General features: G+C 51.4%; 12 protein-coding genes and 1 long non-coding RNA gene across 19 annotated transcripts in view; 7 read left to right on the plus strand and 6 right to left on the minus strand.

Moving 5' to 3' along the window:
- Positions 1–6,298: 6,298 nt before the first annotated feature.
- LOC102686840 (GTPase IMAP family member 8-like) lies at positions 6,299–23,643 on the plus strand. The gene is made up of 6 exons (XM_069196286.1): positions 6,299–6,346; positions 7,271–7,921; positions 8,338–9,448; positions 18,129–18,178; positions 18,982–19,026; positions 22,439–23,643. The coding sequence occupies exons 1-6, from the start codon at positions 6,313–6,315 to the stop codon at positions 23,641–23,643; spliced, it is 3,096 nt and encodes a 1,031-aa protein (XP_069052387.1). The 5' UTR covers positions 6,299–6,312.
- A 4,166-nt stretch (positions 23,644–27,809) lies between these two features.
- Positions 27,810–31,870, plus strand: LOC138241957 (uncharacterized). Its single transcript, XM_069196287.1, has 2 exons — positions 27,810–27,990; positions 30,114–31,870. The coding sequence occupies exons 1-2, from the start codon at positions 27,969–27,971 to the stop codon at positions 31,868–31,870; spliced, it is 1,779 nt and encodes a 592-aa protein (XP_069052388.1). The 5' UTR covers positions 27,810–27,968.
- A 1,752-nt stretch (positions 31,871–33,622) lies between these two features.
- Positions 33,623–47,581, plus strand: srebf2 (sterol regulatory element binding transcription factor 2). The gene is made up of 19 exons (XM_069196994.1): positions 33,623–33,931; positions 36,497–37,069; positions 37,690–37,862; positions 37,954–38,106; positions 38,237–38,512; positions 38,994–39,108; positions 39,367–39,527; positions 39,822–40,032; positions 40,472–40,644; positions 40,947–41,196; positions 41,364–41,533; positions 41,620–41,791; positions 41,885–41,996; positions 42,100–42,209; positions 42,930–43,062; positions 43,655–43,826; positions 44,542–44,718; positions 45,017–45,131; positions 46,099–47,581. The coding sequence occupies exons 1-19, from the start codon at positions 33,844–33,846 to the stop codon at positions 46,317–46,319; spliced, it is 3,555 nt and encodes a 1,184-aa protein (XP_069053095.1). The 5' UTR covers positions 33,623–33,843; the 3' UTR covers positions 46,320–47,581.
- A 1,613-nt stretch (positions 47,582–49,194) lies between these two features.
- On the plus strand, positions 49,195–51,990 carry nol12 (nucleolar protein 12). The gene is made up of 6 exons (XM_069197044.1): positions 49,195–49,441; positions 49,882–49,987; positions 50,233–50,281; positions 50,610–50,752; positions 50,940–51,049; positions 51,366–51,990. Exons 1-6 carry the CDS (start codon positions 49,359–49,361, stop codon positions 51,571–51,573), a joined length of 699 nt encoding a protein of 232 aa, XP_069053145.1. The 5' UTR covers positions 49,195–49,358; the 3' UTR covers positions 51,574–51,990.
- A 6,206-nt stretch (positions 51,991–58,196) lies between these two features.
- LOC138241958 (serine/arginine repetitive matrix protein 1) lies at positions 58,197–60,297 on the plus strand. The gene is made up of 4 exons (XM_069196288.1): positions 58,197–58,203; positions 58,297–59,641; positions 59,773–59,899; positions 60,274–60,297. The coding sequence occupies exons 1-4, from the start codon at positions 58,197–58,199 to the stop codon at positions 60,295–60,297; spliced, it is 1,503 nt and encodes a 500-aa protein (XP_069052389.1).
- A 346-nt stretch (positions 60,298–60,643) lies between these two features.
- triobpb (TRIO and F-actin binding protein b) lies at positions 60,644–75,470 on the plus strand. 4 transcript variants are annotated; one of them, XM_069197011.1, is made up of 14 exons: positions 63,129–63,536; positions 64,069–64,196; positions 64,985–65,041; positions 65,629–65,697; positions 66,291–66,380; positions 66,684–66,793; positions 67,905–68,418; positions 68,673–68,880; positions 69,243–69,354; positions 70,251–70,410; positions 70,939–71,055; positions 71,348–71,434; positions 72,377–72,553; positions 72,700–75,470. In XM_069197011.1, the coding sequence occupies exons 3-13, from the start codon at positions 65,015–65,017 to the stop codon at positions 72,536–72,538; spliced, it is 1,656 nt and encodes a 551-aa protein (XP_069053112.1). In that variant the 5' UTR covers positions 63,129–63,536; positions 64,069–64,196; positions 64,985–65,014; the 3' UTR covers positions 72,539–72,553; positions 72,700–75,470. The 4 variants fall into 4 exon arrangements, with proteins under 4 accessions (XP_069053110.1, XP_069053112.1, XP_069053111.1 ...); XM_069197009.1 differs by lacking the exons at positions 63,129–63,536; positions 64,069–64,196 and adding an exon at positions 60,644–60,766; XM_069197010.1 differs by lacking the exon at positions 64,069–64,196.
- LOC138242071 (uncharacterized) lies at positions 75,358–78,821 on the minus strand. Its single transcript, XR_011191338.1, has 2 exons — positions 78,317–78,821; positions 75,358–76,003 (listed from the first exon to the last, which is right to left on the minus strand). It is a non-coding gene; the product is annotated as an uncharacterized lncRNA (long non-coding RNA).
- A 1,088-nt stretch (positions 78,822–79,909) lies between these two features.
- Positions 79,910–84,127, minus strand: LOC138242065 (GTPase IMAP family member 4-like). 2 transcript variants are annotated; one of them, XM_069197032.1, is made up of 2 exons: positions 83,722–84,127; positions 79,910–82,074 (listed from the first exon to the last, which is right to left on the minus strand). In XM_069197032.1, exons 1-2 carry the CDS (start codon positions 83,726–83,728, stop codon positions 81,104–81,106), a joined length of 978 nt encoding a protein of 325 aa, XP_069053133.1. In that variant the 5' UTR covers positions 83,729–84,127; the 3' UTR covers positions 79,910–81,103. The 2 variants fall into 2 exon arrangements, with proteins under 2 accessions (XP_069053133.1, XP_069053134.1); XM_069197033.1 differs by lacking the exon at positions 83,722–84,127 and adding an exon at positions 83,264–83,703.
- Positions 84,128–84,457: 330 nt separating this feature from the next.
- LOC102687447 (GTPase IMAP family member 9-like) lies at positions 84,458–88,320 on the minus strand. The gene is made up of 2 exons (XM_069197053.1): positions 87,885–88,320; positions 84,458–85,350 (listed from the first exon to the last, which is right to left on the minus strand). Exons 1-2 carry the CDS (start codon positions 87,889–87,891, stop codon positions 84,758–84,760), a joined length of 600 nt encoding a protein of 199 aa, XP_069053154.1. The 5' UTR covers positions 87,892–88,320; the 3' UTR covers positions 84,458–84,757.
- Positions 88,321–92,554: 4,234 nt separating this feature from the next.
- Positions 92,555–96,232, minus strand: LOC102687653 (GTPase IMAP family member 7-like). Of its 2 annotated transcripts, XR_011191336.1 has the most exons (3): positions 95,179–96,232; positions 93,161–94,235; positions 92,555–93,098 (listed from the first exon to the last, which is right to left on the minus strand). XR_011191336.1 is itself a non-coding variant. In XM_006636917.3 (2 exons), the coding sequence occupies exons 1-2, from the start codon at positions 95,183–95,185 to the stop codon at positions 93,256–93,258; spliced, it is 987 nt and encodes a 328-aa protein (XP_006636980.2). In that variant the 5' UTR covers positions 95,186–96,232; the 3' UTR covers positions 92,555–93,255. The 2 variants fall into 2 exon arrangements, 1 of the variants encoding a protein (XP_006636980.2); XM_006636917.3 differs by having other exon boundaries at positions 92,555–94,235.
- Positions 96,233–96,321: 89 nt separating this feature from the next.
- On the minus strand, positions 96,322–99,326 carry LOC102687851 (GTPase IMAP family member 9-like). The gene is made up of 2 exons (XM_069197050.1): positions 98,863–99,326; positions 96,322–97,101 (listed from the first exon to the last, which is right to left on the minus strand). The coding sequence occupies exons 1-2, from the start codon at positions 98,867–98,869 to the stop codon at positions 96,431–96,433; spliced, it is 678 nt and encodes a 225-aa protein (XP_069053151.1). The 5' UTR covers positions 98,870–99,326; the 3' UTR covers positions 96,322–96,430.
- A 3,475-nt stretch (positions 99,327–102,801) lies between these two features.
- LOC102688058 (verrucotoxin subunit beta-like) lies at positions 102,802–108,186 on the minus strand. Of its 2 annotated transcripts, XM_015359688.2 has the most exons (3): positions 108,157–108,186; positions 106,941–107,093; positions 102,802–105,993 (listed from the first exon to the last, which is right to left on the minus strand). In XM_015359688.2, exons 2-3 carry the CDS (start codon positions 107,038–107,040, stop codon positions 103,154–103,156), a joined length of 2,940 nt encoding a protein of 979 aa, XP_015215174.2. In that variant the 5' UTR covers positions 107,041–107,093; positions 108,157–108,186; the 3' UTR covers positions 102,802–103,153. The 2 variants fall into 2 exon arrangements, with proteins under 2 accessions (XP_015215174.2, XP_015215173.2); XM_015359687.2 differs by lacking the exon at positions 108,157–108,186 and having other exon boundaries at positions 106,941–108,054.
- Positions 108,187–121,636: 13,450 nt separating this feature from the next.
- LOC102688467 (GTPase IMAP family member 7-like) overlaps positions 121,637–137,578 on the plus strand; it is a 17,701-nt gene continuing 1,759 nt past the window's right edge. The window contains exons 1-4 of the mRNA XM_069197018.1: positions 121,637–121,654; positions 121,739–121,825; positions 133,127–133,759; positions 135,656–137,578. The exon at positions 135,656–137,578 is cut by the window's right edge and continues 1,759 nt beyond it. Coding sequence (XP_069053119.1) covers positions 121,801–121,825; positions 133,127–133,759; positions 135,656–136,410 — 1,413 coding nt within the window. The 5' untranslated portion in view covers positions 121,637–121,654; positions 121,739–121,800 and the 3' untranslated portion in view covers positions 136,411–137,578. The remainder of the gene's footprint in view (positions 121,655–121,738; positions 121,826–133,126; positions 133,760–135,655) is intronic.

Here is a 137,578-nt window from a genome sequence, read left to right on the forward strand (position 1 = left end):
TGGGTTTTAAAACTGCAGGCCAGTGTGGTGGGTTTGTGTGTAAAGGCTTGTAAGACTGTTAGTCTTGCTTTGCTCTGGGGTTTTTTATGAGTTTTTTGGAAGAAGTGAGTAAACTGTCCTAAGCATTTATTGTGATCGTAAGGTTTGTACATGCAGTTAGTGCTCCAAAGAGGGAATTAGGTTTTGATGTAGGTTATTTTTGTTAGACTTAGGAAAAGTTAACCGGGGGTTTTTGCTGACTGTAGACTGTCACTACAGCTTAAATCTCCCTGCTGACTGTGACCCGGTCATCCCAAAGTTTCCGAGTCTAAAGACAACAATAGTGCTAAAATTAGTTAGTATGCTTTTGTTGAAGTTCAGAACACCTGGAGAAGGCTCCATGGCCGAAACGTTGTGTTTTCTTTCTTCTCTTCTCAGCTGGGAATAAACCTATTACTTGTTCCTTTGCAGCCAACGCATGCTGACGTAGCTCCCCACCTGAAAAAAATTATAGTTAGATAAATGTGACATTAAATGCCTGAACATCTATATGATAGATAATTTTAAAGAATACATTAGGGATAGTGTAGTCCCCTCTGAATAAAATATTAATAATTTTAACTGAGTGAAAATTAATGTTTTGAAGTTCTTAAACTTCTCAGATTTTGATCACCATTTTGATCATCCCAACCATTTTCTAACTAATACAATACAAGGTCAAAGAGGAGGTACTGTACAGGCAATTCTAGCAAGCAAGGGGTGCATGGGAGGGTACACCCTGGACAGGACACCAGTCCATCACAGGACACACAGACACACACACTCACACACCCTGGGCAGGACACCAGTCCATCACAGGACACACAGACACACACACTCACACACCCTGGACAGGACACCAGTCCATCACAGGACACACAGACACACACACTCACACACCCTGGGCAGGACACCAGTCCATCACAGGACACACAGACACACACACTCACACACCCTGGGCAGGACACCAGTCCATCACAGGACACATAGACACACACTCACACACCCTGGGCAGGACACCAGTCCATCACAGGACACATAGACACACACTCACACACCCTGGGCAGGACACCAGTCCATCACAGGACACACAGACAGACACACTCACACACACTGGGCAGGACAACAGTCCATCACAGGACACACAGACACACACACTCACACACCCTGGGCAGGACACCAGTCCATCACAGGACACACAGACACACACTCACACACCGTGGGCAGGACACCAGTCCATCACAGGACACACAGACACACACACTCACACACCCTGGGCAGGACACCAGTCCATCACAGGACACACAGACACACACTCACACACCCTGGGCAGGACAACAGTCCATCACAGGACACACAGACACACACACTCACACACACTGGACAGGACACCAGTCCATCACAGGACACACAGACACACACACTCACACACCCTGGGCAGGACACCAGTCCATCACAGGACACACAGACACACACTCACACACCCTGGGCAGGACACCAGTCCATCACAGGACACATAGACACACACTCACACACACTGGGCAGGACACCAGTCCATCACAGGACACACAGACACACACACACACACACTCACACCAGGCCAGCTTTGCCAGAAGCTATTTAACGCACCAGTATGCCTTGGACCTGTGAGAGGAAACCCACGTGATCATTATGCCACCCGCACAGACTTTGATTTTTTTCAATTTTTAAAAGTTTAGTAGTATGGTGATGTGGTAATGATGCAATTAGCGCAGTAGAATCTGGATTCTGACCTTTAGTACCATCTATGTGGAGTCTGCGTGTTCTTGTTTGCTTTTGACTGGGCTTAATGTAGGTGCCGAAGTGTCCTCCCAAGGACATGAAAATTGGCTATTTGGAATCAAAATGTTCCCCCTGGTTTTCCCCGTGCAAATGAGCCTGATCGTACTTTGATGTCCTGTATTTAAACTGCACTGTTGCTGCACTGGTTTGCTCCCGGGAGACGAACGAATACAAAAATTTGGTTTTGAATTTGAAGGTCTTGAAAGTGCTCTTAACTTTTGACATGTTGCATTTCCTCCTACAATTACTGTAATTTGTGTCTTTTTCAGTTCCCCTCAGTCATTTTGTGATAGCTGATGAAACCCGGGCTTCGATCCAGGGAACTGGTGTCAGAGATGAAAGAGCAAGCTCTGGTCTGAACTGTGGAGACCCTGGAACCCCCAGCCAGAGCAGGGAGGATGTTGAAATGGGACAGACGTCATCCAACACACAGAGTTCTGTGTCAAAAAGGAGAGCCCTCTGGAATACTTGGAAGGAAAGATTGTGGACTACTGTGTGCTTTGTCTTGAATGTATTTCAAAACATGTCACCGGATTCTGATGTGGAATCATTTACGATGTCCTGCATTGAGACAGCATGCATTTACATTCCAAGTCGTGCGTGGCAGGCTTGTGGTTTATTGATTGTGGCCGTATGGGCTGTCTTAAGGGCAAAGCACATGAAGTTGATTTTTGTCATCTGCCAGGGACTAGTACTAACTATATGTTATATTCATGAAAGAATGCAAGCAAGAGCACTGAAAGAAAGAGATGAAAGAGCAAGCTCTGGTCTGGACTGTGGAGACCCTGGAACCCCCAGCCAGAACAGGGAGGATGTTGAAATGGGACAGACGTCATCCAACACGCGGAGTTCTGTGTCAAAAAGGAGAGCCCTCTGGAATACTTGGAAGAAAGGATCCTGGGCTACTGTGTGCTTTGTCTTGAAAGTATTCCAAAACATGTCACCGGCTTCTGATGTGGAATCATTTATGATGTCCTGCATTGAGACAGCATGCAGTTACATTCCAAGTCGTGAGTGGCAAACTTGTCTTTACTCGATTGTGGCCATATGGGCTGTTTTAAGGGCAAAGTACATGAAGTTCATTTTAGTCATCTGTCAGAGACTAGTACCAATATGGTGTTCAGAAAAGAATACAAGCAAGTTTGAAGAGGAACGAGTAATGAACATCTGACATTTTTGACACCTACTATGACACTCTATGTTGGAAAATGTCAAGTTTGAAAAAAAACATGGTGACTACCTTGCACTTGGACATACTGGTGGAAGGGAACATGACCCTGGTCAAGAACAGCCGTGATGATGTCATCTTTGACCTGGAAGTTGTATGAAGCATGCTGGGACTTCATGTGATGAGATTTCTTGTAATTATGTAGTACTAATATTGATTAATCATCAATAATCAGATAATTTCAATCAATGTATGATAATGAATTCCTCATGCAGGCATTTTTAATATCAGCTGTAATAAAATGCTGTTCCTATGATTATTCGAGAAGACCAAGTCTTCGATTGCTTTTAAATTAGAACGTAAAACTCAACAATATTTATTGTTTGTATTGTAAAGTTATTTTGAATTTAATTTATTTTTTTTGTATTTGAATAAATCCTTTTTAATATCATTACAGTGTTCTTGAGTCTTTTCCTCCCACTTGTTTCCATGACTGTGGTTTGTAGGTGCAGCAGATCTCTGTAACAAAACATGTAGCTCTCTGTGCTTAGTTTTCTAACTGACCCTTCTCCTCAGAACCCTTTAGAATCTGGGTGAAGATAATTTCATACAGGAGTTGTTACAGTACTGGCGTCCAGCCACCAGAGGGCACCTACACGGTTACGGCCTACTTCATCTGCTCCGGGGAGGCGTGGGTTAAGCAGACCTCATTAACCCATCACCATGCCTATTTAAACCCAGCTGTCTGTTTCCTCCTTGCTCAGTATTGGGTTGTACTTTGTGAGTTTAATATTAGACTCTTCTTGGGTCTGCTTCCTTGTTTGTGGACCTTTGGCTTGACTCCTGGAGCTTGTTCTGGATATTGATGACTATTGCTTTTTCTGGCTTTTGGACATCTTTGCTTTCTCTTTTGACTACGATTTCTGATCACCCTGTTACCGGCTTCCTTGTTATCTGGCCACCTGCATAGAGTCCGTTTATTTCCTTTTACTTGCTGGTATCCAGTGTAACAGAAGTCCCAGGAATTATTTCAAAGCCAGGACCTTGATGTGTTGCAACTGAATTAGATGGATTAAATTGAAGCTATTGGTGAACAACTGACCATTGTCTTGATGAATAGCTGTGCAAAGTGCTTTAACTTTCAGTTTTCAGGCCAAAAACTGAGGAAGTCTAAGAGTAGCAGAAAGACATGGGACAGATGCAGAATAGGTGGGGAAAATATTTGAAGTACAGGATAGATCCCTCACAAGAGTGAGGGAACTGCAAGTTTAAAAATGGGTTAACAAACAAAAGGGGGCCAAAATAAGGGAAAATCGAGCACTTTACAAAATAATTATGGACTTTTCCAGGATCCAGTTAAAGAAAAGGAGTGTAATGACTTGCAATTGTAAGTAAAACGATGTTAGAAAGCCCAAGGGAGAAGTTGAAAAGAATACTGAATGATGGTTTCAAATAAAGAATAAAAAGCTGTTTGTGTACTTCAGCAAGAAATGAATGTAGGAAAATAGAGTATATCCAGGACAAAGAGCTGTGTCAGCATGTGTTTCCTTCCTGAAAGGAAAGAGACACAACGTTCAAGCTGTGGAGTCCTCTTCCCCACACCTGAAGGTGCTCCACAGTGGGAATGTTGTCACTTCTGCCAGGAGCTCACCTTCACTTGTTTGGATTCAGGAATAGAAAGGCAGACCTCTAGATGAGGAGAGGGCAATGGCTGAGGTACTAAAAGAGCACGTCGCTCAGGTGGAGAAGGAAGAAGTCAACAACGTGACCCAGCCAGAGGAAGGACAGTGTTCTGTGTTAAACAGGATCAGCCTGGAAGAGGCAGTGATAGTTAACCCCCAGGACCTCATGCTATCCTACCAATCGTACTTGAGGAAGTAAGAGATGCTTTATTTAGCCACCATTGACTCAGTTCCTTGACTGTCGAATGTATTACCCATTCCCAAAAGAATCAATTGCAGTATAGATCAATAAGTCTTAATTCTATTACATGTAAGGTTATGGAAACAATAATTAGAACTAAACTAGAGGATCACCTATAAGGAAATAAGATGCTAGTCTGCGTGGATTTAGAAAATAATTTTTCTAGCAGTCCTTGAACTTGTGGAGATCAGTGGTCTTTTGCTTGCAGTCTTTGGTGAGCTCTCTGACTTTATCCATCATGACAAGGGTACTACTGAATGTCTTCTGTATCTTACCTGTCCTGCAGTATATGATCGTGCTTTCCTGTCTGATCTCTCGGAACCTGTCTTGTATTAAAGCAGCTTCTGTATGTTTTACACAGACACTTACAAAACATAGAAACAGTAGAAGTAAACATTACATTACATGCCAATAAAACAATACAGGATAGACATAAATCCGTTTATTTCACACCAGCCCCAAAGGAATCCAATCAATTTAGCAGAACTTGTAAATATATTCCTCCACAAGTACTCTGAGTCCCTGGAAGGACATATTACCCCTTCACACATAATCCTGCTGATGGCACCTGCCCATAAATCCATAAATTACTCCTTTACTGTGAACTCATTAAGCCTTTGGATAGCTTGGGCTTCCATTTTACATCTAAAGAGCAGAATGTTATTACCGATTTGATCTTGCTGGGTTTATTTAGAGGTGTGACTAAATGTGGCTCTCTTGGTTTCTTGAATTCATGAATTCAATTAATCGTTCATGTCTAACACACCTTTGCTCAGTGGAATGCTGCTACGACTACACTATTACACCCTTAGAACTGTTTTAAGCAAGATGCATTGTCCAAGCTGTGCCTCATTCTGCTATCCAATGGCTTTTTTTGGAGGTGTGAATATCACTGGAAGGCACAGCAGACCAGAAGCACAAGGCTTTTCTCAGTCCCAAGCTCAAGCCCCCAGGGGCACTCTGGTCCACTTTAAAACTGAAAATGACAGTAAAGTCCAGGAAATCCTTTCACAGGGCTATGAACCACTCCTGTTGCATTTTGTAAGGATCATTTCTGTGTTTTTTTCTTTTGCAAAAACTTTCTTTCTCAAACCCTTGTTCTGTTTTTAGCTTCTAAAATGTGATGAAAAGTCAATTTCACCCTCTCTATTAAAACCACAAGATGTATTTCTGTTGTTAGACCTATTCAAACCAATGATAACCTGTCAAAGTAGCCTCTTCAGCCCCACCTAACAACTGATACCCACAGCGAGGTTCACACGTCATGGAACTTTTGCATGTTGAAAAACTAGCCTGACCATTTTCTCCCAGCAGGAAGCTGCCTGTTGTTGACTTTCGGCGTACATCCGTGTGTGACAGCAGTGTGCTTGCAGTGCAGAGAGATGGACGCTGTGACTGAAGGGACCTGGGCTCAGGGTGAGTCACGCTGATGATACGCGACCCCACTGCAGTCACAGTCACAGAGCAACAGCTGTATAAATAGAATCTTTTTCCAATGCCCTGGTCTGGCACACCTCATGCTGACAATGACATGGTAACAGAAAAGAATAGGCTACAGGGCTTTGTGTTGCAGACAATATGAGATATTCCCAGCTAAATGCTCATAACAAGAGACTGGAGTTATCTACTTTCACTTTTGTTTCACCTCTCCATAGATACTGATAGATAGATATCTGACAGGTTCTCCAGACTGCTCATTGATTCTGACTCTGATAACATGCGATGGTTTCTCACGCACATGGTGGGTTAGCAGCACAGAACAGTGGGTAAGCTTCTGGATTCATAACTGGTGGGTTGTGGGTTCAAGTCTCTGCTGTGGGTGCTGCTGTTGAGTGAGTCAGGTGCTCTATAATTGTGCACACATTGAAACTAGTGCTCTAAAAGATGCAATAAAAATTGTATTCCTATGTCCTGATGTTACTTTTCAGGAAATGATTATTGTTGAACTTTATTTTAAATACTTCTTTTAAAAGTAGTATCTTAAAGTGTTTTACAATAGGTGTAAAAAACAGTTATATGAAAAGTAAATTACACAATGAGCATATATAAAAAACACAAGCAGTTAGCAGTGCAGTGGAAGACTCATGGTCATTAGAAAATGGATCAGACACAGACACTAATTAGGTAAACGTCTTTCTGAAAAGAGGAGAATCTAGATTTGAAAAGAGTTTAGATTTAAATGCACTCAGGGAAGGTGACTCTCTGATACCCTTGGGGACAGAGTTCCAGAGTGCTGGGGCGCAGCAGGAGAAGCCCTGTCACCCCTAGAGTGTAGACGGGCTTGGAGGACAGACAGGAGAGCAGAGGCAGATGAACAGATGTTGTGATTCCGTGTCACAGGTCTCACTTTCCCTCTGGAGCTGCGGCTCGTCCTGCTGGGACAGACCGGAGTGGGGAAGAGTGCCACAGGGAACACCATCCTGGGAGCAGAGGAGTTCCCGTCTCGCACCAGTGCCTCCGGCACGACGCGGCACTGCCAGAGCGGATCGGTGAAGATCAAGGGGAGGCGCGTCACTGTGGTGGACACGCCTGGACTGCTGGACACTCGGCTCTCCCCGGAGGAGACTCTGTTCCTCAGGGACCGCTGCCTCTCCCTGAGTGATCCCGGCCCCCACGCACTGCTCCTGGTGTTGAAGGGGGGGCCGTTCTCAGACAAGGACAGGAGGGCGGCAGACAGGGTCCGGGAGCTGTTTGGAGAGGAGGCTCTGAGGTTCACCGTGGTTCTGTTCACCCGGGGAGACGACCTGGAGCAGCAGAGCCTGGAGGAGTTTGTCCGGGGGAACAGAGACCTCCAGCTGCTGGTCCAGCAGTGCGGGGGCAGGTGTCACCTCTTCAACAACAAGAGCAGGAGTGACCGCGCCCAGGTCAGAGAGCTGCTGAATCTCATAGACAGGATGGCCACTGACAACATGGTGAGACAGAATGGAGGAGGATTCTACAGCAGCCAGAGGAGGATTGTGAATCAGAGTGAAAGGAAAACACAGAATACAGGTAAGAAACCAATTAAAGAGGTATTTTCATGTTATTTAAGATCTCACCGCATCGGTAATATATGGTAAATTTCATTTTATTGATTTATCATTTGAAAAGGAGTACGTATGTTGCACAAGATATTCTACACTCTACAGACCCCACCTGTATAGTACAAGCAGGAGACATGTGGAATGCACCATCATGGTGAATCTTCTGTCCATGTGCAGTAGTGCGATTGATGTTCAGGGTGCGCTGTGCAGTGAGGCAGCAGTGCTGTAGAAGAAGCACGGTTAATTAACAGGGGGAAGAGAAGAGAGGTTTCTGGATTCAGGTCAAGGCAGAGGCATTTTCTCAAAAAACAATTAACTTTCCTGATCGCTCCTTCTTACTGGGTGTTGCTGTTCCTCATGATTAATGCTTTGTGTGTTTTTCAGTCCAAGAGGGCGCTGCAAACTCAGTGAACAAAGAAGAAATGAGGATCGTGCTGGTGGGGAAGACGGGGTCAGGAAAGAGCGCGACAGGAAACACCATCCTGGGCCGAGAGGCGTTCACGTCCAGAAGCACATTCGAGTCCGTGACCAGGCATTGCGAGAAAGCCCAGGGAGCGGGCGTGTCTGTGATTGACACCCCTGGCTTGTGCGACACTGCGCTCACTGAAGAGCAGGTGAAGCGTGAGATTGTGCGCAGTATACTCCTGACCTCTCCCGGGCCCCACACCTTCCTGCTGGTGATGCGGTTCGGACGCTACACAGAGGAGGAGGTCAACACCATCAACACCATCATCAGCCTGATCCAGCAGACGTTCGGGGCTGGAGCTGCAGATTACATCATGATCCTGTTCACTCACACAGATGAACTGAGAGGCGGCCAGATCGAGGCGTGTCTTCAGCAGTCTGGGAGAGCGATGAAGCAGCTGATGGAGAAATGTGGCGACAGATACCACGCCTTCAACAACGTCAGCGGCGACCCCAGACAGGTCACCGAGCTCATGGAGAAAATCAGGAGAATGGTTGCACAGAACCAGGGCAGCTTCTACACCAGCGAGATGTACCAGAGGGCAGAGGAGCTGATACGGAGAGAGCAAGAGAGGCTGATGGAGGAGAGGAGAGAGGTGATGGAGACAGAGATAGAAGGAGAGACCACGAAACAAATCGAAGAAATTACAGCCTACAGGAAGAAGAAGGAGGAAGAAATAATTAAACAAAATCTGGACGCTACAGCGACAGAGAAGAAGATCAAAGACCTGGAGGAGGAGGCAGAAGAAAAAGTGCAGGAAATCAAAAAGCAAATCAGGAGGAGAGTGGTGCACAAGCACACGTCCATGGCCAGAGATGTAGCTGAAAATGTCTCTATGGAAAAATTTAAGCTGGTTCTGAAGACCATGGTGCCCCTGACCACAGGAGCAGCAGCAGGAGCAGCAGTAGGAATGTTTGCAGGTCCCATAGGGGCAGGAGTAGGGGCCGCTCTGGGAGCAGTAACTGGCATGATTGTGTTTAAAGATGCATTAGTACTCCCAACAGACAAGAAGAAATCGTGTTGCATTCAGTGACAGGCCGGCGGGACACAGAAGGAGACTCATGCTTGTATCCTTATGTTCTCCTCTCAGCTTCCTATTAAGACATACAGAACATGCAACATCAGCGAGAAATATAACTGATGATACACAAGTACATGAACTATTTGATGTTCTCTTAACCCTCTTTAGTTTACTGCCTCCTACTCTACCTTCCCAGGAGGGAGAGAGCCCTGGACTCGACCCCATCTGTGACTGGGTCATGATGTCACTCTTGGCGCAGTGACGTCAATGGCTCTCTTAACTCCTGCCAGCTTGACCACAGAAAGAATCACGTGACTGGGGCCACCGCTGTCTGAACTGCAACTGCAACAAACTTCGCCGAAAACTTAGACTGAGGAAACCATCCGAAAAGGTCCGCCCGAGGTCTCCACTGCAACAAGAGAAACTTTTGCGACGAGCTCCCAAGTGTAATTTCGACTGATCCCCCAAACAATACACATTGAACTTGGCGTTTCGAACCCTCCCAGATGAGATCTCATCTGGATGTGAGTGGCTAAGCATCTCACTTCAATGAGTACAAATTCTGAGTCCACATTGTGGCACTGAAGAATTTAGATTATTCCACGCAAGTCTTTGATCATGCTTAATTAGGGAAGCAAATGAACATCTTTCAGGCCTGTGAATGGAAATGAAATTGAGTGATTCATTTCAAGATTAATAATCAATCTTGATGATGACCCCTGTGCTATTACTAGTACCTTTGTAACCACTGAGTCATTGGTCAACCATTTGTATCTTGGTAGATTGATTCATATATCACTCTTGGATTGGATATTTTGCACTTTTATTTTATCAATAAAATTGTATATTGCATCTTTTGACTGTGTATACAGTATGTCACTCACATATACACACATATAAGCTTTTCCCTCTGTGGCTCTAATAAGCTTCCTTACTTTATAGGACAACATTTAAAACATACTTGAGCAGGGAACACTTCTGCCAGGTGGGCAGGAGAGGTGGGCAGGAGAGGAGAGAGAGACCACTAAAGTGTCTGCACCATCAGACCCCCTCACAAACAAGTACTGAACCACGAAGACAACTTTGCAACAGTGATGTTAGGAGGAGAGAGGGGTGGTAGAAAAATACATTTAGTTGTATCCTGCCAGAGATATTTTATGAGCAGGGAATAACAAGTCCAATATTAGAATCGGTCTTACACTAGAACTTCTGTTCAATAACACCATTTCAGTTGTTTGGTCAAAGTTTTAATAAAGACAAAACAAGCTGGCAAATATAAAGAGCTACTATGCTTAGTACTTTGGCTTTATTTTGCAGGGCTGTCACATCCTCTGAAAATCATCCAGACAGACTTTGAACAGAGCTAAGAGCTTGTTGGTTTGGCAGCGGTTTCACCAGAAGTGGGCAGAACACGTGTAGTGTAGAATAAAGGTGCATATTTAAAGTGGGTGATGGAACAGGCAGTGAACACATGGCAGCACTAACATCTAGAATCAGTAGCAGGACCGTAGTTTCAGTGGAAAACACTCTAATGATCCAGAAGAGCAGCCTGATACAGAAGCAGAAAATAGCTGACGTTTGCTAAATGGAATTGATGATAAGATTTTATTGTCCCCTGTGGGAATTTTTTTATGGACACCCAGCACTCCTGTACATTTAGATAGAATATAATGGAAAAAAAGAAGAAAAACATTGCACATTATACAATTACAAAAAATAAAGAACATTGCACATCACTCTATTGCACATGTACAGTATAACACATAGCAACAGTAACTTTTTTAACATCACAAAAACATATTGCACTGAAGTGGGTTGTAAGAGTCAAAATTGTGTTGGAGAGTGGAAGACAGGATTGTTTGTATCTGTTTGACTCACATTTGGGAGCCCTAAAACGTTTGCCAGAAGGAAGAAGTTGATATTCAGAGTTGAGGATGTGGGAAGGATCTGATATAATTTTTCCTGCCTGTATGATTAGGGATTTTTCAAAGACTGTCTGCAGGGAGGGGTGCTGTTTCACTCCCATGACCTTCAAATCCATCTGGATGAGGCGGGTAATTTGTGATTTTAAATGAACTGATAGATGACCAAACCCCACTGTAATACCGTATCTGATAATGCTCTCGATTACAGCACGGTGAAAGAGCAGCATTACTTTCTGTCGAACCCCAAACACTCTTAGTCTTCCCAAGAAATATAAGCGCTGCTGATCTTTGGAGCAAACACTCTCATCATGAGTAGTCCAGCACAGGTGACTGTCTCTGTGTACACCTGGGTACTTATATGAGTCGACCTGAGTGATAAATTCGTTGTGGATTACTGCTTGTGAGTGATCACCAACTGCTCTGGGATCAGAAACTGTTTTAACATTCAGAATGAGGCTGTTGTTGTCACACCATTGCACAAACCTTTGGATTTCTGACATCTACACAGATGAGCTGCTACCCCTGTGCATTAAGCACAACCATGAGGGATGGGTGTGGAACCCATTGTTGTAGCTGCCTAGACACGAGCACTAGGGACAGCGTGAGCAGTGAATAAGAAAGCTCAGAACCAGTGCAGGCTGATGCCATGTGCTCACACCTGAAGGACAGAGGGAGAGGCAGTGATTAGGGGCTCCTGTGGTGTAAAGAGAAAAGAGGAATTGGAAAGAGAAGAGATGAAAGAGATTTTAGCTGGGGCTATCTATGCAGTGGGCTGGATGCTTGACCATAAAAGGAGAAAAAGGAGGAAAGAGAGAGAGAAGAGCAAGTGGGATTAGAAAGAAAGTGAGAGCGAAGGAGAGGGGTGGAAATATGTAAATGGGTATTTGGAGTTTCTGGAAGGCTTGCTGACGTCAGGAGATCTGAAAGCAAAACATGGAAGGCATGGTGAGAGCAGACCCACTTGTCTTCAGTGGGGAAGAGGCTGAAGAGACAGTAAAGCTACTCTGGTCTTGGATGAATGCAATGAAGGTAAGATCCTAGCAACAAAGTGATGAAGCAAGATGTGGAGTGCTCGAAACATGCTGCGTGCAGCCAGGGAGCTTTTATGCCCAGAGAGGCAGACGTGCAAGATTAAATTTTGCACGTAACCAAAATTATTCTGCAGCTAGGATCACACATTCCCCCTTCTCTTAACGACAGACTACTGTTCTTTTACATTCTCTCTATTCATTGTAGGTTTCATTTCACACCTCTCTACACCTGTCCTGACTTCACACCTCTTGACTGGCCTCTCTGTCTGGCCCCTGCTCCCGCCTCTCACTCCTCCTCTCTCCCAGCCTTTGTTCTCCTGCTACTTTACCTTTGCCTACTGCCCTGTCTCTCTCACACCTGAAGAAGGCTCCACGGCCGAAACGTTGTGTTCTCTTTCATCTCTTTTCAGCAGGGAATAAACCTATTACTTGTTCCTTTGCAGCCTACGCATGCTGACGCAGCTCCCCACCTGAAAGATTAAATTTTGACCTGAACCTCTGCCAAATCGCAGGCAGTATGAATTGAACAGAATGTATATTTTTGCAATGATAATTAGTTAAAAAATAAAAAAAACAGAGTACATGTCACGCCCAGTACACCTAGAGGGCTCTCTACGTTCCTTCTGTTCCTAGTTCCTGTGATTATTCATGTCTTTCTGGTGTGTCTTGTTGTGTAGCCTATTTATTTCCTGCTTCTGCTCTGCTCCTCACTCAGCATTGAGGTTCGGATGTCCTGAGACCCACCTACTGTAGCACCAGGTCACTCCTGTCCTTGGCCTGAGGGCTTAGGTTTCATTACGGCATTTCCTGAACAGCTGAGCCTGGGCTAACCCCCGTCTCGCCGCTGCGCATAGGGTCTTTATCGCTCTCCAGCCATTCCGCGGTTCGTCCTTTCCGACATACGTGACAGCACAAGAGGAAACTATGTGAAAGAACATTTAAAACTGAGACCACCTACTCTAAGAGAGTTGGGAATCTGGAACAACCTGCACAGCCAAGCTCTTTTAGCTGATACCCTGTTTTTTTTTAATTTCCAGAAACAACTGAATGAGATGCTGGGACGACCTGCTAAACCTAAATCAGTTGGCCTCTTCTCAATTGAAACTTTTCTAGTTCGTTTGAATGCAATGCTGGACTTCCTAAACAAAGAACTGCACTGTGTTAACTCTTGTTGTCACAGTGAGATGTTTTGTTACAAAACTAATCTCACACATTCTTTATCATTCAAAGGAGCTATAAACTGCTGTATTGAGATGCTGGGGCTTTATTTGTCTGTTTCTGGACATTGTCTCCTATGGAAGCCTTTTTATGAGGTCATAATGGGGAACAATGTATTTGTCTAAGCACTAAAGGCAAGTTATAACTATAAATACTGATTCCCAGAGAACTGGGAACTGATTTACCCAATGAGGTCCAGGAGGAACACTGCCTGATCAGGTCACCTTTAAAATGGGATGGGATGGGAATGGGATACCATACCACAAGTGCAGGTTCAGAGTGTCCCGGTCGTTACTCCTCCTCTTAAGGGCGCTCCAGCCCTTCCTCGTTCTGTCCCATTCCCCACACCTGTTTCTTATTCCAGCCCCTCTTTAGTTCCACCTTTAAAGCCAGACGCAGGCGATTGCTCGGGGCTTCTCATTGAATCCCGTTTCGTGAGAGCCCGGGGTCTTGCTGCATCTGGCTCCGTTATGGTTTTAGTTTCCTGTTCCCGATTCCCTGTCCCGCCGGTCCCAACCCGGTTCTGTTTTTTAGTTTCTTTGGATGGATACCCTGGTCTTGGACTTCGCCTCCCGTTTTGGATTCCCCTTTTGGATTTATGCTTGGATTGTTCGCCCCGGACTCACTTCCCCTGGACACCTGCTCACCTTGGACACGCCCCCCTGTCTCCTGACCGACTCCTGCATGATTTTTTCCCTATTGTTTCTTCACCTTTCGGATCGTGCCGTCCAAATAGGGACCAGAAAGAACTGTTTCCTGACACAGAGGCTCATTGGCTGTATGTGCCAGAGGTGTGGAGACTGCAAGAGGCGGCCACACAAGACACTGAAGGACTGCAAGACGACTGTTGTTCATGTTCACAGTTGTGCTTGTTTTTGTTGTTGTACCGTTTTGTTTTCCTATTATTCTCATGTGTTTATTGTTATTTCAGCAATGAAGGTTGAAATTTCAGTTCAACGATGAGTGTTGTTTCTTTTTTCCATCAGTATATTAGTAAAAAAGTCTGTTCTAAAACAGCAGCAACCCGAAGACCAATGGAAGTTCAGCACATTTTAAAAATCACTTGTTTTACAATACCGAGTAAGATAAGAATGCATTTAGTATTCAAACCACATCAATCAAACACACGGCATGAAAGTTACAGGTTTATACAGGTGTGTTTATCTCAGACTGCAGGTTGAGTTGAGACGGAAAAGTGCCTGAGGAGACAGAAGAAAAGTGTCAGATTGTAACGACTTTACACAACTATTCTCCTGATCCTCATCCATCACTCATGTTTGAGTTTATCTCTTTGACAAAGACCCAAGCACAGGTACTGTACATCTGGGACAGTGCTCTTTGGGGGACATTCTGACCTCAATATATCAAGGATACTTTGAGACAGACAAGGTCATCTAAATCATAATATTGCACAAGTAGGATTACTGTACACATCAGATAATGGTGTTGTGATTCCCACATCATCTCAGCAGCACATGGGGGAAGACCAGCAGCCCAGGTGCTTTGTGATCGTGTGACTTAGCAGAAATCCAGTTCACCCTGCTGTCGCTCACAAGGGTGAGACTGACAGGCGCGCCCAGGCAGACTGTCGGCAGGGCTGGAACCAAAACTGAATTTCTACAGAGGCCACACGTTGTTTCAGGTGAAGTTACAATCATATTTAGTTTAACATTTCTTTAGTAGCTGGGGGCTTTATAGAAACAAGGAATATATAATTTAAGCAATTCTTTACTAAGTCAGAACAAATATGCTGTGAAGCATTATCATGAGATATGAGTAACATAACTGAGATTACTGTAAGAAAAACACATCCACTTATGTACACATTGCTGTGTTCTAGTTCGAGGCTGTATAGGTCTACACTGGTGGTGAAGAGATGTTCTCTCTGTATTGCTGGCTATATGTCAACTGTAGATTGTACATTGACAGGAACTCCTTACGGCACAGTGAGGATCACTCTTCTTTTTACTGCATTTGTACTTAGTTAAGTTGCTGTACTGTATCTGTCAATAATCTCAGACACGCTCACAGCAGGAGTGACACTGTATCAGACTCACTCACAGCAGGAGTGACACTGTATCAGACTCACTCACAGCAGGAGTATAGTACTCTCTGAAAAATACATACTGCACTACAGCTTGTGAAATGAGAAGCTTTAACTACACAAAAACTAGAAGTGAGTTGTTTTTTCAACAAAACCTTTTGCTTTCTCATGTTTTTGGGGTATTGTGTTCCCTGTCTCACAGGAAGGTCACACAATCTCCCAGCAGAAGTAAAGATTATGGAAGCTTTTCGGCCCCTAATTTCTATTCCAATAAAATGCTTAGCTGATGCTAATGAAAAGAGCTCCAAGCTCTTCCACATGTTTGTTTTCCTGGATTTGTTCAAGTTGTGGCAGCATGGTGTCACACAGATTTGCTTTTCTGCCTCATAGCACTAATTCCCTGGGTTCAATTCGCTTCTGGGGAAACTGGCTGGTGTGTCCTGTGGTGGACAGGAGTCCTGTCCAGGGTGCACCCTGCCTTGTGCCCATTGCTCTCTGGGAGAGGTCCAGCTCCCCCATGACCCTGAATTAGACAAAACCGCTTAAAAAATGAGAAGGACAGACCTACAGATTTGGGGCTTCTGTTCCTGCAAACAGATCCTGCACAGGACAGGGACTGAGCAACACTCAGAGAGGAACTCGGGGTGTGCACTGCAGATCACTTCTCCAGATCTTCACACTTGAAAGAGGCTTTGTAGCTCAGGGGAAAGTCCAGCTTTCCTTATCTTCTCAAGGAAAGATTAATCCTAAATGGAGCTTATAACAGAAGTGGGAGTGTCAGTCTCACACAGGACAGTGTGGACAGTGAGTGTGTCAGTCTCACACAGGACAGTGTGGACAGTGAGAGTGTCAGAGGACAAATACCTATAAAGGATCCATATTGTTGGTCTATTAGTGGATATAAAGCACTGACATTTCTCAAATATACTTCATTTCTTTACAACCTTTTTCACAAGAGAATTTTTAATACTTTCATTCTTTCATGCAAAGAAAAAGGAGATCAACATGTTGGTTACAGATTTTATCACAACGGCCAGTGTCTTCAAACTAGTTTCCACTCATGATAGCACTCACCTTTCAGCACCAGCAGAGACAGGAAGGCAGACCAGCTGCAGAGCTTGTTCTTCACCTGACGTGAGTGCTGTGGTTTCTTGTTTGTTCTCTTCCTGACCATGTGAGCTCAGCTTATCAGCTTCACAACCAGTATACAGGCTGCTTTACATGTACTGAATTTCAAGAGCTAACAGATCACCCCGTCTGTGTTTTCATCAGCTCTTCAAATAAAACAAGACGCTTTCATCCTCCCAGCTAACTGAGAAACTGTGGTGATGATAATCCCTTTATACCGCCACCATACCCACTACTGCAGTTTCAATCTGAAACCCTTCTTGGGTCCCTGCAGATAACTGACGATTCCTGAGCTGTTTTCTGTTGTCCTGAGCAGTGCAGATTAGTACAGTGCTGTGTGTTCTGGACATTAACCGTCTTATTCTTTCTGGTTGCATGTCATGGCCTTACAAAAAGGCAGGTTTAATCGGTTAGTCAAACAAGCAACAACAGAGCAGTGGTCCTAACAGAGCTTACTGTAAGAGTAGGGCTGCTAGGGCAATAGGATCCTATGCAGGACTCAAGACAAGAGAAAGACACTAAGCAGATACGCTAGGCAAGAACGAAAACCAGGAGGCAGGTGAGTAGGTCGGCACACAGAGAGACAAGCAGGAAGCAACAATCCAAAAAACACTAGGCAAAATCGAATCCAGGAAGCAGGCGAGTAGGTCAGAACACGGAAGTACAAACGAGAACGAGAACCAGGCTAGGAGATAAAAATCGGAGAAAAGCAAGAGATAACCGTGCCCTAGGGAGCTCGAAGAGAAGGCCTCTTGTTGTATTTCTTTTAGTTTAATGACTTAATGACAATAGGTGTTGAAGACGAAAGATACAGAAATTTAAGCTTTTATAAATAGGTTAAAAACAGAGCAGCAATAAGGGGAGGAACTTTTAATCTGGGTGATATACAATAGTTAGTGGAGGAATCTGTACTTGCAGTCTTCCTGATTTATATCAATAATCTAGTTTCTGGCGTCATCAATAAACTAGGGTGCTTTATAGATGATACAAACTAAGGCAAAGGGAACAGCAAAGAAAATTAAAAACAAACTATTTTCACTGTTAAGAAGACCATCTTTTTACAACTGTTCTCTGAAGAACTCTAGAACTTCTGTACCTGTGCCTGGAGTGTGAGATTGTATTCTAGATTAAGATGAATACACTGTACAAGAGAGCTGAAGCAGGTTTTCTTCAATTCGTACACCTTCACAGTGTAACTGCTGCTGTGTGAGTCCAGGAGACACTGCTGAACACTGCGGCTGTGTCAGAGGGTGTGTTTATCGCTGGTTCAGGGTGTGAGAGCAGAAGGACAGTCCCACACAGCTGAAACAGACACACAGACACAGGCAGCAGCAGCACTCTGACTGATCAGCACAAGAGCTGGAGACATGAGCAGACGTTACACACGCCTTGGTGAGTCTGTTTAGTCTGTTTCCATTGGCCTCGGTGCGCCAGGGGGTGTGTTCAGGGCTCTCAGAGGTTCAGGTATAAGACAGAGAGGTGGTAACTCTCCACAGTGTTGAGACACAGGCAGCAGCAGCACACTGACACCCTGAGCACGTCGACACCCTGCAGTCATGAGTGATAGAACTCCTCTACTGGGTGAGTCGGTCTTGCCGTTATTTCTAAGATTACAAATTAGGCAAAGAGACTAATAGTCTATTTCTGTCAAGCACACAAATTACTGAGGGCATCTTCCCAATGCAAGAGTTAGGAAAGTGCAAAAAAACATGACTACACTAAAGGAGATAGGATTATTTTTAATTGCTTAAGAAATAACTACCTACAGAACAGGAATGTGCCCGTTTCTTCCTTCATTTGAAGACAGTCAGTTCTGCTCTGCTGTTTTCACCATGTACACTGGATATAGCATGAGGATTCTGTCACTACCAGTCTTTATAACGCGAGCGAGTGCCAGGGAACTGATCAGTCACGTACGAGCAGGAATAAATACTGTTCAACACCCTGACATTCCATGAATTGTTTCAAAAATATTTTAACCTAAATACGTTTTCACTTTAAAATTTAAATATATTTTTATATTTGTTGTCATTTAAAAAAAAATAATTGTTTAGAAAATGACTACACCTAGTAAATAGTTCAGACTCTGTCTCTTAGTGGCAAAACTGTTGCATTATATTCTGGGACAGTTCTGACCCCACAGTTGCTTGTGCTGTATTTGCTCTGAACCACATTACTTCTTATAGTCTTCACAGCTGGTGGCAGTGAACTGGGTGACGTCTCATTAAACTTACTTGATGGTAAGTGGAGTAGAAACCAAAACAATAGTCGTCATACATTACTAAGTAATGTTACTTGTCAAAGTTATATATCAAGAGCTCCTGAACTTGGTAAACAGTAACAGCTGATATATAAATACCCCATAATATAATCATAATAAAAAAACCAAGCTAGAAAAGTTCAAATACAACTTAAACCGGATCAACTCAATAATTTTCTATGTGGCCTGCTGGCTATTATTGTGGAAATCCCAATCTATTCGATTCATATGGTTGAATTCTTGTATTTTTCTTTCTGTATCGTTCATTTTATATCTTGAATTTGCATTTCATGTTTGATTTTGTCCAAAACAATGCAGATTAGTTAACCAGACGTTCTCCATAAGCTGTAATTGACCTCGGCTTCAGTCCTCAAAGAGGTCTTACATTCAAAACAGATCATACTTGTTTACACCTGAATTACACCCCAACACAGCTCCACTCCCCCATCACTGGTGCTGAACTGGTGCAGTGCTGGCCCCTGACTCCTCACTCCCTGTGTTTCTGCCCACGACATGGTGACTCTCCCAGCTGCATCCTGGGAGATGCAGACTGGAGCTCTGGGACCTTTGCTTTGGCTTCTGATTCACTGGGGGTTCTGCCTGGAATCCATTCTCAGTATTCAATCATATCAAATGGTCCAGACAGGCCTGGTTTGACCACTGTTATAGGTCATAGGTTATACACCGCCATTCCTAACACAGACCTTACTACTGAAATACTGTACAGCCACAGTCATCTAGATACACCGACATTCTTGGTCAGCACTGTTAAAACTAGGTCCTGGAAAGTCAGCAAATATGAAATGGAGAAAATTCAAAAGTCATGTCAGATCAGTCATCATCTGCATTTCAAGGGCTGAGGAGAAGGAGCTTTCAAGTTTAAGCATCCGGGAGTTGATGTTGGCTATAGAGCGAGAAAGGGGTCAGAGAATCTGAGAAACCTGCTGAGAAATTTGAAGAGCAATGTTATCAACTAGAGAGCTCGGCAGCTGTGCAGAAGGAGTCGTTGAAGGTGGAATATTTGAGGGTTAGGGCAGGAGAGCCATTAGAGCTCTGGCGCTCAGCACACAAGAGACTTGAACTCGAAACCCTTAGACGTGAATGAGATGTGCACAGGGTTTAAACAGAAAAGGGAAAATTGAATGATAGAGGACGGGGAGTAGCACCCTGTCGGCTTACATTGAAAGATGCTGGTTCAGCAGACTTTACATTCACGATCCCTCAAGACTTCACATCGTTAGTACTGCTTTTTTCGTAGCTAGAAATAGAATAGAAACAAAAATAAAAAATAAAAATAGAAAGAAACTCTGTTCACAGGAGTGAGATTGTGACTGGGGCATTTTTCACTGTGTTGGCGGCTCGGAGCGCTTCAGCAAAGCGGGTGTGTCGTGCAATAGTGATAGAAGTGTTAGCACTAGAACAGGTTTTGTGTGCTTACAGTACATACAGTAACATTTCCCAACTATACATTAGTGAATACCATCAAACAGGGGTTTCATCAAACAACCGGCAATAATAACTTAAGCCTGAGTTTACCTTCGTGAAACAGAGTTAACATGAACTCAGCTATCGCGTAAAGTCTAACCCGGTGAGAAAATCCTGACTAAACCTGCTTCGCGAGACAGCTTTCTATATTGTCAAAGAAAGGAGCATTTACTGCACAAGAACAAAACGAAAAACCTGATTGAAAGGTCTGGCGGGAAGAATGTACTGATGTAAAAGATCAATGTCCTGGATTTCTCGTTTATTTTTCATGGAAATAAAACAACAGTGAACTCACAGTTGCTAGAGCAGAAATCGTTAAGAGTCTCAATCCTGCGTGCGAGCGGTGGCGTCTCTCTAAACTAAAGCTTTTCTTTTGCTGCTCTTCTTCCCTGCGCTGGGGTACAGCGGTTCCATTTGTCCCTTGTACTTTCTCGTTTTTAGACTTGTTCATTTTTAATTCGCCCCTTTTTGTTTCCGTTTTTCTCCCTTTCTTCTACCTACTTTTTTTACCCGTTTTGTAACCATTTTTTTCTGCGTTGGCTCGCCAGCCTCCCTCCTATTTTTCGCCTGGGAACCTCGCTTATTCACATAACGAGCTGTCCAGTATCCAGCCTGTATCGTTTTTCTCCGGAATCTCTTGATCTGACGTCTGTCGCTGTTTTCTGTTCATCTTAACCGGCGAGGGCACGACAGTAACACGATAAAAAACTAAATACCGGAGGGAAGATTAGGAAATGTATTTATTTCTTTGAACCACTATGTATGGTGGACCCGACGCGCCTACTACTGTACAAAGGGGGATGTCCCCTAGAAAAAGGTCACTCTGATCCAGGGACCAGCACTGTGGCACCGGAGAAATTACTTTTCAGAGCGAAGAGAGTGCCGCCTACACCAATACCACTTACACATCAGTTTTCCCTGGACTTGCATAACAGTAAAGCTTTACTTACCTTCAAAGGTCTAACTAGAACAGGATAAGGTGTTTGCATTGCTGTACTACTGTGTTCTCTCAGTCCTGACCTGCTGTAGGGCTCTGTGCTCTCAGTCCTGACCTGCTGTAGGGCTCTGTGCTCTCAGTCCTGACCTGCTGTAGGGCTCTGTGCTCTCAGTGCTGACCTGCCGCAGTGCTCTGTGCTCTCAGTACTGACCTGCTGTAGGGCTCTGCGCTCTCAGTCTAGATCTGCTGCAGTGCTCTGTGCTCTCAGTGCTGACCTGCTGCAGTGCTCTGTGCTCTCAGTCTAGATCTGCTGCAGTGCTCTGTGCTCTCAGTGCTGACCTGCTGCAGTGCTCTGTGCTCTCAGTCCTGACCTGCCGCAGTGCTCTGTGCTCTCAGTGCTGACCTGCTGCAGTGCTCTGTGCTCTCAGTGCTGACCTGCTGTAGGGCTCTGTGCTCTCAGTCCTGACCTGCTGTAGGGCTCTGTGCTCTCAGTGCTGACCTGCCGCAGTGCTCTGTGCTCTCAGTACTGACCTGCTGTAGGGCTCTGCGCTCTCAGTCTAGATCTGCTGCAGTGCTCTGTGCTCTCAGTGCTGACCTGCTGCAGTGCTCTGTGCTCTCAGTCTAGATCTGCTGCAGTGCTCTGTGCTCTCAGTGCTGACCTGCTGCAGTGCTCTGTGCTCTCAGTCCTGACCTGCCGCAGTGCTCTGTGCTCTCAGTGCTGACCTGCTGCAGTGCTCTGTGCTCTCAGTGCTAACCTGCTGCAGTGCTCTGTGCTCTCAGTCCTGACCTGCTGTAGGGCTCTGTGTTCTCAGTCCTGACCTGCTGCAGTGCTCTGTGCTGTATCAGTCAATCATTATCAAACACTGAGGAACAGTGTGAGAGACTCTTTTCCTGCACAGTGTTCCTGTTCTAAAGATGAAGACTGAGGCATGTCAGTCAAATACATAACCACAGTTTACTTGTTATTCAGCAGGAGAGGAAGATTCCACAGAGATCAGGATCCTGCTGGTGGGGAAGACTGGAGTGGGGAAGAGTGCAGCAGGAAACACCATCCTGGGCAGAGAGGCGTTCAGATCTGAGCTCTCTCCCTCCACAGTAACACAGCAGTGTGAGAAGGAGACAGGAGAGGTGTCAGGGAGGAGTGTTGCTGTGATCGACACTCCAGGCCTGTTTGACACACACCTCTCTAACAAGGAAACTTTACGTGAGATCCTGAGCTCCATCTGTCTGACCTCCCCGGGACCCCATGTGTTCCTGGTGGTCCTCCAGCTGGGCAGATTCACACAGGAGGAGAAGGACACAGTGAAGCTGATCCAGAAGACCTTTGGAGAGAGAGCAGCACATTACACCATGGTGCTCTTCACACAGGGGGATCGACTGGGGAGTCAGAGTATTGAGGTGTTTCTCAGTAAGAGTGCTGATCTTAATCAGTTTGTCAGTCACTGTGGGGGTCGTTATCATGTGTTTAACAATATGAATCCAGAGAACCGCAGTCAGGTGACAGAGCTGCTGGAGAAGATAGACAGGATGGTGGTGAGGAATGGAGGAGGCTGTTTCACCAATAACCTGTATCCAGAGGCTGAGGCTGCAATCAGGAAAGAGCAGGAGAGGATCCTGAGGGAGAGAGAGCAGGAGATCCGCAGACAGGGGAGGGAGCTGGAGAGGAGATACAGGGGAGAGGAGCTGGAGAAGAAGAAGAGAGAGATCTGGAGACAGGAGGAGAGAAGAGCCAGAGATAAAGCAGAGAGAAATAATGAATTTATAAAGAAATGGTTGATTATATTAGGAGGAGCAGCAGTGGGAGCAGCAACGGGAGCAGCAGTGGGAGCAGCAGCAGCGGGAGCAGCAGTGGGAGCAGCAGCAGTGGGAACAGCAGCAGCGGGAGCAGCAGCGGGAGCAGCAGTGGGAGTGGGAGCAGCAGCAGTGGGAGCAGCAGCAGCAGGAGCAGCAGTGGGAGCGGGAGCATTGGGAGCAGCAGCAGTGGGAGCAGCAGCGGGAGCAGCAGCGGGAGCAGCAGCGGGTGGACCAATAGGATTTGCAATAGGAGCAAAATTAGGACTAACAGTGGGGGGCACAGTGGGGGGAGCAGTGGGGGGCACAGTGGGGGGAGCAGCTGTGGGTTTAGGATTGTTGAAGTTTAAGGATGAAATACTGGAGACATGCCGAATGCAGTGAGAGCAGGTGTGTTGGTGTTGTGATGGATCAGGGACTGAGGCAACAGATCCAGGAAGAGTCTTCAGTCATCAAGGTGGAAATACACCTTAGAAACACAGAACAGAAAAAAATCAAAATACCCCTGTCTACACAAAGACAACCTGAAGGGTTGGATGCACAGAGAGCAATAGCAAGCAAAATAAAAATAAACAACAATAAAAATAGATTAATAAAATATCATACCTTCACGTTGAACACAGGCTTTCAGTCTGAAGTGGAGAGTCTGCAATCTCCAGGCGAGTCCAGTCCATTGACTGACCCCCGCCAGCCCCTGAGGAGTGTGTGTGCTTGGACAGTATATTAAAGGAGCTGCTTATAATGTAATCAGGAGCTGTACTTCTGTCACTCATGCAGTTGAGGTGCTGGGCATCTTAGTTTTGAGCTGTTTTTATGATTTAAGGCTGAGAATCTTGTAACTCAAATGTGTGGACGAATTGTTAATTCATAAATAAAAGATTTGTTTAATAAGAAATCCTAGTTGTTACTGACCAAATAGAATTATTTTGAACTTTGTGTGTCCAACAGAGAAGACATGATCCGGGTGTGTGTGAAGCAGGCATTTCCTTTAGTACTTGTGCACACTGGAGCCAAAGCTGATGAAGCACTGACTCCACTCATTGATACAAAAGGAGGCTTTTTACACAAAATGACAAACAGAAAACCCACCCAGAACAGCTCCAGTACAATTCCATGCCATATACTGTATGGTGTAAAGCCTAGGTGTGTGATAAACTGTAAGAATATTCTCGGGTTCCTTTAATCAGTATTTAAGCAGACGTAGAATTTGTTCATCATGGCTTTAGCAGTTATCAGTCTCTCTCAGTTCTGGTCAGGCAGCCTGAGGCTGGCTCTGCCCTCACGTTCCAGGGACGTAGCCAGCTCACACTTAAGTCACAGTTAGTCATTTTCCCTTATTCTAGCAGGATAGTTAGTAAATTATGTTAATAAATTATTTACAAAGTAACAGCAAACTAGTGAAATAAGAGAAATAAATGTTTGATCCCTCAAACTGTTTTTACAATGTTTTAGGTTGCTGAGCTGTTTCAGCTGCTTGTATTGAGAGAATCCTGAACTGTCCTTCCAGAACACAAGTAAACAGAACCTTGACTTTCACCCAGAGGCTGTCTGTGCTCAGTCTGCTCCTCCCAGATGCTGACTCTAAGTCAGCACTGCTGTGGGTTACAGGTCTTGTTATCAGTACTGCTGTCAGCGTTTGTCTACAGTATTCTGTACAGTACTGCATCTCGCGTGTCTCTCTGTGCTTACTGCACACTCAGTAAAGACACTTAAACCTCAGTCATGTTTCAGAGCTCCCTGCAGGATCAGCAGGAGCCTCCTGGGGTAGTTGTAATAGTGGGGTGACGCAGTAGGCCGACAGAGGTGTCTGTTCCTGCAGGGCACTGGTCTTCCTTGGGGAGTTCCCTGAAGACAATTCGCATCTCAGCTGGGAGAGAAATTGAGCTGACACAGGAGTCTGTCCCTACAGTACACAGAGAGCAGGAAAAACATTGTCCCTGTTGTCTTTACACTATGAACCTGGGTGTGGCAGTAAGCCCAACAGCTCCAGAGGTCTGGAATTGTACCTATCCGTGTGGAGTTTGCATGTTTTTCCTTGTTTGAATGTGTTTTTGCCTGGTTTGCCAGTTCCCACCTGTCTCACAAAGACACACAGTTCACACAGCCCATGGCTTCCCAATGCTAACCCTAACGACCTGAGACCTGAAGAATAAATAGATCAGGGATGGAAACCCCAGGCCACAGGGACAGATCTCAGCAGGTTTCACATGTATCTTCCAATTAACAACAGATTAAGATCTAAATCAACAACACGTTTGACATTTTTGTCAAATTAGTTCAATTATGTCATTGGTATCAGGGCTGGACTGAGCACCAGAGGCCTCTGAGGCCTTGGAGCTCCTCACCCCTGAAACAGAGAGTGCCCTATCAGTGCTGGAGAATACCCTGCTTCCTCAACACTCCTACCCATCACTCAGCATGTAGACACGGCACCACTCAGCCCAGCAGTGGACACATCTGTGCAGGAGATGTGCTGATTATCTACCTGCCAGCCACTACCTGTGAGCCGCTGAGGCTGTCTCAATTGATACATTAGCCAGTTCTGTTGTTGCTTTCAGAGTTAGGTAAACCAACATGTTTCTGTACCAATAGGTGATACGTGGACAGCCTCTCTATGTAAGCTTCAAGATTATTGTCTACTGCTGCTCCCTTAGACTCTGAGTTTGTTACAACGTGGCATTTTCACCCTTCTATTATCCATCTAAAAACTCATAATAAACTCCTTATAGGTAATTCAACTCTCCCTTTTCCACTTAGAAGAAAGAGATTAATATTCTAGCCAAAGTTCTCTAGTTATAATCCTAATAGTCAAATGATTTTCCTAATGGCGTTAGCATATTGAATTTGTCTATTTTCTCTTATGTACAGTACTGCATGTGACACAGTTCCTATATTATCCTGGGCAGAGAGGAGTTCAGATCAGAGCTCAGCTCCTCCTCCCTCACTCTGAGGAGCCAGGAGGCACAGGGAGAGGTGTGTGGGAGAAGAGTCACTGTGGTCGACACCCCAGGCCTGTTCAACACTGAGCTCTCTGACAAGGATCTGAGAGGAGAGATCCAGAGAGCTGTCCAGCTGTCTGACCCTGGACCCCACGCTGTCCTCCTGGTCATCCAGCTGGGCCGCCTCTCCCAGCAGGAGAAGAGAGCAGTGGAGACCCTGCAGGAGCTGCTGGGAGAGGGGGTGAGCCGGCACACGGTGGTCCTCTTCACTCACGGAGACAGGCTGAGAGGCAGGAGTCTCCAGCAGTTTGTCCAGCAGGATGGGAACCTGCAGAGCATCATTCAGAAATGTGGGAACAGGTGTCACCTCTTCAACAACACTGACAGGGGAGACGGCTCTCAGGTCAGGGGGCTCTTGGAGAAGGTAGATCTCATGGTCACTCAGAACAAGTACTCCCATTATGAAGTACTCAGAGAGCAGAGAGAGGGCAGACACATGGCACTGCGGCGAATCATTATGGTGACTGTAGTAGTAACTGCAGTAGGAGCTGGGATAGGGGCTTGTGCACCAGCAGGACGAAAGGGAGCAGCAGTAGGAGCTATGATAGGAGCAGTGTCAGGATTTCTGATTGGAGTCTTAATGTTCTCATCAGGGACAAGGAGGAGCCCATTCAAGTGGAGGAAGTTTAAGTAAATTTAAGAAAGTCTGTGGTAAATTTCATATATATATAGTACAAGGCCAGTTGAATTGAATTACATAAATCTATTCTAAATCACCCGGGGTAAGGGCATCTGCTCAGTGATTATTATAATAACGCAATCATGTCATCCAATGTCATGTCTATCTGGTGTTTTTGGTAATAAAGTGACATTCCTGAACACTGTCACGTGCTACTGGAGCTCTTCCTCTGTCTGGGTTCACTGGGTCACTCCACCCCATTAATCACAGGATTAAGGGACAGTTTTCTGTGGATGATCGGATTATATTTTTATTACAGGAACCCATAGGACTGTTCCTCATATTTACCTCACCGAAGTGAATCGGGCACATGTTCAGGGTTAGAGTGTCCGTGCTAAATTGCATTGTGGAATATCGGGAATATCTCCTCTTAGGTGGCAGTTACCCAAAGGGCTTTAAAGGTCTCCTAAACTAACATAAGAACCTTCTTTCAAAGCCTGAAGTAACGGGCTTCCTCCTAATGAGGCTGTTAAGAGAGGAATTATGAACAATATTCATGCTGTTTGCCAGAAAAGCTCATCCTGAGACTCTACAGGTCTGGAATGTACAGCAGATGTTGTCCTTGAAAGTACGAATAACATTCTCGGCGATTTTATACTACGGATTTTGTCGTTGCCTCCCCACAATCCAATTGCGTTACTTCTTAGTTTCAAAGCGGACGTGTTTTGATTTAGGAACAGGATAAACGCTGATTCCGGGGCTGAAAAGAGGAGAAAGGAAACACAACGTTTCGGCTTCTTCGGGTGTGTCGGCACCAAATAAACCTCCACCTGTTCCTTTGCCGACGCAGCTGCCTACTTGAACTTCTTCAACGATATTTAACACATACAAGAGCAACATGTCTGCCGGGGGAGGGGGGTCGTGCAATACAGCGAGTGACCACACGGCGGCGCCAAAGCGCTGTACGCCTGGTAGCGGCGGACCGCTGTCTGCGGGGCTGTTGCAGACGGGCTCTGCGGCCGGGGCTCGGAAACACGGCGGAGATCCCCGTTACGGTCTCAGTGAAGCAGCAGAGAGCCGCCGGGGAGGTCATGACGAGCCCTGACGGTTCAGGTGAGAACATCCTTCTGCGGCCGCAGCGAAACCCAGTCAGTCCCGCACGGCGGCTCGCTTTTCAGCACAGAGTGTGTCGCAAGGAAGTACGCGACCTCGGAACACGATTTTACGTGCCTCACCACTAATAAATCTGCGAAACTGTCAAATCGCTCGCCACCGCAGGCAGCGGGGCCGAGGTCGGATTTACACGCCAAGCGGCACAGACGGGTGTCCACACGGTGAGCGCAGTGCATGACGCGAGAGGGCGTGATGTCAGCCCTCGCTGGGGAAAAAAACACCACCTTAAAAACAGCAACAAAAAAGTTATGGTTTCAGGTTTTCAACCCGAGCCGGCGCTGGGGTCCTGTATAAAGGGGTTTGTTCCTGCTCTTAGTTTGGGGGGGAGGCGAAGTTTATAAATAAATACTCTAACAGTGACCTCAGCCCCCCCGTCAGCTGGCCGCGGACCCTCGGAAGACCACCATCCGAGAGGCGTCCCCGAATGTGACCGATAACACAGGACAGCACTCATATACTGTAACTGCGCGAAGACAGCGGTGATGAAGTACCGTTTCCGTCACTTTTGTGGGCATGTCCGGCTGTCGGGCAGTCCGTGGAGGCCACTAAGGTCTCTAACTCCGGAGTCTGAGCGACGTTTCGCTTTTGCTTTTGAACGCGACCTCGGGTCACTAAGCAAGGTCGCAGGACCGGCTGTGTCCCGGCTGCAGTTTCCGCCCCCGCGTCGCTCTACGACTCGGCGTCTCCCCTGCGCGTCAGTTCTCCCAAATTCATCTTCAGCCGGTCCACCTGTGTCCCTGCCCCCCAACACCGGACAACAGCGTTTGCTCAGTAACCGAGAACAGGGCAGCAGCTCTGTAAACCAGGGCTGTCCAGTCTCTCTCCTGGGGGGTCAGTGTGTCTGTGGGCTGTCCAGTCTCTCTACACCAGGGCTGTCCAGTCCTGCTTCTGGGGGGTCAGTGTGTCTGTGGGCTGTCCAGTCTCTCTACACCAGGGCTGTCCAGTCCTGCTCCTGGAGGGTCAGTGTGTCTGTGGGCTGTCCAGTCTCTCTCCTGGGGGGTCAGTGTGTCTGTGGGCTGTCCAGTCTCTCTCCTGGAGGGTCAGTGTGTCTGTGGGCTGTCCAGTCTCTCTCCTGGGGGGTCAGTGTGTCTGTGGGCTGTCCAGTCTCTCTACACCAGGGCTGTCCAGTCTCTCTCCTGGGGGGTCAGTGTGTCTGGGGGCTGTCCAGTCTCTCTACACCAGGGCTGTCCAGTCCTGCTCCTGTGGGGTCAGTGTGTCTGGGGGCTGTCCAGTCTCTCTACACCAGGGCTGTCCAGTCTCTCTCCTGGGGGGTCAGTGTGTCTGTGGGCTGTCCAGTCCTGCTCCTGGGGGGTCAGTGTGTCTGTGGGCTGTCCAGTCTCTCTCCTGGGGGGTCAGTGTGTCTGTGGGCTGTCCAGTCTCTCTACACCAGGGCTGTCCAGTCTCTCTCCTGTGGGGTCAGTGTGTCTGTGTCTGTCCAGTCTCTCTCCTGGAGGGTCAGTGTGTCTGTGGGCTGTCCAGTCTCTCTCCTGTGGGGTCAGTGTGTCTGTGTCTGTCCAGTCTCTCTCCTGGAGGGTCAGTGTGTCTGTGGGCTGTCCAGTCTCTCTCCTGGAGGGTCAGTGTGTCTGTGGGCTGTCCAGTCTCTCTACACCAGGGCTGTCCAGTCCTGCTTCTGGGGGGTCAGTGTGTCTGTGGGCTGTCCAGTCTCTCTACACCAGGGCCGTCCAGTCCTGCTCCTGGGGGGTCAGTGTGTCTGTGGGCTGTCCAGTCCTGCTCCTGGGGGGTCAGTGTGTCTGTGGGCTGTCCAGTCCTGCTCCTGGAGGGTCAGTGTGTCCAGAAGCAGGACTGGCCTCGAGCTGCCTGCACCACTGGAAGGTTGCGGGTGCGACTGGATAGATCTGTCCTGTAGAGGCTACCCCAGGAGGGACTGTGCTCCCACATCTCCGGCTTCCTTCCCAGCCGGGCAGCGTGTGCGGTCAGCGGCGCTCGGACAATATTCCGGGCCTGCCTTTTTGGGGGGATGGCGTGGCGTCGCTGGGGTGACCGGGGAGACAGGAAATCGCTGCGGCCTGAGCCTCACTGCGCGTCTTCCTCCCGTCTTCCAGCCAGGAGGGAGGAGGAGGAGGAGGAGGAGGAAGAGGAAGATCCCGCGGAGCTGCGCCTGGTCCTGCTGGGCAAGACGGGGTCAGGGAAGAGCGCCTCCGGGAACACCATCCTGGGCCGGCGGGCGTTCCGCTCGGAGGCCAGCGCCCGCTCGGTGACGCAGGCGTGCGCCCGGAGCCGGGGGCGGCGGGTGGCGGTGGTGGACACGCCCGGCCTGTGCGACCCCGGCCGGCCCGCGGAGGAGGTGCGGGCCGAGCTGGCCCGCTGCGTGGCGCTGTCGGCGCCGGGGCCGCACGCCTTCCTGCTGGCGGTGCCGGTGGGCCGCTTCGCGGAGGAGGAGGCGCGGGCGGCGCGTCTGGTCGCGGGGCTGTTCGGCGCGCGGGCGGCCGCGCACACACTGCTGCTGTTCACCCGGGGGGACGACCTGGAGGGGCGCGGCGTCGAGGAGTACCTCCGCGAGACGGCCCCCCCGCCCCTGCGGGCGCTGCTGGCCTGGTGCGGCGGCCGCCACCACGTCCTCGACAACAGGGCCCCCGGCGACCGGCGGCAGGTGCAGGGGCTGCTGGGAAAGGTGGAGGCCCTGGTGCGGGAGAACGGGGGCCGCTACTACAGCAGCCGCCTGTTCGAGGAGGCGGAGGCCGCCATCCGGGCGGAGCAGGACAGGATGCTCCGGGAGGGGGGGCGGGAGCCCGCCAGGAAGAGGAAGTGGGGGCGGGGGGCGGGGCCAGAGCCGGGGGGAGGCGGGGCGTTGGGCCGGGCCCCCAGGAGGAGGTTCCGGAGGGACGCGGAGCTGTCGGAGCTGGTTCTGGAGAGGATCCGGGCCCTGGTGGCGGCCGGGGCCGCGGGGGCGGTGGTGGGGGCGCTGTGCGGGGCCGCGGTGCCCCTGGCGGCGGCGGCGGGGGCCGCGGTGATGGGGAACGCCGCCGCCTTCGCGGCCGGGCAGGTGTGCGGGGTCCCGGCGGCCACCGCGGCAGGGAAGGCGGTGGGCGCCCTGGTGGCGGCGGCGGCCGGGAAGACGGCGGTGGCCGCGGGCGCCGCCACGGGGGTGGTGCTGGGGGGCTCAGTGGGGGCCCTGGCGGGGGCTGAGGCGCCGGGGCCTGCGCGGGCGGCAGTGCAGGCAGCAGGGGCGGTGGCGGAGCTGGGGGCAGCCGCAGTGGGCGTGGCGGCCGGGGTCGGGGGCGTGATGGGCGCTGGGGCTGCGCTGGCGGCTGCCAGTGCCGCTGGGGGGGCGCCAGCGCTGGCGGCAGCAGGAGTGGAGCCGGGGGGCGGGGCAGCGGGGCTACCATCAGGGGGTGTGGCCGCCACAGAGGCCACGGGGGCAGTGATGGCAGAAGGGGGAGGGGCAGCGGGGCTGGGGGCGGGGCTACCATCAGGGGGTGTGACCGCCGCACAGGCCACAGGGGCAGTGATGGCAGAAGGGGGAGGGGCAGCGGGGCTGGGGGCGGGGCTACCATCAGGGGGTGTGACCGCCGCACAGGCCACAGGGGCAACGATGGCGGCAGGGGGCGTCCAGGGCGAGACGGGCGCAGCCGGGATGGGGGCCCTGCAGACCGCAGGGGTGGCGGCGAAGATGCTGACCGCCGTGGCGGAGCTGGGCAAGGCGGCGGCGGGCATCGCGCTGGCTGGGGGGCTGACGTTCAGGCTGGTGAAGGAGAGAGTGAGGCCGGGCTCGCAGGCGTCCGACGGCCCCTACACGGAGAGGCAGTCCCTGGAGTTCCACCTGGACAGGAGCGGCCGGCCCGGGCGCGAGGATCAGTGAGAGGGCCGGAGGGTACGAAGCACCTGTCTCTCCACAACACCTCGGCTCCTGCCCCCTCTGCAAGCGCCGGGACTCCGCCTGGTTCCAGTTCGGGCTGATGAAGATCTGCGTCTACAGATTGGGCTTGAACTACAGACACCTGCCCCCTTTCCTCAGCTGTCGTTACAATAGAGCAGCTGCCCTTCAGCCAGCAGCCTGTCCGAGTGCTTTGCTCAGTAGATCTCTTTTTATTTGACTTTTACAAGCTAGTACTACCTTGCAGTGCCTGAACCAGCCTGCTCAGAGATGGCGGTGATTTATAAAAAATCGACACTGTGCCTTAAATTAAAACTTGCATGTTTTGTATCTGGCATTTTAAAGCGTTGGCAGACTTGCAAATAAAAGTATTTCTGGAGCATTCGTGGTGTCTTTCGTGGGCCAAGACTCAATCAGCAGGCCACTGCCCGTTGTCTGTGTTCTCCAGTCTTGAAACAGGACTGTAATACACGCACCAGAGGGGCCCAACAGCCCATCCAGCCTGTGTCCTAGACTGGTAAATGTAAGCTTTTAATTCATCCAGGTGGGGCTGCACATTGGTGGTGGTGGAGGGGATCCCCATTACCTGTAAAGCGCTTTGAGTGGAGTGTCCAGAAAAGCGCTATATAAGTGTAAGCAATTATTATTATTATCATCATCATCATCATCATCATCCCAGGATCTTATCCAGCTGCTTGATCCCCTTTGAAAGAAGCCTGGATATCAGCCTCAGTGCCGTGGCTGGTCAGCTTGTTCCATACTCCCACCCCCCTCTATGTAAAGAAGTGCCTCCCCTTCTCAGTTTTAAATGTGCTTCCAAACTTGCAATCATCTCTGGATCATGTTTCGCTGTTTACGTATGAGCGCTTTTCAGGAAAGTCAAAGAGCTGGACTCCCATGGGTACCGTTCGGCACAGAAACACGACACGCTGCATGTACAGGTGCAGCCAACACTGGGATATTCAAAGTGTCCTGTCTTTTCAATATACTGGTCTAATCCTCTGTCCTCCTTCAGGCTCCTGCGCAGATGTCTTACACACGATCAGAAGTCATACACATGTGCAGTATGTTTCTTAAGACAGCAGCAGCAATTCATTCAAATCTTGCACGGGTGTTGTCTGCGCTAGTGAAGACTGACACAGTGATTAGTACCGCTTAGTTCGGGCGAGAAGACACCAGACCAGTCAGTTCGGCATCTGTAATTCATGCACATCCGAGTCTGGAAACACCAAACTCACATCGGCTCCCGACACGGCTGAACGCCGGTCGTAGGAGCTGCTGACCCGTTGCATTTACCAGTTCAACGAGCTGAAAGAAAACAAGGACTTTTTTTATTTTAAGGTTTAAATGTAGACTAACAGGGCCAGATCATTAAAAGATCCCTGGAGACGGGAAACTATTGACTGGCGGAATGAATTACATAACACAAATAAATAAAAAACCCCGTGGTTAGCCGAATGACAGAACTTAAATATTAAATGTCATTCATGAACAACCGCGGAGGAGTTCCCTCATGCAGAAGGCAGAGCGAGCCGCCCGGAAGCCGCTCATGGAGAATCGGCGCTCGGGCCGCGCCCACCGCCCCGGGGGAGGCGGGGCCAATGCAAAGCAGCCGAAAGCGTCTGATCGCTGACGTACTATCAGACCACGGCGGCCGGAGCCCGCCGATTGGCTGGGGGGGCCTGGTCTCATGACAACAACAGCCGGGGATCCACCAATCGGAATCCCCGCTGGCGGCCTTCCACTGTTTGTAAATGACGTCACCGCGGCAGCCAAGATGGCCACCTAGGGGTTTGTGGATGGTGCTCAGCCCTCTGACAGCTCTCGCGTCCCGGCCGAAGGCGCTCTTGTAGCCCGCCTTGTTCTGTTCGAAAGCGGATCGCACGCTTTGACACCCGCCGGGGACGGTAGACCTAGCCGATCGTGGGGGGGTGTCCCAGCCCCGTCCTGCCCAGACGATGGAGGGAGAGTTCTTGCCGGCGGTCGACAGTATGGACCCGACTCTCTCCGAACTCGGGGATGACTTCTCCCTGGGCTACATCGACGGTGAGTCGGTCTCGCCGAGCCGCCGACCTCCGCAGGAAGACAGAGCCCCGTGTCCGTCCGTCCGTCCGTCCGTCCGTGTGTGCGTAACCTTAACCCGGTACCGGTCCGGTCTGCCACGGATCTGAGCCCCGATGGGTACCGGGCAGTACAGTCCGAGACCGTCTCACCTGAGCGGAGCCCTCTCTCCTGGGCTTGCTTCCAGTTGTGATGAAACACGAATTGTTCTCTCTAGTGAGTGGCTTGGATTATTGCTAATGATCTGGTAGCGCCGGGATGCTCTAATGTGGTGTAGGTGTTATTTTTAGGCGAGTATTTAAGGAGCTGTTTAAAGACCGCTTCCCTGCCTCATTCTGCATCCCGTGTGTGTGTGTGTGTGTGTGTGTAAAGTGTGAAGTTTGTCTTTCGGTGTTGAGCTGTTTGTGTCGTGTGTGTTGTAAGCGTGGAGTTTGTCGAGTCTGTCTGAATTGCTATCCAATGTGAAATTTGTGTTGCGTGTAGGTGTGTGAATCGCGTTTGTTTCGAGTGTGTTTGTAATCATGGAGTTTGTGTTGTGTCTGTGTGAACTGCTGTTTAATATGGAGTTTGAATTGAATGTGAGTGTAGGTGGGGGTTGTGTGTGTGTGAGTGTGGAGTGTATGTTGTGTGAGAACACAGCAGTGCTGTGCTCAGTGATGGGGTGAGCAGTGTGCAGTGTTCAGGCCCAGTGTGTGTGTGTTGTGTGTGAACACAGGGAGATTGCTGTGACTCGAGAGCAGTGCTGTGCTCAGTGATGGGGTGAGCAGTGTGCAGTGTTCAGGCCCAGTGTGTGAGTGTTGTGTGTGAACACAGGGAGATTGCTGTGACTCGAGAGCAGTGCTGTGCTCAGTGATGGGGTGAGCAGTGTGCAGTGTTCAGGCCCAGTGTGTGAGTGTTGTGTGTGAACACAGGGAGATTGCTGTGACTCGAGAGCAGTGCTGTGCTCAGTGATGGGGTGAGCAGTGTGCAGTGTTCAGGCCCAGTGTGTGTGTGTGTGTGTTGTGTGTGAACACAGGGAGATTGCTGTGACTCGAGAGCAGTGCTGTGCTCAGTGATGGGGTGAGCAGTGTGCAGTGTTCAGGCCCAGTGTGTGAGTGTTGTGTGTGAACACAGGGAGATTGCTGTGACTCGAGAGCAGTGCTGTGCTCAGTGATGGGGTGAGCAGTGAGCAGTGTCCAGGCCCAGCGCCTGCTCATCAGCGTGTGTCCTGCCGGAGACAGTCGGGGCGCCGTGCTGGGCTGCACTCAGATGTTTCTGTGAACACGTAGCTGCATTCCAGCCGTGCAGCGAACAGGCTGGGCAGCGTCATCAGCGCTTGTCCACTCTCGGACGTCCGCATCAGTGAGCGGACATCGCCCGGGATTGAACCGGTCTGCTGCACGGATCCCATCGGTCCCACCTGTGTGTCTGTGTCTTTCTCTCTCCGCGCACTGCGCCGCCTTGCTGGGTGTCAGTGAAGCCGCTTCCTGGAGGTCATATTAAATCCACAGACATGAAATGCAAAACTGAACTGCATTGCAAACCTGCACAGCCACATCCAGCTGAAGGACCCCTGGGCTCATGATGACCAGTACGAAGCCTCGCGGGAGGGAGAGCAGACCCAGCCCTCCTCTCTGCGAGGTCACTCAGCTGTCAGTGGCCCGCGGAGGTGGCGGGTTTGACAATCACACCTACGTCTGCCTGGGGGTAAAACCCGGACTGGCCTCCCGGATGGGCGCCAGGATTCGGGTACTGTGACGTGGGCTCCTGGGGGAGAGGAGGGGGTGGAGGCTGGCCCTGACCGTGCAGCGCTGTTTGAATCTGTGCCAGTGAGGCCTGTTGCAGCCCGGGCTGTGTTGACCTGCTGGGGACCCTGCTGTCCCAGTGTTGCCTCAGAACCTGCTGATGCTTCTTGTCCGTCTCTGATATCAGCCCCCGTGTTCTGATCTGAAGCTCTTGGCTGTCTGTGGCCTGTACCTGTCACACATTTGAGCCGTTTCATCGCCTGAAGCTCATTTCAGGTTGTTCAGGTCTCGCACAAACCCTAAGAACTGTCAGCCTGCAGGGTGAGCTGTGACCTCTGACCCTGTGCTGTAGGGTGTCGGTGAAGGTTGCTGTGAGCTGTGACCTCTGATCCTTTGCTGTTGGGTGTCTGTGAGAATTGCTGTGACCCCTGATCCTTTGCTGTTGGGTGTCTGTGAGAATTGCTGTGATCTCTGACCCTGTACTGTAGGGTGTCTGTGAAGAGCTCAGTGAGCTGTGACCTCTGACCCTGTGCTGTAGGGTGATTGTGAGAATTGCTGTGACCTCTGACCCTGTGCTGTAGGGTGTCTGTGAAGAGCTCAGTGAGCTGTGACCTCTGACCCTGTGCTCAGTTCTGCAGGACAGACGACCTGCTGGGGTGCCGCAGCTCCATGCGATACGCGACAGGGTGGCCTGTTTCAGGCCTCCTCCGAGCAGCGAGCAGATGACCAAGTCGGTTCTTGACGCGGAGCTGTGGGGCTCCAGACACGTCGTGACGCACTGACCCGCCGCCCTCCTCACCTCTCTGTGTCCCCTCTCTCTCCGCAGAGATGCTCCAGTTCGTGAGTAACCAGGTGGGCGATTTCTCTGACCTGTTCGAGGACCAGCTGGGCGGCAGCCTGCAGACTGGGGGTTCGGGGGTTCCTTACCAGCAGCAGCAGCCCCCACCACAGCAGCAGCCCCCCGGCACCAACCCCACCCCCCAGCCCAGCCCGGTCTATCAGGGCGGGCCGGCGGTGCCCCTGTCCCAGCTGCCCCCCTCCCTGCACCAGTCCCTCCCTCTCACGCCTCCCCAGACCCCCGTGCAGGCTGTCCAGCAGGGCTCCCCGCCTCTGACTGTGGCCCCGGCCCCGGCCCCGGCCCCGCTCCGCAGCGCCCCCTTGCTGCAGCCCAGGCCGCAGCAGGTGCAGGCGCCGCCGCCGCCCATCGCGGTGTCGGTCCAGACCCAGACCCTGACCGTGCAGACCCAGTCGGTCCCCATCTACACCCAGGGGCTCCCCGTGCAGACGCAGGCTCCCACCCAGACCGTGATGTTCACCCCCACTCTGACCAGCTCGTCCCAGTCGCGGATCGTCCAGCACCCCGTCATCTACCACCAGAGCCCCATGAGTGGATTCCAAGGTGAGGACTCGGCTCGGCTCGGCTCGGCTCGGCCTCGCGTGCCCTCCTTGCTCCTGGGGCGCCCCCTGCTGGCGGTGTCGCTGTCCTTCGCTCGGTGCGCTGGGCACAGGCATCGTCCTCTTCAGGCAGACAAGTCCAGTGTGAACGAAACAGCGCTGTGGGGGTCCCGATGCCCCAGTATACTGTCCTTCAGATGAGACGTCAAACCGAGGTCCTGACTCTCTGTGGTCATTCACAATCCCAGGGCGTTCCTCGACAAGAGTAGGGGTGTAACCCCGGTGTCCTGGCCAAATCTCCCCCTGGCCTTTACCAGTCATGGCCTCCTAATAACCCCCCTCTCTGAACTGGCTCCATCCCTCTGCTCTCCTCCCCACTGAGAGCTGGTGTGTGGGGAGAGGACTGGAGCATCATGCAGGTGGGGGTACACACTGGTGAGGGTGGAGGGGATCCCCAGTACTTGTCCAGCTCTGTGAGTGGCGTGTGCAGGAGAGCGCTGTAGAAGTGTGAGGATATTACTACGGATTGAGCGCAGGTGTAGAGGAGAGCCCAGCGCAGTTTGTGTCCGCTGCCCTGCAGCGAGTGCCCTGCCTCACTAACCTCCCCCCCCACGTTGCCCCCAGTCCTCCAGCCGCAGGTGCAGAGCATCGTCACCTCGTCGCAGGTCCAGCCCATGGCCATCCAGCACCAGAGAGTGCTGACGCAGGCAGGCCCGCAGACCATCCAGACCCTGGCCACGGCGCCCTCCACTGTGCAGGCGGTCTCGCAGCAGGTCCAGCAGGTCCAGCAGGTCCCGGTCAGTACCTCCACAGGGGAGAGGGGGAGGCCAGGGGGCGTTCGTGTCGTCGGTGTGGGCGCTGTTAACGCCGTGACGTGCCCTCTCTCAGGTGCTGGTGCACCAGCCGCAGATAATCAAGACGGACTCCCTGGTTCTGACCACGCTGAAGCCCGACGGGTCCCAGGTGCTGTCCGCGGTGCCGAACCCGGCCGGGATCACCACGCTCACCACCCCGATCCAGACCCATGCCCTGCAGGTCCCGGTAAGTGCAGGCGGGAGGCGCGGACTCCTCTGCTTCTCTAGGGGTTCCTCTGGGCTCCCTGTTAGGGCCTCCCTTGGCGTCACGTGACAGCGCTTCACTCCCTGCCTTTCTCCCCTTCCCCCTCTCTCAGACTCTGGTGGGCGGCAACATCCTGACCACGGTGCCCGTGATGATGGGCGGGGACAAGGTGCCCATCAAGCAGCTGTCGTCCGGCGGGTCGCCGGGCGGGGGCGGGGCCCGGGCGGGGCCGGGGGCGGAGATGGGCGGGGCCGGGGGCGGGCCTGGGACGGGGTTGAAGGAAGGGGAGAGGAGGACCACCCACAACATCATCGAGAAGCGGTACCGCTCCTCCATCAACGACAAGATCATCGAGCTGAAGGACCTGGTCATGGGCAACGATGCCAAGGTGAGGGGGGGCGGAGAGGCCTGCCAGCCTGGGGGGTGTAGCGTAGCGCAGTGAGCTAAGGCTGATGGAGATGGCACTGGTATAGGGGATCACAGACTGGGGTGTTAGGATACAGGGCAGCAGAGAGTGGAGTGTTGTAATAGGCCACACACTGGAGCTGGGGTTATAGAGGCTACAGAATGGGGTACCTGGCATTAATAATGAGCAGGATTGGGTTATTGGGGTAAGATAGGGTAGGTAATTGCAACTGGAGTGATACAGGGAAGGGTGTGAGAGGAGGGGGTATTTGGGCAAAGGCTGGGGTGTTAGGAGATGGATATTACAAAGCATAGAGTATAAGGGTGTTTGAGTAAGAATGCGCCAGAACTTAGGGTATGATGATCATCTTAAAGACCTGGATATGTGGGGGTATCGGGGATGGGTGTTGGGGGTGTGTGTGTGTGTGTGTAACGGTGTGATTTTGTGTGTGCGTGTTGTGTAGATGCACAAGTCGGGCGTCCTGAGGAAGGCCATCGACTACATCAAGTACCTGCAGCAGTCCAACCAGAAGCTGAGGCAGGAGAACCTGGCGCTGAAGATGGCCAACCAGAAGAACAGTGAGTGTGCCCAGAGTTGACTGGACCGGGGCGAGCTCGTCCTCGGGTGGATCCGCCTGCAGCCCCTGGGAGCTGGGAGCAGCTGTCCCTTAGGACACGAGTGTCCCTCGTGTTTCCCGTAGGGTTGAGTTAAACGCCACGCGAGAATTATTTCCGTTATCGGATGGGGCTGCTGTCTGACTGATGTTTCTCTGTGGGCGCGGCAGCTCGGTCTCGCCCTGGCGCTGACGTCTCTCTCTCTGTCCCTGCCCGTCCCAGAATCCTCCCGCGGCTCCGACGCCCCGCTGTGCGAGGACGTGGAGATGAAGCCGGAGCTGGTGATGATGTCGCCCCCGGCCTCCGACTCGGGGTCCCCCGGCGAGTTCTCTCCCTTCTCCATCGATTCCGAGCCCGGGAGCCCCCTGCTGGACCAGGGCAAGGTAACGGGCCGGTCCACTCCGCGGTTTACTTCCAGCCCAGGCTCTTGGTGAACTAATGGTCAGTCTGTTCCACTGCACCTGTGAACCAGTGGATCAGACTGCTGCGCACTGGGAGTCCAATATGCTTGCCTGTACACACACGCATGCAAAACCCTTCTTATACAGGGATGCACGCCTGCATGACACGCTGTCCAGACATGTTACACGCGTGCACGGTGTCAGTGACACGCAGAGCGCACGGCCAGCGGAGGGAATTCCTGGTGACCGCCTGACTCCCCGGCTCTGTCCCCGCAGGTGAAGTGCGAGCCGGACTCCCCTCCCTCCCTGGGGGTCCTGGACCGGTCCCGGGTCCTCCTCTGCGCCCTCACCTTCCTCTGCCTCTCACTCAACCCCCTGCCCTCTCTCCTGGGGACCCCCGAGGTCGGGGGCAGCGAGGGGTCCGCGGTGCTGGGCCACGGCCCCGCCCGGACCATCCTGGGGCTGCAGAACCCATCCGAGAGCCTGGGTGAGTTCTGACGCAGCGGGTCGCGGTCCGATTGCAGTACGGAACCGTAGAGAACAGCGCAGCTAGTGGTCTATTTGTATACAGCTGATAACTCACCTCTCAAGCTTCTGCCAAATTATTATTATTATTATTATTATTATTATTATTATTATTGATGCTCGAAGTTCTGCACTTTGTGTTCCTTGAATGATGAACAGCTCCGGTTCTTGTAACATGTTCCTTATTTAATTAAAGTAAATTGGTAAGGCGTATTTAATTAAAGTAAATTGGTAAGGCGCTGTTCTTCTGTGCATTGTGTGCGACCAGTAAGATGGATCAATAAGATCTGAAAGATCCCTAAGAGTGCAGAATCTCGGAGCCCCTTGGATAAAGCCATCTGCCTGATGACTCACAGGAAATGCACGCCTGCGCTAACACCCCTCTTCGTCTGTCTCTGCAGGGTGGGTGTGGGGCGTGCTCCCCACCGTCTGCGTGTGGGTGCTCAGCGTTGTGGGGGCTCTGTGGGGGTGTGTCAGGGTGCTGTACCTGTGGGAGCCCGTCACCCCCCTGCACTCCCCCAAATCTGTGTCTTTCTGGAGGCGCCGGAAGCAGGCCGACCTGGACCTGGCCAGGGTAGGAGCTCAGGGTCGTCTCTCGCTCTCTCCCTGTCTGTGCTCCGTCCTGCACCCTGTGGACACAGCACTGGACGCTATCACACCCTTCCAGACTGTGTGTCTGTGTCTCACTCACCATGTCTCTGTTTCAGTCAGCCTTTTCATCTGTGTGAGTCTGTCTGCCACAGTACACTTGCTATGTTCATGTCGGAATATTGTGTGAGATGTTCTTCCGGTCGATCTCCAGTGTTGTGAACTGGCTTGCTTGTCCAGGCAGTGTTTGTATTAACCCGCTCCCCCCCCTGTTTCCTCGTCTCCCAGGGTGACTATCCAGCCGCAGTTGCCAATTTGCAGACCTGCCTGTCAGTCTTGTCCCGCGCCCTGCCCTCTACCAATCTGGACCTGGCCTGCTCCGTCTCGTGGAACGTCATTCGCTACTGCCTGCATAGGCCCGCCCCCCTGCGCTGGCTGCTGCGTCCGATTGGAGGGCGGCGGGAGGGGGAGGAGTCCAAGACCAGTTCCAGGGACGCGGCGATAGTCTACCACCGGCTTAACCAGCTGCAGCTCACAGGTGTGGAGCGAAGCCCAGCGCACGGTGTGACGCATCACCCCGTCATACTGCAAACTGCGTTCCAGCACAGCGCCACCACTGTGTGCATTAGCTCCCTGGCCCTGTGCGCTGTCCTGTAGTGTCCAGTGTGTCCGTACTGACCCCAGCCTCTCTCTGACCGTGCGTAGGCAAGCTCTCCCAGCGGGGCAGCGTGTGGGGGCTCAGCCTGGCCCTCAGTGCGGTCAATCTGGCCGAGAGCGCCCAGGACAGGATCGACCCGTCCACGCAGGCCGAGATCTACATCACTGCGGCCATCGCCCTCCGGACGGCCCTGGGTCATCGGCTGAGCTGCCTGCCGGTGAGTCTCTGGGGCTCCCTGCCCTGTCCGTCTCCTGCGGGCGCGTGTGGCCAGCGTGTGACCCCCCCCTCTCCCCCCCTCCTCAGGGACACCTGCTGGGCTGCGCGGAGGCCATGGCCTGTCAATCAGACGCCAGGCAGATCCCTGATTGGCTACGCTGGCTCTTCACCCCGCTGGGCCGGCAGTTCTTCCTGGGCTGTGATTGGTCGGTGAAGTCGGGGGCCCAGGAGGGATTCTACACCTCCCAGAGAGACCCAGGTAGGGCCGCCCGCCCGCGGAGGAGACTGGGGGTCAGAGTGACCCCATCGAATTCACCCCCCGACTGTCTGTCTGCCCCCCCCCCCACCACAGCGGACCCCATCGCCCAGCTGCACCGCGCCTTCTGCGAGAAGCTGCTGGAGAGAGCCGTCCACTCGCTCATCGAACCCGAGTCCGCGCCCGAGGCCCGCGGCGAGGAGCCCAGGTAGGCCGCCGAGGCCCCCGCCGCGCGGGTCCGAGCGGGTCCGAGCGCGAGCAGACTGCGGCGTGCTGAATCCCGGCCCTCTCTCTGTGTCTCTGTGCCGCAGTGAATTCTCCGGCGCCCTGGAGTATCTCCAGCTGCTGAACAGCTGCACCGAGGAGCCGCCCTCCCCCTCCCCGCCCTTCCCTGTCCAGCCCAGCCTGAGCTCGTCCCCAGGTACGATCCGCCTCCCGCAGCCGGGCCGGACCAGGGCCAGAGGGACGGCCGCGGTGTCGGACCTGTCCCTCCCGGAGAGATCGGAAACTTGCGTCCTCGCGGTCGGGACACCCCCTGCGGCTCATGAAGTCAGTCTCGGTCTCGGTGGACAATAGTGGACACTGCTGACCGCAAGCTAGAATATCCCAGTGTGCCGCCACAGATCTCCCCAGGACAAGGGTCTGGCAAATCCACGGAGGGCGAGATGTTTTTAGGGATGGGTGCAGCACAGATGAATATGTGTCCGGTTTCTGACCTCTCTGTCCAGTTCAGGGTCGTGGGGGAGTTATCCCAGCAAGGAACAGGCGCAAGTCGGGGTTCGCCCTGGGGTGCATCCTGGACCCAGTCCATCACAGGACACACACACACACACACACACACCAGGGCCAGTTTTCCCAGGAGCCAATTAACCCACCAGTGTGTCCCTCAACTGTGGGAGGAAACCGGAGCACCCAGCAGAAACCCAGGTGGACATGGGGAGAACATGCAAACTCCACCCAGACAGCACCCAGGTCTGAAATTGAGCCCAGGGCCCCAAGCGCTGTGAGGCAGCGCCGCCAACCTCAGCGCCCCCTGATGGCAGTGTCATGCATGGCCGGAGGGAAGGGGGGGTGATGATGAGTTTGTACGCAGGGAGGGCCGACCGCTTGTGGCGCTCAGGGGTCTGTTTTCTCCGCTCAGGCGGAGACCCTGTGTGCCGCTGGTGGGCGGCGGTGCTGAAGGCGGCGGCTCACTGGCTGCAGGGCGACGACGCGACGGTGAGGTCGCTGCTGGCCGAGGTGGAGCGCATGCCGAAGGCCCTGCACAGCCTGGAGTGAGTGTCTGTGACTGGGGCTCTTTTCCCCTCCCTGCGAGGTGTCTGAATTCGTTTCTCTCTGTCAGGAGCGTCTGGGGACTTGACTGCGGCCGATGTTAGTTTCTCTGTTAGAAGGAGATCTAATTTAGGAGTGTCTCTAGGGTCTATGTTAGGGTCTGTATTGATCTTTCGGTATGTACAGTACTTGTATTTGTTAATCTCTCTATGACCTATATTAGGGTGTATTTTAGGACCATCTCTGGTTTTTACATTGAGAATCCCTCTGTTAGGTGTGTTATAGTCAATAATCTAAGGTTGAGGGTATCTCCAGGGTCAGTATTGGGGTCTGTATTAATCTCTGTGTGTGAGGAGTGTCTCTAGGGTCTGTATTAGGGTCTGTATTAATCTCTGTGTTAGTCGAGGGTCTGTATTTGTTCCTCTTTTAGGAGAATCTCTGGTTTCTGTATTGTGAAATCCTTTGTTAAGTGTGTCAGAGTCGGTCCTGGGGTGTTAGGGGTGCCTCTGGAGTCTGTGTTAGGGACCAGTGCTTGATTTCCGATGGTTTGTCTGTACTTCTGCATGTCTGCGTTAACCCCCCTGTGTGCTGCAGTCACCCCCTGCCCAAGGCCGTTCTCCAGCTGTGCAAGACGGTGCAGCTCAGCTTGGGCGCCCTGAAGAGCGAGGCCGTGCCCACCTGCCTGGCCCACTGCGACCGGGCCAGCGGGCACCTGTGGGGCAGCATCGCGGCGCCGCTGTCTCAGAGCCGGTCGGGGCTCAACAAGGTAAGACGCGGCGCAGGTGCGCCACTTGGTCCCCGTGTGCCCCTGCCAGGGCGGCGAGGGGGGTGTGGGGGCAGCCTCCAGGAGGGGGGCGGCTGTGGTGCATTGTAGTTGCATTGCATGATCCTGCAGCACAGTGCAATGTGTCTCCAGTGCAGTACAGAGGCCCTCCGCATCTCCACGTGCTCCACACGGCGCCCCCCGACGCAGTCCGGCAACAGGCGCCACATACCGAGCCCCCCCCCTGAAGATCTAGTTAGTGTGGCCGCTCTGGCCCCTGGGATACCCACACGTGTCAAGTGCAGGGCCCCTCCTCCAGACACAGTCCACATACACCCCTGTCACGCGCCGCTCTCTGGGTACAAGAAGCCCTGGGAGCGCTTTCTGATCACAGAAGACTGTGCTGCATTTCTTCTTGTCGCACGTTCAAGGGAGAGAATAGAGGCCACTGTCCCAGTGAGGCCCTGAGAACTCCTTTACTTTGTGTGGGTCTGGGTCTGGGGGGGGGTCTCATCATGCAGCCTGACACCTGGTAGAGTGGGGGTCTGATGATGGACACTTGACCTGTGACTCGAACTGGCTCTCGCTCCCTCTGTGGCCCCGGCCAGTGGGGGTACAAGACTCGGACACGCTCCGTCAAGTGATGAAAAGCTCGCGGGTGTCGAATCAGGAGTGCCCGTGCCCGTAATGATTCCCTCTCTGGCTGGCCCTGTCCTAGGGGGTGGAGCTCCTGGTGTGTGACCTCCTGCTGACCCTGAGGACCAGCCTGTGGCAGCGAGGAGGCGGAGCCAGCGGGGAGTCGGGCCCCGCCCCCGGGGCGCAGCTGGCCGGCTTCCAGAGGGACCTGAGCGCCCTGCGCAGGCTGGGCCACTGCTGCCGCCAGGCCCAGCACAAGGTCAGCTTCCCGCCTGCCGCCGTCCTGCTCTTCCTCTTCATCTGCAGAAGAGGGATCCCTTCCAGCTCCGTCGAGCTCGCTCTGCAGGCAGCTCACATGTGTTTCTGATTGTACTCTTCGCAGCGATAGACCGGTTGATCGTTTTTCTCTGCGGGGCTGTGATTATCAGCAGGGACTGTATCGGGGTGATGTGGCCGTAGCTCTGAAGTCAGAAGCAGACTCAGTTGCTGTAGGTGGGATGTGAAGCTGCAGCCGTGTTGACAGTGTCTCTCTCTGTGTGTGCGTGTGTCCTGTCCAGCTGTTCCTCCACGAGACGACGGTGCGGCTGATGGCCGGGGCCAGTCCCACTCGCACCCACCAGCTCCTGGAGCACAGCCTGAGGAGGAGGAGCAACGTGCAGGGCAGTGCGGCAGGTAACGGCACTGCACACTGCACACTGCACACTGCACACTGCACACTGCACACTGCACACTGCAGAGACACACTGCACACTGCACACTGCACACTGCAGAGACACACTGCACACTGCAGAGACACACTGCGCACTGCGCACTGCAGAGACACACTGCGCACTGCAGAGACACACTGCACACTTCACACTGCGCACTGCAGAGACACACTGCGCACTGCACACTTCACACTGCACACTGCACACTGCAGAGACACACTGCACACTGCGCACTGCAGAGACACACTGCACACTGCGCACTGCAGAGACACACTGCACACTGCACACTGCACACTGCAGAGACACACTGCAGAGACACACGCACACCGCACACTGCAGAGACACACTGCACACCGCACACTGCAGAGACACACTGCACACCGCACACTGCAGAGACACACTGCACACTGCGCACTGCAGAGACACACTGCACACTGCGCACTGCAGAGACACACTGCACACTGCACACTGCAGAGACACACTGCACACTGCACACTGCACACTGCAGAGACACACTGCAGAGACACACGCACACCGCACACTGCAGAGACACACGCACACCGCACACTGCAGAGACACACTGCACACCGCACACTGCAGAGACACACTGCACACCGCACACTGCAGAGACACACTGCACACCGCACACCGCACACCGCACACTGCACACTGCACACTGCACACTGCACACTGCAGAGACACACTGCAGAGACACGTGCACACTGCACAGACACGTGCACACTGCACACTGCACACTGCACACTGCAGAGACACACTGCGCACTGCGCACTGCAGAGACACACGCACACTGCACACTGCAGAGACACACGCACACTGCACACTGCAGAGACACACGCACACTGCACACTGCAGAGAGCAGAAGCGCGTGCTGTAGCAGTGGCCGTGACCGAACCCGTGTCCGTCTCTCTCAGGCGAGGGCGAGTGCGTCCTGGGGGAGAGGGAGAGAGCCCACGCCATCCTGCTGGCCTGCCGCCACCTGCCCCTGCCCCTGCTCACGCCCCCCGGGCACCGCGACCGCCTGCTGGCCGAGGCCAAGAGGACGCTGGAGCGCGTGGGCGACCGGCGCTCGCTGCAGGACTGCCAGCAGATCCTGCTGCGGCTGAGCGGAGGCACCACCATCGCGGCCTCCTAGCGCCCCGGCCTGCGCTCCTGCGGAGGCGCCCCCTCCAGCCCCGCTACGCTGCGCCGCGCGGCCCGCTGGGGAAGGGCCCGGAGTGTGTCCTCTCCTCCCGAGGACCAGCCCTCGCCCGCCCCCCGCCGCCCAGTGAAATCCCAGACCGCTCCGGGCCCGCGGGCTGTGGAACAGGACGGCACCTCGGAGTCGGGGTCCAGTCCCTGCCAGGCACAGTACCCTCGTCAGGGCGCACAGAGCGCAGCAGCCCCTGGGCAGGGGGCAGCTCTGCAGGAGGATAGTGCGGCTGACGGGGTCTGGAGCCGTGGCTCCGGGGCGGTGCAGGTTCCCTGTAGATACCACAGGCCAGTAGAGGAGCCCCTGTACCACGGCCTTCCAGCGCACCCCGTCTCCCCCAGCCAGAGTGGGGGGCGTCTCTGCAGGTGACCACGGCCCAGGCGCCAGAGCAGCACCCCCGGGTGTAGATCGTCCCTGCTGCCGCTAGTGCAGAACAGTGGGGAGCTGTTGAATTCTCACTTTCATTTGTATCGTTTCTCGGGCGCCTTCTGGATTATGTTTGTCATTGTATCGAATATTATTATTGTTATTATTATTATTATTATTATTATTATTATTATTATTATTAAAATGAGTTTTGTTCGTCGTCACCTGTCCGTACGCAGGCCTTTCGGAAAGCGCCAAAGGTTATGTTTCTTGTGTGTGTGTGTGTGTGGTCTTGTCTCGTGTTTTTATTTGTATTTTTAAAACGAACAATGTAGGGATTTATTTTTGAACTGAAAAAGGGGAAAGGATCCGGAGATCCGCCTTCAGGCTTTTAAAGTCATCACGGTTGCTTTTATTTTCCATAATAAAAACCGGTATCTTACGTTTCTGCTTTGCAAAAGAACAGCCGCCAGTGCTGACAGTGTGTCCAGTGTGTAAAGGGAAGTGTCTGTCTGTAATTTCCATCAGTAACGGACAGTAATTCCGCCCTCTTGCAGGTGTGAAGTTGTGAGAGGGCGGGGGGGGGGGTGCTCTAGGGGCGGTGGGCTGCTTTCAGGCCCTGGGGCCCTGCCTTTCCCGCTCCGCAGGGGGCGCCAGAGAGGAGCACAGGGGAGCCCCTGTTTTAAAAAGGGCAGGTTGTGAACTGGAAAAGTGTCTTTCCGGAGTCTCGGAAGAGCTGGAAACCCTGTAAAATCCTCTCGGCTCCCTTGCTCTGGTCATATTCCCGATTGTCTCTCATCTGGGGTGTTTTTTTTTTTTAAATAAAAGACGAAACTAAAGCCGCTGTGTGCCTGTGTGTATCTGTTGCACCCTTCTGCTGTTTTAAAAAGATTGGATGGCAGTGTCCTGCACTTCTCTCTGTTATTAGTAAAGGTGAGAAATACAATGATCAGGAAGCTGTTTTTAAAAAAAGGGTGTGTGTGTGTGTGATAGAAAATAACAAGCAGTTGGCTTTTTCCACAGTTTACCACGTGTTAAGACCTGTCTGCTGCTCTTCCCCTCTCTGGAGTTGTTAATTTCGTTTGGTAATTCACCGTCGTAATCTCAGCACTTGTACTGGAGTCGCCATTACTGATCACAGGTTTTCGTGCATCAGTTTAACTGCTGATGCTCGGGTGACATCAGGGGCCGGGATCGCCCCAGCTCTGCGACCCCACGTCACCAGTGTGAGGTCAGGGCTGAGCTGAAATCCCAACCCATTTCGGGTCAACTGATCCCAAAGGGTCAAAGGTTCATGATACGCCTCAGGTCGCAGGTAGGTAATCCTAGTTAGAGCACGACTGTGACTTTGATGGTAGGCTAAAAATAATTATATCAGGTGGGGAGCTGCGTCAGCATGCGTAGGCTGCAAAGGAAAGAGTAATAGGTTTATTCCTGCTGAAAAGAACACGTCAGGGCTGTGAAGATTAAAGATCTCTCCGAGCCTATTGTTCTCATTTCACCTCTGAAGGCCACGACCACTCTAATCTCTCCGTCTGTGCTCTCAAAGATTTCCTAACTCCTACATCAGAAAGACCACAGAAACTAAAATTATCCTGCAGCTGGGATCTCACCTTCCCTCTTCTCTCAACGACAGACTACTCTTCTACATTCTCTCTATTCATTGTAGGTTTCATTTCACACCTGTCTACACCTGTCCTGATTCCACACCTTTTGACTGGCCTCTCTGTCTGTCCCCTGCTCCCGCCTCTCGCTCCTCCTCTCTCCCAGCCTTTGTTCTCCTGCTACTTTACTTTTGCCTACTGCCCTGTCTCTCTCACACCTGGAGAAGGCTCCACGGCCGAAACGTTGTGTTCTCTTTCATCTCTTTTCAGCATGGAATAAACCTATTACTTGTTCCTTAAAAATAATGATATACAATCTACAGTTTCACCTCTGAATTATATGCAGCATTTCTACTGCCTTTAGTTCCTGACGTGTTTGGAAGTGATTGCTTTTGAAAATATTTGATTATGATCATCATGACGTCTGATGAACGCGTGCTTTGATAAAATGATCGATCGGTCATGAGCGTCACACACCCGCTAGAAGCCGATGACGTCATGTTTATAGTTGTTTTTTTGTGCTGGGCAAGAAAAACTGTCCGGCTACAGGCGTTTCCAGCGGTAAAGTTCCTCGTCTGTCGCTGTGGAATCTTTCAGGGAGGCTCTATTATTTTTGGGGAAAATATTTGCTTCCAAGAAAGCTGACGTTTTTAATGGTTAACGGTTTTCATAAAGATGCAGCATGATGACTAGCAAAACGGTGAAAACTTTGCCGTCTTGTAGTTTTAATAAATCTGTTATTTATCTGTTAATAAACCTATTTTGAAGGAATATTTTAACTTGAAAAGAACAGATACAAAAGCAACGAGAAATGTGTAAAATGTATTTCTGTAAAGGTTTACAGAGATGCGTGCGCGCGTAGCGGCGACTGGAACGCCCCGTGCACTCGGAACCGCAGTGCGGCGCAGCGCGTTTCCCGGCCGGACGCAGATCGCTGCTGCACACGGGCGCTCAACAGGAAGTCGGTGCAGTAACAACACTCGCACACGTGTGATCTGGGGACTGGGGTGCCATGGCGAAAAAGAAGAAGCTCGGACCCGGGGCCAAGAGACGGGAGCGCAAGACCGTGGTGACTTTCAACGACAAGGACAGGCAGTGAGTGACCCGGGAGGGACAGAGTTCAGAGACTGGAGAGCTGAGATAGTTTGTCCCCTCCCCCCGCCCCCCGCGGGCTAACGTGATGTCGAATAAACCACAGGAAAGGAAGTTTTACACTTAAAAAGTGTTGGTCTGTCTCTATCAGTCCGTGAGTGCTCAGCGTGTGTCCGGGAGATCTAAATCTGTGCGTGATGGTGTCGTGGCAGTGCAGGCTCACGGGTTGTGCTGGCCTCCACTGTCCACAGTGCTGGCTAGCCCTGCTCCACAGCTCAGGGGTCTGTGTGGAGTTTGCATGGTCTTCCCCATTCTCTGGGGCTCTGGGGGTTGGGCTGGGCTCAGCAGAGTGCGCCCGTGGGTGGGTGGCGGGCGTGTCCGTGTCTGTGTCTCTCCCCGTGACCCAGCGGTCTGGTGACCCTGCCTGCGCTTCTCTCTGACAGCGACTATCTGACCGGCTTCCACAAGAGGAAGCTGGAGAGGCGCAAGGTGGCTGTGGAGGAGATCAAGCAGAAGCTGAAGGAGGAGCAGCGCAAAGTGAGAGAGGAGGTGAGTGAGACAGGCGGGTGAGCGAGGGAGCGAGACAGGCGGGTGAGCGAGGGAGCGAGACAGGCGGGTGAGCGAGGGAGAGAGACAGGTGACAGCGGGACAGACTGCTGAGTGTCAGGGGAGAGAGGGGTGAGACAGACAGGTGAGAGAGAGTGAGACTGCGGGGCTGGGAGACAGATGTTGAGTGGGGTAAAAACGTTCTGACAGATTCCTGTCTCACTGGATCTCTCCTGCTTCCATTGCAGAGACACAAGGAGTACCTGAAGATGTTGAAAGAGAGAAAGGAGGCCCTGGGTGAGAGACCAGACACACTGCCTGTGCGACACCCTGACTGCCCGACACACTGCCTGTGCGACACCCTGACTGCTCGACACACTGCCCGTGTGACACCCTGACTGCCCGACACACTGTGTGGCACCCTGACTGCCCGACACACTGCCTGTGCGACACCCTGACTGCTCGACACACTGCCTGTGTGACACCCTGACTGCCCGACACACTGTGTGACGCCCTGACTGCCTGTGTGACACCCTGACTGCCCGACGCCGTGCTGTTCTTGTTTTGTGTTTTCTTTACACTGTATGTCCTCTCTCACTGTCCATCTCTACGTCTCTGTGTCTAGAGGAGGCAGATGAGTTGGAGGAGCTGGTCACAGGGAAGACAGAGTCTGTCCAGTACGATCACCCCAATCACACAGTCACCGTGACGACAATCAGCGACCTTGACCTCTCCGGGGCCCGCCTCTTAGGCTTGGAGACCAATCAGGTGCGTCCAGTTTGGGACTTTCTCATTGTCAGAGCTGTTTATTGGCTCATTACTTTGTAAGCATGTAAGGGGGTCAGCCAATGTTTGCTTGATGGGTCATATATTTTCCTTTTTATGTTTTTTTTTTATTGATTTGGGGTTTTGGGAAGGTCTCACTCTTGGCGTGATTCTGGTCTGTCTTCCACAGGGCACAGAGGAGAGTGAGGAGGAGAAGGGTGGAGAGAGTGAGGAAGAGGAAGAAGAGAAGAACAGCAGAGCACTACCCAAGAAAGCTGGGGATCCGATCATGTCCAAAAAGTAATTGTGCAATCTCTTTCTGTCTCTGTGTTAGAGGTGTTTCTGGGATCTGCGTTCAGACTTATGCATCTCTGTGGTCTCTATGCAGGTCTTCAGTTATCTCTCTGTTAGGAGTGTCTCTAGGGCCTGTATTAGGGTCTGTATTAATCTCCGTGTTTGGGGTGTGTCTCTAGGGTCTGTGTTTATCTCTGTGTTTGGGGTGTGTCTCTAGGGTCTGTATTAATCTCTGTGTTTGGGGTGTGTCTCTAGGGCCTGTATTAGGGCCTGTATACTCCCTCTCTTTGACCTCCTGTGCCCCTCTTCCTCTCTCCCTCAGGCTGTCCTCCCTCACCGCCTCTCTCCACGCCCACACCAAGACCAAGAAGAAGAAGGGGTGGGACAAAAGGAAGGGGAAGGAAGGGGTGGGCCGGGGCAGGGTGATTGACAGGAAGGGGGGAGGAGCCACCCAGAAGCTCAGACTGGGCCGGACCAGCAAGAAGCAGCGCCGCCAGCGGACCGGGAGACGGTACCAGCAGAAGGACTGAGAGCCCGGGGCTGGGCCTGGGCAGGGTGGGGGTGAGGTGCAGAGGTCTGGCTGGAATCTGGAGTGCGTGGAGGTGTGTGTTCATACAGCTGGAGTCTCAGGGTCACATGGTCCTGCTTCTGCAGACAACAACACTGTGAAGGAGCTGGACCATCCAGTGTGTGTGGGACAGGGATCAGTGACTGTCCAGTGTGTGTGTGTGTGTGTGTGTGTGTCAAGCATCAGTGTGACTGTCCAGTGTGTGTGTGTGTCAGGGATCAGTGACTGTCCAGTGTGTGTGTGTGTGTCAGGCGTCAGTGTCACTGTCCTGTGTGTGTCAAGGGTCAGTGATGGCCTGGTGGGTGTGTATATAAAATGTTTCTGGTTTTGTACAATAAGCTGTAAAAATGCAAAATAAAAAAGCATCAAGTTTAACAACCCCTGAAGTACAAGTGTCTCGTTCGGAGTTGGCTGTGTGCCTTCTGAGCCGAGAGGGACCGGAGCCTGAAAGTGACGGGTTCTGGAGAAGACGGGAAAAGGCCAGACCCGCTGGAGAGTCTGCAACTGAGGTCACAGCAACTTGGGCCAATAGTTCAACCCAGGACCTGTCTGTACACCTGTCTGCCAGACCAGACCAGACCAGACCAGACCACACCACAGCCTCTGGGCCTCACAGGGGACTGTGGAGTTGGTAGGAAACTGCAAATCCAGTCCAGGTGACATTCAGGCTGATGGGGCTGTGAGAGAGATCAGGGTGCATAATGCAGTAAAAAACATTCAAACGCAAGAACTCTACCTGCACCGACAGCCAGCACCGGGGCTCTTCGAGGGGGTACAGCTGAGCTCAGGCGGGTGGCGCGGTTTTTGTGGCCCTCTTGTGGCGCCTGCCAGTACTTGCAGGCGCATCTATCGTCCGTTTTTTACCGGTTTCTGGGTTGATGGAGTCAATTTCGTGCTACCGCGCTGTGTCATTCCATTTGCGCTGAGGTTGTAACCATCTTAAATCCTCATGAGATCGCCTCAATGCTGAGTCCTTACGCAAATGTGTTTAAATATGTTAAAGGTGAACTTTATGAGACTGTAAACTTTATTTCAGTTGATCAGACTCGTTTGTATAAAATAAATACATTTGTGAAGCTTCGGGAGCTGCAGCCAGTTCAAACGCCACAATTTAAAAATGTATTAAAACAATTCCTAATCACCTGAACCGACCAGTGACAGCTGGACACCAGCTCTCGATTCGCTTTCGCAAGCCGGTGAAACTCAATATTTGTTTAAATAGGAAGAAACTGCTGTCATTGCGGCTCCGCCCGCTGCGTCTGCGCGTCTTCTGGAATAACCGTTCGGCGGAGCCAAAATGGCGGACAAAGCGTGGCGGTTTCCTCACCTGTTGCTCTCGGACGCCAGCTGCTGAAGAAAGCGCCAATGGGATCTCAGATTGGGAAACATGAGCCAATGAACGGAGAGCGGGGGCGTGTCTCGGTGACCAGAGCTGCGTTCACTCTCCCGATGGAAATTTGTGCAATTTGTGATCAATAAGAACTGCGGAGATCCGGCAGGCAAGTTGATGTCAAAATATTACCTTTCTTTGACTGTAATGAGAAAGAAATATATAGCATTTCTACAAATATTGACTCTTTCTGGGATGGAGATCTTTTCAGACCGTTATTAATTGCGAGCGAATGTAACATTGTTTCGTGTTTTTAACTTTGTACGTTTGACGTCGGTATGCGTTATAAAAATAAGTCATATTTACTTATCCCGAGGTAGACATTCAGCTGGACCTAACTATAGCGAGTTATAAAGAATTGTACCGCTGTTTGCTGTAATGGGGTGAAGTCTGAGTCTGATATTTTGAATCATCAGTACTGTGGATCAGTTCGGGCTCCTGTACGGTATAGTGTGTGTGTGTGGTTCTGCTGTCTCACAGTATGTCAGAGCAGAGGACGTCTCTTTATTGATCGGACATCTGTTTCTGAAGGTGGGGAACTCTGTACTAGTGATTTGTTCAGATTTCTGTTCCAGCTCAGCTCTTAATGGGCAGCACTGGAGCCCTTGGTTCAGTTGCTGTCTGTGTGGAGTCTGCATGGTCTGCATGTTCTCCCCGCACTTGCGTGGGTCAATAACAAGCTGGAAGGTTTGCTGGCTTTGGGAAAACTGGCCCTGGTGTGAGTGTGTCCTGTGATGGACTGGCAGGGTGTGTGAGTGTGTGTCCTGTCCAGGGTGTCTCCTGCCTTGTGCCTGTTGCTCGCTGGGATAGTGGAAGAAACAGTCAGACAATGGATGGATGATCTCTTAATGACGTATTTTAAGAAACCATCTGTTTAATTTGTGACAATTTATAAGTCCAGTCCAGCAGGTTTGGAAGATAGGGAGATCACTTTATTGGCCCTATACAATTTACAATTTCTTGTATTAGGAGTTTGTCTTTTCACAGACCCCAGCTTGCTCTCCGTGAGACAGACAGACAGGGAGAGAAGCTTGGGGTCAGAGCGCAGGGTCAGCCACTGTACAGCACCCCTGGAGCAGTTGGGGTGAAGGGCCTTGCTCAGGAGCCCGACAGAGTAGGATTCCTCTGCCGGCCGCGGGATTTGAACCAGCAACCTTCCAGCCCCAGGCGCAGACCCTGAGCCACAGAGCCACCGCACTGCCCCCTATGACAGAATAGTTACATAAAACTGACTGATCTTCACCTGTACATGAACCTTACAGAGCAGGAGACCATGAAGACATGCAGAGCTTTCCTCCCATCAAGCGTTTTCCTCATTTCTCCCAGCGCTGCGGCTGTCTGGACATGGTGCTGTGAGGCTGTGAGGAAGCTCCACTCCAGCTGTGCGCTCTCGTGTGCACGCAGACGCCTCCACCATGATCCCTGTGTCTGAGGACCTGTACTGTCGCAGGTTCGAGGCCAACATCTTCGACCCCAGCCGCTGCCTCAACTGCCTGCGACCCCGGGACCTGCACCCCCACCTCGCTCAGGTGAGAGACGGGGACAGTCAGGTCTGGACAGAGAGACAGGGAGACAGAGAGACAGGCGTGCTGGAGTCACTGACAGATCAAAGACACACTGTGCTGAGGACAGACAGATGATTAAGACACACCGTGCTGAGGACAGACAGACAGATGATTAAGACACACTGTGCTGAGGACAGGCAGACAGATGATTAAGACACACTGTGCTGAGGACAGACAGATGATTAAGACACACCGTGCTGAGGACAGACAGATGATTAAGACACACCGTGCTGAGGACAGACAGACAGATGATTAAGACACACTGTGCTGAGGACAGGCAGACAGATGATTAAGACACACTGTGCTGAGGATAGACAGACAGATGATTAAGACACACTGTGCTGAGGACAGACAGACAGACAGCTGATTAAGACACACCGTGCTGAGGACAGGTAGACAGATGATTAAGACACACTGTGCTGAGGACAGACAGATGATTAAGACACACCGTGCTGAGGACAGACAGACAGATGATTAAGACACACTGTGCTGAGGACAGACAGACAGACAGACAGATGATTAAGACACACCGTGCTGAGGACAGGTAGACAGATGATTAAGACACACTGTGCTGAGGACAGACAGATGATTAAGACACACCGTGCTGAGGACAGGCAGACAGACAGATGATTAAGACACACCGTGCTGAGGACAGGCAGACAGATGATTAAGACACACCGTGCTGAGGACAGACAGACAGATGATTAAGACACACTGTGCTGAGGACAGACAGACAGACAGACAGACAGACAGACAGACAGACAGATGATTAAGACACACCGTGCTGAGGACAGGTAGACAGATGATTAAGACACACCGTGCTGAGGACAGGTAGACAGATGATTAAGACACACTGTGCTGAGGACAGACAGATGATTAAGACACACCGTGCTGAGGACAGGCAGACACTCACAGCAGGCTGGTTGACAGGTTTAGACCCACAGAGCAGGACAGAGCACACAGACAGCCGGGTCAGTGAGAGACAGTGGGAGAGCGAGTGACACAGACACACAACACAGAGAGACACTCAGGTCTGGCCGTGTGTCCAGGCACCTGAGGCAGACTCTGGGCTGAGCAGCCCGTCTGCATGGTCACGTCAAGCCCAGAGCAGGGAGGGTCCAGAGAGGCTAATTAATTACACACAGGAGATCGTTTACACTCCTCTGGGGAGCAGCAGTAACCCGATACAGAGTGCCAGCACGCACGGCTCACCGAGCAGATCAGGTCCACACAGACACCCCAGTGCGAGAAGCAGGAGCAGAAACAGCTGGGAGCCGCAGGTGAATTCTGTGAGTAGAGTAACTCCGTCCCCCTGCGGGACTGAGCAACACTCATTCTGCCTTCAGTTCCAACTCCTTTCGTTTGTTTCTTTCTATCTGTATGAAATATATGGATTGTTCTTATCGGAGGCTCTGGGTGACTCTATCCTCTCTCCAGCTCCAGTGTCCAGTCTCTGTCTGTAACCCCACTGTCCCCCTGACACAGGACACAGAGGTGCAGACGTGTTGTTACAGACTGAGGGTCTGTTCAGGAGTGATGATGATGATGATGAAGGGCCTGGGTTTGGGCTGGGCTCGGCTGTACTGATGATGTCATTGGAAACGTGCGAGGAGGGAGGCAGGGAGATGTTTCCTCACAGAAAAGAGCGGAGAGATAAAATAATCATGAGCACAGCCCAGGGGCGGTTGGGTTACAGCAGAGAAACAGGAAGCCAGAGCCAGCAGGAGAGCTGCAGACAGGGGGAGCTGGGGTCTCGTCTCGGGGTCTCCAGCAGGACTGTGGGGGACAGGGGAGAGGGGCCAGTCCGGGGGGGGTGTGTGTGCGTGTTTGTGTGTGAGTAAACGGGCTGTCTAAGACACACTGCTCTGTGTGTGTCTGAGTTATTGTGGGAGCAAGGCTCAGTTTTAGGGTGCAGAGTAGTGTCTAGGGTGGGGGCTGGGTTCAGTTTTGGGGTGCAAAGTAGTGTCTAGTGTGGGTGGTACGATCAGGCTCAGTTGTAGGGTACGATCTGGCTCAGTTGTAGGGTACAATCAGGCTCAGTTGTAGGGTACGATCAGGCTCAGTTGTAGGTACGATCAGGCTCAGTTGTAGGGTACAATCAGGCTCAGCTGTAGGGTACGATCAGGCTCAGTTGTAGGTACGATCAGGCTCAGTTGTAGGGTACGATCAGGCTCAGTTGTAGGGTACGATCAGGCTCAGCTGTAGGGTACATTCAGGCTCAGTTGTAGGGTACAATCAGGCTCAGCTGTAGGGTACGATTAGGCTCAGTTGTAGGGTACAATCAGGCTCAGTTGTAGGGTACGATCAGGCTCAGTTGTAGGTACGATCAGGCTCAGCTGTAGGGTACGATCAGGCTCAGTTGTAGGGTACGATCAGGCTCAGCTGTAGGGTACGATCAGTGCAGTTGTAGGTACAATCAGGCTCAGCTGTAGGGTACGATCAAGCTCAGCTGTAGGGTACAATCAGGCTCAGCTGTAGGGTACGATCAGGCTCAGTTGTAGGTACGATCAGGCTCAGTTGTAGGGTACGATCAGGCTCAGTTGTAGGGTACGATCAGGCTCAGTTGTAGGGTTTGTTAAGGCTCAGCTGTAGGGTACGATCAGGCTCAGTTGTAGGGTACGATCAGGCTCAGTTGTAGGGTATGATCAGGCTCAGTTGTAGGGTATGATCAGGCTCAGTTGTAGGGTTTGTTCAGGCTCAGCTGTAGTGTACGATCAGGCTCAGCTGTAGGGTACGATCAGGCTCAGTTGTAGGGTACGCAGCAGCTTGCTGTGCTGCTGTGACTGTGTGTGGCTTAGTGAGAGGGTGTGCTGTGTGACAGTGTAACAGTCTGCACTGTACCTGGGAACCACTCTCCTCTGCCTCTCACCAGCTCCAGTCATGTACGGTATCTCGTTTCCAAGCCAGGAAGAGAAACTGGACTGAGCTCAGACAGGACCCGAGCTGTGAGTGTTGGGGATCAGGGTCCCTTCGGTTTCACCTGGGGGTGATTTTGTGTTGGGGGGAGGTGGATGGGTTGTGATTGGCCGGTTGTCTGATGTTCTGCCCCGCAGGTGGGCTCTGATAGGCCGTCTGCGGGGAGCGAGTATTGTGATATCACAGGAGATGGGCTGGAGAATGAGGGGGGGTCCCTGTGTATTCTGACCCCCGACTGTGAGCTGTATATCTGTGCTGAAGACCAGGAGAGCACTCACAGGTAATACTGTGTCTGTGTGTGTGTCTAGAGACCTTGTGTGATAGTATATGCAAGAGTGTTATGTCATACTGTAATAAACCTTATATTTGATTGATTCACGCATTAATCTCTCACTAAGAGGTGTAGTAGTTAGGTCCTGTAGTGTCCAGTCGGTGTGTCTGTATTAACTCCTCTTTTGAAAGGTGTGTTAATGCAATGTGTGTCCAGTCGGTCAGTCTATTTTAACCAGCCCTCTGTCCCCGCAGTGCTGAGGATCAGAACCACTGTGAATATTCCCAGTATTCCCAGCTCAGCCCGGAGGAGGAGCTGCTCCATGAGGATCAGAGCTTGAATCCTGACAGCATGACCAGACTGGGGCCCCCACCTCAGCGCCCAGGTCCCCGCGCCTGGCTGGAGGAAGGCAGGGGCAGCAGACACACAGGTCTGACCGACCGATGGATAGTTTTCTCTCTGTGCTGTAAATATCTGCCGTGTTCATGTGCTGTAGTGTCCAGTCAGTGGGCGGCTATTGTAACTCTTCTCTCTGCCCCTCAGGCTCAGTGCAGTTCCTGTCTGACCGCTCCGCAGTGTCCAGAGCCCAGCCTCGAGGCGAGAGTAGCTACCTGTCCCTCGCCAGGCGCCCCTCGCTGCCATCACCCCGGGAGACCCCCGGCCCCGCGCCGAAGCGGTACTCGGAGACGGGCAGGGCTCTCCCGAGCAATCGCAGCCCCGACCCCAAGGCCTCCATTCCCTTCCGGAACCCGGACCTCGGACTGCCTTCCCAGCGCCGCGCCTCTGAGTCCCGGGCCCAGGGCCTCAACTCCACCGGCCGCACCCCGCCGGCCGAGCCAGCTGGCCCCGCCCACAGGCGGGCCTGCGACAGCCAAGGCCCCGCCCCCCGCCCCGTGAGCCCCTCCCCCTTCCGGCAGGCCGAATCTCTGGGCCTCTGCCAGAGGCGGTACCACGACAGCCCCACCCCCAAGGCCCACAGCACCTATCGGCAATCAGAATTTGACGGCCCCTCCCACCGCCGGAACTTTGACGCTCAAAGCCGCGCACCCGGCCCCCAGAGCCCCTCCCCCTTCAAGCAGGCCGAGCCCCTGATTTCCTCTTCCCTGCGGCGCGGCTTCGACAGCCTGAGCTCCTCCGGGAGGTGGGGAGAAGATCAGCGAGGCCGGTCCCAGGGCTCCTACGGGAAGAACTTGGACTCCAGCAGCGGGACCTCGCGGAAAATCCTGAAATCCGCTCCTGACCCCAAGGCCCCGACTGTTTCCCCTATCGCGCACTTGAAGAGTTCTCTGAGGAAAAGTGAGCCCACTAGCCGGCCTTCCCACAGCGCCTCCTCCGCCAGACAGTCGTACGAGCCCCCTCATCCCTCCTTCCTGAGGAAGGCAACCAATAAGGAGGCCAGGCCAGAGGCAAGCCCCTCCCCTCAGTGGCGCAGCTCCTCCCTCTCTGCTCGGGAGCCTGAGCCCACGGGCTCCTCCTCCTCTCCGTGGGACTCAAGGGCCCTCCGGCGCACCCCCTCCTCTGATTCGCTCAGACCTCGCACGTCCTCCATGAGGGCGGGGCCTGCTTCAGAGCACACCAGCAGGAGCGCCGCGAGCGGGCGGGGGCGTGGCCTGGAGCCTCGCAGCCCCTCCCCCGGTCGCAGGAGCCCCTCCCCCTTGCGGGGGGCGGGCGGGAGGCTCAGCTCGTCGCAGAGCTCCCTGGAGTCGGAATCCAGCGCGATCTCTTCCGGGTCGGGGTTCGCGCGCAGGGGGGAGTACGCCCAGATCGCCGACATCCCCAGGGCGAAGCGCATCGCGCAGCCGGACGTGGAGGGGGGGCGGGGCGCGCGGGATCGAGCCCACAGCCCCGGGAGAGAAGACGTGGGCAGACTCTTTGGGTACGAGCGCAGGTAGGGGCCGGGAGGGAGGTGGGAGGTAGGTCAAGAGGGGTGGGCGGGTAGGGCTGCGTCTGTGGGAGCCCTGCCGTTGCCGAAGCACAGCCAGTGTGTGTGCCCCCCTCACCAATTCCCCCGTCTCTCAGGCGCTCACCGATGGTGGACATGTTTCGGGAGTGGGAGTCGTCCGGCGAGTTCGCCAGTCGAGCGTGGAGAGGAGGAGAGGGGGGAGCGCTATCACGAGCCCAGTCCACCTCCTCGCTGTACACGCCGGTACGTAATCATCACTGTGCAGCTGGAGTAACAGGGAGTACAGCACTGCACAGTGCAGGCAATACAGTTACAGCACAGCACTGCACAGTGCAGGCAATACAGTTACAGTACAGCACAGCACAGTGCAGGCAATCCAGTTACAGCACAGCACTGCACAGTGCAGGCAATACAGTTACAGCACAGCACTGCACAGTGCAGGCAATACAGTTACAGCACAGCACTGCACAGTGCAGGCAATACAGTTACAGCACAGCACTGCACAGTGCAAGCAATACAGTTACAGCACTGCACAGTGCAGGCAATACAGTTACAGCACAGCACTGCACAGTGCAGGCAACACAGTCACATGTGCCTCATCTCCCTTCTCACCAGAGGCCTGGCAGTCCCCAGAGAGATGACCTCACTTCCTGGAAATCACACCAGCACTCTCACCAGGACCCACCTACCAGCCAGGCCTGTCTCTATCTATGTCACTCTCACAGTGTGCTCTTGTCTCACTCTCAGTGTCTATACCTGCAGTTGTCTGTATCTGACTGTCTCTCCTTGGCCTTGAATGCTCACAATCTCTCTGTCTCTCTGATCTGTCTGTGGGCAGGTACCACTTTCTGTACATTAAAAAACAGAACTGCACTGAGTGGACGATACTAGGAATACAACTGAGCCAGATTTATTTCTCCACTCTCTGATCTTTCCTTACTCTTTCCACAGAAATCACACCATCCCAGCAGACTGGATGCCAGTTACTCCTCCAGCCACCAGATGGAGACAGAGCTCGATGGCTACATCTACAAACGCCAAAGGGATCTGGGGCCTGAACATTACTCCTCCAACCACCAGAGGGAGCCAGTGCAATCTCAGGGAGACAAGGTGGGACACTCCCCTTACCACCAGAACAGACCAAATACAAAAGTGACATAAAGCCAAGCAGAAAGTGGACTACAAGCAGAGAAACGTACTAACTGCGCACATGTCCCCTGCATATCGGAATCAGATTCTCTCCCGAAAGTTGCAGGGTGATATTGCCAGCAGCCATATCACCCTGCAACTCACAACTGGCAACCCACTGAAGCTAAGTGGGTGTGAGTCTGGTCAGTACCTGGATGGGAGACCTCCTGGGAAAAACTAAGGTTGCTGCTGGAAGTCCATGTGGGTCCTAATGCCCCAGTATAGTGACGGGGACACTATACTGTAAACAGGCGCCGTCCTTCAGATGAGACGTAAAACCGAGGTCCTGACTCTCTGTGGTCATTAAAAATCCCAGGGCGTTTCTCGAAAAGAGTAGGGGTGTAACCCCGGCGTCCTGGCCAAATTTCCCTTACCAATCATGGCCTCCTAATAATCCCCCTCTATGAATTGGCTACATCACTCTGCTCTCCTTCCCACTGAGAGCTGCTGTGTGGTGAGCGTTCTGGCGCACTATGGCTGCCGTCGCATCATCCAGGTGGGGCTGCACATTGGTGGTGGTGGAGGGGAGTCCCCATTATCTGTAAATCGCTTTGAGTGGAGTGTCCAGAAAAGCGCTATATAAGTATAAGCAATTATTATTATTATTTACTGTATTTTTAATTCAGTTCTTCATTTAGTCAGATACGTCAATGGGAACAGACTGTCATTTACAGTGACAGGCTGTCTGGCACTGTATCACAGGTTTTAAAGGCAGAGATGACAGATTTCAATAACAGGACGTGATCGTACTGGCTAGGGGGAAGCAGAGGGCAGAAATGATGTGCCTGAACGGTTGAAAACGCTTTGATAACGAGGCGGAGAGCTTCAGCCCTGTACAGGTTCAGTCAGATAGAAACACCTGTCCCTCCGTCAGCTGTGGCTCTCTGGAGAAGGGCTTCTCTTTTCCGTCACGATCCCCAGTCGCTCATTGTTATATATCCCTGTTAAACACGATTCCAGTATTATTTTATTCACAGCCATTTCTACAGCAGTGTAACAGTTCTGCTCCAGTAGCTGGCTGGCTGAGGGGTATAGTCTCTCTCGGGGTCCGGACCCCAGTTAAACAGTTTCGGTTGTCTGTTTCAGCTGTAGAATCGGGAGTAGGGGGTGGGGGACTGGTGTCACGTGCTGAGGTCCCGATTCTCGGTTCTGACTGAGGCCCGTGGGCCGGAACCAGATGGGGACTCCCCCACGCTGAGCTGCCGTTAAAAGCCGTTTCGTGAGAAATTAGGGGTGGCTTGCAGAGGGGAGCTGCTTCGCCTTCTGCATGGTGCAGTTTTCAGAAACAGCAGGAACTGACGCAGGTGTGATTTCTCATTCAGAGACGTACTATGTAAGAATTGTTACAAACGAGAGGGGACACCCAGCCCGTCTGGTCCCTGTCGTAGCTAGTAGTTAACTAATCCGAGGATCTTATCCACCTGTGTCTCGAGAGAAGCTAGAGGAAGGGCTTCAACAACATGGTCAGGAGGCTCGTTCCACGCTCCCACCACCCTCTGTGTACACAAAAGTGCCTCCCGCTCCCAGTTTCACATACAGTTCCTCTCGATGTCCTCTTGTTCGTGCTTCACCGCTAGTTCAGACGGTTAGTTCAGCTGGGTTGTCTTCACCGTTACCTCTGAGGACTCGAGTTGGGTCCCACGGTAGTCTGCGCCGTTCAGGACTGAAGAGGTTCAGTACCTGGAAGAGAGAGAAGCAGTGTCCCCCCCGAAAACTTCGAGACGGCACCCCACCTGCTCTGACTGCACTCCAGGATCCGTACGACAGATCAGGTCGTGGGAATGACGTCTCTGTGCAGCACGACGCGAGAAAGCCGACTCGCTGGCTGGCCTGTCTGTTAGGATTTATGACCTGTCGGGGCTTGTCTGCGGCGTCCTAGCGCCAGGGCTGCTGATAAAATACTTCCCGGAGTCAGGAGGAGAGGCAGGCATGTACGGAGTGACACGAATCCAGCTTCCGCCCGCTCTGCTCCACACACCTCTCCCGCAGGAGGTTGCGGGAGCAACCACGCTCCGTGTCCGGCACGGTCACCGCCGCTGCGCCTGCACTCCTGCCAGACCTGCGGGCCCTTCCCTGCCCAGCCCGCAGCGATCTGCGCTGGATGCCACCTGTATGACGCGATCCCCCGCGACGGCGCATGTCCACGCTGCAGGCAGGAGCAAAGCGAGTTGTCTGCGCCCCCCGGTGCGCGGGCTGCCTCTGCGCGAATGCAGGCGGCGCAGCCGAGCCCCGGCCGCTGATTGGCTGGCGGCGCAGCGGGCCCTGGCCGCTGATTGGCCGGGGACACGCCCAGGAAGTAGTCGCGCAGAAAGCGAGACGCCCGCTCTCTCTCCAGGGCAGTGGGAAGGCGCTGCAGAAGTTTTGCAGTAGTCGGGAATGTTTCTATTTTAATAACGGCTGGTTTTTTAAGAAACTCGTTGTGTGTGTGAGGCGGGCTGTTTTAACCGGACCCCAGAGCTGCCCAGGGCCATGTAGCGATTCCGACTGCGATCCAGCGAGCCCGCCGAGACGATGTGCTGTGCGCTGCCCGTGTCGACAGGATATCGAAATATTTCTGGAGTTCCGACGGGAAATAAACGACTCGGTCCGACTCGCTAACTGGTTAGAGAGGGCTGCCCCTTACCGGAGTGATCTGCGGACCTGAGCGCCTGTACCCGCACAGCTCTCGCCCTGCCTCTCCTCCAACATGACAGTAAGTTCTGCCGCAAAAACACGTTTTTTTATTATTATTTCTGGAAAGTCGTGCAACAACTGGGATCTGTCGAGCCGCGGCGGCAGGTCCGACCGGATTCCTGACAGCCCAGTTGTCGGCGTCGGTGAGGATTTATTGATTTCGTTTTCGTGCGTGCGGAAATTCCCCCGCACGGTTCTCTAGGTCACTCTGAGCGCGCTGTTTCTGCTCGGTCCCGTGTGTGTGTGTGTGTTTGCGTTGCGCAAGTCGGGTGGGCGTGCAGCGGGTCTCGGGCGGGGTTCGGGTTCCGGACCGGCCGTGCCCGCTGTCCGCGCCGGGGAGACTGGCTGTAAGGCCGCTAATTGAACAAACAGGAGGGTGCTTAATTGTACTTCATGTGTGCTGCAGGCGGTGTCTGCTCAGCTGAAGCCCCTGTGGGTAGCCCTGTGTGTGCCTCTCTCCTCTTCCTCTTCTGTTTTTTCACTCCGCCTCTCTTCTTCTCTTTCTGCCGCTCAGTTGTTTTTCTCTCTTCTCTCCCTCTTTCTGCCTGCAGATCTCTCTCTCTCTCCCTGCTGCTGCTGTTCCCTCTGCCTGCTCGTCTCCCTCTGTAGCTCTGCTGCAGCTCCATCACAGCTGGGCACGGTCCTGCTCCTACTGACCAGCAGTTCCAGCTGACCGGCGGTGTGTGGCCCTGCGTGGCTCTGGCTGACCACCGGTGTGCGGCCTGGCGCTGCTCGAGCTGACCGTCTGAGTGTGGCCCTGCGTGGCTCTGGCTGACCGTCTGAGTGTGGCCCTGCGTGGCTCTGGCTGACCGTCTGAGTGTGGCCCTGCGTGGCTCTGGCTGACCACCGGTGTGCGGCCTGGCGCTGCTCGAGCTGACCGTCTGCCTGTGGCCTCCGTGAGCTGACCGTTCACCACGTGGCCTTGCGCTGACCACGATTGACCGTGTGGCTTTGTGGAGTGTGTTCGTCTCTGCCTCTGTCTCCCCCCCCAGCCCTGCGGTGTGCGGCTTCTGAGTGTTTCCTGTTGTTTTTCACAGCTTCGCCACCCTGTGACCCCTCCCTCCGCCCATGGTGGCTGCCGCTGCGCCCTGGGGTCAGGGGTCGGGGGTCACTGTGGGGCTGCACTGCCCGAGCGGGTGCTGGTTCAGGTTGCAGCAGGGCAGCATGGGTTTTAATCAGGGCTCCTACTTGAAGGACCATTGCGATGGGGTCCTGTGTCCTGGGACAGGGGTCTGTTTGGGACTGTGGCACTACTGGGCTCCTGACTGAACTATTTTGCATCGTCTAGGACTGACGTACAATATCGTGTCCCGCACAGCTCTGTTCTCGTGCCGGTGTCCCTGCAGGATGGCTGATGATCGCCCAGAAATCGACAGTCCGTGGCTGGAGAACCTAGACAGTATTTCACAGGAAATAAAGACCTCGGAGGGCAGAGACTGACCGGTGTTTCTTTCTCTCTCCCTGCAGCCCGATCTCCTCAACTTCAAGAAGGGCTGGATGTCGAAGCTGCACGAGAATGGCGAGGTACTGCGGGTTAGGAGGGAGTCTGGAGAACTTGCGCTGGAGTCCGTGTGTGTGCTGCTCTGGCCTGGGGGTGGTGGGTGTGGCGTGCTGTCTGGCGTGGGGTCATGTTGGTGGGTGTGGTCTGCTATCTGGGGGTGTGTCAGTGGGTGTGGTTTGCAGTATGGTGTGGCGTCATGTTGGTGGGTGTGGTCTGCTATCTGGGGGCGTCAGTGGGTGTGGCTTGCAGTATGGTGTGGCGTCATGTTGGTGGGTGTGGTCTGCTATATGGGGGCGTGTTAGTGGGTGTGGATTGCTGTATGACCTAGGGGGTGTGGTCTGCTGGCTGGTTTACTGGGGGAGGGGGCGGTGTCAGTGGGTGTGACGGGGTGGCTGACCCCGAGGGGGCGTGTCAGTGGGTGTGTCTTGCTGGCTGACCTAGGGGGCGTGTCAGTGGGTGTGATGGAGTGGCTGGCCTAGGGGGCGTGTCAGTGGGTGTGATGGAGTAGATGACCCCGAGGGGGCGTCAGTGGGTGTGTCTTGCTGGCTGGTGGGGAGGGGGCGTTGTCAGCGGTGGGGGGTGCTGTCCTGACTGGTTTCCCTCTCTGCAGTGGAAGAAGCACTGGTTTGTCCTGACGGATGCTGGCCTGAAGTACTACAGGGATTCAGGAGCGGAGGAGGTGAGGCGGCAGACTGCCCAGTTTCCCACAGCACAGCAGCCTGATCCACGCCCGGATTTACTGGGCGCCGCAGGGTCTCCACTGGCACAGCCGACTGGGACTGGGGGACTGCTAGTCACAGTTGGCTAGTGACGGGACCCAGCCTCGAACCCGCGATCGTAGGGCGATTGCATGTATCGGTGGAGCCTTGCAGGAGACCCTCTGGTCAGTTTTAAGATTGAATTCATTTCCCTCTTAATGAGCCGGATGCCCAGATTTAGCTGGATGACTTGTCGGCGCGCCCAGCAGGCCGGCCCCTGGCGGGTCGCGTTCGGGCCAGCGTGTCCAGCTCGCCGCCCTCCTGGTTTCTCTGCGGGTGTGAGCAGAGCCTTCGACCCTTCGCCCGCGGTCGCGCGGTTTCACTTCATCGGCAGGGTCGGTAGGGAAGCTCGTTAACCGCGCACGAGCCGATTAACGCGGCGCTGGTTCGAGAGGGGTCTGTCAGCAGTGCATCGCAGGCGGGATGCTGGATGTTGGGAGCTCGGCAGGGAGGAGCAGGCGGCGCCGTGTGCTGTGGGGTCGGGGTGTGACCCGTCTCTCTCTCTCGCTCTCAGAAGGATGACCTGGACGGAGAGATTGACCTGCGCTCCTGCGTCGACGTGTCCGAGTTCAACGTGGAGAAGAATTACGGGTTTCAGATACATGTCAGTGTGAGGCTGTGGGCAGCCTGTCTCTCTCCCTCTCCCTGTCGGTGTGTCTGTGCCTCCTGTCGGGCTGCCCGAGCGCCTCTGTCTGTGCCTCCCGTCGGGCTGCCCGAGCGCCTCTGTCTGTGCCTCCCGTCGGGCTGCCCGAGCGCCTCTGTCTGTGCCTCCCGTCGGGCTGCCCGAGCGCCTCTGTCTGTGCCTCCCGTCGGGCTGCCCGAGCGCCTCTGTCTGTGTCGGTGTGTCTGTGCATCTGGCTGGGGACCCTGTCCATGTGTGTATCTGAGGAATCTGTCTGTCTGTCAGACCCGGGAAGCAGTGTTCACTCTGTCGGCCATGACCTCGGGCATCAGGAGGAACTGGATCGAGGTTCTGAGGAAGAGCGTGCGGCCGGCCAGCACCCCTGACGTCACCCAGTGAGTGCAGTAGCCCTGGTGCGCAGGCATGCCTGTCGCAGTAATGCATGGCACGGTGTGTCGTTAGTCAGGGTTGTGTTGGGCATGGAGGCATCACAGGACACACACAGACACACACTCACACCGGGGCCAGTCCGTCACGGGACACGCAGAGACACACACTCACACCGGGGCCAGTCCATCACGGGACACGCAGAGACACACACTCACACCGGGGCCAGTCCATCACAGGACACACACAGACACACACTCACACCGGGGCCAGTCCATCACAGGACACACACAGACACACACTCACACTGGGGCCAGTCCATCACAGGACACGCACAGACACACACTCACACCGGGGCCAGTCCGTTACAGGACACGCAGAGACACACACTCACACCGGGGCCAGTCCGTTACAGGACACACACAGACACACACTCACACCGGGGCCAGTCCGTTACAGGACACACACAGACACACACTCACACCGGGGCCAGTCCATCACAGGACACGCACAGACACACACATACTCACACCTGGGCCAGTCCATCACAGGAGACGCACAGACACACACATACTCACACCGGGGCCAGTCCATCACAGGAGACGCACAGACACACACATACTCACACCGGGGCCAGTCCATCACAGGAGACGCACAGACACACACATACTCACACCGGGGCCAGTCCATCACAGGAGACGCACAGACACACACATACTCACACCGGGGCCAGTCCATCACAGGAGACGCACAGACACACACATACTCACAGCAGGGCCAGTTTTCCCAGAAGCTGGTTAACGCACACATGGATTGTGATCAGAGCACCGGGAGGAAACACACACGAACACGGGGAGAACATGCAAACTCCACACAGACAGTACTCCCAGATCTGAAATTGAACCCAGGGCCGCAGCTCTGCGTGGCAGTGATGCTGACCCCTGTGCCTCTGTGCCACCCTAGAGTGAGAAACTAGGACTTGAATCCCAACTCGTGGAGAAGCTGTCAGGTTCTGTGTGTTGGAGCTGCAAAGATCAGGCAGGGCAGCACACAGGAGTGACGCACAGTAGCACAGATTTGTTTGGGATAGTAAGGTTTAACGAGGTCTCTCCACCTTAGGTTGACAGACAACGGCAGCGATAAGGAAAACTCCCTCTCGAGAGATCGCCCAGCGACTCGCCGTGGGTCAACGCGCTACCAGCAGGAGGGGGGGTCAGAGGTCACGCCCACCCTGACCCCCCGACGCTTCGACTACGTGGAGCTGGCTCCTGTGACCGCAGCCTCCGACCTCGGAGGGGCGGGGCTTTCATCCCCGGCCAACGAGGGAGAAGAGGGGGAGGGACTGGGGAAGGAGCAGGCCCAGCGATTGGAGGACAGAAGCCGCTGGTTCCAGACGGCCCCCGCGTCCAAGGCAACGAACACCAGCAGCCAATGGGACGCTGTTCTGTCCCGGAAAGCGGCGGGGCCGCTGGGTGGAGCCCCACCCACCACTGCGGAGCAGAGGCAGCGATTGGAGGAGGAGATCGAGAAGCGGTGGGTGGAGTTTGAGAGGCTCCCCCTCCGGGAGATGCGGTCGGTGCCTCTGATTGGCTCGCGCTCCGGGCAGCCGGCCAATGAGGCTCTGCAGAAAGAGGTGAGTCAGTCACGTGCATTTTTTTTTGGAATTGGAAGCCTTTTTTTATCTTTATAAAATTCTTTTCTTCTTCTGCATTGTCAGTTCTCCCTGTGCTTTATCTCTCCCTGCATTTCCTCTGTTTAAATCTCTCTTGGCGTCCCTCTGCCTCCTGCTCCGTAGTGTGTGTCTCTGCGCAGTGTCACTGTTGCGCTGTAGTGCCCAGTCAGTCACTCTGTACCCGTTATCCCCACCTGCCTGCGGCACCCTCTCAGGTGGCGTCTCTCAGGCAGCAGCTGGACCGCCTGCGGGGGGCGGGGGGCTGTGGCCCCGGCAGCCCCTGTGCGCGGAGCCTGGAGGCCATGGAGCGCGCTCACAGGCAGGCGCTGGAGGAGATGCAGAGGCGGCATGACCGGGAGAAGAGAGAGCTGGAGGGGGAGAGGGAGCGGCTGCTGGAGGAGGAGACTCATGCCACTGCCCAAGGTGCATGATGCATACAGACCCTAATACTGACCCTAGAGGCACTCCTAATGCACAGACATTAATACAGACCCCAGAGACACCCCTAACACACAGACGTTACTACAGACCCTAATACTGACCCTAGAGGCACTCCTATAAACAGACATTAATACAGACCCCAGAGACACCCCTAACACACAGACGTTACTACAGACCCTAATACTGACCCTAAAGGCACCCCTCACACACTCGAACAGATGAGTATTTACCACAGTACAGATCCCAGAGGCTCACTTGAGTCATTAATGGTGCTCACAGTGACCTGCACAGCAGACAGTGTCAGTGTCTGTGGAATAACTCTCCCGTCCCCCTGTGTCCCTCAGCGATGGACGCCCTGAGGAAGGCCCACCAGGACGAGCTGCAGAGGGAGGTGGACAGGACCCGGAGGCTGGGAGGCGGGGGGTCTGACGTGCAGGCTCTGCGGGCGCAGCACCAGTGAGTCCCTCCACAGGTCGAACGGTAAACCAGTCAGTGTCTGTGTCAGACCTCAGGACTGCCCTAGCTGCTGGAGATCTGCATTCAGAACTCGGGTCGGTGAGGATCAGGTCCAGATTATAGCAAAAACAGCTACGCTAATCATAAAGCACAAGTGAAAATTAGGGCTTTTAGATCTGTAACCATTTAAGTGAGATGCTTTATAATTCTAAGCATTAAGGCTGTGCAGTGATTTCTCATGGGTGACACTGTGCTGTAATACTGTACTACAGCACTGTGATACTGAGCCAGTGATGAGTGATACTGTGCTGTAAGACTGTACTACAGCACTGTGATACTGGGACAGTGATGAGTGATACTGTGCTGTAAGACTGTACTACAGCACTGATACTGAGACAGTGATGAGTGATACTGTGCTGTGTGTGTACTGTGCTGTAATACTGTACTACTGCACAATGATACTGAGACAGTGATGGGTGATACTGTGCTGTAATACTGTACTACAGCACTGTGATACTGAGCCAGTGATGAGTGATACTGTGCTGTGTGTGTACTGTGCTGTAAGACTGTACTACAGCACTGTGATACTGAGCCAGTGATGAGTGATACTGTGCTGTGTGTGTACTGTGCTGTAAGACTGTACTACAGCACTGATACTGAGACAGTGATGGGAGATACTGTACTGTGTGTGTACTGTGCTGTAAGACTGTACTACAGCACTGTGAGACTGAGACAGTGATAGGAGATACTGTACTGTGTGTGTACTGTGCTGTAAGACTGTACTACAGCACTGTGAGACTGAGACAGTGATGAGTGATACTGTGCTGTGAGACTGAGGCAGGGCGCTGGATTCGGACCAGGCGCCTGCCCACCCGTGTGGCTCTCTCCCTGTCCAGGTCGGAGGTGGGGGCGCTGCGGCGGGAGCTGGACAGCCTGTCGGAGAGGTATTCCCAGAAGTGCCTGGAGCTGAACCGGGCGGAGCAGAGCAGCGGGGAGCGGGAGCGAGAGATCAGCCGCAGGGAGAGGGAGCTGGAGCAGCTGAGGAGAGAGAACCAGGTCAGGGGACAGGGCCGGCTGGGACTGGCCAGCGGGCTGACCATCTGGGCACTGGTCCATCTGCTGGGCACTGTCACAGTCACTGGGCACCATCTGAGCACTGGTTCAGAAGCCAGTTCAGAGATTAGGAGGCCATGATGGGTAAAGACCAGGGGAAATTCGGCCAGGACACTGGGGTAACACCTCTAGTTTTTTCGAGAAACGCCCTGGGGTTTTTAATGAACACAGAGAGTCAGGGCCTCATCCGAAGGACGGTGCCTTTTTACAGTCTAGTGTCGCCGTCACTATACTGGGGCATTAGGACCCACACAGACCGCAGGGTGAGCGCCCCCTACTGGTCCCACTAACACCTCTTCCAGCAGCAACCTTAGTTTTTCCCAGGAGTCTCCTCTCCAGGTGCTGGCCAGGCTCACACTGCTGGGCTCCAGTGGGGCTGCCAGCTGGGAGCCGCAGGGTGATCCAGCTCCTAGCAGGAGAGCTGCAGTCTTCCCCCTGTCTCTCTCTCTTACTGTCTCTCTGCCTCTGCAGGAGCTGCAGGCCCGGCTCTCTGAGGAGATCAGTCGATTGCGTTCCTTCATCACGGGTCAGGGGTCGTATGAGGGCAGTTCCCTTGGCAACAGGGAGCGGAATTCCTGTGAGCTGGAGGTGAGGAAGTCGAGGCTGAGAAACGCAGGACCTGCTGCCGCCTGGTGGCCAGATGCAGGCACTGACTCCACTAGTGCAGTAATTACAGATGGGTGTAGGAGCTATTGTGTGGTAACTCGGGCTTCATCACAACTGTGTCATAATTAAGGCTTACGTATTTGTATTGTTGATGTTGAGTACATTCTGGTGTAGATGTTCTTACTAAATGCAATGCTGTAAATGCGTATAATTTTGGTGGTTTTGTAGGTGTTGTAATATCTGCGGTAAAGTGTTATTTGTTTGTTATTTGCAGGTGTTACTGCGAGTTAAAGAGAATGAGGTGAAGTATCTACACAAGGAGATCAGCTGCCTGAGAGATGAACTGCAGACACTCAATAAGGTGCAGTTTGTTATTCATTTACTGGAGTGTCCAGTCAGTGTGTCTGTATGAACCCCTCTCTCTCTCGGTGCAGTGTTAATGTACTGGAGTGTCCAGTCAGTGTGTCTGTATTAACCCCTCTCTCTCTCAGTGCAGTGTTAATGTACTGGAGTGTCCAGTCAGTGTGTCTGTATGAACCCCTCTCTCTCTCAGTGCAGTGTTCATGTACTGGAGTGTCCAGTCAGTGTGTCTGTATGAACCCCTCTCTCTCTCAGTGCAGTGTTAATGTACTGGAGTGTCCAGTCAGTGTGTCTGTATGAACCCCTCTCCCTCCCAGTGCAGTGTTAATGTACTGGAGTGTCCAGTCAGTGTGTGTGTATTAACCCCTCTCTCTCTCAGTGCAGTGTTCATGTACTGGAGTGTCCAGTCAGTGTGTCTGTGTGAACCCCTCTCTCTCTCAGTGCAGTGTTCATGTACTGGAGTGTCCAGTCAGTGTGTCTGTATGAACCCCTCTCTCTCTCAGTGCAGTGTTCATGTACTGGAGTGTCCAGTCAGTGTGTCTGTATGAACCCCTCTCTCTCTCAGTGCAGTGTTCATGTACTGGAGTGTCCAGTCAGTGTGTCTGTATGAACCCCTCTCTCTCTCTCAGTGCAGTGTTCATGTACTGGAGTGTCCAGTCAGTGTGTCTGTATGAACCCCTCTCTCTCAGTGCAGTGTTCATGTACTGGAGTGTCCAGTCAGTGTGTCTGTGTGAACCCCTCTCTCTCTCTCAGTGCAGTGTTCATGTACTGGAGTGTCCAGTCAGTGTGTCTGTATGAACCCCTCTCTCTCTCAGTGCAGTGTTAATGTACTGGAGTGTCCAGTCAGTGTGTGTGTATGAACCCCTCTCTCTCTCAGTGCAGTGTTCATGTACTGGAGTGTCCAGTCAGTCAGTGTGTCTGTATGAACCCCCCTCTCTCTCAGGAGAAGAAGACCGCCTGTGAGCGCTATAAGGAGGTGTATATGGAGCTGAGTGGGATGAAGTCTCGCAGTGAGCGGGAGATCGAGACCCTGCGGGAGCACCTCAGACTCGCCATGGCCGCGCTGCAGGAGGGACAGTCGCTGGGCAACAGTCTGGCCGACTGAGAGGGAGAGGGAGAGGTCAGTGTCCCGGCCGCCAGCCGCTGACCCAGGCTCTCCCTGCGCCCACACCATTGTAGAACTGTACCAAAGACCGTATCGCAGTTAGCGCCCCCTGGGCTGCTGTGAATGCCTTGTCAGTAATTGACTTTCATCTCTCCCTACAGTTTTTCAGCCACGCTGGCTCTTTGGGAGATGGTCCCTGATGTCTACAGGCTTACGTTTTTGGAACCAGCGTGGAAAACTGAGAGAGTGCCTTAGCCTCCGTTTCATCAGCCAATGGGAAGCCAAGACTGGTACCAGCTGATCGTCACCGGGGGCCTTTTAGTTTAGCGGTTTTTACGTCGTCTTCCCGTTCTTCTGTCTGCCTTTGAGAACAGATGTGGAGCCGCCCGCTGTGCGCCTGGAGTCCGTGATTGTAGCGGAGTTTGCGAAGCTCCGATAGTGGTGGTCAAGCAGGAGAGCCCCAGCTTCAGGTGTTCGGTGAGGTCAAAGTATCGGTTTGGGGCAAAGAGGCAATCTGTGAATTTTCAATGTTGCATCAAACCCTCTTTGTTTTTGTTTTTTTTTTAAGTCTAATTTCTCCCTGCAGGCCTGACACAAGGCCCGTCTCGCTGTTGTTCCCCTGTGTGGCCCAGGTGGCCGGACAGGTGCACACGCTCCTCTCTGGGGCTGGTGGGCAGCTCTCCCCACTACAGGCTCCTCCAGGCCAGCTCTCGCCCTCAGGGTCTCAGGCCCACCGCCAGGAGAGCTGGTCACCAGCTACTAACCAGGTGGTTGTGAAGGCCATGGACAGGGCATGTACTGGCCATGGACTGGCAACAATCTGGTTGGAAACTACTAAAGGATAGGTCACCAACTACTGGTGAACAAGTCATGAATGACCAACAGTCTGGTTGGTAACTACTAATGAACAGGTCATGAACTACTAATGAACAGCTCGTGAAGTGCTCATGGACTACTGACGATCTGGTTATTAATGAACGAACTGGTCCTCCACTCTTAATGAACGGGTCCTGAACTACTAATGGACGTGTTGGGAACTGGGATCCGGGGAGACGGACTGATTTGGGGAGAGCACACGGGAATGAGGTAAACTCAAAGGGGCCCGTGCGCTACACGCTGGGCAGCCCCCCCCTGTCAGTGACACACACTGGACGGGCGACCCCACAAACTGCACTTTTAGTACGATGGGTGGATGGACAAGAGGGGCCCCAACATATTTGTATAGATTTTAATTTCGCTGCTCTGGGGAGTTTTAGATCAGACTTTGATTTGGCTTTTTTAGAAGACCGCAATTCCTTACAGACAGACCGGAAATGTGAGACAAGTCCGTGCACAGCCAGTCCTTGCACCTGAGCTTCCTGTTACTGAGCATTAAACCCTGGAAAACCACTACTGGATGAAGTTGTTAAGGGGAGAGAGGGGTGTATGGGGCTGTGCAGGACTGGGGTGGCTGTGGAGGTCGGGCACAGGGCTGGGAATGTGTCACGAGGCCTGACGCTGCCCTGGTGTGACAGAGTGACGTTTGTGAAGAACAGGACGAGTGACCTTGGTTCGCTTAAAGAGAGGTGGGGGGGATGTATTTTTAAAAAGATGTGAAGAAAAACAGGACTTGTGGAGTGTTAAGGTGAAACCGTTTAGCGTGAGAGAAGAGGAGGAGAGTTTTTCTTAACGGAATTATTAAGCGGGAGGGGGGAGTGTTTTTCAAGATCTTGACCAAAAAGGTAAAATGTCTGTTTTTTTTTTTAAAAGAATCTCCTTGTTTTTTTTTAAATGTTTTTAGAGGTTATGTCCTGTTTGGTCAGTGCAGTCCTGCTCCAGACTGTACTGCCTTTACTGTAAAGTGCCCTTTACTGTAACCCTGCCCTGTGTGCTGGGCAGGGACTGTAGGTTTACACATGCCTGGCTCTCCCAGTCTGTCAGCTATGCTCTCTAGAGTCTCCCTCCCTCCATCCTTCTGTTTGTGTCTCCGGTCCTCAGCCGTTACCTCCTCTGGCTTGATGTGGTTCCTCAGGGGTTAATGCAGAATCCCTGGAGCAATTAAGATAGGTCCTAAAACAGACCCTAGAGACACACCTAATACTGAAAGATTAATTTAAGCCCTACAACATATCATAGAGAGATGTAATAAAAATAAATTAATATAGATCCTAGAACGGACCAGAGCCATAACTTTACAGATGAACACAAGCCCTCTTATAGACCCTAGACCCTGACAGAGCTCAGCACAAGGTTTAAATCTGGCCCAGAGTTCATAGCTGACAGCCAGAGGAGGAGGATGGAGGGAGACGGAAAGCAAGGCAGGGGAGAGGAAGAGTGGGGATACTTGGTGCTCTCACACAGCCGTCCCTGACCCGGATCGGCTGTTTGGGAAAGGTCCGGCCCTGCTCGGCGGTGCTGCTCTGACAGCCCAGGATGGGGCTGGATAACCTGGAGTCGCCCTGGGGGCTGTGCTTCTCCAGCTGGGGCAGACCTGCGTGCTCCACCCCACCCATGAGGAGCGATTCCTTGCCAGCGAACACGTGAACGTTTTCCCAGTAACCGCGGCGTGCGCCAGCGCTCGATGGGTGCTGTGAGGGTTTCGGAAGGCCCAGATCAAGCTCGCCGGCCGTAGCTGGACCTGACCGGGACCCTCCCCGAGCGGAGAAGCGTTTACACCGCCGGAGTAGAGCAGGAGTGAGACCTGATCAGAAACGGCAGTGTGAACGCCTTGGACCGAGTTCGGTTTGTCTTGGTGGCGTTTGTCGTGCAGCAGTCGGTGATGCTTCAGTGAGCCAGCAGATCTGTGTTTTGGGAGGGTTAACAGGTCAGTCTCGTACAACTGGATTCATACCTTTTATTATTATTGACAGAGTGTTACATTTTTTTATATTTAAGTACATATCTATATATAAAGTATCAATGTTTTGCAATCAATAAAATTATAGCAAAAGTATTTCTGGGTCGTGTCGTCTCTGGAACGTAGTCGTGTGTGTCTCGGCTTCACAGGCGGGCAGGACAAACATCATTCCAGCTTCAGGGTGGAAGCAGGCAGGTTTGAAGGGGTGGGAGGTTTACTCTGATGAAGGAAGGTGGGGTGGAGGGTTAGTGAGCACTGTTGTGGCCGTCCTGTCATGAGAAACGGGTGTGATGATGCCTGTATCGCCCCCTGCTGGGTGACGCAGGACAGCTAGCTGGGCAGAGGGGCCAGGGATCGGGCTGGGGTTCGGTCCGGGGACCCCCGCACTCCGCTCACGTCCCTCTCCCCCGCTGGCAGACCAGGGCGAGGCCCCGGCTCGGCTCAGACGATCACCACAAGGGGTCCTGGGATGCTGAGGGACATGCCCTTCAGGAACTCCCGGTGGTCCTGGGGGAGCCCCGGAGTCTGGGGCGCAGCGGCCTGCCGCCCCCTCTGCTCCCGTGCCCCCGAGTGCAGCTGGGGCCCGCTGGACCCGCCCCGCCCAGGGCCAGCCCCAGTGTGCTCCTGGCCTGTGGGAGAGAAGGGTCCGTCAGTCTCCTGTGTTCCCAGGACAGACCTGCGCGCAGACTGGGCTCCTCCTCTGGCCCTGCCTGCCCTGCAGCACGTCTCTCCCCTGGCCTAGACGCAGGACCTGCTGCGGTCTGTCACTGTCTGTCACCCCCACTCCTGTCAGAGCCCTCTGCTCCTGCCCCGGGGGGGGCTTTCAGGATCTGCTCCTGCCCCAGGGGGGGAGTGGGTTCTCAGGCTCTGCTCCTGCCCCGGGGGGGGCTCTGCTCTTGCCCCAGGGGGGCACTCAGGCTCTGCTCCTGCCCCAGGGGGGCTCTCAGGACTTGCTCCTGCCCCAGGGGGGGCTCTCAGGACTTGCTCTGCACCAGGGGGGGCTCTCAGGCTCTGCTCCTGCCCCAGGATGGCTCTGCTCCTGCCCCGGGGGGGAGAGGGCTCTGCTCTTGCCCCAGGGGGGCTCTCAGGCTCTGCTCCTGCCCCAGGGGGGGCTCTCAGGCTCTGAGGAGGGGCTGGTGGGGGCAGTCAGGCCTCAGGCTGGGCTGCGTGCTGCAGGAGAACGAGTCCAGGAGCAGCGTGACCCAGACAGGCCGTCCAGATAGCAGGAGCCCTGGAGTCAGAAGCAGCGTCAGAGAGCCGAGGTCAGGGAGCCGGGAGCCTGGCAGGCGCCGGCTCTGCCCCCTCGTGTCCGTGCGGAATCTCGGGAGCCCCAGCGCCGCGGGGGAGGAGGCCCTCCTGGGGCAGCCGGGGGGCAGGAGTCAGAGCCCACAGCGTCTCCGAGAGCCCAGACGGCTCAGCGGCTCTCGGCCCTCATGCAGCGGTCAGACCCTGGAATCCACCCTCTGGCCGCGCTCCCGCTCCTGCTCACTGAGAGCAGGTCTCGGTTCCGACGCCGTCACGTGTGTCCGTGGAACGACCTCCAAAACAAACCCTGTGCAGCATCACGCAGAGTCACCACCAACACCGAGTGCACCCCTGTCCGGGGCCGTGTCAGCGGTCGCAGGGTCGCCCCCTCTCGCACCCAGCGCGGTGACGTCAGAGGGACACTTCCCCGACCCCTCTTTACAGGGCAGTGACGTCGCGGCTCGGGTCACGTGTCTGCGGGGAGTCCCCAGCCGAGCCGGGTCTCTCTCCAACATGAATATTCCTTAACTGTTTTCAGAGCAAGGTTGTGTGAGGTGAGGGGGGCTGTCTGGTGTGTAAAACTCTTGGTTGCAGCATTGTGGGTGCTGTGGTTTAAAAGCTATTGGCTCGTGAACAGCATTCTCCCTTCCCAGAGCATTGCGCCACATTCAATAGAAGCACAAGGAAAAGAGATTCAGAACTCAAAGCTGTGTCAGTCTTCTGTGTAAAAAAATCGGTTTGAACATCAGGGGAGCTGTTTTTAATACGCTGCTGAGTAAAGAATATGATTTTTTCTGCTGTCAGTAGTACTGTGAATCTAGACCCTTACCTGAATGAAAACAGGACGAAAAGAAAGGGTTTTAGAAATCAAACAAAGCTGTACTCCCGTGCTTACAGACTGGAGTAATTGGAGACTGCGCTGTTCTGCTTCCTATGGTCATAGACGGGTTTTGCGCACGAAGCCGTATTGAACAGTATTTCTCGCGTTGTGAACGTGTGCACACAGCGGCCCCCCGGGCTCCAGTTAGTGCGTAATTACGCATCGATGAAAAACCGGAGGATTCAAAAAAGATAATTCGCTCACTGATAGTTTGATGTAGAGGCTGTGGGAATTTCCACAAGTCGTGGTCTTTAAAATGCGTTTGGTTTGAAGGCGTTCTGCGTTTCCATTGCGAAGATATGGACAAAATAATATTCGAGCGTGGTCAAAAAAATGTCATAAAAACGACGAAGTGAAGGCCGAGAAAGCATTCACCATGTAGTTTATACACAAAGCAAGTGTTTTCGTAACCCTAGGAGGTTTCGTGAAAGCGCTACAGGCGTGCCAAAATCGTTTTCGAACTTCAAGCTAACTACCGCGGCGGTGAACGTGGAGCAGAGGAGTTTGTTGTCGTTTGCACACGAACACTGGGACTCTCATCAGCGCTGATGTCGCACACAGTACCACAGACAACACCACACAGTACACTGTAGACAGCACGTTACAAACACCATCAGTCACAACGACAGAACAAGAAATAAATCTGTTGCAGTGAGAAGCAACGGTAGACCACGCGAAAACTGCAGAGCGCAGACATGCACGGAGCCTGAGGCAGGGGCAGTCGGCTGCTCAGGACGCAAAAGTGAAGATAAGTCATTGAGAAAAGTTACGGTTTTAAATATTCCGACAGTTTCCAGGACAAACGCAGCAGGCTCACCTCTGCAGCAGAGCCAGATGCCCATCTCTGAGCAGCCGGGCCGGTGTCCCAGGTGTCCAGGTGTGGAGCCGCTCGGACAGACGCGCTCTGGAGTGGGGATTGACTCACCTGCTCTCATTGGCCGCTCGCCACCACTCTGATTGGCCGAGCCGGCAAGAGGGGGCTGGGTTTACCAAGAACCCGGATTCAGGAGACGCACGTTTTCAACACCCGATTTTCTGCCCTGGCAAAATATCCCCATTTATCTTTAATTCTGTTGTTAAATTCTCACCGCCCACAGGGTGCCCGGCGTTGTGTTGTGGCAGACGTGCTGGAATCTGTCCTGGGTCCTTGTGTTTTCACAACAGTGTGGATCACGTGTGCTGACACACCCACCAAGCTCTTCCCGAAAATACAGTGACATTCGCACCCAGCACCGACTTCAGTCTTCAATCAGCGTCTCGTAGCTGTTTAAAGATCAGGACCTGTTTCTGGGACACAGCCAGAACAGCTTATAACAGTTCGAGCAAAGCTTCACCGGTCGCCAGGAGGAAAAAGTATTTTCTTCTTCCTCTTCAAAGTTCGACCCCTGAGCGCCTCGCCGGCGGAGAGCTGTCCTGGGCTGTATTCCAAAGCAGTTTTTACATGTTTGTCTACTTTTCATACAATTTGCTCACTCAGTAGATGTTTACGGGAGACTATTAGCACTAAGGAGAAAAAAAAAGTTCCGTTTAAATGAGGAGCCATTTATTTTAAACGCAAGAATTATGACTTTTGCTTTTAAACCCATTATTATCTCCCTTAAAGGTGTTGTTTGTTTTCTCCGTAGCGCTAACAGGCGTCTGTAGGAGGTTCTAATTCTGGTCTGGGTCTTGCTGCAACAGTGCACCACAACATTGAAATTCCTTCTTTTCGGCCCGATTATACCTCCGTGGAGGCGGCGGTGAATATAGTAGTTCAGTAGTTCATGCGCAGGCTGCAAAGGGACAAGTAACAGGTTCATTCCCTGCTGAAAAGAGAAGACAACACAACGTTTCGGCCGTGGAGCCTTCTTCAGGTGTGAGAAGGCTCCACGGCCGAAACGTTGTGTTTTTTTTTCTTCTCTTTTCAGCAGGGAATAAACCTATTTTTTCCAGTGAATATAATGCGACCACTGTCGCCAATCGGCCTCGGCAGTTTGTAATAATTCAGGTCCCTAAAACTGTTCAAGCCCCAGTCTGGTCTTTATCAAGCACAACTGCCATCTGGTGGCTAAAGGGCGTTATGACATGACCCGGGCGAACACTTCCACAGGGTGTGTGGAATCCTAATTCAGCGCTCTGCAGCCTGTGAGGTTAACAACCCAAGGGATGTTTTTAGAGGAGGGATCCCCAGTCCGTGTCCTGGGGAACCCCAATCCAGTTAGTCTTTAAGGGTGAACTGGAAGAAGAAAGGAATCTGCTCGAGAGCCCTCCGGTCCTTAAGGGCTGAAGAGCACTTTTAATTTTAGTCCTAAATGATCTCTAAATGATTTAATTTAACCAAGATTTAATTTAAGGTAAAGTGCTTTTTTAAAAAAAACAGGATCACAGACGTTAAACACTGTGTGAGTTAATGCACGACAAATGCATGAGATATATATAATAATATACCTTTATTGCGCATTGATACACGTACAATATGTGCAAAAGACAGTATTTCATCGAGGTCTACAGGAAGAGCAGGATAAGCATCCGGAACACAACCCTGAATCAGAAGCTCAACCCGTCTCACTGCGTCAGCTGCTCCGGAGAACTCATCCCGCTGTTTCCAGGAGGATTCCGGAGCTCCGGAGCTTCAGCAGCCTGGTCGAGCAGAACAGACGCACACACCCCCCACCACTCTCAGTGTAAAGAAGTGCCTCGTGATCTCGGTGCCAGAGGATAAGTTTGGAAGCGTCTCCCTGTCCCTCTGAGAGCAGAGCTGCGCGACAGCGGAGGGGTCAGACGGAGGGCAGAGTCAGAGTTTCTTTCACCGCTGACCAGAGGGGCTTGCGTACCCCAGGCGGCGACTGGCCGGCTCTGCAAAGGTGTCGCTGCTCATTCAAGCTTCAGGGTCTTGCTCTCTGAGGGCAGACCGGCTGGTGTGTGTCAACACCCTGCCAATTACTATAATGACACAGGGTCCCCCAATGAGCAGAGCTCAGGTTCCTCCAGAAGACCCCCAAACCCCCCTGGAGCCGCAGCTCTCGGGGTTAGAGTGACCCCGCAGCTCTGCTGGCCTCAACGGGCGGAGCAGCCCTCAGGAGGAAGCCCAGCCCTCAGGAGGAAGCCCAGGCGTTCTGGAGGAAGCTGCAGCCCCGCGGGCGGATGGGACGTGTGTAAGGGTGAGGGCAGTAAGGGCTAACGGGCTCTAAGGCACGGGTACGTCTCGCCGCGCTGTCCTCCGGGCACTGACCGCCCTGCGGCCTGGCCAGCGGTCAGTCTCGCCTGGCCGGACTGGCAGGGAGAGCTGCTCGAGAGCTGAAAGCAACGACTCAGGACACACGGGCACAGGAGCCACAGCTGCAGGGGGTCCCCAGGGGAGGCACGGGGGGAACCCCTCTGCACTGGACAGCTGTTTCAGACTACAGATCCTCTAGACTGGGGGGTCCCAGCTCTGGAGCTGGGGGTCCTGACGGTTTTCATCAGCGGATGAAGGCTGTGGACGGGGGGCCCCCCCACCCCCTGAGGACACACAGAGCACCTGCTGGCTTCTGCCCCCCCGGGGCCGGAGCGGGGAGCCCCAGAGCCGCCCCAGCGGATCCCCCTGTCCCGGGCCGGACCCGCCCCGACCCCCCTCCCCCACCTCCTATTTGACCTTGGTCACCACGTCCACGATGTTCAGGTCCTTGAAGGCCAGTTTCAGAACGGTCAGCACGGCCTCCAGGGGGCTCTCGGCCTCGGCCCCCGCGCTGCCCCCCAGCAGCCCCCCCAGCGCGGCGCCCCCCAGCGGGCCCAGCACGGCGGCCGGCGGGCACACGGGCGAGAGCACCGCGCCCGCCACCGTGCCCACCAGGGCGCCCAGGATGGCGCCGGCCGAGGCGGCGATGGAGATCTTGGAGATCCTCCCGAACAGCCTCCTCTTGGCCTTCCGGCGGCCCTCGGCGGGGTCGGGGGGCGCCGCGCCCGGGGGGGTGCCCGCCCCGCCGGCCTGCTCGCGCCGCAGGGCCTCGTCCACCGCCTGGTACACGGGGTTGGTGTAGTGGCCGCCGTTGTCCCGCGCCAGGCGCTCCAGCTTGCCCAGCAGGGCGGCGGCCTGCGCGCGCTCGCCCTCGGCGCGGTTGTTGAAGACGTGGTAGCGCCCCCCGCAGCGCCCCACCAGCTCGCGCAGGTGCTCGTCGCGCTGGAAGAACTGCTCCACGCTCTTCTTGCGCAGGTAGTCCCCGCGGGTGAACAGCACCAGCGCGTAGCGCAGCGCCTCCTCGCCGAACAGCGCCAGGATCTTCCTCACCGCCTCCCGCTCCTCCTCCTCGTAGGGCCCCACCTTCACCACCAGCAGGAAGGCGTGGGGCCCCGGCGCGGCCAGCACCAGGCAGCGCACGGCCTCCCTCTTCACCTCCTCCTCTGCCAGCCGCGTGTCGAAGAAGCCGGGCGTGTCGATCACGGTGACCGGCCGGCCGCCCAGCTGCTCCGTGTGCATGGCGCACTCCCGCGTCACCGAGCCGGGGCTGGCCTCCGCCCGGAACACCGGCCGGCCCAGCAGCGTGTTCCCCGAGCTGCTCCGGCCCGCGCCCGTGATGCCCAGCAGCACGATGCGCAGCTCCAGGTCCTCGCTGGCGTCTGGGGGGGGAGAGGACGTGAGGATCTGCTGCAGCGCAGGCCAGGAGAGAGAACATGCAGGCTCCACGCAGACTGTGTGTGTGTGTGTGTGTGTGTGTGTGACCGCGAGAGACCGCGAGAGAGAGACACGTCATCTCGACGCTCAAAAGGAAAACAGCAAGTGCCTTTAACGGTAATTTGAACCCCACAGCCACAGAGGAAACTGCATTTACTGACTGCTTGGACAGGAGACCGGCTGGACTGTGGCGGGGTCACTGGTCTCGAGTCCCGGGTTCGAATCCAGAGTGGGATCCTTCTATGTGGAGTCTGCATGCTCCCATTCCCTCCCACCGCCCATATTTTCCCCAGGAGTCCAAAGGCATGCTGGGTCGACAACCCGCTCCTCTGCTGTTGTTCTTGGGACAGACTTTCATCTCTGACATAGCTCTCCTCAGTGTATCTCACGTCAGCAAAACCCCAGACATTCTTACAGTGTATCTGGGGGGAAAACGTCAATGTGAAATCCATCCATCCTTTTTCGAACCAATACAGGGCTGTGGGGGGGAGCCGGAGCCTATCCCAGCAAGCACCGGGCACACACTGACACAGACACACACACACGGGCACCAGGGGAGTCAATGCTAAGCACCGCGCCACCGTGCCGCCCTGTGCAATATCGATACCGGTGCTTTTCCAGGAGGGGAGTCTGCCCTGGTGTCGCCCGTTTCCCCTCCTGGCCACTAGGTGGCACCAGACACCGGAGATCAGCTACTGGAGGCCCGAGCCGGTGACGCAGTGATGCGCAGCTTTCGTGCGCTGAACTTGAGATACTCTTTTCAGTAGCAGTTAAGAGGAACGTTATTTGCATGAATTAAAGGTCATGCACAGTCACTGAATGCTTTATAACTGTGATGCAGCTCTCGATATGCATTTACAGACGCCGTGTTAATAAAAAAAGAGTGAAAGGCGCGTTAAAGATTGAAGTGTGTTTTGGCTGCAGTCGCGCGGTTCTGCAATGCTCGAGTTCGGACTGGGTTCGGGAGCCGCAAACCGGATCCGATGTGCATGCTCTGACGGCGAACGCGTTTTTCGTTCTGTGATCACGGTTTCTGCCGTCCACGATACACGCTGTCCCTCCCAAAGGTGCCACTGCCCTGGAATCTGCCCGTGAAGGACACACCTCGGTCATAATGTGCAGTATTTGCCTCACCAGTATCATGACTGCTTGCATCTCCAATATTCGGGATAATTCACCGCCTGTCCACATAGACAAAACCGTCCTCTAGGCTCAGGTCTACAGTAGGTCTGGGCACGCCCAGCCCGGATTAACACGAGCTGCGTGCCGGTTTTGATCGGGTTTAGCAAACAACCTGAACATTTTTATTTCATGGAATGGCTGTGCTCTGCTCTTCTAGGTCTCGTTTTTGCGAGACGCGTCTCTGTTATATTCTGTACTTCGCTTCCTGGAGTCCCCGGACGACTGCTGCCGCATCGTTATCGTCTTATTATTGTGCTCCTCCGGCAGCCATCTTACACTGAAGTCTCCATTTGAGCGAGCGCAGATGTGCGTCAGCCGGCCGAACCGCTCCTCCTGCTCAGCTCACAGGAGCAAGCGGAGCAGCTCATCACAGATGATGGGCTCAGGGGCTGCGGCACAGGAAAACTCACCTGCCATCTTTGCACAGGGTCCGAGTCCCGTTCCTGGAGGAGCGGCGAGCTGAGAGGCAGTTCGGTGTGTGTGTGTGTGAGTCGGTGTTGAGCGGAGAGTTTACTGGGTGGGTGTGTGTTCAGCGTTCAGCGTGCAGATCGAGAGTTTACTGGGTGTGTCAGCGCTGAGGAGTGAGGTTGTGTGTGTGTCAGTGTTGTGGAGTGAGAGAGTTTGTGTCAGAGGTGAGAGTGAGTGTGTGTGTCAGCACTGAGGAGTGAGAGTGTGTGTGTGGAGGGGCTTCATCCCACATGAGTTTGCAATTTAAACAAACCTTTGTCACTTTGGGCTTCTTAGTTTCAGTTCAGACCCAGCTCTGAGCTGGGTTTTCTGGACAGTTTCCTCCCTCTCCTCAGCCTGGAGGCACAGAAACTGAACACGAAAAACCAGCTTCTGCACCATCACGGGGTATCCCCTCCTGAATCTCCCCCAGTACCCCCTCTCTCCTGCAGCCTGGGGGTATCCCCTCCTGAATCTCCCCCAGTACCCCCTCTCTCCTGCAGGCTTGGGGTATCCCCTCCTGAATCACCCCCAGTACCCCCTCTCTCCTGCAGGCTCTGGGGCCACAGTGTCGGCGGGTTCAGTCCAGCTGTGCTCCGATTGGCCTCACCGAGCTGCTCGTTCCCAGTTCCCAGTTCCCCACTCTCCCCTCTCCCGCAGACCAGCTCCTACAGGCTGTGTCATCCCGACGGCGACTGCTTTTCAAAATAAGTTTCCTCCATTTATTTTTGTAGTATTTTAACAGAAAAAGGTAAATCTCCATATACATAATATATATATATAAATCTGCAGTTTATCAAACAGGGTTTCCACAAGAAGAAAAACGGATCCAGAAGCAGAAACCGCCCCTGTGCAATGGTTGGTGGCGATGACGTCATGCGACAGTGACATCATGGCGATGACATCACATGACTATGGCATCATGCCGATGACATCACAGCGGGAGTTCTAGTCTCTCATTAGCTGTAGAGGCAGGAGGTTAATGAGCGTAAATGAGCGCTAATTAGCCTTGAACTCGCGGCCGTTCTCCCTGTTCTCCCTCACCATGTCGTCGACGATCCTCAGCAGCTCCGTGACCTGGGCGGGGGCGAGCTCCTCGTCCTCGTTGACGAAGAACAGGTGCCGGTGGCCGCACGCCTGCACCAGCGCCTGCAGGTGCTCGTTCTCCTGGACGAAGTCCCCCCGGGTCCTGTCCCCCAGCTGGTCGGCCTTGGTGAGGAGCACCACGGTGTAGCGGAGCACGTCCTCTCCGAACAGCTCCCTGACCCGCTCCGCCACCTGCCGCCGGCTCTCCGTGTAGCGGTCGTCCGCGGGCACGGCCAGCAGGAAGGCGTGGGGCCCCGGGGCGCTCAGCGACAGGCACCTCCTCATGGTCTGGACCTCCTCCCCGGACAGCTGCCTCCCGGACAGCCCCGGCGTGTCCACCACGGTCACCCTGCGGCCCCGCACCAGCCGGCTGGCCCTCTCGCAGGCCGTGGTGACCGAGCTGGAGCTGATGTCCGCCGTGAACACCTCCTCTCCCAGGATGGTGTTTCCTGAGCTGCTCTTGCCAGCCCCGGTCTTGCCCACCACCACCAGCCTCAGCTCGCGCCCTGCGGGAGACAGACGGTGCCGTGAGAGCAGCTGCAGCAGCTGCAAGAGCAGCAACAACTGCAAGAGCAGCAACTGCAGCAGCTGCAAGAGCAGCAACTACACCAACAGCAGCAACTGAAGCAGCTGCAAGAGCAGCAACAACTGCAAGAGCAGCAACTGCAGCAGCTGCAAGAGCAGCCACAACTGCAAGAGCAACAACTGCAGCAACAGCAGCAACTGCAGCAGCTGCAAGAGCAGCAACAACTGCAAGAGCAACAACTGCAGCAGCTGCAAGAGCAGCAACACCAGCAAGAGCAACAACTGCAGCAGCTGCAAGAGCAGCAACAACTGCAAGAGCAACAACTACACCAACAGCAGCAACTGCAGCAGCTGCAAGAGCAGCAACAACTGCAAGAGCAGCAACTGCAGCAACTGGAACAGCAACAGGAACTACAACAGTGAGAGCTACCGCAACACTTCCCATCATCCTCCAGCGCGCTGGTGCCTGATTCCCCTCCACGGGGGAGACTCGGGGGACCCCAGTCCCGGTCCGTCACCAGAACACGGTCTGAATCTTTGGACCCGGGACCGGCGGTGCCTGTGAGTCTCCTGCAGCCAGTACGGCTCTAGAGTCTGTGTCATGAGTTTACTCCCCTGTGCCCCCTCATACCAGTCTTAATTGCTCTTAACACTGCATGTCAAACTGCACATTCATACACTGTGCAAATACTTATACCTCTGAACAGAATAAGAATACTTCCTGACCCGGCTGTCAGAAACGTGCTCACGGTGGCCACAGCCACAGTCAGAAAAACGCAGCGATTTCCAGAGCAGTGTCTGCAGTGACTCACAAGACTCTCTAGTTTTCCTCAGCACAATAACCTGCTCAGTGACCCCCCAGGGCAACGCGCCCCCATGTTCTGACAGCAGCTGGAGGCCTGACGGTGCAGGGGGTGGCTGAGTTCAGGTTTCAGCGGGGTGGGGCAGAATCGTGGAGCGTTAGTGTGCTGATCGCGCGCAGGCACAGCGTGCCAGCTCGTTACCTGCATCCTGGCTGTGTGTGCGCACACCCTTCCCACGGGAATTACCCAGGGAGCTGTTCCACGCCAGACCCCCATGGAAGAATCCCTCAGGGATCCTGAGTCACGCTGAGCTCGAACCTGAGCTGTGGAAGAGGACTCTGACCAGCAGGCCCCAGCAGGTGCAGGGTTGCGCCCAGAGTACTCTGGAGAGAGACCTGGACACTGTGAGCCTGTCCCCTGGAGAGAGACCTGGACACTGTGAGCCTGTCCCCTGGAGAGAGACCTGGACGCAGTTAGCCTGTCCCCTGGAGAGAGACCTGGACGCAGTGAGCCTGTCCTGGGGGGGAGCCCAGCAGCAGGGCAGGCAGCCAGGCTGGTGGGGCAGCACAAGCACCCCTCTCTGGAAGGCCTGGGATAAAAGAGCTCTGGCACGCGTTCCCGAGAACCGTCCCAGGGCATCGTGGACGGAGGGGCTCTCCTGCTCTTTCCCAGCCTCCTGCTGTGCCGGAGTCCAGCCCTCCTGGGTCTCCCCGGCTGAGGGAACCAGAAGCCGGAGGGACCCCCCAGGCACAGGCAGGAAACACTCCAGCTGGTGGTCGCCATGGACACAGAGCCCCTCCCCCTGGAGACGGGGGGGGGAGGGGATGGCTGAGCTCCGGAACTGCGCTATATTCCTGCTCCAGCTGACGGTTGCTAGTGACGATGAACTCCTCCCCCTCCCGCTGTCCTGCAGGGGGAGGGGCTGTATGACTGCTGGCACAGAAACACGCTCCTGGCTCCTGTTTTCCATAAGGAGCTTCCCAATGGGAATGGGAGGCGAGGAATGGTGAAGACCAGCTCCTCCCCCTCTCCTACAGGAGCTGCACGAGGCTGAAGAGAACGGTGGCCACCCTCTGAACTGCAGGCTCTCCGTCTCCAGCGGAAAGCAGGCTGGACTCTCACCACACCCTTTCCGGTTTCTCCATCGCTACAGCCCTGGAGACTCCAGGACAGCAGGGAGAATCTGAGTCCTGCTCAGCAGCACACGGAGCCCGACCAGAACCGGGTCGGCGCGCGGCTCTGAACAGGCTGTGCCGCGTGTCAGCGGGCCTGACAGAGCAGCTCTTTGTTCTCAATCCGCGCAGGAAAGAGGAAGCAGAGAGACGCACAGGCAGGAGGAAACAGCCCTCAGATCGCACTGCTGCCTCTCCAGGTGCTGCTGCAGCTCGTTCTGCCCCAGTCTGCCCCAGTCTGCCCCAGTCTGCCCCCTGGCTCTGCCCCCCCACCAGGCAGAGCAGCCTGGAGACCATGAAGAAGAGGCCCTGTCTCACACCCTCTCTGCCCTGAACACAGACACTCTCCACCGTGACGCCACACTGCCTGAATGAACAAGCCACACCAGAGCACTGGACACAGCTGTGTGCATCCAGACCACCACTACAGCCAATCTCTCAGCCTGGGCAGGACAGGGGCTCAGACTGCAGCCCCACTAAAGTCTACACCGTCTACAGGCTGGCTCGGAGCTCCTCAATCTCAAGCAGAAGACCACTGACCTGCCATAGTGCCTGCGGTGCTCCTGAGCCGGGGAGAGGGTGCTGTCCGTGTGGCGCAGGAGACGGGTGCTCAGTGCGTCTCGGCGCGCTCAGCCAGAGAGCAGGCAGGCAGAGCAGGTCCTGAGCGCAGGATTGCGGTCTCCGAGAGGTTTCGGTTCTAGCCCTTGTTTATCAGAAAGGGAGGCAGGTCCACAGGAGTCCGCCCTCTGACGTAGCTCTGTCCTCCCTCCCCCTGGACTAGTCTGCAGGCAAATGAGCTCCTGGATTGTGTAGACAGAGGTTGGTGAGCAGCGAGAAGAGATGACGTGGCAGACGTCACGGGGAGGGACTGTCAGGCTGGTCTTCCTCTTTCTGTGCCAGGCTCACAGCTCCGCACACTGGCCCACACTGCCTCTCTGCCTCGCCTGCCAGTCCCTCAGCTCTAATCAGGACCCCACACTGCCTCCATCCCTCTTTTCCAGAGTCTCAGCTCCAGCAGCTGGGCCTCTGTGCCTCACTCTCTCAAAATACCAGGACTGTAACTGTAATGTCCCACACTGCCTCTCTCCTTCCTAATATCTCAGCTCTACCCACTGTCCCACACTGCCTCCCTCTCTCTCAGCTCTACCCACTGTCCCACACTCCCTCTCTCTCAGCTCTACCCACTGGCCCACCCTACCTCCCTCTCTCCCAGTGTTTCCTGTTTTTTTGTGGTTGGTTCTCAGATCTGAATGGAGGCACCTGTTCCTCTTGTCAAATGCCACTCCTAACACAACAGTCTTCTGATTTTAGAGTCGATTAAAAACCAACAAACTGAAGGACAGAATGTGTTCACTCTCCTCCTGGACGACTACTCCACACCCCTCCACTGAAAGAGTTCCGTTCCTCCGGCCCCTTGATTGGTGTACAGATCCTACTAATAATCAATTAGCTAACGAGCAGTGGGACACTCCAGCGATGGGACAGACTGGAGGGGCTGCAGGCTGAGCAGACTTGTTTTAATCAATGGATACAATTGGTTTAAGAAGGTGAAAACAGTGGTGTTTTCAGGGCTTTTCCACTCATCAATGACCCAGTTTTTATCTGCTAGACCAGGATTGGCCAGCCCTGCTCCTGGGGAGCCCCAGTCCAGCAGGTTTAGGGGTCACCCCTGGAATCACTGGTTTCCGAACACTTGGGACAATTTCCCTTTGAGCGGCGAAGCAGCTCAGGGCTGATCTGGAGTGAAAACACTAGCACCCTGCAGCCACTGCTCCTGACCTAACCACACCCCTCAACGGACCAGAGCTCGCCAGAGGCGGTTCTGTGCCACCGGTCCCAGCCTGCGGGTTCTGTTTCCTCTCGGGAACACGCAGGGATGAGTGCGCCTCCGCTGATCCACTGATGCGTCTGTCTTTCTTTCAGACGGGCCCCGAGCACGCTCCCTCCGGCGCCCCCGTTTACAGATTTTTGGATCCTTTTTATGCTTTGTGTTAATTAATGTTGAATTTGACTTGAAAAATAGCTCCCTCAGTGCGGGTCTCTGCACAGCAGAGGCAGGTTCGTGTTTCTGGTCCCGTTTAATGTCGTCTTAGGATACACAGTTAATGAACAGCGCTGATTAAAGGGGGAGCAAGAGGCGGAGTCCAGCCCCCAGCTCCTGGACACCTGCGGGCTCTGCAGTCACTCAGGTCTGAGCAGAGCGAACCCCGCAGAGTCGCCAGGCAGGAGCTTGGCGAGAGCTTGGGGCTGGGAGGACCCCAGGGGCAGGAGTGGGGGACCCCTGGTGAGAGCAGCAGTGTGATTTTGAAGGAGGGTGACAGTATAGTTAAAATACACGCTCTGGGCTGCTCGAGCTGGGGAGAAGGCTAGTCTTGACCCCTGACGCCTTACTCTGACCTCTGACCCTTGCTCTTACCCTGACCCCCTGACCCCTGTCCTGGAGGTAGTGGGCACCTGCAGGCCCTGGGTGAACTGGAAGAGCTCTCTCCGACTGTGAGTGCGCTTGAAGAGTGTGGCATCACTCTGTTGTGAAGAGCAGGCAGGGAGTGCGTGCCGGCTCAGTGTTCCTGCACGAAGCTGAGCCCCAGTGTAGTGGCAGGGAGTGATTGTGCGCATGTGGCTTTCATTAGAGAAGCACGAGTCTGGGTGTCAGCTCCAGGAGAGGCCCCAGCCAGGGCTGGGACTGTGCGACTGTTGCTGTCCCTGTGCTGAGCAGAGCTGCAGGCAGAGAGGTGTCTCAGCACTTCCAGAAACTCAGACGGATAGAGCCCCAGAATGACTCAGTTTATATCAGCATCCCATCGACAGAATTACTGTTTGCTAGTAACCCAGCAGGTGTTTGGCAGAAAAGGGTGGAAAGGGGGAAGGAGGACTGAATTCACGATCTTGTGTAGCAGTGTGTCGGTACACAGGCATGTGTGTGTGTAGGTGTGTGTTTGTGTTTTTTAAGGTGTGGAGGTGTATGTGTAGGTGTGTGTGTGCAGGTGTGCGGTTGAGTGTGTCTAGGTGTGTGTGTGTGTTCAAGTGTGCAACTGTGTGTGTAGGTGAGCAGGTGTGCAGCTGTGTGTGTTCAGGTGTGCAGTTGTGTGTGTGTGCAGGTGTGTCTAGGTGTGTGTGTAGGTGTGCAGGTGTGTCCAGGTGTGTGTATCTCTCTCTCTCTCAGATTCCCGGGATCTGTCAACAGGCCAGTTGGAGAAGAACGCTCAGCACCTGGAGCAGAGAGTGAGCGCTGGGCGTGGGCGGCCGGTCTTTGTGCTCGGGTTGAGATCGCTCCTGTTTATACTTGACTTTCTCTCTCTCTCCGTTTCCCACGGGAGAGACAGCAGGAGAGTGGGAGCAGGCGGAACAACGGAATTCCAGTTCCTGCTTTTCTGGTTGTGCCGACTGGACGTCTGAAGGCCGGGAGGCAGAGAAGAGCAGTGACTCCTCTGTGACCCCAGAGCGGGGTGCGTCTGGGGACCCAGAGCCCGGATCAGCGCAGTCCTGAAGTGAGCTCACTGACGGGCGGCCGTGTGGACAGAGCAGACACAGCCTCTGTTCCAAGCACAGCCCCGGTCCGGCCGCAGTGTTGCCACCAAGGTCAGGTGCAGGACAAGAGCACCAGTGTCTAACCTCACAGTGGGCGAGGGCCTGGCAGAAGGTACATCCTGGTGTCTCACGCTCCTTCGGTCAGCCAAATAAGAACTTGTCACTGTCAGGGCTGATCACCAAGTGCGCTTCTAACCTTCTGCATGTGTGTCTGCTCCATTACTACTGTGAAACTCCTCCTCTTCCTCAGGCGTTCGCCTGGCCTCTCCTCCTCTTCCTCATATCACGCCCAGTCCCCCTCCTCCTCTTCCTCAGATATCACGCCCAGTCCCCCTCCTCCTCTTCCTCAGGTGTCACACCCAGCCCCCCTCCTCCTCTTCCTCAGGCGTCACTCCCAGCCCCCCTCCTCCTCTTCCTCAGGTGTCACACCTCCTCTCCTCCAGCGTTCTGATGTGAGCAGCTGTACCTGCCTGCTGCACAAGCTGGAAAGTACAGGGGGCTGGAAGGGTAACTGTGTCATCGTCTCTGTCACTTTGCGCTCTACAGTTCCAGCACAGAGACCTGCTGTGCTGTGTTGGAATCTGCATTCCAGTGCATAATGACTTCCACGTGCGTAGTGTGCGCACGTCCATTCACCAGGAAGCTCTGATGGGGGTGGAGTGTAAGGTTAAGGCATTAAATAATCGCTTGTGGCACGTCTTGATTTCTGTGTAAGTCAGATTACAGAGTGGAAATTTCCATCGCCGCCTGCGCCTCATCGCGGATCTGGCTGGACCTGAAAGTGGGAATTCTTACAGCGTGACGCTGGATCCTCCAGCACAGCCTTAGTCAATGACCCCTGAGCTGCTCCATCGCAACTTCCCAGAATCATAGTTACAGTTTAACTATTGCGAAAACATGTGAGGTTTCGCAACGCTGCTTAATGGGGCGTTTAAAACATGCGTCTCATTCCATATCATTGGATTAGAACTGCTCTGAATTAACACACCTTAAAAAACATTAACGACAAAAAGAGGATATGGAAAACATGGGCAGACTGAAAAACAGATGATAAATATCCAGCCTGAGGTGAGTTTAAGACCAAGAAAACCCACAGACACACTGACCCTCCAGGAGCAGGACTGGACAGCCCTGGTGTAGAGAGACTGGACAGCCCACAGACACACTGACCCTCCAGGAGCAGGACTGGACAGCCCACAGACACACTGACCCCCCAGGAGCAGGACTGGACAGCCCTGGTGTAGAGACTGGCTCTCACAGACACACTGACTCTCCAGGAAACCCCTGACATAAATCTGTATTAACAGCTTCCTCTTTTCAGCTGTCAGAATAACAGCAGCACGGGAGAATCAATTAAGCTTCTCAGAAAACAGAAGTAGTTATAAATAACAAACAGAACTGAGAATATTTGGACACGCTTTATGATATGTGTATTTTTACTGCAATTGTGACTGACTACAGAGTTTATGAAGTGGGGCACTTGTATTAAGTAACCAAGTATGCTACATCATGAACAATCTCTCACTGTTGGCTGCTGCTGAGTATCTGCATCAGGGTGTGGATTCAGCGCTGGTCAGTATTCAGACATTCTCTTCCTCACTGACTGGGACTGGGACGTGTCCCTCTTCAGATTGTCACTTACTTCAAGCTGCTGAGCTCTCAGGACAAACAGACGATACACATGACATTCTTCAGCATTTTATTATTCAGCAGTAATTTGTTAGACACTCTTTCCTGAGTCACAACTAGCCATCTCCCATACACACACGCAAACACAGCTCTCCATCTCTCACACCCTGACACAGCTCCCTCAAGCTCACACAAACACACACACAACTCTCTCTTGCACACTCTCTGACACAGCTCTCTCACTCCTGTGCGCACTCTCTGACACACCTCTCTCACTCCTGTGCGCACTCTCTTGACACACCCTCTCACCCCTGTGCACACTCTCTGACACACCCCTCTCTCACTCCTGTGCGCACTCTCTGACACTCCTCTCTCACACCCCTCTCTCACTCCTGTGCGCACTCTCTGACACTCCTCTCTCACACCCCTCTCTCACTCCTGTGCGCACTCTCTGACACTCCTCTCTCACACCCCTCTCTCACTCCTGTGCGCACTCTCTGACACTCCTCTCTCACACCTCTCTCTCACTCCTGTGCGCACTCTCTGACACTCCTCTCTGACACACCCCTCTCTCACTCCTGTGCGCACTCTCTGACACTCCTCTCTGACACACCCCTCTCTCACTCCTGTGCGCACTCTCTGACACTCCTCTCTCACACCCCTCTCTCACTCCTGTGCACACTCTCGGACAAGGCGGCCTTGTCTCTTTGGCGGGACCGTGGGATCAGTCAGCAGCAGTGAGTTTGCTCAGTTCTCAGCTCTCGTCTGGCTTGAAGGCCTGTAACTTGTCCATCACGTCCGAGAACAGGGCCTTGACCGCCAGCTTGGCCGCCTCCCTGGACCCCTCCGCCGACTTGGCCGCGCGGCCCCCCTTCACGGCCATGGAGAAGGCGCCCACCGCGCAGCCCGCGATCAGGACGGGGGAGGGCCCGGCGGCGGCGGCGGGGAGCAGGAACACCACCCCGAGCAGCGCCCCCAGCAGGACCCCCAGCGACACGCCGATCAGCACGTTGACCCGTTTCCTCATGAGCCTCTCCACCGCCTCCTTGCGGGCCGCGTCCGGGTCCTGGCCCGGGCCCTGGCCCTGCTCCCGCAGGACGGCCTCCTGCTCCTGCCGCAGGGCCGCCTCTGTGCCCTGGTACATGTCGTTGGTGAAGCAGCCGCCCCCGCGCGCGACCATGGCGTCCACCTTGTCCAGCAGCTCGCTCACCTGGGCGCGGTCGCCCGGCTCCTTGTTGCGGAAGAGGTGGCAGCCGCCCCCGCAGCGGCCCACCAGCTCGGCCAGGTGGGGGTCCTCCTGCACGAACTGGGCCGGCGGCTTGCCGGCCAGCTCCTCGCCGCGGGTCAGCAGCACCACGGTGTAGCGCAGGGCCTGCTCGCCGAACAGCTGCAGGACGGTGTCCACCACCCTCCTCTCCGTCCGCTTCCTGCGGCCCACCCGGATCACCAGCAGGAAGGCGTGGGGCCCCGGGGCGCTCAGCGCCACGCAGCGCAGGACCTCCTGCTTGACCTCCAGCTCCGACAGGTCGGTGTCGAAGAAGCCCGGCGTGTCCACCACCAGCACGGGCCGCCCGTCCACCTCCCCGCGCTCCAGCGCGCTGCGCTTGGTCACCGACCTGGGGCTGGCCTCGCTCCGGAAGGCCTTCCTGCCCAGGATGGTGTTTCCCGAGCTGCTGCGGCCCTGGCCGGTCATTCCCAGGAGCACCAGCCTCCGCTCCCCGCTGCCCTCGGAGCCTGCGGAGGAGGAGACGGGGCGCGTGAGTCCAGGGGGACCGACATCCCGGCGGAAGAGCAGGAGACTTACAAGTGAGGGGAAGAGCATTTCAAACTGCGTGCCAGAGAGAGAGAGTGCACACACTCTACACAGAGGGTGGTGGGAGTGGGGAGCAAGCTGCCCTGCCATGCTGTTGACGCCAATACTCTGGCTTCTCTCAAGACAGACCTGGATGAGATCCTTGGGAAAATAAACTGTCTGTGTGTGTGTGGGGGGGGGATAAGCGATTCAAAATGAAAACAAAAGGCACTTCTTTACTCAAAGGGTGGCGGGAGTGTGGAACAAGCAGCCCAGCCTGAACAGCAGGATGAGATGCTGGGATTAATTACTACTTAATTACCAACTGGAACAGAGGGGCCAAACGGCCTCCTGGAACTTGTTCTGTTTCTAGGGGGCAGAATATCAGCCTTAACAACATGCTTTCCCAGCGCAGGGCTGATGTGCAGCACCGGCCCCTCTCTCTGAGACCCCATCAGTGTATTCACACTGAGTGCAAATCCACAATGTTTCTTTTTTTTCCATGACCTTGCAGATATGACGTGTGTTTAGCTTCCTGTGCTTCCTGCTCATGCTGAGCTGTGGACACACCCCACCCTCTGCAAATCGGAATTTCCTGTGCGAATCTGAGATAAACTGCAGCCAGTTCTCTCAGTGTTTTCTCTGTATTTCTTACTCTTCATCTGCACTGAATCACAGACCAGTGCGCGCTCCCCCTTTCTGCTCTGCTATACAATAGAACAACATCTGCACCCAGGCCATCCATAACCATGGAGGATCAGATGACATCACTGTTGTTTTCTGGATTCACTTCACCATCTTGGATGAGGTCTTAAGACATGCCCGGCAGCTTCCAGAGCCCTGCCTGCCTGAACACCAAGGGTTCGCTCAGACGAATCCACTCACCTGCCATCGTCTCCCTGGGTCTGGAGTCTTTCTCTCTGCGAGAGTCCTGTTCCTGCAGGAGAGCAGCGCCGAGTCTCTCAGCGTCCTTGTGTCTGAGTGTCTGAGTGTGCGCAGTGTGTGAGCACAGAGCGGAGAGAGGCCACTGTGTGTGTGTGTCAGTGCAGGGCTGAGAGGGAGTGTACTGTGTGTGTCAGTGCAGGGCTGAGAATGTTTAGTGTGTGTGTGTCAGTGTAGAGCTAAGAGAGAGTTTACTGTGTGTGTGCAGAGCTGAGTGAGAGTTTACTGTATGTGTGTGTGTAGAGCTAAGAGAGAGTTTACTGTGTGTGTGCAGAGCTGAGAGGGAGTTTACTGTGTGTGTGTGCAGAGCTGAGAGGGAGTTTACTGTGTGTGTGTGCAGAGCTGAGAGAGAGTTTACCGTGTGTGTCAGTAATTGGCTGACAGATCAGACTTTGTGCTGAATGGAAAAACTTCAGTGTTTGTTCCTGCACTGAGGAGTCAGACAGAGCTGTATTGTTGAGCAAACAAGGTACAGTTCCATGTCTTTGTATCTGTGATGAGCAGTATTAAAAGACTGTCTTTCACAGCCTCTGTTCCAATTATCTCACTACAGCAGACAGGTCCAGACAGATGTTTCTGTTTCTTTCTAAAAACCACATCGGTTTCTAACCCATCTAACGTGGTTTCAGTATAGAAACATAAAAGAAGAACCATTATCTTAGTCAGATTCATCAGCTTCAAAGCTCTGCAATAAATCTGAAATGAAAACAACCAGTCCTGACATTATCCAGTACTCTCTATTCCTGTAACCCTAATCAATATTCTCCAGTACTCTCCATTACTGTAACCCTAACCCCAGCCAATATTCTCTAATACTCCCCATTACTGTAACCCTAACCCCAGCCAATATTCTCTAATACTCTCCATTACTGTAACCCTAACCCCAACCAATATTCTCTAATACTCTCCATTACTGTAACCCTAACCCCAACCAATATTCTCTAATACTCCCCATTACACACCAGTATTCTCCAGTGCTCCCCATTACACACCAGCAGCCTACAGTATAAACAATAAGTCTGTGGGGACCGGGGTTGGAGAGCCCTGATCTGGGGTGACCTCTAAGACAACTGTACGGCCCTTCAGTTCAGAAATATAGATTTGTTTATTTCCACAGTGTTGACACACAACAACCTCCAAAACGGACTGCGTATCAAAGTGCTCAGTTCGGGGCGCGGACCCCGGGGGGCCCGCCTCACGAGCAGGTGCACTGCTTCTTCCTGGCCGGTGCCGGGTCCCGGTCCCGGTCCGGGTCCGGTCCGCGGGTGTAGAACTCGCAGCCGTGCTCCAGCCGGTTGCGCTGGGCCATGCTCTCGACCTTGTCCAGCAGCCGGGGCACCTGGGCCGGGTCGCCGGCGGCGCCGTTGTCGAAGACGTGGTAGCGGCCGCCGCACTGCTCCACCAGCCGGGCCAGGTACTCGTCCTCGCCGAAGAACTCCTCCACGGGCCTGCCCTCCAGCTCGTCCGCCTTGGTGAAGAGCACCAGCGTGTAGGCGGGGCCGCGCGCCCCGAACAGGCCGCGCGCCGCCTCCAGCGCCGCCTTCTCCTCCGGCCCGTAGCGCTCGTCCAGGCCCACCAGCAGCAGCAGGGCGTGGGGCCCCGGCGCGCACAGCGCCAGGCTGCGGCCCACCTCGGCCAGCAGCGCCTGCTCCCCCATCTGCGTGTGCAGCAGGCCCGGCGTGTCCACCAGCGTGAGCAGCCGGCCGTGGGCGCGGCCGGACCGGCGCTCGCAGTCGTGCGTCACCGACTCGCGGCTGGCCTCCGAGCGGAACTCCGGCCCGCCCAGCAGCGTGTTCCCCGAGCTGCTCCGGCCCGAGCCCGTGATGCCCAGCAGCACCATGCGCAGCTCTCCCGCCCCCTGGGCACCTGCGGAAGAGGGGGCGTCAGCGTGGAGACCGGGGAGCAGAGCAGCGGACCAGGACCGGAGGGGCTCACGACAGCCAGGCGGCTCGGCCCGCGGGTCGAAATATGACACACAGCAAACTAATTGCAGAACACCGATCATGAACGCTGATCGAATGGATGTTCGACTATTGTTTGGGGGGATTTCTAACGGAGCGGGTCCGGACCGGGTTCAGGTCAGTACTTTCAGAGTTTTAAATCGGGTCGGGCGGGTGCAGGGTCAGAAAAGAAGCCGACCCGCGCATCACCAGCGCGCAGGGTTTACCATTCTTGTCGTTTACGCTACAACACGGCTGGTACCACGGCGACGTGGTTATAACCATAGTATAAGCCGGTAATTACAATGTCATTACCAGGGTGCAACCCAATCTGAAGCCCTGTCGCTGTGGGAGAGGTACTGTAAGCAGAGTGAGCACTTTCTCTGTTCCAGTTGGTAACCCCCCCAAGTCGAGAGGGGTCACGTGTGACTAAGAGAAACTGGCACAGATCCTAGATCACAGATCCTAGAGGGAGGGAGGGGCGTCTCGTTAGCTCTCGTTAGCTCACTGGAGCATGACAGACACACACCCCCACAGCAGGCAGAGGGTGCCATTCCAGTCCAGTCCGGAGCACGTCTTCGGCACAGCCGGCTGCCCAGTGACAGGGCCGGACTAACCGGCAGGCCGTGCCTGAATTTCTCTTGGGAAGAGCCCAGGGAAAACTCTGCGTCTGGGAGACCCGGGCAAGGGAGCTGATCAGATTGACTGTGCACACCTCCTCCCCTCACACTGACCCTGCGCCATCTCGTCTCTCTTAGTGTCTCCTCCCTGTGCTGCCCTGCCCTGTGTCTCACAGCTCTGCTGGCAGGATCCCAGCTGCTGTCTCCCACACGCCCAGCAGTCTGTGATTCAGAGGACTCAGCGCGGGGCTGGTTCAGAGTCACAGCCTCCCGGGCTACAGAGGCCCTGCTGACACAGACAAAGGGATATTCCCAGTGGGAATCCTGTCGATGGTGAGGAATGGCTTTTTCGGACGGCTCTCTCTGCCTCAGCTCCTCCCCCTCTCCTACAGGAGCTGCACGAGGCTGAAGAGAACGGTGGCCACCCTCTGAACTGCAGGCTCTCCGTCTCCAGCGGAAAGCAGGCTGGACTCTCAACACACCCTTTCCGGTTTCTCCATCGCTACAGCCCTGGAGACTCCAGGACAGCAGGGAGAATCTGAGTCCTGCTCAGCAGCACACGGAGCCCGACCAGAACCGGGTCGGCGCGCGGCTCTGAACAGGCTGTGCCGCGTGTCAGCGGGCCTGACAGAGCAGCTCTTTGTTCTCAATCCGCGCAGGAAAGAGGAAGCAGAGAGACGCACAGGCAGGAGGAAACAGCCCTCAGATCGCACTGCTGCCTCTCCAGGTGCTGCTGCAGCTCGTTCTGCCCCAGTCTGCCCCAGTCTGCCCCAGTCTGCCCCCTGGCTCTGCCCCCCCACCAGGCAGAGCAGCCTGGAGACCATGAAGAAGAGGCCCTGTCTCACACCCTCTCTGCCCTGAACACAGACACTCTCCACCGTGACGCCACACTGCCTGAATGAACAAGCCACACCAGAGCACTGGACACAGCTGTGTGCATCCAGACCACCACTACAGCCAATCTCTCAGCCTGGGCAGGACAGGGGCTCAGACTGCAGCCCCACTAAAGTCTACACCGTCTACAGGCTGGCTCGGAGCTCCTCAGACTCAAGCAGAAGACCACTGACCTGCCATAGTGCCTGCGGTGCTCCTGAGCCGGGGAGAGGGTGCTGTCCGTGTGGCGCAGGAGACGGGTGCTCAGTGCGTCTGGGCGCGCTCAGCCAGAGAGCAGGCAGGCAGAGCAGGTCCTGAGCGCAGGATTGCGGTCTCCGAGAGATTTCGGTTCTAGCCCTTGTTTATCAGAAAGGGAGGCAGGTCCACAGGAGTCCGCCCTCTGACGTAGCTCTGTCCTCCCTCCCCCTGGACTAGTCTGCAGGCAAATGAGCTCCTGGATTGTGTAGACAGAGGTTGGTGAGCAGCGAGAAGAGATGACGTGGCAGACGTCACGGGGAGGGACTGTCAGGCTGGTCTTCCTCTTTCTGTGCCAGGCTCACAGCTCCGCACACTGGCCCACACTGCCTCTCTGCCTCGCCTGCCAGTCCCTCAGCTCTAATCAGGACCCCACACTGCCTCCATCCCTCTTTTCCAGAGTCTCAGCTCCAGCAGCTGGGCCTCTGTGCCTCACTCTCTCAAAATCCCAGGACTGTAACTGTAATGTCCCACACTGCCTCTCTCCTTCCTAATATCTCAGCTCTACCCCCTGTCCCTCACTGCCTCTCTCCTTCCTAATATCTCAGCTCTACCCACTGTCCCACACTGCCTCTCTCTCTCAGCCCTACCCACTGTCCCACACTGCCTCTCTCTCTCAGCTCTACCCACTGTCCCACACTGCCTCCCTCTCTCTCAGCTCTACCCACTGTCCCACACTGCCTCCCTCTCTCTCTCAGCTCTACCCACTGTCCCACACTGCCTCTCTCTCTCAGCTCTACCCACTGTCCCACACTGCCTCTCTCTCTCAGCTCTACCCACTGTCCCACACTGCCTCTCTCTCTTCAGTGTCACCTGGGCCACTAGTTCAATTTCACCTCCCATTAAATCCCCTGAATTCAGAATCCCTAGTTTCTCAAGGGGAAGGAATTTAGGATTTTAAAGGGAGAAAGCTGATAGAGTTAGTACAGGAGAGAGTCTGTTCACTGAGAGTCTGTTCAGCAGACATGAGCCTTTCTCTCTCACAGCCAGCTGAAGATAAACTGTCCATCACATGACCTTCACATGACACACAGTCCTGACACAGTGTGGGGACTCCTGTTCACTGTGTGAGGAGGCTCTCTCAGACAGCAGTACTGCTCAGCTGTGCTTCTGAGCCTCAGTGTGGAACAGTTCACACACAGGTCTCTGATCACAGCTTGACTACCACCATTCTCTTCACAATACATCTGACTTCAACCTGCACTCAAGGTGTCCACAAGAACACACACTGTCTAACTACAATAGTCTTGGAGTAACTACAATAGTACAGGAGTGTAGGGGAGGTGATCAGTAGACTGTAGATCTCCAGGTGTCAGTGTGAACAGGAGTGTGGAGGAGGTGATCAGTACTGTAGATCTCCAGGTGTCAGTGTGAACAGGAGTGTGGAGGAGGTGATCAGTACTGTAGATCTCCAGGTGTCAGTGTGAGCAGGAGTGTGGAGGAGGTGATCAGTACTGTAGATCTCCAGGTGTCAGTGTGAGCAGGAGTGTGGAGGAGGTGATCAGTACTGTAGATCTCCAGGTGTCAGTGTGAACAGGAGTGTGGAGGAGGTGATCAGTACTGTAGATCTCCAGGTGTCAGTGTGAGCAGGAGTGTGGAGGAGGTGATCAGTACTGTAGATCTCCAGGTGTCAGTGTGAGCAGGAGTGTGGAGGAGGTGATCAGTACTGTAGATCTCCAGGTGTCAGTGTGAACAGGAGTGTGGAGGAAGTGATCAGTACTGTAGATCTCCAGGTGTCAGTGTGAGCAGGAGTGTGGAGGAGGTGATCAGTACTGTAGATCTCCAGGTGTCAGTGTGAGCAGGAGTGTGGAGGAGGTGATCAGTACTGTAGATCTCCAGGTGTCGGTGTGAGCAGGAGTGTGGAGGAGGTGATCAGTAGACTGTAGATCCAGGTGTCAGTGTGAGCAGGAGTGTGGAGGAGGTGATCAGTAGACTGTAGATCCAGGTGTCAGTGTGAACACAGTGCTTGAGGTAAGCCTGTCTCTATCACCCCTGTATCTCCAGCTGTCAGCAGGTCTCTGCATGTTAACTCTCTCTTCCTGTATCTCCACTGTTCCGGAGCTGCGTGTTGTGTTTGGAAGACTCCCTGCTGGCACAGACATGCCCGCTGTGTGCTGAGGATGGCAGCCCAGGCCTCAGTGCCAGCTGGGAGGCCTGCCCTCAGTCCCATGATGCACCTGTGTGGGGAGTGCAGACTGCAGCACTGAGAGAAGAGGAGAGAGCAGTGTGCTCCTCCCTCTGGCATCACAGACCTGCCCTTCGCTCTGCTCTCTTCTCAGCATGAGAGTCAGGACTGGCTGCAGGACCCTACACCTGCTTTCAGCAGATCCAGATATTCCACATTCTGCACAGAAACAGACAGAACCGGCTTCAGCGGAGGGTAGACACACGCAGAGGAGCTTCAGTAAAACACGGATGTGTTTATTCAGCTCTACAGGAGTGGCTACAGCTCACATCACTGCTCCTGAGACTCCAGACCAGTTTAGTCTGGTGTCCCACTGGGACACCAGTGACATCAGTGCATGCAGACTGGTGCCCAGTCTGTCCAGCCTGGACAGGAGCTTCTTGAAGGGACAGAAGAGTGGACGTCAGAGGACGCCCGGCCCAGCCCTGCCTGTGGTTCTGTAGAGAGTCGTCAGTCCCTCACCGCGCTGTGGGCAGCTGGTTTCTGCTCATCAGCCCTGTCCGCTGTGAGAGGTGTCTGGGGCCCGGCTGGGCTCCAGGGGGCAGGAGAGTCATGTGAGCCTCACAGGGCCGGGCAGGCTCTGAGCTGAACGCGTGGGCCGCAGGCAAACATGCCACATACCTGTGGTCTGCTGCTTGCTCTGGGGCTCTTGTACAGTCCTGCTCAGCATGAACACAGGCTGTCACTGAGCTGCACACCAGTGTGACCAGGTGTGTCACTGTGCTCACAGGCCAGCTCAGCATGCTCAGTCCAGGACAGTGTTCTTTAACGTTCTTGCAATGTGATTCAGACACAGACAGTCAATAGCCAGCGCAGAAAAGATGAGGCAAGGAGATAAGCTTTAGGTTTTCCTGTGCTCCTCTGCACAGTTTCAGTGTATTATACCTTGTCTTACAGCAAACTCCCAGTTTCAGAGTCTATTTCTCTCCCTTTCCCAGATTAAAGTGAGTCAGGGCACAACGTCGATCACTGATTGAAGCAATCCAGGGAGTGATGTTGATCCCAGAAGGCAGCAGAGTCTTGAGTGACCATTGCCACATGATGAAGATCATCACCAGCCAGATTAAACTGACTCCTTGCCTCTGCACAGATACCAGTTGCTGATTAGGTTGGCACCCACTGTCTGGATTGAGCTCACGTTCTGCCTGTTGGCCCTACAGGGTTGTTGTGTTGAGGGGTTGAGGCTCCGTTTGTATAACTACAGCACAAACACAGCGCTGATTTCAAGGAAACTCCTGAGAGAAAAGGCAGAGAGTGAAAAGAGTTTTAATCGAGACGTTTGTCCAGCAGGAAGGGTGTGTGTATCTCTGTGTAGAGTCTCTCAGGAGCTGTGGGACAGGGGGACTGATAGCGGGGTTCTGTTGCAAGAGCAGCAGTAAGTGTGTGCGTGGGCTGCTGCCAAGGCAACCAAATATTTGTGCTGTGGTGAGGTCACTTCCTGTTTCTCCTTGAGGCCAGTCCAGGAAGAGACAGAGCTCTCACACAAGAGGGCGCTGTGCAGCTGCAGCCACACTGAGGACAGGCAGAGACAGAACTCTCACAGTTTATTCTTCACTTCAGTATCTGATGATGTAGCACTCAAGTCTGAAGACTTCTCTCACAGAGCACAGGGATTGATCTGCTCCAGAGATGAGGTGCAACACAGCTCAGACACCTCAGAAATGTTCAAGATAAAACTCAGGCAAAAACTCTCCAATAAGCAAATCTCACTTTATTATTGAACAGAGAGGATGCAGGTTGTAGGACTTGAGCGGACTACACAAATTCACTTGATTAGCAGAACTTGCAGAACTAAATATGTATTTATATAAGTCACACTTATCTAGAGAAAAACACAAGAATAATAGAGGAGTCTTGCAGAGAGCACTGTCTATCAATAATAAGAGATAACAATGGAGTGTGTTTCTGTACAGAGCCCTGTCTGTATCAATAATAAGAGATTATTATGGAGAGTGCTGAGGACAAGCTTTGCACTCTTGACTGGTGAGAACACCACATTCATATATATATATACACACACTTCCATAAAATACAGATGTATTTGCTCAGTGTGGTCCATAAGTAATGAAATGTTTATCTTTGAAGTCATTTAGCTCAGTGAAAAACAAACCAATACTCTCCAGTGCCATTTTCCACAGCTCTTTCTGCTTGTTCTTCTCCTCAGCATTTCGGTTTATGTCAAATAAACCTGAACTACTGAATGTAAAGAAATGCTTTAAGTTATCAGATTTATAGAATTGAAAACCAGTTTCTGTTGTAAAGAGCATCCTGCTGTCACATGTCTCCTTATCCTCCTCATAAAAATCCTCATTTTTCAGATACGCCTCAGAGTGGAAAACACAGTGTGCAGCTGTAGGGTTATCACTGGCATTTTCCACTACCAAGCAGACAGCATTGAGATCACCAGAAATTTCAGTTCTCTCAGTGAATGTCCTGATTTGCTCCTCAATTAGTAAATTCCGTTGGTGCCATTCTCCGTACGCAGGAGCATCAATTATAGTAAGAGTGTATGGGATACGAAATCCCTTTTCACAAACTATTTTGTAAATCGTCATCCACTGAGTGTCCAAATCAACTTCAGAACAGGCTGGGTCTGTAACTACAAATCTGTAGTCATCTTCGAAGCTCACACCCAAGATGTAATTGAACATGGCATTAATCAGCATGGCTTTGTAATGGGCCCTGGTGCCAAGCACAAGGATTGTTCTCTCCATAGAATCGTCACAACACACATCCTCCAATTGTGCCAAAGTACAAAGCCTGGTGTACTGCTCCTCATCCACAGTCTGCTCCTGCAGGTGAAGTTTATAAAGAGCAGGCTCCTCACTCCTGAGCAAATCACTCCTTTCTAAATACCTAATTTTCTTTGTAGTGGCTTGAAGGACTTTGCTTGGGGCTCCAATACCATCATCCCCACAACTGGCCAGGACTCTGATGGAATAGGTGGTGTCTGGTGTCAGATCTCTCATCTCAAAAGGGATGGTCTGGCACTCTTCCTTCACCCTCAGCACTTCTGAGGTCCACTTTTCTGTACCATGTTTTTTGTACTCGATTATGTAGTTACGCACAATCTGGTCTGCTATAGTCTCTGGTTTAGCCCATTCTATTTTAATCCTTGTGTGTCCTTCTTCAAGCACACCAAAGTCTCTGGGTGGGCCTGCTGGCAATGTGCTGGCAGTCACAGAGTCACTGGCAGTGCTCTTTCCTAGTTTTGTTACTGCTGCATATCTGAACATGTATTTCTTGTGTGGAGACAAACCCGAAACCGTGAAGCACTCTTTCACTTCACAAGTTTCAACAAATTTCCATTCTTTTAAGTCTGACACATTCTTGGTCTGTTCTGAATCTGTGTAATACACTTTATACTGTACTGTTTCCTTTGAACCATATGCTGGTGGTGTCAGCTTGAGGGTGATGCTGTTATGTGATCTTTCAACCACCAATGGGGCCTCAGGCTTAGAAGGGGGATGGAAGTCTTTATTGACAAGTCTTCCCTCCTCGTACAGGTAGATTGACACTCCACGGTGATCAGTGTCCATCTCAGATGCAATGAGGAACTTGCTTTTACTATTGTTGTTGGAGCTCCAGAATTCCAGGAACCGTTTGGCCAGTTCCCTCATGCGCAGGGATACAGTTTCACTGCTGAACCACTGCTCTTGTGAGCTTGCTCTGACATGCAGTTCAGATTCCTGAGTTCTTAAGAACTTCAAGAGCTCTTCCAGGTAGGGCTCCTCTTCATGCAGTGAAGTGAAAACGAAGCAGAGAACATACTGCCCTGTGGGGTCCAAGATTTGCTCCTCCAACTCGCTCCCGTTTACCATGACCTTGATGTCTTTCATCAGTTTCAGATATGCCTTCACAACATTTTTCTCTGTCTCTTTGTTTTCCAGCCATTCAACAAGAGAGGAGTCTTTAAAAGGGGATTCCTCCTTCCTTTTCAAGATATCTGCCAGCTTATTCTCCTCTTGTTGTCCTCCGCGGATCTGAGGCAGCACCTCTGCCAGGTTCTTCTGGAATGTCAGCTTGTAAATGCGACAGAGATCTTTGAAGCGTTGTGCTTTTCTTTTGATCTGGCGGAACTTGCTAGCAACCTCGTTTTTCATCAGGTCATTGCTCTTCATTTCACAGTGCCCAAGGTGTTCCAAGATATTTTGTGCGTGATACACCAGCTCCACACTGATTTCACGAACCAGCCTGGCAGCCTGGTCATTCAGAAGTTTAAGGGGGTAAAGCCAAACCTTGATGGGCACTGCGTGTTCCTCCTCAGGCCCAAGCAAATTGGGAAGCTTTGAGTACACTTGAATCGCCTCTTGGAAGGTCACAGGGTTCGATGTCAGCTTGAAATCTCCATAGAAGGTGCACTTGATTTGGTCAACTGTTTTATCAGTTTTCGTGTTGACATTGACTGAACCTTTGACTTCACCACCAATCAAACCCATCATTTTAATTGCTCCCTCCATGCTTCCCTGAACTCCCTGCTTAGTCTCATCAGAGGAGATCTCACGGTCAAACACAAAGAAAGCCTGGGCACCATAAAGCACCCCTGTGACCACGTGTGTGGCTGTGCCCTGATCGAACACCTCCTTGAAGGCAATGTTCTGCTGCCCCAGCTGGTTCATGGTGAGCTGCTCAAACTTGGTGGTGGTGCGATAGTGCAGGGTGATGCGGGCCTGGTGCTTAGATGATTTATTGTCATTCAGAAAGCCAGCAGATCCCTGGACACTGATCATTCCACCCAGAACACTCACTTTCAAAGATGCAGACACATCCAAGGATGAGGTTTTCTCCTCAATAGAGTCCGATGTGATGACTTGGAAATTGGAGTTGCGCTGAGAGCGAACATCAATAGACTCCTTTATTTTATTCAGCTCCCATAATGTGACACCTGCAAGAAATAAGAATTATTTACAAATGTGCATACATGTATGTCTTAGGCAACACAAGTAATATTTCATACTGGACATTCTTCGTATTCCTTGTACTTGTACATCGCCTTCCATCTAGCAGTGCAGATCCCACTTGTGTGATGTGTGACACTAGTTTGGTGACAGACGTGTAATTGTGATCGTCGCGGTTCCGAGCGGGCTCATGCCCTCCACCACCCGTTACGTCCTGCAGCACCTGGGGCGCGAACCCAGGTCTCTGGCATAACGCAACAGGGCACCAGCAGCGTGAGCTAAAGGAGACCTCCCTCAGCCCAGGCAGCTGAGGTCCCTGCTACGCGCAGGGAGGGCGCTGACCTCACCGTATCTGAACTAACTCCACTACATAATGACGAACTACAGTCTATCACTAAATAGGTTGACGGGGAACTTCAGCCCAGACCCAGAATTTAACCTGGACACCTCGTATTTGTAAATATTGTGCCTTGGAATCTTCCTACATCCAAAGATGTTCGAATTGCATCTCTATAGACACAGTGGTGTGAAGAATAAGTGCAGAGGTTTAAACTCAAGCAACAGGAGTTTTTATCTTAGAAATGCCAAGCTTTAAATTTAAAAATGTGTTTTAACACCCGAAGACTTGTGTTCCTGGTATGCCTTGGTGTTAAGACATGAAATGCAAGAAGTGGCACATGTCCTGTCACTCTGACTCTTCAGTTCCACTGATTTTATGGGAATTCAAGTTTGGTGGTGACTAAAGATTGTAAAATGTTGTCATTAAATCAATCAGCTCACAAATTAATTCAATTAACCAACTAAGAGCACAGGGAGGATGAAATCAAGAATTATCTGTAGCCGATCCAGGCAGTGTGAGTGATGAGGATCTTTGACCTGGGTTAGGAGCTGCCCTGGAACGTTTCTGACGAAGATGATGATAAGACATGTTTACCTGGAATGAGGGAGTCGCTGCGGCAGTCGTACAGCATTCCCAGCTGGAAGGGCCGGCCCAGAGAAGCCAGCTCAATTGTGTCATTCTTGTCTGCAGACATGGTGCTGTTACTCCAGAAGAAGGAGCTCAGGGAGGTGGGTACCAGCAGAATAACTGCAAAACACACCAAAGCTACAAGTGACCAGTTTAGCTTCGAATTGACTGCAGTGCAAAGACAAAACAGCCAAAAGATGTTCAATAAAAGTGAATAACCTTTTATTCACACATACAGCAAAGCTTTCACAAGCAAGCAAACATTTCAAACAGTAAAATGACACAAGGCACAAAACAAGGAAGACTGACATTTCTGGAGATGTTTGCAGCCGTGTTGTTACTCTGGACCCTGTGTTGTCAAATTCATAACAGGAACCTCACAACAGCTTCTTTCTGGCCTAAATATTAATACTAATATTGGTACTACTGCCTCAGTGAAGACCCCAGACCTGTCCAGTGTGACTGAAGTATTGACACATGCCTTTAAAATTCAGATCAGACTCCTGCCTCACCTTATTAACTGGACTAACTTGTAAAACACACTTTCCAAAAAGGTGTCACCTCACATCTTATTTGAAACTGTATCTGAAAGTTTAATCTGTCTCTTGCCTGGAGACAGGACGATATTCAAAACTTCTGAGCTAATCTTTTTTGTCGTTTTACTTCTGTTGTGTGCTGTTAAAAAATGTGGATTATGTTTTATAGAACAGAAAACATCAGAAATGTATCAGAAGCACAGGGCAGCATTTTAAAGCACCAAAACAAACATAAGAGAGAAACATGATCAATAAGAATTTTCCACTTGAATGTATAATTTCTTTACTCAGTTTCTTAACATGTGTTACACAACACTGCAGATCACAGTAAACCTCTGTAGTTGGACAGCATATCCATTGGTAAAATCACAATAACCAACACAGCAATTTAATACTGTAGGTGCCCTGGTTTCGTATCAATGCAAGAACTCTGAACTGTTGTGATCAAATTGATTTAAAAAAAAGTATTAACAGCATATTAATTAATAGACAGTACTCAATTGGAGTATTTTGGCAGTGTACAGATCTCAGATCTCAGTGCACCTTTCTTGTCAAAAAGGCAGAAATCATGCACTAGTAAATTCATTATTAAAGCATAACTCTTGCTCTTTCATTAGTCAAGTTTATGTGAAATTAAATGTACTTACTTGAGTGTGAAAGGGTTCAGCTGGTGAACAGCTAGGGGCTACAAGCTTTTATATAATAATGTCACAGTCACATGGTGAACCTTGTCCTACAGCCTTCAACCTAATGAATATGCAATTAAAACTGAAGTGATGGTTTTGTGTCAAGAACAAGTTCCTGAATAACAAACATCCTCTTGGCAATAATTCAGATGCACATTAGACAAAGGATGACTAGAAGTTTTAATAAAACTAAACTACTCCTTCTTTAACAGCTGCAATAATTTAACCACAGCTTCTTACTGTAGGGCCAGACTGGATTGGAATTTTGACTGTGATATTAATTCTGATTGCCAGTAAATCTATATCTGTTCTGTCAGTAAAACACCATTTCATAATTCTTTTTAGTATTCCAAGTAAACAGCTCCTGTTCCCTCCTGGTCTTGTCAGCTTAGTTTGAAACAGGGCATCTTTCATTTGCTATTTGCTATTGCATATGAATCCCCTCAGAATTAATCGTATTAGTAACTTTTTGTCTCCTTGTGCTTTTTGTATTGCACAACCACCACTGAGGCCTGCAGAATTACTTGAAGCCTCAAATACCCAATACCTGTTTGTTTAAATGAGGGTTTACTGCCATACCTCATCAGTGAATGTGTAGCTCAGTGAGTAAAGATGCTCTATAATGACTTTATAAAGTCTCCCCCCGACCATAGAACCTGGTGTCAGACTCTAAGAGTAATAAACAGTGAGAGAGAAAAAACAACAGTTTCCTTCTCCAGGGCTGTAATATTTCACCTGTATTGTATATAAACAGTCAATTTTAGCAATTAGGAGTCATGTTCCCTGACCTAATCTGTAGAATCTCTAGAAATCCTCTTTACAGCTTAACCTGTATAGCCACAGAAACAACAGGCAGGCAGCTTCAAGCTGGTTAAACTATCCAGCCCAAGAGAGGTGATACTCTGAGAGAACTGAGGATGAATCCTGACACTTATTCACAAAGCGAGAGTCTGTCTGTACCCACATGGAGTAGCAGAGATGGCATCTGGAGTCTTGAGGAACACCCTATTGATTTGGGACTGGGGGGATTCCTGAGTGAGAGCCTCTCTAATACCTGCTGACAGGAGACGTGAGTATTCCTGTGGAGCTCTGTGTCTCCTGGAAGGTGGCTGTGACCTCTGTGTCACGTCAGCCTACAGAGAGCCTTCAAGCTTCCTCAGTGTGGAAGAGAGTGTCTGCAGCCTGGGAACAGCTGAGCCGAGCTGCCCTTGAGCTGCATGGTGTGGAGACGAGAGCCGAACCAGTAGGTGATCACTGGGTCAGTGTTTACAGTGGTCTATACTGGTGTTATAAGGCCAGGTACAGTCCCTAATGTGAAGCGCTGTGAGATGAGAGATGGGAGACAAGCACCTACACAGTTCCCTTTCTGTCTCACTGTGGTCAGAGCTCTTACTAAGACTCGGAGTTTCGCTGACTCTGTATTGTAGTTGAAGTCTGAAGCCGACATAAAATTGGAAGTGGAATTAAAAGAGAAACAAGTCCTGAATCTGTAATAGGTTTATTCCATGCTGAAAAAAAGAAGAAAGAGAACACAACGTTTCGGCCGTGGAGCCTTCTTCAGGTGTCATTGACACCTGATGAAGGCATTCATTGACACCTGAAGAAGGCTCCACGGCCGAAACGTTGTGTTCTCTTTCTTCTTTTTTTCAGCATGGAATAAACCTATTACTTGTTCCTTTGCAGCCTACGCATGCTGACGCAGCTCCCCACCTGAACTACTAAGTCCTGAATCTGACTAATTCTGTGCGTTGGACAGGCCAATGTTGAAACAAGGAGTGAGAGCTGCACAGAATTCCTCTTTTCTTGAAGTTCTGCGACATGCGAGATTGGAGATGAGCACGTACACACTTCACATTGTGGCCAGAGCTTCTCCTAAGACTCACAGTTTGTGGTTGACTCACTGTATGAGGTTGAAGTGTGGAGTCATCACAAAACTGAAAGTGGAATTAAAGGAGAAACAAGTATGTGAGCTGGTATCAGGCTCTCAGCATGTGAAACAGTTATGGAAGAAGCTCAGGTCGGGCCAAGTAAGAGTGAAAGAGAGGTGACAGGCACAAGGAGCCTGAATCTGGCTGATTCTGAGTGAGCTGGACAGGTCATCGTTGATATACGTGCAGGGAATACTTCTCTTCTTGAAGTTCTGTGAGGTGAGAGATGGGAGACAAGCACGTACACAGTTCTTTTTCAGTTTTGAAGACAGCACAGCAAAGCCAACAAGGTGTTAAGGCCCTCACCCATACTGAAAAATCTAACCTTTTACAAATTCTTGATGAAAAAAGTGCCAGAAATGTTTCAGTTATTACAGAAGGTGACACAAGTTTATTATGTATGTCATTATTCGTAATACAATGTATCTAGACATTTTAAACCAACTGAACATGTAAAGCGCTTTCCGAATATATTTAACCCAATAATATACCATTTTGTTCAGTTAAAAATTAGTTTTGTAAGTTTTAAATTGCATGTGTTTAGAACAAAATTTGAATGCTCAAAACGAACACCTTTATTGGTGAAAGAAATTAATTATCAGCAAAAACTGCAGATAAAAATCAATTTCTCAATAAATCAAATTTTCAGTTAGGTTAAATACCGTATCGGTTAAGAGTGGGTCCATGTGCACAAGATCAATTCAGTGGCAGTCAAGAAAGAAATCAGACAGACTTTTAACTTGTAAAGAAATATGTTTTCTTGGGTTTTTAAGACTGCAACAAAAAAATCTCACCTTCACTAGAGACCAAAACCAGCAAAAAAATGTAAATTCAGCGCCTTATAACATATTCAATATGCAAACCTTCAATATGGGGTCGCATTCTGTGAATAAACAAAATGGTGCACATTTCTAAATAAAATAAACAATACAATATTTTATTGAAAACCTGAATTCTCATCCTGATGACTTCCTCAAATGTTAACAAAGGGTGAAGCGAAGTACTCAACTACATTGACTGTATACTGTAGGTATTTAAAACCTTGAACTCAGTATGTGGTGGAATCATGTTTGACAGCCATCAGGCTCACAGGATGCTTTGGGTGAGGCTCCACCAACTTTACACACCAGCTTGGTGAAATTGTTGCCCGTTATTCTGCCTGAATTCAACTCTTCGGGTTTCTCCATCTCGCTTAAGCTGCTTCAGGATCAGTTATGGGATCAGTATCTTTCCACAGATTCCCAGTGGAACCCGCTGCTGGTACTCAGAGCGCCTCCAGGTGGTACGCCGGATGACCCTGGAAATTTGTTGTATGCACTGAAAAATCGGGACGGGTTTTCATATTTTCTATTTTAATGAAATTAGTTTATGTGTCAAGTACGCAGCCTACGTACTATGATACAGCGCACGCTAATTCACGAGTGGACACAAGAGCTACGATGTAATTCTATACCATTGTACAGGAATGCCTGCTACAAACTTAAGTGACCAATTGTATTTAAAAAAATCAAATAGGGAGGTCGGAGAATGTGCGTGGTTTTGGAACAATGACAATCACGGGAAAGAACTGTTCTAAGTTAATTTAAGAAAAATACACCGAGCGTCTCTGTTTCACTCCCATGCGCATGAAATAAAAACTTCTTTTAACTTCTGAGATTGACTCCTGAAACGGAAACGGGGGAAAATGCAAACTTGCGGATTGCTAAAGCAGGTAAGCCCCACACTATTTTTAAAGAACCTTATTTACCGTTGGCAAAAGAGCTGACACGTATTATGTGTGGAGAAAAAGCTGCTAAACAGCTCGACCTGCTGCCCCTTCGAAAGACACAGTCACTCGCAGAATTATCGATATGGCGGATGATGTCAAAAGTACGCTGATAGAGCGCGTTAAGATGAGCAGATGCTTTTCACTGCAATTAGATGAGTCTGTAGATGTCGTGATTTGGCCAATTTGCTCGTTTACATTAGGTATGAGTTTGAGGGCACGTCCCGTGAGGACTTTCTGTTCTGTAAGCCGCTACCAACAGGAACTACAGGAGAGCACATATTTCAGCTTCTGGATGAGCTTATCGAAGAGAATGGCATCGACTGGATAAAACGCGTCGGAGTTTGTGCAGGCGGTGCTAGAGCAATGACAAGCCGACACAGCGGTGTAGTTGCACGAATTAGAGAGGTGGCTCCAGAAATGAACTGCAGCATCCACCGCGAGGCCACCGCGAGGCCTGGGCCGTCAAGGAAATGGCTGACGATTGAAAATCTGTTAGACTCTGTTGGAGAGGTTTTGGCTGTGCGATGCACTCCGTGGGGGTGGTGTCAGAGGTAACAGCTTTCCTGAAGTCTAGAACGGCCGTGTTTGACCATATAAACTTTTACACTTTATTTTACACAACCTGAATTAATTCTATTATTTTACACAACCTTACAGACACAACAATCACATATAATAACGGAAGACAGGAAAGAAAGAATAAACACGCTAAATGAATATTTCCCAGGCTTCCAGACCTAGACAGGAGCAGACTGGAGCACTGCAGGTGTAACGACAATTTCTAAAACGGTTAAAATTCCTAAATGACACACCTACTACACATCAACAAAACTGCAATCAGTGAAAACACACTCATTAACAAAACACATGTACTTACAATTAGACATAATCTCTGCCAAATCCTTTCTCAACCTATGTCTACGTTAAAGACAGAATATATGTTATGTTAGTATAAAGAATTATGTACATATGTGTATAACATTAGCTGTCAAAGACTGAACAGCACGTCTGGGCTATGGGGTTCAAAGTCTATGCGTGTTCCTTTAGAGAAGAGTCTGGTATAAGTTCTTACAAGTTAGGTATTGTATGTGATTTCTAGCTATCTTGTTCAGCAAAGTAGATATTCTTACAGGAAATATAAAAATGCCGACCTTCTAATGAATATCTGTCATTCAGCATTTCATTCAGTATTCATATGCTATTTTTCTGCCAGAAATACCTGAATGTTCAGTATATATGAGTATAATCCATTTTCAGCACAACTTTAATTTCCAATCTGAATTACTGCTTTAAGGACGAAGTACATTTACTTATTTTTTGACAGTGTACCAACAGAGTGTATTTATATTTGTTAGCTCCTAAAGTAGGGGCCGCGGGGTGGTGCTGTGGTCAGCATTGCTGTCTCACAGTGCTGGACCCTGGGTTCAGCTCTGGGCCTGGAGTGCTGTCTGTGTGGAGTCTGCATGGTCTCCCCATGCTTGTGCGGGTTTCCTCCCACAGTCCAAAGACAGGCTGGTGGGTTGATTGGCTTATGGAAAAGGGCCCTGGTGTGAGTGTGTGTGTGTGTCCCATGATGGACAGCTGTCCCATCCTGAGTGTTATCCCACCTTTGCTAGGATAGGCTCCAGCTCCTCTGCAGCCCTCGACTGGATAAACTGGTTACAAAATGGATGGAAATAGTCAAGTGTTTTGATTTCTGTAGCAAACACAAACTTGTATGAAAAAAAATTCTGGACTTAACTTCTCTTAACTCAGAAGTAGTAGCGTCGCTTGCTGTATCTGACAGTGGGATGAAATGGTCTTGAATGAGTCACACTGAAACCTTGCTGGATTGCTGTATCCAGCGCATTGTTTTGGTACTTTCCTACCACGCTGGTCTGGAAATTAAAAACCCACTCAATCAAAATATCTGCAGCTTATATCTTGAATATATCTAGTACTGGCAATAACCAACTCAGAAAACATTGCTTTTCTGCTTGTTCTCTCGCTTGTTCTTGGTGCATTCTCACCATTTCCCTTAACTCTCTCTTGTGTCGATCCTCCAGCATTCGGATTAGTTTCTTCTGGTCAGACTTTGCTGATTCTGAAAGCTTCTTCATCTCTGTCAGGTACTTAGCCTTCATCTCCTCCTCTCTCTCCCTCAGGATCCTCTCCTGCTCTTGTCTGACGGGAGCTTCTGCCTCCTGGTGTAGAATCCTCCTCCGTTCTCTCTCACCAGGCTGTCGATCTTCTCCAGCAGCTCCCTCACCTGGGGGGGACACTTGGTGGTGTTGATTTTCTTCTCATTTCTGAACTCATGATACCTATTTTCATAATCATATTTGACTGCTCTTTTTTTGTATGCTGATAAGCAATGGGTATTGGCCTAATTCGGCCCTACATGCATTTTTAGGAGTTTTCGTCTGCACATGGAGGATGTTTTTACAGAACTCTGTGTGTAGAGTTTCTATGGAGTGTTCTGTCCCGTTGAGTGTAATCCTGGTGTCAGGGCTGAGCCCATGGCCACACGGCACCAATTTAAGTGAGCACTCCATCTCTTCCTGTCCTCAGTGTCTGCAGCTGCACGGCACCTTCTTGTGTGAGAGCTCTGTCTCTTCCTGTCCTCGGTGTCTGCAGCTGCACAGCGCCCTCTTGTGTGAGAGCTCTGTCTCTTCCTGTCCTCGGTGTCTGCAGCTGCACAGCGCCCTCTTGTGTGAGAGCTCTGTCTCTTCCTGTCCTCAGTGTCTGCAGCTGCACAGCGCCCTCTTGTGTGAAAGCTCTGTCTCTTCCTGGACTGGCCTCAAGGAGAAACAGGAAGTGACCTCACCGCAGCACAAAAATATTTGGTTGCCTTGGCAACAGCCCCCACACACTGACTGCAGCTCCTGCATTCGAACCCCAGTATCGGTCCCGCTGTCCCACAGCTCCTGAGAGACACAGGGACACACCCTCCCTGCTGGACGATAGAGAGGACATCGCGATTAAAACTCTTCACTCTCTGTGCTGTTGTTGACATGACTCTGGCCCTAAGCACTGTGTTCTACACAAACCACACTGACACAAAGGGTGATAGGAGTGAGGAGAAAGCTGTTATCCGAGCTGTTCAATGGTTTCTTTCAGCTGGAGGTGATCCTGGAATCAATTAGCTCCTAACTACTGAACAGGATGGATAGTCCCGATGCTCCCTGTCACCTGTAACCTCTGTTATGTTCTGAATGTGTTTTGAGTGAACCTCAAGACTCCTCGTCAGTCCTGCTCCGCCTGTGAAAGGCTCTCCCAGTCTGGCGATGCTGTGGGCTCCTGCTGGACTCCAGCCCAGGAACTGAGATCTGGAAAGAAGGAGGGACAGAGAGTTTAATAGAGTGTGTCCCCACCCTGAAGACCTGCTCAAGCACGACAGAATAATCTCACAGTGAAGACCATTTTTAATGTTTTTATTATACAAAAAAGAAACAAAGAAACAATCAAGAGCATATATATAATCATACAAGAATTCCAACACAACAGTACAAAGATCACATCAAAGCAATGAAACAAATCAGCTGGAAGTGTATCAGCCATATGAAGATTACATTAGGGGTCGCTTTAATACTAAGTTCATATGCCAGGAGATTTCTGCAAACCAGTTCCCTGAGGGCATTTCTAGATATTTCTCAAGACTGTGAGTAACTCAGTAAATAACAATTGATAAAAGCCTCACAATCAAGGCCTGTTCAGAGAAACCACACGCTGTTTACACCGGGCTGAAAAGCAGGCCCACTCATGCCTGGGCGTAGAGTTTGACATGAGAAGCTGATCTGGGACTCCAGCCCCGGCCTGGCCTCTCCAGCGTGATCCAAGACACATGTGGCTGTAAATGCAGATGTGTGCGGTGACTCACGGCCCTGGATCGGGGCCAGATTTCCAGGGAAGTGTTTTTCTCGCGCTGCTGGCGCCCTGCCCTTGTTTGTGCGATTCTGTGTCATGAGGTTTCTTTCACATTCTTCAGGGCGGTTCTGCCCTGTTCTGCCCCACCGGTTCTAGAGCCCGCGTCAGCGAAACCCACCTGAGAAACACAAGCAGTCAACTTCCAGCTCTGCAAGACCAGACAGAGCCTTAAACTTGTGCTCTTCACAAGTCAATAGCTCTTGCAGAACCATACTCATTATGCTGTAACCAAGGGTTTTACACACTAGGCATGCCCGCTGACCCATCACAACCTTGCTTTGATATGTGAAGCCTTTCTTTATGATACCTGGCTATTTTTTCAGATACCTGGATATGTATATTTTGCAAACCCTGGTCTGATGAAGGTCTGGTTTGCACAATGTCACATTGGTAGGTTTTGCCAGCAGGATATATAGTGATAGATTTGAAAGAAACAAAGCCTAGTTCAGTGGAAGGACTGTAGTTTATCTGCAGGAGTATTGGTTCTGTAACCTAGGGAAAAGGAATCCAACAGCAAGACAAAAAGGAAACACAAAAGTGTTTATCGATAAATCAAGTCTTTTTTTAATCGTTGTATTCCTTATTACATGCATGCAGAACCATCGCAACAATAGAAATCAGATGCAACAGATTTGATGACAAAATATGCATGCAACTCAGAGTTCTATCCAGTAATATTAAAACAAAGGGGGGAAGACCATGTCTTCAGGGTTGATGTTAAAGACCATGTTGTTTGGCATGCTGGGGCCAGATATGTTGGGATTGATTAAAACAGAAAATCCATAGTGAAAGTACTCCAAAATGTGTTTCAGCTGTACAGACAGAACATCATTTCTTGCTGGAAAAAATTTATTTGTCATAAATATGTTCCTAAAAAGGAATAAAAAAAGCCATTTGATTCAAATAGCTTTGGAAAAATCTATGGATACTTTGCCCTTGAGCTGCGAAGCTTTTAGATTCTTTGGGTCCTTTAACTGTAGGGGCGCCCATTATTTAAAAGATTTAAAAAACTATAGCTTTCATAAAACCGTGGGGGTATCTTCATGCATTCTTCTTCATAGCACTTTACACTTAGTTTAAACTACCGAGTGAAAACAAGGTTTAATACAGACAGCAAGGAGCAGTTCTTCAGCCGGTTGTGGGTCACCTTCAACAACTGTCCAACTGTGTTTTTGATCATTTTACTTCTTTAAAAAAAAGCATTATAAGGTCCTCAGATTAATATAGTATTAATTACTACAACTTACTGTAACTAGATTGAGCGAATGGCCTCCTGTTGTTTGTTACCCTTCCAATGGTTTTAGATTCCAGGCACTATTGATAAGTAAACAGCCACCCCATACTGCACAGCATAGCATAATAGCTATGTTTGAAAATCAAGAAAACAGGAAAGAAAAGTCCATCTTTTCTCAGGATAACTCCCCTCAGAAAGAAAGCGTAGTAACAGTTTCAATATGCCCAAAAAACAGTATGTCTTGGATAAGTGTTAACTTTCAGAACCAATGTGAAACTGAAATAAAACACAGGAAACCCAGAAATTACCCAGTGTATTGCCTGTCCAATGGTGCTATCTTCCAGAAATCATAAAACATCATGGAAGGGATTCCCATTAGAAATCATGATGGTGAAAGATAAGAGGGCCTGCCTAGTGTGTAAAACACTTGGTTGCAGCATTTTGAATGTTGTGCTTGAAAAGCTATTGACTCGTGAAGAGCACCCCCCTGTCCCCATGTACCGCCTGTCTAATGGTGCTATATTGAAAAACTCATAAAAAATAAAGAAAAGTTTCACAACCCAAAGCAAAGTTGTATAAGGTGAGGGGGGCTGTCTGGTGTGTAAAACACTTGGTTACAGCATTGTGAATGTTGTGCTTGAAATGCTATTAAGTCATGAAGAAGACCCCCCTACTCCAGTGTATTACCTGTAGTGCTATCTTCAAAAAAGCAATAAAAAATAAAGAAAAGCTTCACAACCCCAAACAAAGCTGGGATAGGTCAGATGATCTGCCTAGTGTGCAAAACACTTGGCTACAGCATTGTGAATGTTGTGCTTAAAGAGTTATTGAGTCACGAAGAAGACCTCACTATCCCAGTGTATTGCATGTCTAATGGTGCCATATTGAAAATATCATTTAAAAAAAAACTAAAAAAGGTTTCACAACCCAAAGCAAGGCTTGGAAAGGTCAGGAGACCTGCTTAGTGTGTAAAACACTTACTTACAGCATTGTGGGTGCTGTGGTTTAAAAGCTATTGGCTTGTGAACAGCATTCTTCTATCCCAGTGCATAGTGCCACACTAAATAAAAGCACAAGAAAAAGAGATTCAGAACGCAAAGCTGTGTCAGTCTTCTGTGTCAAAAGTCATGGACATCATGATTTGAACATCATGGGTGCTGTTTTTAAAAAGCTGTTGAGTAAAGAATATTTTCCTGCTGAATGAAAGCAGGAAATAAAGAAAGGGTTTCAGAAATCAAACAAAGCTTTATTCCCGTCCTTACAGTCTGGGAATTTGGAGACTGTGCTGTTCTGCTTCCTATGGTCATATACGTGTTTTTCGCATGAAACTTTCCCTTGCGAAGATATGGACATACAGTAAGAATATTCGTGCGTGGTAAAAAAAATGGCTTAAAAACGACATAGTGAAGACTGTGAAAACAGTCACAATGTACTTAATGTAACTCTAGGAGGTTTCGTGAAAATGCTACAGGCATGCCAAAATCGTTTTCGAACTTCAAGCTAACTTTACCCCGGAAGGCGACCATTAGCAAGCAATGGCATGTTTTTTTTCTTTTTTTAATTTTTTTTTATTAAACATTGTATTTGTATCTGTAAATTCTATACAAGAGGATCACAATCATGTATCACAATCATGCAAAAAACGCAGCAGAAAAAAGCATTTAACTACCAGAGGTAATTAAGTAATTATGTGTTCAAATTGTATTTTTTACAGATATCGTGTTTTCCTTGCTTTAATATTTCTCAATTATTTATAGAATTTAGTTTCAACATGCATGCATTTCCTGTAAAAAATAAAACTCGGCACTGTTTTTACAAAACAAAAAAAAACGTTTTTCTTTTAACAACATTTCGAGTACCTCTGGCAGTCATGAAAAGACATACACAAAAGCAAATAACTAACTCTAAGATTGTCTAATTATTGACTTTTTCAAAGAACCAGAACTATAACAGTCCTTTCCAATTCCAGTCCAAACTAACACTAAATAAACACTAGTATATACTGCTGTAACGAATAACACCAAACATAATTATTAACTGAGCAGTCACTGGGAGCGGATCTCCTTCCCTCCACAGAGGCCCTCGCTCCCACAAAGCAGGCTCTCCTCCCCTCTCTTCTGGCAGCTTCAACTTGGGGCCACAGCTGGTTCCTGGTGCTCCTGTCCGCGGCAGACAGGTCCTCTGCAAACCTCAGTTTGTTCTCATTCAAATACTCATTCCCTCTCGCCGCTCGCCACAGCATGTCCCTCGCCGTCCTCTTGGTGAACTGTATTATAATCGATCTGGGGCGCACTTGCCCGACATGTTCGCTCTCCCGAGCCTGTGAACAGTGTCAATGGCCGATATCACGTCCTCCTGGTCCGGCAGGGTCCTTCTACAGATACCCTTCACTGTTGCAACAATGTCCTCATCGCGCTCCTCCTTAACTCCAAGTCATTTTAAATTCCATCGTCGACGGTGTCTTTCTGCATCGTTCACTTTCATTTCAAGTTCTTTAATATGTTTTTCTTGTTCGGTATTCACTCGTTTAAGGTCTTTTACTTCTTTCTTTAAGTCTTCAACCTCTTTAAACACAAAGTCTACGGACTTTTTAAGACCTTCGATTGCGACTGTATTAGATCGAATCATTTCCTTCAGCTCACCCAAGCTCTGTGCCATCATGTTGAAGATGTTGGTCTGGAGCTCCTCCAGCGTCAGGTCGCCCCTTCCTCTCTTGGCCGCCGGGGTTTTCACAGGTGTGCTGGGCAGGGACTCCGGCTCTTCCTCCTGCAGATGAGTCTCACTCGGGTACGAGCGCATCTCCAGCACTCTTTCCACGTCCCCTCCAGCTGCTTCACTTTTCCCTTTAGTTGCCATCGATTTTCTTGTAGTGCCATACATATACGATTGAGGTATCTTAGACTTCTCCTTCGAAGACCCAGCACTACTCATATCCAAATTCTTAAACCTAAAAAAAAAAGTTTTTTTTCTTTCAATTATAACCGAAGTTTAAACAACAACAAGTACTTATTTTTCTGTAGTAAAAAAAACAACAAAACATAACATTCAAGTCATGAAAAACTCAAAAAAACTCCTCAACCACTAAACTTTACCTCCCACCTGAACGCCATCTTGAACGCTCCTCCCAACGGCATGTTCTTACAAAATGGCTTTAGCTAGCACTTTTATTTTTAAATCTGAAGAAGTAATCGGTTTCTCATTGTGTCCTTTTTAAATGAATATGTAAATCGAGCCACGTATTTTAAAAAGATAGGATTAACAACCTTCTATATCATAAGACCATTGTTTTTTATATATTTAATAGGCAAAACAAAAATCTTAAATGTGAAACAGCACCAGGCTTTTTTAAAGGGGGCACTATGCACTACGTTGACCCAGGTGGCTTATAACGCAACTGCAAAACAACATTGGAAACTTTACTGTCTCACGCATGCAGACCTCAGAAGTTAACAAACACAGGTACTTTTAATTACTTGATGTGATGAAAACCACAGTCCGGTGGGGTGAATGTTCTGAATTTCAATATAGCAAATACAGAAAAATACAGGAGTATGACGCAAATACAGAAAAATCACAGCAACCAGATCTTTCAAATGGTGACCTCTGATAAGTGTAACGGGAGCCGCTCCAGGAACAGGGAATAAAAACCAGGGTAACAAGGCCAGGCGCTCCGGACCCCGGGGTGAAGCCTGTGCCGTCGGGCCTCCATCTCCCACTGTTGAGCCAGGAATAGCGAGAGCGCCAGGCTTTAATATTGACAGACAAAACGGGGCAGGTGCACATAATCGACTAAAATACGAAAGTGTCGGAGCGCCCTTGAGAAAAGGGACGAGGATATGACAAGGTGACCCCAGCGTCAGAGAGTTGAAGTGATTCATGATTTATTTTCTGCATCTCTAGCGAACAGCTCTTTGAAAGCTTCATTTGATCGTTACACATGCTAGTGAAACTTGAAATATATGTGATTGTGAGCAAGCTAGAAGTTACTCCCCTGTTTTTAGGCTACATCCGCAGCTGTTCTGATTAAGGTCTGATATTGGTGACAATTTTCATTTTCCTGCTCACACAAACGCACAGAAGATGCTGGTACTAAATGCAAAATCAACCTCTGGCCCCCACCGGGCAAACAGAGAAACAGAATTGCAGAATTGTTACTCTCACAGCGGTAATGCGCTTGAGCTCGGCAGACGGGGTTCCTGGAGGTGAAAGTCACCGTGCATGGTCACGTGATCTCCGGAAAAACAAGGCGCTATATTTCGGGAAAGAAAGCAGCACTGCTGACTGTAGGGGGGGCAACTTCACGGAGCTCTCGCACTCTGGCGCATGAAACAGACAGTATTTAGAGTGATTTAGTACAGAGAAGTCCAGAAGACAAATATCTCAGTTTTCTCAGTCCTGACTGGAAATCACATGACTGTAAAGAATCACCCTTTCTACCTGGGCTCCGCCTCCACACTGGGCATAGCCCCACGTAGTGTTTTAACTGTTCACAAATCCAGGCTGTGTGGATCTGATTGGATCACTCTGTCTCTGGGCGTGTTCCGTGCTGTCTCAGCTTCAGGTATAAAGGATGTGAACAGAGCAGCAGTGAGTCACTCTGTGGAACACACACACAGACAGCAGCAACTCCAACTCCAACTCCAACTCCAACTCCAACTCCAACTCCAACTCCAACTCCAACTCCAACTCCAACTCCAACTCCAACTCCAACTCCAACTCCAACTCCAACTCCAACTCCAACTCACTGAGCAGAGCAGCAGCCCACAGACATGAGTGACAAAGCCTCATCGAAGGGTAAGTTTACGATTTTTAAAAATACTCATCCACTTCCAGATCCAGCACTAACTTAAATCCCTGACACCTTTAATGAGGGGAATTTCCAGACACTAGAAAAGATTGGATAATAGCTTAGAACTACTGTACCTGGAAAAGAACTGGTTTGAAAAAGTATCAAGAAAAATAAAATGACTTGCTCTACATATTTTGAATATTGGAATATAATGCTGACAATTATTTAAAACCCTGTACTCATGTACAGTCAACAGATCCTATTAAATATATAAAATTCAAAGTAAGTGAACCTGGTGATAATTTAGAAGGATTATCATATATTTATAATAACTCTTCCATAATCACCAGGTGCTAGACCATTTGTGTTTCTCAGTCTTTACAACTCTTCTCTCTTACTCTTCACTAAGCACCAGATCTTCACTAGCAACTGCTACCTTTTCCAAATACACTTTGACCCGGGACAGCACTCTGTAATCACATCATGCATCCCAGACACAGAAGCAGCCAGTCTGGGGTTTGTTTTATTTTGCCAGAACTCTACGAACGCTGATTTTAGTAAAGGTGATGGAATACCAGGAGGTCCTGCACATTAATTGTGTCCACACTGCTGTGTCCAACAAAGAAGACATGATCCGGGTGTGTGTGAAGCAGGCATTTCCTTTAGTACTTGTGCACACTGGAGCCAAAGCTGATGAAGCACTGACTCCACTCACTGATACAAAAGGAGGCTTTTTACACAAAATGACAAACAGAAAACCCACCCAGAACAGCTCCATTACAATTCCATGCCATATACTGTATGGTGTAAAGCCTAGGTGTGTGATAAACTGTAAGAATATTCTCGGGTTCCTTTAATCAGTATTTAAGCAGACGTAGAATTTGTTCATCATGGCTTTAGCAGTTATCAGTCTCTCTCAGTTCTGGTCAGGCTGCCTGAGGCTGGCTCTGCCCTCACGTTCCAGGCACGTAGCCAGCTCACACTTAAGTCACAGTTAGTCATTTTCCATTATTCTAGCAGGATAGTTAGTAAATTATGTTAATAACTTATTTACAAAGTAACTGCAAACTAGTGAAATAAGAGAAATAAATGTTTGATCCCTCAACACAAATGTAACATTCCTGGCTCTTATAGAACTAAGACCACACCTTGCCTTTGCTCAGTCTAAGGAGTACTGAAAGCTGTTGATTTCTGCCTTTGAAAATATCTGAAGGATATTTGATTGTCCTTTTCCCTTTTTGTAAGTTCCCTATGTTTATCTGACACTTCATCCCTTACTGTCCCATTCTTTTGTAATTTAAAAAATAGTACGGATTCTTAAATGTCTTGATTTTCAGTTGTTGCAAAATTACTTTAAGTACCCTGATTTTTGCTTGCTATGAACAGAGCAGAACGTTTTATCCCGGTGCTCATAGCATGTCCTTTAAAAGGAGATACCAACTTTCATTGACGGGTTTCTGAAAGCTTCTTAACAAAAGGGTTTGACTTGGAGTCAGTCAAATGGTAATGATCTTCTGCTGTTGTACTGTAATACTGAGAAAGCCCAGTTACTGCACTATTCCTCTCAGCTCTTATTATCTCCTTGACATCTGCTTGCTATTCAGTAAACTGCTCAGACTAGATCCCCTTAAGGGCAAATGCGCAGACAAAACTAACATATTCTTTATACAGTATATTAAATATTTGGTATTCAGAAGTTTTAGATCACTGATTAATCTCAGCATCACAACTATATAGAGAAACCATCTTGTTTGTGTAACAATGTGATAAGGCATAGAATACAAATCAAGGAATGTTGTGTTAAAGTTGTATAATGTACTGTTTAGCCCTCATATGTACATTCTGTAACGGGAGCCAGTTCAGACTCCCATGTAGTGCGTATTTAGGACCCTGTGCAGACGGTAAAGTCCGGAAGAGACTGGAGAAGGGCAACAGGGAAACACGATCAGGATCAGGACGGGATGACTGACAGGGGGCGTGACGGCGATCTTCCGGTGCTCGGGGGGAGCAGGTGAACAAGTCCAAAACTATCCAGAAAGGGAAACTAGGAAGCAGTCCAAAGTCCATAGCCGGGAGATCCATCCAAATAGACACAGGAACGGGGACAAGGAATCAGGAACAAGGAAGTTAAAATCATAACGGAGCCAGGTGCTCTGAGCCCCAGATGGTCAGGAGGCCGGAGAATAAAACCTGCCCTCGGGCTACCCACGAGCCCGGGGGATAGGCAGGCCTTGTGGCATCCATCTTCCAATACCGAGCCCTGAAGCCCGGAGAAGCCAAACTTAAGTAGGGACAAGAAAATAGGAGACAGGTGCACGTAATAATGAAACTAAAATACAAACAGGTCGGAGCGCGCTCTAGAGGAGGGATGACAATCGTGACACATTCATGCTCAGCACTTAAAAAAAAGGATTTCAGAGCAGCAGTCAGTCCAGAGTAGAGTAATGAGATGCAGATACTGGTCTTACGTTAATGTCTTGCACTAACAGGCTGATGGAACTGAACCTCCGTAGTCTTGAGAAGATATGAAGGTATTAAGTCTTCAGAATTCTCACAGGCTCTGACAAAGCAAACAGAGGATTTCAGAATCAGTGAAACACAGGTCTGAGGATTCAAGTGGAAGCTTCATGAAAGTGCACTTAAAACAGAGCAGACAGCAATTCTTTATACGAAGGGTGGTGGGGGTGTGGAACAAACAGCTCAGCTGATGAAGCCGATATCCCTGCTCCTTTCAAGAAACAGCTGGATGAGATCCTGGGATCAATTAGCTACGAGCTACCACACAGGCCAGATGGGCACACGGCTCCTCTCGTTTGGCACCTACAGTATATTTTCCCCAGAAGTCAACTGATCACGTCTTGGACTGTGGGAGGAAACTGCAGCACTTGGATGAACCCCACACGAACACGGGGGGAACATGAAGTTAGCACCCCAGGAAACCAGCGCCACCATGCTGCCCCTCCTATATTTGTCTCTGGAGACACTGCCCTCTAGTGGCAGGGACCAACACTGACACTCCCAGATCAAGTCGCTCTGCTATAACTTGATGCACTGCTCCTGCAAGTGCTAAACCCACAAAGATAGATGTTTGGTTGCTGTGTTAAACAAGTGGTATGAGTAACTTCATCTTTGCTGAATAATCAGTCTCTATATTTACATGAAGAATTTGTTGGCATTATTCACTATCAAAAAAGAGTAGCAGTATGAAGTCATCCATAAAAATGGAACAAATGTTATGATATCATATACAAGAAATGCCAACAGAGAGTCCTTTTTTCTTCATACTCTGCTATTTTATAGTAAACAGAACTATTTTCTCTCCAAGTCATTTATTGAAAGAGTTTTAACATACTGTCTGACTTGTTGGTTTGGTAACATCAGTACAGTTAATAGTAACAGATTGGGAAACACAGTAAGAATAAGAAGAGGCAAATCCAGTCATCTTAAATACCCCGTACAAACAGAGGGTTGTAAAGAAGGCAGGAGCATTATGGAGTGTGTGTCTCACCCCCTCCAGTGAGAATTTACACTCCTCCCACCTGGAAGACGCCTCTGTGTCCCCAGGTGTGAAAGTGACAGACTCAGGAAATCTATCTATGTCTCTCTCAGAGAATACAAAGTCATTTTCTTATCTTCTGTAACACTATTGCACTGTCTTCTTTGCTGGTAATGTTTGCTTATTCATTTATTCCTTTTTTTAACTGTATGACATTAGCATGCCCAGAGGGGTTGGGCAGCCAGCTGACCTTGGACCCCCAGAGGTTTTTTTCTCCTTACTGAGGAGTTTTTGGTTCCTCTCCTCCATTGTCTTCTGGTCTTCTCTGTTCTGCATTCACAACATGTAGAGTCACTTGCTTTAAGTACCTTGAGGCAACCTTGATGTGAAAGGCGCTATATTAAAATTAATTGAATTGAATGTTTGCCTTCCTTGTTGTATTATTGTATTGGACTGCACTTAAAATCAGTTTCCCCCAGAGGATATTAAAGCTTGAATTGAATACACACTGAATTAAGCAAATAATCACTGTCTGTCTGGATGGATTGCTAGTATATAGTATATAATGCTGTTTCTAGGCTATACCTGATTTGTAACCATTGTCCTGTAGAACAAATATAAATATTTTCAATTCAGGGCATAGATATGGGCGTTGTAATATTTGAGGTCTTACTTCATTTGTCAATTTACAACTAATTTAGTTTTTGAAAAATGTTAGTGACAGGAAAAAATATAAAGCAAAACTAGTCTTCAGCAGAATTCTAGACTCGAGTCCTTGTGGTTAATTACTACCAGTCAATAGTTAGTCTGCTGACTGGGTTCATAAGGTTTCCAGAGGCCGCCGTCACTTAACCGACTCACCTTCTCCAAACCCCTGGTTTCCCTCTTGCCTCTCAGCTTCCCTTTCTTCATTTGGAGCATGATAAGTGGCGTTGCCTTCAGCTGCTCATTATTCACCTTTCTGCTCTCCCCTGAATCTCTGATCCCTGGCTCGGACAGCAGATGTGTAGCAGCTGTGCAAGTCTTCTCTTCCTGGGTTTTCAGTCCTCATGTGTCCAGTTGTTCCTTTCACTGGTGATGACAGACCTCTGGGGGAACCGGTTCACACAAAGTGCCCCATATTGCCTCCTATTACTATTATACTCCTTCATATACGAGTAACAAAACCTGGACACCAACCACAACCTGAACTGTACTCCTTGTAGTGTTTTCAACTCTTTCTAATGTCATTAACAACATGTTAATGTTGTGCACTGACCCGCTGCAGTGCTCTGTGCTCTCAGTCCTGAATTGCTGCAGTGCTCTGTGCTCTCAGTCTAGATCTGCTGCAGTGCTCTGTGCTCTCAGTCTAGATCTGCTGCAGTGCTCTGTGCTCTCGGTCCTGACCTGCTGCAGTGCTCTGTGCTCTTGTTATCAGTTTATGACCTTTAAGTGATGAGTGACACTCTCAGAGTGGAAGACTGTGACAACTGTGAAAACTGTGACACTGAGATGCCTGATATCCTTTAATAGACAGAATATTCGGACTGAGACATGACCGGAGCATTGATTGTGTTGATTAAGTGTTCTGTGCCAGTTTTTATTCACAACTTACTTGTTCTTATCAGGACAGGGAGAGTCAGATGAAATCAGGATCATGCTGGTGGGGAAGACTGGAGTGGGGAAGAGTGCAGCAGGAAACACCATCCTGGGGAGAGAGGCGTTTGAAGCAGATCTCTCCTCTTCCTCAGTTACACAGCAGTGTAGAAAGGAAACTGGAGAGGTGAAAGGGAGAGGTGTTGCTGTAATTGATACACCAGGCCTGTTTGACACAGAGCTTTCCAACCAAGAAATCATACGTGAGATTCTGACATCAATCTCTCTGACCTCTCCGGGACTCCATGTGTTCCTGGTGGTCCTCCAGCTGGGCAGATTCACACAGGAGGAGAAGGACACAGTGGAGCTGATCCAGAAGACCTTTGGACAGAGAGCAGCATATTACACCATGGTGCTGTTCACACATGGAGATCTACTGAGGAATAAAACTATAGGTGCTTTTATTAGCAAAGCTAGCAAGGATCTCCAGAAGTTTCTCCAGGACTGTGGAGGCAGATACCACGTGTTCAACAATGAAGACGAGAGCAATCGTACCCAGGTGACAGAGCTGCTGGAGAAAATAGACAACATGGTGCTAATTAACCAAGGGCTCTTCACCAATGACATGTACCCAGAGGCTGAGGCAGCAATCAGGAAAGAGCAGGAGAGCATCCTGAGGGAGAGAGAGCCGGAGATCCGCAGACTGGAGGAGGAGCTGGAGAAGAGATACAGTGGAGAGGAGCTGGAGAAGAAGAAGAGAGAGATCAAGAGCCAGGAGGAGAGAAGAGCCAGAGAGCAAGCAGAGATGAAAAATGAATTCACTGCTGAATCAAGAGCACAAAAAACATGCGGGCAACATGGTAGACTGTGTATCATAATGTGAAAGCAGACAGTCAGTGCTTTGGGGTCACAATTTGTGATTTGTGGAGTCTTCAGATCTGATTCACTAGAAATCAGACAATCAGGTTAAAAACTAGAGCTTTGAATTACAAAGTGCATAATTTTCAAAATTAAATAAAATTCAGGAAACTTACAAAAAGATTACATTTCTTTCCAATTAAGTTACATTCATATGAAATATATAAATAATATGCTTTTATTTTGATTTTGTTTATTCATGGGTGAAGTGATTTAACTAATAAAACACTGTTACATGGAAGGAGACTAAAATCCCACATAACAAGCAATGAAAATGTATGTGAAATGTATTGATAGCATAAACTTTCAGCCCCCATAGTCAGTTCTCTGTGGAAGCGCCTGTTTCAGGGTAAACCTCCTGTATTAGTGGATAGATCTCTGCTCAGTGGGATGGTGCAGTTCTGCTCATTCTTCTTCATGAAATCACTCCAGTTCTGACACGTTCGGTAGTTAGGTAAACAGTGGGTGGGAGTAGCTGATGGACTGCAACTGTCAGGCCATGAGTGTTGTGTTTGATTGAAGTCAGGACTTTGACTGGGCCACTCAGGGACCCTTATCAGGCACCTTCAGTGTCAGTGTCTTGAGTCTGTGCTTCAGGTCATTGTCATGCTGAACTTCTTGGCTCACTCAGGCAGGTTTCCTGTAGTATTTGTAGTTTTTTCTTCAGGTCCTGCTGAATATAAGCAGCCCCATACATAATGCTGCCGCCACCATGCTTGACAGTGTGGATGGTGTTGGCTTGGTGCTGTGCTGTGCTGGGCTAATGACAGACATAACACTTTGCATTTAGACCAAAATGTTTAATTCCTGTCATCTTAACTATAAATATTCTGACATTCTTGTTTCCAAACTCTTCTTTCTTATCACCCATACAGGCCAGAGTTGTATGGAAACTGAGACATTATCAATACATACACAATGACTCCCATCCCATCTCAGACACAAAACTTCAAATGTTTCATAGTCTCTGTTGTCTTCACAGTGGCCTCTCTAACCAGCTTCCTGCTTGTCTGGACACTCAGTTTGAATGGTAGACCGATTGAGCTGTCAGTCTGAGATGTGTCTGGGTAGTCTCATGCATGTGATCAATTCTTGTACCCTTCTCCTGATCTGTGATCACTTTTTACCCCAAAAAGTTTGTATTACTATGTGGAAGGTGTCTTGAAATTCACTAAATGAAGGGGTTTAGAGAGACAGATGCTTTTACTATAAAGTCAAATTAACCCACTTTGATCACACTTTGAAATTTATCTTCAGGGTTTATGTTTGCTATAACAACAGGGTTGAATACTCACGCAATTGAGAATCTTCTAATTTTCTCTAAGAGTGGAATGTATTTGCATTATTACTATCAGCATTTGTTAGCTTTATCGGTTTTGAGGAAAGTGTAGATTCTACAGATAAAGTTATTTGAAAGGTGTTGTGGTTGCCAACTCAGACACACTGTAGCCTCAGCTGTGCAAACGTGTGCTCTTTTAACTCTTTTAAGTCCAGGATGACTGTTTACCCAGAAATTGTTTCTTTGTAAACCATTTTTAAAGGTTATTCCTATATTAGATCTAGACCTGTGTTTTGTGGCAGCTTTTTAGCTGTTTGGATGTGTGGAGAGGAAGACAATTTTGTTAAATTTGTTTTTAGAAATGTGTTTTCTTAAATTTGTTTAATTTTGTTTTGTTAACAAAATCAACATAACTGAAGAAATGAATGAATTCCAAATGGCAAACATTACAATGACCACAACCCTACATAGTTGAAATACCTTCATCTTGTTTCTTGACAAGCTGATACTGCTTGCCCCTCTAAAAGCTAAAAGCTCAATAAATAAAAGCATGGAAAAATTAAATGGTGTAACAGTTTTGTTCTGACTTTGCTTAATTCTATTGTATTCTAATATATTAATAGAGATAAATGAATGTACCCACAATGACTGTTCACTGACCAGCCACACAGAGCCATCGGCCCCTCTCTTCATCGATACAGCACAGGACACAGAGCTGACTGGAGTCTCCAATGTGTCAGTGTGTCAGACAGCCCACGCTCCCCAGCTCTCTCATCATGACAGCAGGAGCCCTGTCATCAGTCAGGACTCCGTTTGTACATGGATATCAAATCAAATCATATCAAAGTTTATTTATCAAATGCACAACAATACGGCGTGCAGCAGTAGTTGTTGCCAATGAAATGTCTTTTTCTGCGAGCTCACAAAAATTACAAGAACCACAAAAATCACAAAAATTCACCAAAACACAAAAATCACAAAATTGAGGTTACATTTTTTAAATGGAATAAAACTCAATATGAGTAGAGCTGCTATGTGTCCATGGTGTATGCAAGATATACAAGTACTGCAGTTGTGCTGAATACAGTGAAAACTGTGTGTCCGTGTAGCCATTACAGGTGATTTGCTAAGGAGCTGCAGGTTGGCTGTTTAGCTGTCTTATTGCCTGGAGGTAGAAGCTGTTCTGTAGTCTGTTGAATTTGGACCGAATGCTTTGGTACCTTTTACCGGACGGTAGGAGGGAAAACAGTTTGTGACTGGGATGACTGGGCTCCTTGAGAATGGACCTGGCCTTCTTCAGACATATAGCTGAGTAGATCTCCTGGATGCTTGGTAGCTCACAGCTGGTAATGAGCTGCGCTGACGTCACCACCCTCTGCAGTACTTTGTGATCCCGGGCAGAGCAGCTCCCAAACCAGGCAGTGATGCAACCAGTCAGGATGCTCTCAATAGTGCACCTGTAGAAGTTGGCCTGGATATGTGATGGCATGCCGAACTTCTTTAGCCTGCGGAGAAAGAACAGGCGCTGCCGTGCTGTCTTGACCACGGTGTTGGTGTGGTGGGTCCAGGTTAAATCCTCTGAGATGTTAACTCCCAGGAACTTGAGCTGCTGACCCACTCCACTGCAGTCCCATTGATGTGAATAGGTGTGTGGTCTCCACCCTGATGTTTCCTATAGTCCACAATCATCTCCTTAGTCTTACTGATGTTCAGAGAGAGGCTGTTCTCCTGGCACCATGCTGCATGTACACAGGCTCTTCACCATCTGTGATCAGACCGATGACTGTTGTATCGTCCGCAAACTTGATGATGGAGTTTGAGTGATGCCTGGTGACACAGTCATGGGTGAATAAGGAGCAGAGGACAGGCTAAGCACACAGACTTGGGGGGCTCCAGTGTTTAGAGTCAGGGTAGAGGATATGTTGGTGCCCACCTTCACCACCTGCGGACGTTCTGTCAAGAAGTCCAGGATCCAGTTACAGAGGGAGGTGTTCAGTCCCAGGTCCTGGAGCTTGATGACAAGCTTTGAGGGCACTATGGTATTGAATGTTGAGCTGTAATCAACAAACAGCATTCTCACATATGTTCCTTTCTTATCCAGGTGTGAGAGGGCAGTATGGAGGGCAGTGGCAATAGCATCTTCTGTTGACCTGTTCTGGCGATACGCATACTGCAGTGGGTCTGGGGTGTCAGGCAGTGAGGAGGTGATGTGTGCTTTGACCAGCCGCTCGAAGCACTTCATGATAACTGATGTGAGTGCAACAGGGCGGTAGTCATTTAGGCAACTGACTCTGGGTTTCTTAGGAACAGGGACAATGGTAGTTTTCTTTAAAAAGGAAGGAACTATAGACTGAGCTAGGGAGAGATTGAATATGTCAGAGAAGACATCTGCCAGCTGGTCTGCACATGCCTTCAGAGCACGGCCAGGGATGGCATCAGGGCCAGGAGCCTTGAGTGGATTGGTCTTTTTAAAAACTTGACACACATCCGCTCTGGATATGATCAGTGGGTTTCCGTCTTGGATTTCTGGAATCGTCCTCACTGGATCTGTGTTGCTGACCTCAACCCGAGCAGAGAATGAATTTACCTCATCAGGAAGAGAGGCAGACTGTTGTGCGATATAGCTGGGTTGCGTTTTGTAGTCTGTAATGGTGCGTATACCACTCCACATGCTCCGTGTGTTGCAGCTGTGATAATATGACTCTAGTTTAACTCTGTAGTTGTATTTAGCTCTTTTGATGGCTTTCCTGAGGTCGTATCTGGATTTTTGGTATTTACCCATATCGCCAGAATTGAAAGCAGCTGTCCTAGCTTTCAGTTTGGTGCGTATCTCACCATTTACCCACGGTTTCTGATTGGGATATGTGCGAACAGTAATCCTGGGAACCACGTCTTCAATACATTTACTGATGTAGCCAGTAACATAGTCCGTATACAGGTTGATATTAATTTCGGCAGCTTCGCGGAAGATCTGCCAGTCAGTGGTAGCAAAACAGTGATTTAGAATAAAATCCGATTCGTCCGACCAACGTTGAATGGTTCTTAACGCTGGCCTCTCCTGGTTAAGCTTCTGCTTGTAAACGGGAAGTAGCAGAACGGAGGCGTGATCGGATTTGCCGGAAGGAGGTCGGAGGAGGGCTTTGTTACCATCCCGGAAGGGAGTGTAAACATTGTCCAACGTGTTTGTTCTGCGCGTCGGGCAGTCGATGTGTTGATGTAGATTAGGCATTGTTTTTTTCAAGTTCGCACCGTTGAAATCACCCGCTATGATGACTGCCCTCTCAGGATGTGTATTCTTGTGTCTGGTAAGGTGAGAGTGTAGTTCATCCAGTGCCCTTGTGAAATTTGCCTGCGGCGGAATATACACCACTGTGAGAACTACCGATGTGAACTCCCTCCGGAGATAGAAAGGGCGACATTTTATCGTCAGATGTTCAAGATGTGTAGAGCAAGATGTTGAAATAATCTCCACGTCTATGCACCAGGAATTGTTTACCATGAAGCATACCCCGCCGCCTTTGCTCTTACCCGAATCCGTTGTTCTGTCCTGACGGTGAATAGAAAATCCTCCCGGCAGTATAGCAGAGTCCGGAACAGATGGGTCAAGCCAGGTTTCAGTGACTGCCAGCACGTTGCAGTTCTTGATGTCGTTGGAAAATCATGTGCAATGTATACCGTAAGAATATACAGGTTACAGATGAGAGGAGACACTGCACATCTGGTCCTTTTAGAGTCAGAGGATCTTATCCAGCTGTTTCTTGTAGGAAGTCGGAGCACACTTGCTCTTCCACGCTGGTTACACTTTCCTCTGTTCATGTTTCACTGCTGGTTCTGAAGAAGTCCCCAGTGTTGATTCAGTCAGTGCCTCCTCTCTGTTCACTAGGAAGTCTCAGTCCCTTCATCTGGACACTGTAGTCCATTCCCTTAAGTCCCATATTGGACAGACACTGACCTGTTGAAACGATAGGATCAACTTGACGGAGGTAATCTAAAAATATGTGTGTTCTGCAGAATCTTAACTATTGCTTTTGTCCACAGAGCCTGACGTACAGGCACTGAGACTGGTGCTGGTGGGTGTGTGTGGAGTGGGGAAGAGTGCAGCAGGAAACACCATCCTGGGCAGAGAGGAGTTCAGATCAGAGCTCAGCTCCTCTGCACTCACTCTGAGGAGCCAGGAGGCGCAGGGAGAGGTGTGTTGGAGAAGAGTCACTGTGGTCGACACCCCAGGCCTGTTCAACACTGAGCTCTCTGACAAGGATCTGAGAGGAGAGATCCAGAGAGCTGTCCAGCTGTCGGCCCCTGGACCCCACGCTGTCCTCCTGGTCATCCAGCTGGGCCGCTTCTCCCAGCAGGAGAAGAGAGCAGTGGAGACCCTGCAGGAGCTGCTGGGAGAGGGGGTGAGCCGGCACACGGTGGTCCTCTTCACTCACGGAGACAGGCTGAAAGGCAGGAGTCTCCAGCAGTTTGTCCAGTTGGATGAGAACCTGCAGAGGATCATTCAGAAATGTGGGAACAGGTGTCACCTCTTCAACAACACTGACAGGGGAGACGGCTCTCAGGTCAGGGGGCTGTTGGAGAAGGTGGAGAAGCTGGTGTCCCAGGTCGGGTTCTATGATTCCTTCTGCAAACAAGAAGAAAAAAAACAGCACCTGGACAGTCAAGCTGAAAAGGGTAAGATTCTGAGAACATCACTTCAACAAGTAATAATTCACCTACCGCTTCCTAACCTCACGCTACCCTGTCCAGGGCCCTGCAGGGTCTCCTGCTGCCCGCCTCAAGCTTGTGAGGACGTGTGGATCCACTGCCTGTTGGCAGACCTGCGTCCTTCACCTGCATCACAGTGCTTGTCTCTCACTTCCTCCTCCATCAGTGCTCCACAGAAACCAGCAGCACAGAGCTTCCCTGTCACACCCTGCTGTGGTTTCCTCCAAAACCTCAAACCTCCAGATCTCAGCTCACACCCCAGCAGCTCCATCTTTGTAGAAATCTGCATCACTGTTTTGGGTTCCTTTAGTCTTTACAGCCTTTTCTGGCGGTTTAGACAGTCCTGCAGGGTTGGCATCTCCTCTGTCAGGTGCAGTAGGTCACAGTAGGCCTGGGACACTGTTCTTTTCAATTCATCATCTTATCTCTTGGCAATTAGAATTTCTTACAACTGAGAAGAGAATGTCATTTAGACATTTAATTCAGACACTTAATGTAGACAAATGTAGAGTGTTACACGCATGAAACAAAATCAATCTATAAAATATCACATAGGAAACGTTTAGAATATTAGATACATGACCATGGCATAAGTACATTATTACTCTGGTATTAGTCCAAAGAACAGCAATTAGATGCTTTCCAGGGCAGAAGGGAGTGTCCCACACTGACAGGCTGGAGGAACTGAGTCTCTTTAGTCTGAAGGGAGTGTCCCACACTGACAGGCTGGAGGAATTGAGTCTCTTTAGTCTGAAGGGAGAGTCCCACACTGACAGGCTGGAGGAATTGAGTCTCTTTAGTCTGAAGGGAGTGTCCCACACTGACAGGCTGGAGGAATTGAGTCTCTTTAGTCTGAAGGGAGTGTCCCACACTGACAGGCTGGAGGAATTGAGTCTCTTTGGTCTGAAGGGAGTGTCCCACACTGACAGACTGGAGGAACTGAGTCTCTTTGGTCTGAAGGGAGTGTCCCACACTGACAGGCTGGAGGAACTGAGTCTCTTTAGTCTGAAGGGAGTGTCCCACACTGACAGACTGGAGGAACTGAGTCTCTTTGGTCTGAAGGGAGTGTCCCACACTGACAGACTGGAGGAACTGAGTCTCTTTGGTCTGAAGGGAGTGTCCCACACTGACAGGCTGGAGGAACTGAGTCTCTTTGGTCTGAAGGGAGTGTCCCACACTGACAGACTGGAGGAACTGAGTCTCTTTGGTCTGAAGGGAGTGTCCCACACTGACAGACTGGAGGAACTGAGTCTCTTTGGTCTGAAGGGAGTGTCCCACACTGACAGGCTGGAGGAACTGAGTCTCTTTAGTCTGAAGGGAGTGTCCCACACTGACAGACTGGAGGAACTGAGACTCTTTAGTCTGAAGGGAGTGTCCCACACTGACAGGCTGGAGGAACTGAGTCTCTTTAGTCTGAAGGGAGTGTCCCACACTGACAGACTGGAGGAACTGAGTCTCTTTAGTCTGAAGGGAGTGTCCCACACTGACTGGCTGGAGGAACTGAGTCTCTTTAGTCTGAAGGGAGTGTCCCACACTGACAGGCTGGAGGAACTGAGTCTCTTCAGTCTGAAGGGAGTGTCCCACACTGACTGGCTGGAGGAACTGAGTCTTTTTTGTTTGTAACTAAATTTTTTGTTTGTAACCTTTTTGAGAAACAGCTGATCACTACCCCTGAACCTGCCTCATCTGCACACAGAACAGATCCTTACGAGAATTTGTTTTTTCCACCAAAAGGATATTTCAGCCTTTCAAGCATATTCTGTCAAATTTTTACATTGTATGTTTTGTGACTTATCGTATAACACTTGACTAGATGTCACCACAGCTAATATGGGGTGTAACTGTTTCTCTACTCCTGAACAGGTCGAGAAGATGTAAGTGAAACTCCTGATCTGAGAATCGTGCTGCTGGGGGCACATGGAGTGGGAAAAAGTTGCTCAGGAAACACCATCCTGGGGAGAGAAGTATTTCAGTATGGGGTCTCCACCTCCTCCCTCACACAGCACTGCAGGAAAGAAACTGGAGAGGTGTCAGGGAGGAGTGTTGCTGTGATCGACACTCCAGGCCTGTTTGACACAGAGCTCTCCAATGATGAAGTCATACGTGAGATCCTGACCTGTGTCTCTCTGACCTCCCCGGGACCCCATGTGTTCCTGGTGGTGATCCAGCTGGGCAGATTCACACAGGAGGAGAAGGACACAGTGAAGCTGATCCAGGAGACCTTTGGACAGAGAGCAGCACATTACACCATGGTGCTCTTTACACGGGGGGATCAACTGAAAGGCAAAACTCCTCAGGATTTTCTTAAAACAGAATGTAAAGGACACCTCCAAGAACTGATGCAAACCTGTGGGAGCAGCAGATACCACGTGTTCAACAATGCAGACATGAGCGATCGCACCCAGGTGACAGAGCTGCTGGAGAAGATAGAGGAAATGGTGGTGGTGAACCAGGGCTACTACGCTATTGACCTGCAGCAAGACGCCAAGAGGAAGGAACACAGGAAGAGAGAGTCGAAGGCGCAGAGGGGGGAAGTGGACAGAGGGAAGATGACAATGGGAAAACAAGAGGAGAAAAAACCAAGAAACCAAGAATGGAGTTCATGCCACTTTCAGTAAGAGCCAGACATGGTCCAGTGTTTTACAGGTCCTGGAGGTCCAGTCAAGTGCAGGTTTATTGTCTTTTATCTGAGTACAATGAAATGCTTGTTTCCATGTTTTCCTCACATGACAAATGACACAAAAGATGACATAAACAATGACATTACATTGACATATAAAATTATATACTGTAAGTAATGACATCACAACTCTTGGAGACAGGAACAGGGCAGCAGCTATAATTTCAACCAGCTTTTAGATAGCAGCAGTGTGCAACTTTCAGCAGTGGCAGTATTTTGAGTTCAGTGCAAGAGGAGGAGTTTAGGTCTTATGGCTGGGGGGTAGAAGTTTTCTTTGAACCTAGAGGTCTGGGCTTTTATACTCTTAAATCTTCTGTCAGAAGGAAGAAGAGAAGAGTGTATTCCCAGGGTGAGTTTGGTCTTTGGTTTTCTTGTTTGCCGTTCTGTGGCAGCGTGTGGTGAACGTGGTCTGGATGGAGGGGAGTTCTGTACCAGTGGTCTGTATTCCCACTCGGCTCTTCACAACCTCAATCAGCCCATAATTGTCTAAATAGGGTCAATTTAACAGCTTCTCTTAGCTCTCCAGCTGCCACTTGACCGCTGCAGACATACACTGACCCTCCAGGAGCAGGACTGGACAGGCCACAGACACACTGACCCCCCAGGAGAGAGACTGGACAGGCCTGGTGTAGAGAGACTGGACAGCCCCCAGACACACTGACCCTCCAGGAGAGAGACTGGACAGCCCACAGACACACTGACCCTCCAGGAGAGAGACTGGACAGCCCACAGACACACTGACCCCCCAGGAGAGAGACTGGACAGCCCACAGACACACTGACCCTCCAGGAGAGAGACTGGACAGTCCTGGTGTAGAGAGACTGGACAGCCCACAGACACACTGACCCCCCAGGAGAGAGACTGGACAGCCCACAGACACACTGACCCTCCAGGAGAGAGACTGGACAGTCCTGGTGTAGAGAGACTGGACAGCCCACAGACACACTGACCCTCCAGGAGCAGGACTGGACAGCCCACAGACACACTGACCCTCCAGGAGCAGGAGTGGACAGCCCTGGTGTAGAGAGACTGGACAGCCCACAGACACACTGACCCTCCAGGAGAGAGACTGGACAGCCCTGGTGTAGAGAGACTGGACAGCCCAC

The sequence above is a fragment of the Lepisosteus oculatus genome, chromosome 12 (genome assembly GCF_040954835.1).
Source record: "Lepisosteus oculatus isolate fLepOcu1 chromosome 12, fLepOcu1.hap2, whole genome shotgun sequence".
Lineage (NCBI taxonomy): Eukaryota > Metazoa > Chordata > Actinopteri > Semionotiformes > Lepisosteidae > Lepisosteus > Lepisosteus oculatus.

Bases quoted from the DNA above. Each gene is read 5' to 3' on its own strand.
- LOC102686840 (XM_069196286.1), top strand. From the start codon at position 6,313: ATGGACGCTGTGACTGAAGGGACCTGGGCTCAGG. The intron at 6,347-7,270 runs GTGAGTCACGCT...TCCGTGTCACAG, and splicing joins TGAAGGGACCTGGGCTCAGG to GTCTCACTTTCCCTCTGGAG. The intron at 7,922-8,337 runs GTAAGAAACCAA...TGTGTTTTTCAG, and splicing joins AAGGAAAACACAGAATACAG to TCCAAGAGGGCGCTGCAAAC.
- LOC138241957 (XM_069196287.1), top strand. From the start codon at position 27,969: ATGACGAGCCCTGACGGTTCAG. The intron at 27,991-30,113 runs GTGAGAACATCC...CCCGTCTTCCAG, and splicing joins GACGAGCCCTGACGGTTCAG to CCAGGAGGGAGGAGGAGGAG.
- srebf2 (XM_069196994.1), top strand. From the start codon at position 33,844: ATGGAGGGAGAGTTCTTGCCGGCGGTCGACAGTATGGACCCGACTCTC. The intron at 38,107-38,236 runs GTAAGTGCAGGC...CCCCTCTCTCAG, and splicing joins CCCATGCCCTGCAGGTCCCG to ACTCTGGTGGGCGGCAACAT. The intron at 43,063-43,654 runs GTGAGTGTCTGT...TGTGTGCTGCAG, and splicing joins AAGGCCCTGCACAGCCTGGA to TCACCCCCTGCCCAAGGCCG.
- nol12 (XM_069197044.1), top strand. From the start codon at position 49,359: ATGGCGAAAAAGAAGAAGCTCGGACCCGGGGCCAAGAGACGGGAGCGC. The intron at 49,988-50,232 runs GTGAGTGAGACA...CTTCCATTGCAG, and splicing joins AGCGCAAAGTGAGAGAGGAG to AGACACAAGGAGTACCTGAA. The intron at 50,282-50,609 runs GTGAGAGACCAG...CTCTGTGTCTAG, and splicing joins AGAGAGAAAGGAGGCCCTGG to AGGAGGCAGATGAGTTGGAG.
- LOC138241958 (XM_069196288.1), top strand. The intron at 59,642-59,772 runs GTAGGGGCCGGG...CCCGTCTCTCAG, and splicing joins CTCTTTGGGTACGAGCGCAG to GCGCTCACCGATGGTGGACA. The intron at 59,900-60,273 runs GTACGTAATCAT...TTCTCACCAGAG, and splicing joins CCTCCTCGCTGTACACGCCG to GCCTGGCAGTCCCCAGAGAG.
- triobpb (XM_069197009.1), top strand. From the start codon at position 60,659: ATGGAGACAGAGCTCGATGGCTACATCTACAAACGCCAAAGGGATCTG. The intron at 68,419-68,672 runs GTGAGTCAGTCA...GCACCCTCTCAG, and splicing joins ATGAGGCTCTGCAGAAAGAG to GTGGCGTCTCTCAGGCAGCA. The intron at 71,435-72,376 runs GTGCAGTTTGTT...CCTCTCTCTCAG, and splicing joins AACTGCAGACACTCAATAAG to GAGAAGAAGACCGCCTGTGA.
- LOC102688058 (XM_015359688.2), bottom strand. From the start codon at position 107,040: ATGTCTGCAGACAAGAATGACACAATTGAGCTGGCTTCTCTGGGCCGG. The intron at 105,994-106,940 runs GTAAACATGTCT...TATTTCTTGCAG, and splicing joins CAGCGACTCCCTCATTCCAG to GTGTCACATTATGGGAGCTG.